We start from the raw sequence: 142,654 nt of genomic DNA, 5'->3' as shown, positions 1-142,654 counted from the left end.
TCACATGCATCTGAGTGGAGAACCACTGAGCTGGGACTCCCCGTCCTGTGTCTTGCTTTAGTTCCCTCTTTGCTCCTATGACACTCTGCTGTTGCTCTCTATTGCTGGTGTGTTGTCTAGGGTCACACACACAGGCTCTAGCACCCACACATGCTTATCAGGGATCGCACTCTTGGGGTGATGGGACAATGTACCACTTATTCTAGTTGTGGGGTTCATTCACCTGCTTGCCTGAGGTGAAACTCCTCCACTGTGTCCCTGTACAGTGGTAATAGTTGGTCGTCATGCCTACCAGCGGCTACTATAATGCTCACACACCAGCCCCCTGGGGCTCACTCTCCAGCCACAGTGCTCACACTATGGTTTAGTTGTGCTTACCAGGAGTGCCAACTGTTGGGTGCAATGCTGGCACACATCTGGCCAGATGTTACTGGGGAGTCTTAGAGAATAGAGGTACCTGGCACGAGTAGAGGTGCCAGCATCATGCTGGGAACATGCAGGCAACACTAGGGATTAAACTCAGGATCTCCTACTTGCTTGGTGGGTACTGGAGCCACTGAGCCAACTCTCAATTCTTTGTGTTGCTCCCAGTGACCAGTGGAGCCTTCAGAAGGCCATTCTCAAAGCCCCACTATGACCTTGCTCAGGGACTGTATTGATAGTACAGTGGATTGGGCATTTGCCTTGCACTAGGCCAACCTGGATTTGATCCCTGGCATCCCATTTGGTTCCCCAAGCACCACCGATGAATGTGGCCCAAAAACAAACAAAAAAATCCGTGACCACCCACTCCATTTCACCATACACATCACGAGTGCTTATTTTTGCACACTCTGCCTCCTCACTAGAGAGGTCAGTTGAGCATGGTGTCCTTCTGGCCTTGTAGACTAAGCCAGCTGTGAGTTAGGAGAAACAACTGTTATCTCTAAATGGGGATTCAATAAACAGGAACAAATTAGATGGTGTCTGGGTCAACCCCCAGGGTCCACTGAGCTGCTCAAGCTCATTTCTCTTCTGAATCCTGGAGAGCCAGGGACAGAATTAGGACTTGAACACTGTTCTTTTCTCGAGAAGAGGCGCATGTGAAGAGGAAGGTCAAGGACATGGCAGTTAGTTCTTGCTCTTTGGCATTTGGGCTGCACGGGCTAGCTCTGGCCTGGATCTTTAGGCATCTTCCTATGGCTTTTCTCTGTTTCATTTGCTACCTCCATGCCAGGCTTGGGTGAACAGGAAGCAGACACGGTATTCCCTTGGATTTTTTTGGTGTTTACTCTCCATGCTCAGGTTGTTTATAAGATGTATTAGTAAGTGCTGGAGAGATGGGTCAGCCTTGTACACGGCTGAGCCCACTGACCCCTTCTCCAAATTCAGTGTGAATATACAGGCATTTATGTGTATCTCCCTTTGAGCGATGTGTGTCTGGTTTGTTGTTGTTGTTGGTTGGTTGGTTGGCTGGTTGGTTTTGCATGGCTCCAGCTGGAAACTCAAAAGAATAGCCAACCTATAACAAAAACTACCTTGAAGACTGGAGAAATAGCACAGCAGGTAGGGTATTTGTCTTGATTGTAGCTAACCTGGGTTCAAGCTCCAGCATCCTATATGGTTTCCCCAAGCTTGCCAGATTTCTGAGCTAAGATCCAGGAGTAACAACACCCAGAAAGCAACTAGATCCTCACAATGTTCTGTTTCTTTTTCTTTTTTAATATGGAACGCTTCACGAATTTGCGTGTCATCCTTGCTCAGGGGCCATGCTAACCTTCTCTGTATCGTTCCAATTTTAGTATATGTGCTGCCGAAGTGAGCACAATGTTCTGTTTCTTTATGGTCAAGAGATGAGTGTCATGTCCTAAAGATCAGTTATTACCCTTGGCATAAGCCTCTGGGTGCTCTTGGGTGTTTACTTGTGGGGCAAGTTCCTTTCCCTGAGCAGTAAGCCTCAGAAGGGCCCTGGCACTCTTGGAACCTCCTATATTTTCCTCCCTGAAGGTTGTAGTCAATTCACCCCTTGGCTCTTACGATTATTTTTTCCATGCCTGGGGCCCACTGGGATAGGGTTCCCTTTACCTGTTGGCGGGTGGAAACTCTGCATTCTTGCCTAAGAACACAGGGGATCTTTTCACAAGGGAGAAGAACCCCTTTCTTGGCTCCAAGAGATGAAGGGAAGCTGCTGTATTAGATGCAGATTTGAGCTGGACACTTTGCATGTGTCCCACACAAGGTGGAAGTGATGGTGATGTGTCAGTGCCTGCCAGAACCCCACCTTCTTAGAGGTCCTTTCGGAAGAACCATCACCACCCCCATCCCCACTTCCCTGAAAACAAGGATGATGACTCAGGCCTCCCAGTGAGGCCATAAGCATTATTGACCCTATTATGGACTGTCCAACGCAGTATAGTCTGAACACAGCTCCCCAGCTTATGTGTGTCCAAGAAAGATAAAAGCAAGACACGAATAAGCCTTAGAAAATGAAGATCTGGTTTCCATCTGCTGATGCTGTCAGTCAGGAGCCATCTGAGTTGGCGCCAGATTGGCAGGATTGATCTCTATGGAGGAACAAGCTCGTAAGGGGAGGACCGAGGAACTTCTGTTTGGGGCGGCAGCTAGTTCTTTGCACTTAGCAACTTTGACATTCATCGCCAGCTCACTAGGATCTCCTGGGGTCAGCAAAGGATCTAGGAATGGAGAATTTGTTTCCAGGGAAGTCAACTATTTGTCAGCCATTCTATTCTACTCCTAAAAAGTCAGATGTTCTTAGCCAGACAGAGAAGAGGCCCAAGAAAGGATGGAATTGGGTACCTGAGGATGAAAGCTTGGTCTACCCGGAGTTTCACTCAAATCTCTAGAGAGAACACCACTGGGGCTGCCACACACACACGTACAATGGAAATTAAATTTTAGATATTGTGTATATAGAAACTGTGAAACATTTTAATATTTAACTTTTTTTAGATTAGACTACTTGTATTTATTTTTTTTAATTTTATAAAATCTTTATTTTAGCACCATAATTACAAGCATGACTGTAGTTGGGTTTCAATCAAAACGGAACACCCCCTTTACCAGTGCAACCTTCCCACCACCCGATTCCCCCTTCCCTCCTCCCCAACCCCTGCCTGTATTGGAGACAAGCATTCTACTTCTCTCACTCATTAACATTGTCATGCTAGTTGTTAGTGTAGTTATTTCCCTAACAGCATTCACCATTCTTAGTGGTGAGCTTCATATTGTGAGCCTGTCCTTCTGGCCCTTAACTCTATTGTGTTATGGCCTTATTACAATAATATCATTAATTTTTTTAAAACCCATAGATGAGTGAGACTATCCTTTTTTTTTTTTTTTTTTTTTTTTTTTTTTTGGTTTTTTGGTTTTTTGGTTTTTTGGTTTTTGGGGTCACACCCAGCAGTGCTCAGGGGTTACTCCTGGCTCCACGCTCAGAAATCGCTCCTGGCAGGCTCGGGGATCATATGGGATGCCAGGATTCGAACCAGTAACCTTCTGCATGAAAGGCAAACGCCTTACCTCCATGCTATCTCTTCGGCTCCAAGTGAGACTACTCTGTTTCTCTTGTTCCCTCTGACTTATTTCACCCAGCATAATAGATTCCATGTACATCCATGTATAGGAAAATTTCATCTCTCCTGACGGCTGCATAATAATATTTAACTTTTTGTAAAAATTTAATATTTACTGGTTTTGTACATACACCCCGCCTGCCATTCAGTTATCTGGCATCCTGTGAAGTTGCAAACCCCGGTTCTAGGTCACAGAACACAAGGGAGTTTGCCGTCATCTACGAGCATGCTTGTTTCCTGCATGTGCTTGTCATACACACTGCAGTATGATATTAAAGATAGTAAAGATATTCCAGGGCTGGAAGTGGGGGGCTGGCTTAAAGGGCTGGAGCACATGTCCCGGAAGTGGCAAGCCTGGATTTGATACTTAGTGCCATGTGCTCCCCATGCACCTCAGATTATGATTTTTAGAAAAAAATATTTTAGCCCTTTCCAGTTTGATGGGTTATTTTAATTTGTTTTATTGATTTTGTTTGAACTGTCAGTTTTGTTCCTGTATCATGTGTATTCTTTCTTTAGTTGATTGTCTGAACTTTATTTATTTTCTTCATCTGTTTATCATTTTCTGATTGATTTGATGTTTCCTTTATATATAAAGAATATTAATGGGCAGGGCTTTTACCTTGCACTCTGTTGACCAGGACGGACCCAGGTTTGATCCCGACATACCATATGGTCCCCTGAGCCTGCCAGCAGCAATTTCTGAGCGCAGAGCCAGGAGTAACCCCTGAGTACCACCAGGTGTGGCCCAAATATAAACAAACAAACAAACAAAAACATTCATTGGCATAGGATGAATTTTTCATAATTATGCTGACATTTAATTTGTTTGCTTAGACTTAGAACTAATAAACTTGTTGAATGGTTGGTTTGGGGGCCATACCATGCAGTGCTCAGGGACTATTCCCGACTCTGTGCTCAGGATCATTCCTGGTGGAGTTTGGGGGACCATAGGTGATTCTGAGATGGAACTAGCCTCAGTCACATGCCAGGCAAAAGCCCTATTCCCTATACCATCTCTTACTCAGAACTATTATGGTGATGTTGGGGGGAAGTGGAGCCATAGTACTGTACAGATCTGCCTTGCATGTAGCTGACCTGATTTTGATCTCTGGTATCCCATATGGTCCCCTGAGCTGTAGAAATAATTCTTGAGTGTAGAGCCAGAAGTTAGACCTGAGCTGGGTGTGGTCCAGAAACCAAAATAATAATAATAAGATAAACAGTGATGTTGGTGAGCCTTTGGCCTTTGTGTAGTGCTTTCCAAATCACTGCTAGCCTGTTCTTGACTATGTGTCTTATCTTTTAGAAGGTCAAGATCACCACCTTAGCTTCTCTGAGGGCTGCTTTGGTCTGGTGAGTGTGAATCGCTGGTTCCATAAGAGGCAGCCCCCAGCAGAAACTCGCCATTTTTGACCTGGATAGTCTTTGGGCCTCAGGTTTCAGGATTCAGGATTCTGGCCTGATTCAGAGATAAGACAGTGATTGTTGTGGTGAATGTGGTCATAACCTGAGCAGGCTCCCCTGCCTGAGGAACTTTGGGGACCTAAGGAACACTTGTGATGAGCAAGCCCTGCCTGAGGAATTAAGTCTGAAAGGGAGAGAGGACAAAGACAGCAGCACCAGGGCTTCTGCTCAGGCTTTCTGTGCCAAGGCCTCATCAGTCTGTCGGGCTCCCGCCCTGCCTCCACCTCGACCAGTTTCTTCCAGGAGGCCATGTAGGAAAGAGGCCAGTATGGGGGTAGATGGTGGCTCTCAGGAGCTCTAGGACTGCCAGGATCAGGGTAACTTGAGCACCATTATTTTTAGCAAGTTCCCTTCCCAAGAGCTAGAAGGTAACAGTTTAAGAAATATATAGACACTGATGGGATTTTTTGTTTTTGTTTTTTATTTGTTTTTGTTTTGGGGCCACACCCAGTGACTCTCAGGAGTTACTCCTAGCTCTGCACTCAGAAATCAGTCCTTGCAGGCTCTGGGCACCATATGGGATGCCAGGATTCGAACCACAGTCCATCCTGGATCGGCTTCGTACAAGGCAGATGCCCTACTGCTGTGCCCCATTTAAAACATTTTTGGAGGGGCCGGGCGGTGGCGCTAAAGGTAAGGTGCCTGCCTTGCCTGCACTAGCCTTGGACGGACCACGGTTCGATCCCCCGGTGTCCCATATGGTCCCCCAAGCCAGGAGCAACTTCTGAGCACATAGCCAGGAGTAACCCCTGAGCGTTACCGGGTGTGGCCCAAAAACCAAAAAAAAAAAAAAATTTGGATTTAATTTTTTTGTTTTGATTTGTTTTTTTTTGTTGTTGTTGTTGTTGTTTTTGGGGGGGGCCACACCTTGTGACTCTTAGGGGTTAGTCCTGGCTATATGCTCAGAAATCACTACACTATCACTCTGGCCCCACTGATAGGATTATTTTTTTTGTTGTTGTTTGCTCAGGAGTTACTCCTGGCTGTCCTCTCAGAAATAGCTCCTGGCAGGCACGGGGGACCATATGAGACACCGGGATTCGAACCAACCACCTTTGGTCCTGGATCGGCTGCTTGCAAGGCAAACGCCGCTGTGCTATCTCTCCGGGCCCTGATAGGATTATTTTTAAAAAAATGTTTTGGTGATTTACCATAGGATTATAATATTACAGAATATCGGGGATGTGTGTGTGTGTGTGTGTGTGTGTGTGTGTGTGATTGTCACTATTCCCTTACCAGCATTCCAGTATTATCCCTCCAACTAAAGAGCCCTCTGCTTAGTCCTCCCACCTGTTTCAAAATGTTTGGGTGGATTGGGGGCCAGAAGTGGACAGTCTCATCCAGTGGTGCTAAGAGGCCACTCCTAGTAGTTCCTGGGGAACCATGTGCTTCCAGGAATCAATCTGAATCAATCTCTTGTAGGCAAACACAAGTCATGTCTTCTGCACTGAATGGACCTTTCACAGGGGCCTCCACAGAGGTGCCAAGAGCACCAGGCCTCACCTGGCTAGGAGGGAAGAGTGTGTGTAGAACAGAGATCCATCTCAAAGACACCTCAGAGACCTTCCTCAGGGCTTCATTCTTGCCAGAGCTGTGCTCCATCCATCTAAGCTCTCTTCCTATTGTGATGCTTTTATTTTTTTTTTAAATGGGATTTGGAACGGAGGGGCGGTAGACACCCAGCAGAGCTCAGGGCTTACTGTTGACTCTTCACACAGGAATCACTCCTCATGGGTTCAAGGAGCCATATTTGGTGCCAGGGATCAAACCTAGGTTGACCCGTACAAATGTCAACACCTAGACCTGATAGGGTATTTTCAAAACTACCAAACTAAACAATTCTTTTATTTGTTTGGGGGGTTTTTTTTTGGTGTTTTTATTTTTTTATTTTTTATTTATTTTTTGGTTTTGGGGCCACACCCTGTGATGCTCAGGGCTTACTCCTGGCTATGTGCTCAGAAATCACTCCTGACTTGGGGGACCATATGGGACACCAGGGATCGAACCGTGATCTGTCCTGGGTCCTGGGTCAACCGCATGCAAGGCCAACTTCCTACTGCTCCTCTCTTGCTCTGGCCCCAAAATGATTCTTTTAGACTGACTGCAGAGCTCCATGCCCCAGCCTTTAGAGGGCCCTTTGAAGGTTCTGTGTGAGGTAATTACTCACTCCTGAAGCTTAGGATCGAGAATTCGGACCTTCAAAACATGATTGAAATGGTAAGATAACAAAGCAACCACCTTCTTCTACCGCTCTAACACTCCATCCATCTCTAGGCATTTGTTCTTGCCAGACTTCTGCCTTCCCAGCCCTGCCCTGTGGGCCTAAGCCCTTTTCTTCTCTAGGTCTGCTCCAGTGTCACCTTTCACAAACCCAGCCAGTCATGCCACACTCCACGTATTATTTACTTGTATTGGTTTGGGGGTTCTACCTGCCAATGCTCAGGAGCTACTCCCTACAATACTTGGGTGAGCTTGTGCTGCTGGGATCCATTGATGCCAGTCAAGCCTCCCACCTGATATTCTCCTGCCCCTCATATTGGTTTTATTATGGTGTGGGAGGGGAGTAAGTCAGATTTAATAATGTCAGGGGCTGTTCCTGGCTTTGTACTCAGTGGTTACTCCTGACAGGGCTTGGAGACCATCTTGTGGTGCCAGAAATTACTTCAATGTATGCTGCATGCAAGGCAAATCCGTAAATCCCTCTACTCTTTATCTCTGGCCCAACCCTTGTTTTATTTTATCTTTGTCTATTTCCACATAAATTATAACATAGGCAACAGTGACAGCTAATATTAAATCATATTCACAAGCAGTGTTAGGTAGATGAACACATTTGATCTTGAGAATATTGGGATCCCACTGTGCAGATAAAGGTATCTGTCCTGAGAAAGGAGAGAGTATTTTGGGGGGGGGGGGGATCATACCTGGCAGCGCTCAGGGGTTATTCCAGGCTCTATGCTCAGAGATTGCTCCTGGCAGGTTCAGGGAACCAGATGGGATGCCGGGATTTGAACCACCATCCTTCTGCATGCAAGGCAAATGCCCTAACTCCATGCTATCTCTCCAGCCCTTGGAGTCTATTTCTTTTCTTTTCTTTTTCTTTTTTTCTTTTTTGGTTTTGTTTTGTTTTTGTTTTTGGGCTACACCCGGTGACGCTCAGGGGTTACTCCTGGCTATGCGCTCAGAAGTCGCTCCTGCTGGGCCCGGAGAGATAGCACAGCGGCGTTTGCCTTGCAAGCAGCCGATCCAGGACCAAAGGTGGTTGGTTCGAATCCCGGTATCCCATATGGTCCCCCGTGCCTGCCAGGAGCTATTTCTGAGCAGACAGCCAGGAGTAACCCCTGAGCAATGCTGGTGTGGCCCAAAAAACAAACAAAAAACCAAAACAAAACAAGAAGTCGCTCCTGGCTTGAGGGACCATGTGGGACACCGGGGGATCAAACCACAGTCCGTCCTAGGCTAGTGCTGGCAAGGCAGACACCTTACCTCTAGCGCCACCGTGCCGGCCCCTGGAGCCTTTATTTCTATAAATATTTCTTGAGTTACTCTTATGAGCCAGAACCAGTTTCTGTACGAGGATCTGGATGTGCAAAAATGAGGAGGGTAGGCAGTAAGTCAATGGTAGAGTATGTACAACGTTGCCATGAGTTTAACTCTTGGCAGTAAGCACAACATACCTGTAAGTTGCCTTTGATTCAGGTCCCCAGCACAACTATGTTCTAGTCACGGCTGAGTCAGTGACCATCTCTGAGACCTTGGTGCTGAATGCTTAACTGTCCCATCTGTAAAATGGGCACAGAAACCTCTCCAGGCTGATTTTCCAGCTCCTTAGAGAATTAGTTTTGAGATTACTTTGGGTCCTGCACAGTCCCGAGGAAGGGGCTCTCTAGGTATCCTCACTCTGACACTGGAAACAACAAATGGAGTTCTTTTTCCTTGGTGAAGAGCAGAGATGATCAGGACTTGTACGTTCTAAGTTATTTTACTATTATTATTTTTTTGTGATGCTCAGGGGTTATTCCTAGCTATGCTTGACTTGGGGGACCATATGGGACGACTGGGGATCGAACTACAGTCAGTCCTAGGTTAGCACGTGCAAGGCAAATGCCCTACTGCTTGTGCCACTGCTCTGGCCCTCTAAGTTCATTTTTATTTTTCTCAATAATTTTGTTGTTGTTGTTGTTGTTGTTGTTGTTGTTATTGGATATATCCAGGTTTTACTCCTGCCTCTGCAGTCAGCACTTACTCCTGGAGGGTCTGGGGACCAAATGAGATGCCAGTGACTGATATCAGGCTAGTCTTATTCTGTTCTATTGCTCTGACCCCAGGTTCTACATTCTTAGCTGCTCTCAGTCCCTCCCCTAATGTGTAGTATTAAGGGGTTTTCAAATGCCTCAAAGATTCTAGTTAGGATCCCATGCTGCTTGGCTGGATCCCCTGCATCAGAGATATTGTCCGTAAATAACGGGTCCCCTGAGGTTAGGGTATTTAAGGCAGGCATCCCATCTGGTTGGTAATGGGTATTTTTTTTATTATCCAGGGACCCCAAAGATCCTTGCTTTATGATGATATCTCTTGAAGGAAGTTGGTTTTATTCATCCTGATTTGCCAGCTTGGCTGTGTAATCCCAACAGCTGGTATTATTCTGGAACCAAATGCAAGAGCGAGCACTGTTTTGCTTTCTCTGGTTTCTGCCAAGACGCTTGGTGAAAAACAAGCCCATGGTAGCAACGAGAGGTTGGTGGGTGGTGTGGAGTTAGTCCTGTGAATGGGATTTTTGCTTGTTGCCATCCTCTTCAGATGAACTGGGAATAAAAATGGAAAGGGGGCAGTTTAAAGGGGAGCATGTGCGTGGCTGGCTCTGTCCTCCTAAATAATGTGCAAGGGGGCCTGGGAGTCTCCGCTTCTTGCCCCGAGTCCCTGACTTTCTGTCGTTCATGGTTTGTTTCCTGTGTCTCATTTGCTGCACGATGTGTTAATAACCAAACATGCCCTCACAAGCTGGGGAATATTTGCAGAGTGATAAAGCACTTATGTTATAATCTGCCACTTTCTGAAAGAGACAGGCAACAAGGCCTGTGTACTCTGGGAAGATTCCAGGAAGTCTGATCCTACTAATTATGATGCTTCCTTCATTTGCGCTATTAACACCTTGATGCAGGCTCCTGGCATCCCATTATCATTGTTCATATGACAGCTATCCACTGTCCATCTAGCACGTATCCCTCCTCCTACCCATCTGTTCATTCATCCATCTATGTGTCCGGCATAGCACTTACCTTTGATCCCCAGTCATGGCCAGGACCAGAGACAGGATCTGGTGCTGTAAATGCACCATGCCTGTCATCAAGGGTTGGATGATCATTTTCTAAACAGGAAATATGAAGTGTTCCACGCTTCTAGCTCGTACAGTTGGAATCTAATAGTTCCACTACCAAAAATAGGTGTAGTCAAGAAAGATTTAATAGAGGCAATGATCTTTAGCTGAGCCTGAAAAAGAAGACAGTGGGGCTGGGGAGATAGTACAGGGGGTAAGATGCTTTGCTTGGCTGAAGCTGGTTCCTCCAGCACAGGTGAGCTCTGGGGCCAGGGTCACTCTTGAGTACAGAGGCAGAAATAGCCCACGTAGCACTAGGTGTGGCCCAAACCCACCCGTAGGGCATGCATACAGGCACAAATCCAGGTGCTTCCCTGGACCCATCTTTGTTCTTTGCCTCCCATCATGCCATAGGCATGACATTTTCCTTAGCAAATCTTCCTACCTTCTCCCCACATCTCTCACTTTGACCATGTTTCCGTGTCCTTGCCCCTCTTCTTAAGGGAATCTCTCCAAGTCACTGTGACCAGGCAGCCAACTTACTCCCCCCAAACTTGTCTCTCTACACTCACAACTCAGGGTTGTTGAGGCTCCCAGAGCAGGAAACGGTTGTGCCCCCTGTTTGGAGCTTGGAGACCCATGTGGTGGTTCATTTCATCAACTATTCCTTATTCCATTGTGTCCGTCTCCAGGTGACAAGTGAGGGGGTTAGGACTCCGACTTCTTGGTTTCTCCTCTGAAGGCAGAGCCTGAGGGAAGGAAAACAATCCAGCCCCTCTGTCTGGAGATCACACTTCCCTTCTTTCCTGTCTGTTCTGTCTGGTTCCTAACTGAGTTAGTTAAGCACTGGGGGGCAATGTGACACTCATGTGGTCCCTTCGCTCCCCCTGGGAGGTTATGGGGAGCTTGAGAAGTTCTGACCAGCCCTGATCTCGGCTCTGTGTGTTGGGGGTTCATGGGGTGGGGATGCGGGTACTGCCTCCCTGCACCCTCTCCTCTATCTTCTCGGTTCATTGAGTTTCACAGCAGCAACAGGAGAGCAACCCCACAGGGTGAGAGTGTCTGCACGCCCTGTCCCCGTCCCCCATCTCTATCATCACTAATTTCTGGCCCTGATGCTCCTTGCAGGGACCTCAGTAACACCCTGGCCTTCAGGCTGAGGGGTCCTACGGGACTCTTGCTGGTGCTAATATCAGATGTGGCCCGTCTCATTGGTCCCCCAGTCCCTCTGTAACTGGTTCCTCCCTCAGTCACTTTCATGAAACTCCTCCAAGCTCCCTCTGCAATGTCTTCCTGAGACAAATCAGTGTAGGCTCCATGACTCCAACGGCCTTTCTAAAGAATGGATTGTTTCATTTCCTTGTAAAAAGTTTTGTTTATTTGGGTTTGGCTCTTATTTCCCTTTTCTTGAGGTGAAGGGGAAAACTTCCTTCTCTCTTGAACCCAAACCCACTCCTTGGGGGTAATCCCTTAATTCCTTTTCTTTGAATTGTTATTTGCCTTCCTATTTAAAATACATGTGCTTTAATTTTCTATTTTAGAAATTATCTATTACTTCCTGTTATGCTACACGACGATGTATGCACTTAAACCCCCTACTGCCTCCCCTCCCCACATCCTGACAACATAGAAATAGAGTTATTTATAACTCCTCTGCTCTGTTGGCTTTCTAAAGGCAACCTCTTACTGACTTCTTGCTGATGAAGGGCAGTGTCTCAATTCCCTGCCCCATCCAATGAGGACAGTGAAGGCCTTACTGCAATGGCCTTCCCCTTGCAGGTCTCCATAGACTCTATTTTTACCTTCACATCGCTGTTCAGGGCGGAAGCATGCACACGTGGATGGTGGGATCCGCTGTGCCATATCAGCGAACTGATTCCAAGGACTGGAAACTCAGCAGATGGGGTTTATGTTAGCATGAATGTACAAACATGTTACACATTGACAATCCGCCCTCAGACACACTGGCTTTATTTGTCTAATGATTTTAAAGGGAGGAGGGGGAGTCTGCCAACATTTCAGAATAGGGATAATTTTCATTAAAAATATTTCAAGTAAGAGATAGTGTGTAAAAATTGGAAGACGTGGGGCCTATGAGATGGCGCTAGAGGTAAGGTGTCTGCCTTGCAAGCGTTAGCCAAGGAAGGATCTCGGTTTGATCCCCTAGCGTCCCATATAGTCCCCCCAAGCCAGGGGCAATTTCTGAGCACTTAGCCAGGAGTAATCCCTGAGCATCAAATGGGTGTGGCCCAAAAAACAAACAAAAAAAAATTGGAAGACGTGGGGCCAGAAAGATAGCATGGAGGTAAGGCGTTTGCCTTGCATGCAGAAGGTTGGTGGTTCGAATCCTGGCATCCCATAGGGTCCCCTGAGCCTGCCAGGAGCGATTTCTGAGCGTAGAGCCAGGAGGAACCCCTGAGCACTGCTGGGTGTGACCCAAAAAACACACAAACAAAAACAAAAACAAAAAAAAACAAAAAAAAGGGAAGACGTAGCACCCCGAGGTTCCACCCTGCAGTGGGCAGCCTCATTGGAATGGGCATCCTCACCTCACTTCTCCCGTCCCTTCCAGTGTGGGTCTGAGCTCCATTATTTGGTTTCGGTGGTAAACATTGGTACCTGGGAACCAGCTTCAGAGCCCTTGGCTTTTTCTTTTCTTTTTCTATATTGTTGTTGTTGTTGTTGTTGTTGTTTGGTTTATTTGTTTGGGTACCACACCCAGTGGCGCTCAGGGTGTACTTTCAGCTTTGCACTTAGAAATCTCTCCTGGTGGGCCGGGCGGTGGCGCTAAAGGTAAGGTGCCTGCCTTGCCTGCGCTATCCTTGGACGGACCGCGGTTCGATCCCCCGGTGTCCCATATGGTCCCCCAAGCCAGGAGCAACTTCTGAGCGCATAGCCAGGAGTAACCCCTGAGCGTTACTGGGTGTGGCCCAAAAACCAAAAAAAAAAAAAAAAAAAGAAAGAAATCTCTCCTGGTAAGCTGGGGGGACCATATGGGATGCCAGGGATCGAGCTCCAGTGGGCCACGTGTAAGGCAAAATGCATTACCAGCTGTGCTATCACTCCGCTTCCCCCCCCCTCCCTTTTTTGGTTTTTGGGCCACACCCAGTGACGCTCAGGGGTCTCTCAGCTATGCGCTCAGAAATTGCTCCTGGCTTGGGGGAGTACATGGGATGCCAGGGTATTGAACCTTCGTCCACCTAGGTTAGCGCATGCAAGGCAAACACCCTCCCGCTGCGCCATCACTCCGGCTCCTTCTTCCTTTTTTTAAGTAGAATATTTATTTGCCTGACCTTGAAGGACGTGCCCTTGATGCCTACTAGATATATCCCCATTGGTGCCAACATTATAAATTCTTTATGTATATCATATTTATGCCTTATATATGCATACTGTAATTATGCACGTAACTTTTTTTCCCGCAAGTACGTCATTCCTTGCCTTTTTAAAAATTTTCTAAGATTATGTCCTCATTTGCCCCTCTCCCAAACTCCCCAGCCAGCTGGGTGTGTTGTAGATTCTCTCCTAAGAAAGCTTTCTCGGGGCCGGGCGGTGGCGCTCGAGGTAAGGTGCCTGCCTTACCTGCGCTAGCCTAGGAGACGGACCGCGGTTCGATCCCCCGGCGTCCCATATGGTCCCCCAAGCCAGGAGCGACTTCTGAGCGCATAGCCAGGAGTAACCCCTGAGCGTCACCGGGTGTGGCCCAAAAAAAAAAAAAAAAAAAAAAAGAAAGCTTTCTCTCCTCCTCCTTTGACACGGTTGCTCTCTAGATCTGTGACAATTGGGGATCCTTTCACTCTGCCACACCAAAGCGGTCCCACTGCATCAGAGATAACTGGTCCATTTTGTGCGCTGTTTAGTGTTTGCAGAGAAGGCACCTTGCTCCTCCTGGTCTGGCTGCTTCCCAAACTCTCTGTATGGACACATCCTTTCAGGCTTCAGTTCCATCACACACACACACACACACACACACACACACACACGCATGCACGCGCGCGCGCGCGCCTCTCAGCATCCCCTGATTTCTACTCACTATTGGCAGATGAAAATTTGACATCCTCTAGAACCTGGAAAATCAGGAGAGAGTGCGAGACAGCTAGAACAACTGGAAGTTCAGGTAGTGCTCACTCAATAATTACAGAGCCAAGAAGCAAGAATCTGTAGGCAAATGGCCTCATCATCTCCCAGCGTCCTCTGGCTCAGCCCCCTGAGTCTGTTTCAGCAGTTTTGAATATTTCATAGTCTTCCACTTCACCACAAAGTTGTCCCAACTACTCTCTCGGTTGCCTGCACCTATTTCCTTTGTTGTTTGAAATTATGTCTCTGGGGAAAAAATTCTGAGTCAGGGTGATAGTAAAGAATGTACAATGTTTACCTGGCATGAAATGGCAATGATTTGATTCTCTGATACTGCATGGTCCCCCAGGCATGCCAGGCATAGCTCCTGAGCACTGTTGGCTTGGCCCCAAACCACTCTACCCCCTCTGCCATGATTTAATTCATTTTGATGAGGATGTGTCCAGATGAATCCAAGACAAATGCACTTTCTTGATTTGTTGTCCATTTTTAAAAGGCCATTCTCATGAGTTGAGATTGATCCTTTCATTCTGTTGAAAATGTTAGCCTGCCTTAATTCCAAAACTAAGAGGCTAATGTCTCACCATATACACTGAGTCTAGTCCCACGCCCATTTCTTTCCTCATTTCTAATGTCCTGAACATTGCTATCAAATGTTAGTTGCTCTAGGTCTCTCAAACTGTCTTCTTATTCTTTAAAAAGAACGTGTCATGTTTTCTTGTGAAATTTGATTCATTTTCTGTGTGGAGCATGTCCTGCTCTTACAGAACACCTCATACTTTTAAGGTCATGCCTGCCAGCTCATTCTTGCTAGGTCCTGCCACCTTTCCCAAATCTCCATATCTCCCTACCTGCCAGTTGCTTCTGATCCTTGTCTTTGGATTTTGTTTCTACTTTGTAGTTGATAGTTATCTGCAAGAGTGCTGGGGCCGGTGAGGTGGCGCTAGAGGTAAGGTGTCTGCCATGCAAGCGCTAGCCAAGGAAGGATCACAGTTAGATCCCCCGGCGTCCCATATGGTCCCCCCAAGCCAGAGGCAATTTCTGAGCACTTAGCCAGGAGTAACCCCTGAGCATCAAACAGGTGTGGCCAAAAAAACAAAAACAAAAAAAAAGAGTGTTACTGTAGAGGCCGGAGAGATAGCATGGAGGTAAGGCATTTGCCTTGCATGCAGAAGGTCAGTGGTTCGAATCCCGGCATCCCATATGGTCCCCCGAGCCTGCCAGGAGCGATTTCTGAGCATAGAGCCAGGAGTAACCCCTGAGCGCTGCCTGGTGTAACCAAAAAAAAAAAGAGTGCTACTGCAATTTGAACTCATAAGGACTGAGGCTACAGAGGTTAAGATATATGTGCTGGGCCCGGAGAGATAGCACAGCAGCGTTTGCCTTGCAAGCCACCGATCCAGGACCAAAGGTGGTTGGTTCGAATCCCGGTGTCCCATATGGTCCCCCGTGCCTGCCAGGAGCTATTTCTGAGCAGACAGCCAGGAGTAACCCCTGAGCACTGCCGGGTGTGGCCCAAAAACCAAAAAAAAAAACTATATATATGCTACTTGCAGCCAGCCCTGGTTTGACAAACAAAAACATAAACAAAATATCAGATTCTCATCTTCCTCCTGTATACTCCACTTGCCCATTTGCTCAGAATTCTCCAACCACACTGGCCTGCCATAAATATTTCAAGCTAATTGTTTCCTTTATAATTTGTTTTTTGATTTGGGGCCACACCCAGAAGAGCTCAAGGGTTTCTCTTGGCTCTGTGCTCAGAAATCTTTCCTGGGAGGCCTCAGGGACCATATGGGATGCTGGTTGGCCCTAGTCAGGCAAATGTGCTACCCACTGTGCTATTGTTTCAGGTCGCTCCTTTTTTTTGTTTGTTTCTGTTTTTGAGCCATACCCAGAATTGCTCAGGGTTTACTCTAGTCTCTATGCAGGAATCACTCCTGATGAGGCTTGGAGGACTATAAGAGGATGCGAAAGATTGAACCTGGGTCAACTGTGTTCAAGGCAAGCACCCTATCTGATCTACTATCACTCCATCCCTGTTTCAGATTTTGTTTGGTGTTTATTGTCACTGACATAATTTGGTCATTAAAATATCAGTTTTTATATACCAAATCTAATTAATAAATATCCAGAGAGATAGTGTAGCATGTAGGTGCTTTCCTTGCATGCAGCTAACCTAGATTCAATCTCTGACATCCTATATGGTCCCCTGAGCACTGTCAGGTGTGGCCCCAATTTAAAAACGAATTAATAAAACAAGACTCAGATATTCAAACTATTCTGAATTATTTCCTTTGGAAAGTGGGAGCTCTGTTTATAGGTCTTTCAATTCTCACTTTTCTTAAACAGCCAAATTTACAGTTGTATTAAGAGTGGTTCTTCATGGGGCCGGGCGGTGGCGCTGGAGGTAAGGTGCCTGCCTTGCCTGCGCTAGCCTAGGACGGACCGCGGTTCGATCCCCCGACGTCCCATATGGTCCCCCAAGAAGCCAGGAGCAACTTCTGAGCGCATAGCCAGGAGTAACCCCTGAGCGTCACAGTGTGTGGCCCAAAAATCAAAAAAAAAAAAAAAAAAAAAAAGAGTGGTTCTTCCATAGTCATTGCCCAAATTTCAGGGGATTAACATGCTAGAACTTCTTGCTTGCCAACAGTCCAAAATGATTGACATTCCTCACTGAGATAACTCGGGAATCCAGTCACCTGCCATCTTGGATTCTGTCACACCCTAGCATATGCGGACATTCTCAGCCAACCAATATCATACTTAAGAAGCAAAAAATTAGTTCTCTGTGCAATAAAAGAGGGGGGGGGTCTTAGATTTTTACATGTAAACCATCTCTCTGCATTTAGTACGAAAGACAGATAAACCAATTATCTGTGCTAGTAACAATCTTGCTGTGCTTTTTTAGCATATTTTGGAGGATGATGGGAAGATGTGTCCAACAAAAGCATTTTATAGGGTTAGGCTAGGAACTATTCCTACAAAACCTCCACCACTTCGGCATTTGGTCTCCCAATGCCACACGTCCCTTGGCATACAGTCCATGGGTGAGAACAAATTTTGGGGGTCCCACTTTGCTGCAGAAATTGCTGGGGGGTGTAGTTCCAGTCTGGACAGCTTGGTGACAGAAGGAGGAGCGTAGGGTTCAGAGCATAATTGGCCTCCAACACAGGGGTCAGCAAACTGTCTAAAAGGGTCAAATAGTGTTCATATCCTAGACTTTCAATTTTTTTTGTTTCTGTTTTTGTTTTTGGACAACAACCAGCGGCACTCAGGGGTTACTCCTGGCTCTGTGCTCAGAAATCGCTCCTGGCTGGCTTAGGGGACCATATGGGATGCCAGGGATCCAACTTAGACCTGTCCTGGGTCAGCCACATGCTAGGCATCTGTGCTATCACTCGGGCCCCCAGACTTTCAATCTTGACAAGTCTCTGTCCCAGTGAACTCGGGGTTGAAAATAATCCTCGACAGTATTTAAGTGAACGGTATTGGCTGTATTCCCATAAAAGTTTATTTATATAACCAGATGGCTTCGGACCAATCCTTGCACATCTCTACACCTGGTGACCTTTCCAGAGCCTCTCCATGGTCTATCCTTTGTCTGCTCCCTCTCATTTCCCTTGGTCCCCTTGCCCAGATAGCACCTGGAACTTCCACTCATCTGAATGAGCGGTTTGGTTTTCCTGTGAGTAAAGTGTGGTGGATTATGAACACAGACTCAGGAAAGTAAAAGAGCTGTGACCTCAAGACTAGAGAAAAAGGGTGTATTGTGCACATAACCATATGCTAGTAAGTCTTTCCTACATCTGGCTCCATAGTCTCCTCACCCTATTCAGATGCAGCATATGATAAAGTATATACATGTCTGTCCTGTGCTTGGCCAGGTTTGATCCTCAGTACCAGTTGAGTTCTCTCCTTAAGCACTAGCCCTGGCACCATTGATTGAGCTAGGAGGTATAAGAAAATCGAGGCACTTATGGCCCCTGGTCATTCATAAGAGTGTTATTGTCCCTGTACGGGTAAAGACATCAGACCAAAAGCCTGCCCCTTGTAACTATTGCAGGATGACAGTTGGCCAAGGGGTATATAAAGCTTCTGGCTAAAGAGTTCTGGGGAGACAGGGGTGGGGGATGGAAGTTGGGGGAGGAGACTCTGCTTCTGATGCCCCTGACTGCTCCTGCTGGATGGTCCTCCCTGCTCCTGCCATCTTTTGCCCCATTTTCTATTGCTCCAGGCACAGAAGGGACTCAGGGACCACTGGCATAGCTGAATGTGAGTCCTCTTAAAAAAAAAAGTTCTTTACTTGATTAAATAAAACATTGCAGGATATAGGCCTTTGCTCCCCCACCCATAACATTAAAAAATCGGACTGGAGCTACATAGCATAGCAGGTAGGGTGGGTGTGTTTGCCTTGTGGCTGACTCAGGTTCGATTCCCAGAACCCCAAGCCTGCAAGGAATAAGTGCAGTGGGCAGAGCCAGGAGTAACCTCTGAGCATTGCCCGGTGTGGCCCGAAACCAAAAACAAATAAAAAGGAATGCACCATCATTCTTTGGTGAACACAATATTGGAGATCATGGTGAAAACTAATATAAAATCAGATTTATTAATAATGAATGATACAAAACTTCCAATGATGAATGATACAATACTGCCAAGCAAAATACAAGACTATATCTAGAATATGATCTCAACCCTAGAATTTAAAAAATTTAGTCATGAATAGATTTTCTTTTTCAGTGTTCTTTTGTTTGTTTTGGGTGACATACTTGTAATGCTCAGGGCTTACTCCTGGCTCCGTGTACAATGATGTGTACCTATTGATGCTCTGGGAACCAAATAGGGATGCCAAGAATGGAACCAGGGTCAGCCATGCGCAAGGCAAGCAACTTACCTGCTGACCTTTTGTGACTAGGTTTGATGGAGAGTGTGTGAGTAAGGATGTCTGTCTTCCTGTGACCTACCCCAAGAAGTGGACCTGAAATTTTGTCAGAAATTGGAATAAAGTCATTAGGAGGTGGGCTTGGGCAATCTGAGGTGAGTAGGGCACTTGTCTTGCACATAGTTGACCTGGTCCCCTGAGTCCTGCCAGAAGTAGTCCCTGTGTATAGAACCAGAAGTAAGTCCTAAGAATGGTCAGATGTGGCCCAAACATGCTCACCTCCCACCAAAAAGAGTCACTATGAGGTGACCCCTTGGTCTTATCCTCCTCAAAATGCCACATTCCTCTGAATGGTGGCTCTTGTGTGCTTTTGCCTGAGAGACTTTGATGAGCTTCTCAACTGGGACCTGCCTGTCTGGATGAACTAAGACTCTCCTGGGTGGAGACGAGGGGCGGTGTGTCCAGAACATTGACCATTTCTGTGGGCCTGTGGGGCAACAGCATTTTGAGGGGAGAAATGAAAGCTCTGCGACCTGCAGCATTGCCCATGTTGGCCATGCACTCTGATTTTTGGTGATGCTCCCACTACCAAACTTATGCCCAGAGTCTCTGAAGCCTTTGAGTATGCCTTATGCCTCAATTCTTGCTTTGTTTTGTTTTGGTTTGGTTTGGTTTGGGGCCATAACTGGCAGTGCTCAGGGGTTACTCTGGCTCTGCACTCAGGAATTACTTCTGGTGCTGCTTAGGGGACCATATGGGATGATAGGGGTGGAACCCGGATAAGCCACGTGCAAGGCAAATGCTTTCCCTTTCTATACCGTCACTCCAACTCCACAGTCCTCATTTCTGGGCCCACATTCAGGAAGACCCCAGACAGAGCCCCTATCCTGGCAGAGGCTTCCTAAGAGACCAAGAATTGGTAGCTGGAGATGAGATGGTGTTAGAGGATGGAAAGTGGCAGAGAAGACCCTCTCTCCAGCTTACATAATCACCCCCAGGAGTACATCTGAGGGGTTCACCCAGCAGCTCCCTGCTGCCTGTCAGGTGAATGCTGACTTGAGCGACACTTTCCTCCTCTGCTTCCTGCCCTGCTTTTTGTTCTCTCCATGAATAATAGCAATCCAGGGGCCTCATCCTGCAGTTATTTTTACAAGATCTCCTCTGGGCTACAGGTGACTCAGAGCCAGGCCTTCTTCAAGTCACTCCTCGGGATGTGCCAGGGAGATGCTGCACTGTAGGTGACCTGGGGGTCAGGAGTGGGAGTCCAGACCCTGCCCCCATCGTGGTCTTTCATAATTTGGGTTTTTGAGGCCATATCCGGCAGTGCTGGAGTTGCACAGTGATTGGGGATCCTGTGATGAGAATCCAGTCTCGCCATATACAAGGCCTGCGCTCAGTCCTTTGGACTGTCTCTCCAGTCTGGGCCTGTTCTATTTCTCTTGGAGCTTTGTCCTCTAGAAGGAGGAAGCCAGGACTGAAGACAGATGTTTTCACTGTTTCTTTCTCTGCCAACTTCGCTCTGCCTTTTTATCCCCCTTTTCACTCTGCTTCCAGATTGGAGGGACCACAACACATTGCCCCCAGGGTTGATGTTGCAAACTGTTGGTAGTTGGGGTCACTATCCCTGTCATCCCATATGGTCGTGTGCCAAAAGTGATTTCTGAGCCCAGAGCCAGAATAACCCCTGAGTGTCACAGGGTGTGGCCAAAAAAATCCTCCCTGACCTCTGTGCCAGGGGGAGCTGAGAGCTCAAAAGATGACCAGGGGCAAAGAGATAGTACAGGCATAAAGCTTTTGCCTGGCATACAGTTGACCCAATTTGACCCCTAGCACCATATATAATCTCCCCAGTACTTCTAGGAGGAGTGATCCCTGAGCTCAAAGCCTGAGCACTGCTGGGTGTGGCCAAGAGGAAAAGGAATGACAGGACTGGGGAGATGGCTCAAAGCTAAGCTTGGCATATGGGGCCCTGAGTTTCTTCCCCTGTACCAAATGTTTACCAGGAGTTGTGATCTCTGCAATGAAAAAAATTTAAAATAATGATAAATTTGTGGGTCAGAGAGATAGCATGGAGGTAAGGCATTTGCCTTGCATGCAGGCTCTAATTCTGGCATCCCATAGGGTCCCTCGAGCCTGCCAGGAGCGATTTCTGAGCGTAGAGCCAGGAGTAACCCCTGAGCGCTGTTGGGTGTGAACTCCCCAAAAAACAAACAACAACAACAACAAAACACAATGATAAAATTTCTGAAAAAGAAACTCCTTTTTTGTTAATATATTTGTTTTGGGGTCATAACTGGTGGTATTTAGGGCTCCTGGCTCTGCAGCCAGGAATCACTCCTGGAGGTCCTCAGGGGGATTGAACCTGGAATAGCAGCGTGCAAGGACATAACTTATTTCCGCACACACCTGTATTCCTGTATTTGGGGGCTGTGTGGGGCGCTGTATCAACCCAGTGTGAGTACAGGGTGACCTCACAGCATGGCACTGTCAGATTGGACTGGCATAAAATGTGATGCAGGGATGTTGTCGCCACTTTTATAGGGGCTCCGTCAGCTGTGCTAAGGAGTGTCACCAGGAGTCACCAGGGTCTCCCTCTTCTGATCTCAGGGACCATGCAGTTCAGTGCTGGAGCTGGAACGAGGCAGTGTCTAGTTCCACACACACAGGCAGTGTCTTTGGTCCTGACTCGATTGCTCTTTCATAGATGTCCTGCCTTGGCGGAGTGGAGCTGTGCATGGTTCTGTGCAGTGAGTGAGGAGCTCTGCTGGGTCATGCTGCCCCCTTATCTGCCCCCTTCCCTGACTGTTTCCTAACTGTTGCTCTGAAACCTTACAACCCCCCATTGAATAGAGAACCCAATCTTTGGAAAAGACTGTGGGGGGAGAGATGGCCTGGGCAAAGGCGCTTGCATTGCGCATGGCTGACCCTGTCTGGTTCCAGCACACATGTTCCTCTACGTCACCATTTCTCAATTCTCCACACGCGGCCTTCTTCCAACCTCGATTCCTTCCTGTTTCCCCTCTCCCCAACTACTGGTTGGCCCCCTAATTTCCTCTAGGCCTCCCTCATTGACAGTGTTTTCATCTCTGACACCCTTGGCTATGCCTCCTCCCCAATACCACAGCAGGATCCTGTCAGCTACACAGCCTCAGAGTCCAAGAACTTCTGTGAGAGGCCTCCATGGCTCCTGAGCACTGCTCAGTAAGTCCCCTCAGCTCTGCGCACACACAAAAGCAAGGTTCCAGGTCCTCCTTCATTCACAGTCACAGTGTTAGGGCCCAAGAGAAACAGGCTTTTCTCTCCCTCGGCTGCAGTTGAGGACTTGGCTCCCTCTTCTCTCCACTGCCTGAGAACCCAGGAAGAGTTAAGGGGGTGTGGGTTACTCCTTCCATGATGGCTTTGGAGAAAGGTTCTATTTGAGAGATTTGGGGGTAGTGCTGACTCCTGGCTCCTCTCACAGGGATCACTCCTGCCAGGGCTCAGGAGATGATACAGGGCTTGGGGGGATGGATCCCAAGTCGGCCATATTTAAAGCAAGTGCACTGCCTGCTCCAGCAGCCTGATCAGGGATCTTTCCTTTCCTCTTCTGAATCTGCTCTGGCTGCCAGGCTCCATCTTTACTAGATCTCCCTCCAGATAGAAGCTTGCACTGTTTTTTCTCCGGGAAGCACTTGATCCTTGCGTACCTAGGAGAGCACCTAACACATAGCAGGTACTTGGGAAATGGATCATTGATTTTGAGTTGCTGGAGATGGAACCCAGGGCCTCACACATGCAGGGCAGGTGCTCTACCTCTCCAAATTCATCGTTTTTTATTTCATAGTTTGGGTTAGGGGGCCACCCCCTCCTAGGGCACAGGGCTTGCTCCTCCTGGCATTACACTCAGGAATCATTCCTGGCGGTCTCAGGAGACTGTATGAGATGCTAAGGATGACCAGACCCAGCTCAGCCCCAAGTAAGGCAAGCGCCCTGCCCACTGTACTATCTCTCCAGCTCCCGGTAAGCTCCATTTTTAAATAGGAGCCACTCCCAGTGGTACGTGGTGCCCCTCCCAGTCATCTCACTCGGGCCTGGTGCTGTTTCGGAAGCCATGTGCTGCCTGAGTCTGTGCTCAGGGCCTCCTGGATGTTGGTCATCTGCTCTGCCTCTGGCCCCAAAACATTTATTAGTGAATAGATACATGAGCAGATGAATGAAATAATGCCTAGGCAGGCCTGGTTTCTTGTGAGTCTATCACACATTCCAAATATCAGTGCCAAAGTTGAGTGCCTTCCTTTCCCATCCCTTGGGAATTAGAAATGTAGGTGCATTATTTTAGTCATCGGTTCATAGATTATTCTGGAAAGCAGTATTTCTTACTATGCATTTTTCCTCTTCTTTAAAAAAAGAATTGTTCTGGGGCCACAGCCAGTGGTGATGGGTTAGAGGAGCTGAGTGGTGCCAAGGCATTCCCCTGGGCTCCGACATGCAAGACTTGTGCTCTGGGGTCAGAGACACAGAACAGCAGGGAGGGTGTTTGCCCTATCTGGCACCCAATATGATTCCTCAAGTCCACCAGGAGTGATCCCTAAGCACAGAGCCAAGAGTAAGCCCTGTATGGTTCAAAATTAAAAAAAGAAAAAAGAAAAGAAAAAAGAAATAAAAGGAAACAATGGCATTGAGTTACATCCCCAAACTGATGAGGATCAAACTGGGGTCAACCACATACAAAACAAGTCCCATAACCCTTATGCTGTCTTTCTGCCCCTCCCCTCCAGTCAATAGCACTTTGCACCTATAAAACCCCCAAATGACATTTCTGCCACCTGGTTAAAGGTCACAGGAAGCACTTTGGGCTGATGGGAAGATATAGAGTTTGCTTAGAATACACTACTAATCAGTGTGTTCCCTCGACCACTTGCTTAATCTCTTTGAGCCTCCGTCTCCTCTATAAAACGAACCAGATCACCATAAAATGTGATTCTGAGATACTATCTTTGAAAGTACCATGTCTGGCGTCTGGCCCTTCTCTGGCACCCTAGAAATTCATCTCAGGTGAAGGCATTCACACAATCCATCCTGGACCTACTGAGTCAAAGTCGGTCAAGGTGGGACCCAGAAGCCTCTTGCTATTTTCTTTCTTAATCAAAGTTGAATGTGTAAAATAAAATTAATGAGCTCAGGGATATGGTTCAGTGGTACCACAAAGAGAAAAGAAAATAATTGAAAATAGAAATCAAATACAGGAGTGGGAACGATAATACAGTGAGTAAGGCACATGCCTTGCACAGCTGACCCTAGTTAGATCTCCAGCATTGAATACGGTCCCTCAAGAACTGCCAGTATTGATCCCTAAACACAGAGCCAAGAGTAGGCTTGAGCCAAATTGGGTATGGCCCACACACACACACACACACACACACACAATTCAAAACACAAATAGAACCAGTAGACACAATATGTTTTTTAAAAATAAAATAAATTAACATTTTATTATTTGTTTTTATTTGAGTGACACCCAATGTCACTCAGGGGTTACCCCTGCTATGGCTTAGAAATCGCTCCTGGCTTTGGGGACCATATTGGATGCCAGGGGATCGAACCTCAGTCTGTCCAAGGCTAGCGCAGGCAAGGCAGGCACCTTACCTGGGCGCCACCGCCCAGCCCCTACCATTTTAAAGTTTAGAAGTCATTTGCATTTAGTCTGTTCACTGTGTTCTATCTTGTTCCAGACCTTTTCATCACCTCAAAAGAACACTTTAGCCTTTAGGTAGCTATGTCTCACGCCCCATTCTCCCATTCCCCCATCGCTTCCCTAGTCCTCAATTGCCACTGATCTGCTTTCTTTCTCTACTGTTGTCCCCACTCTGGTTATTTCAGACTAAAGGACTCATACAGGGGGCAATAAATAATTCAATGTGCCAAGCACATGCACAACAGGTTCAGCTCGCATCCCTAGCACTACCTGGTCCCCTGAGCACTGCTGGCCTTGAGCCCTGGGCACCTGAGGCTCAGGGCTGGCCAGACAGCATGTCCCAGCAGGACTTGACTTTGAACTTTTCCCATGAGATTTTGCATTCTCTTATTTGGTGTACTTGGACCTCTATGAAGAAGGAAGGGAGGGAGGGAGAAGACGTAGAAGGGAGGGAAGAGGGAAGAAGGAAGGGAGAGCAGGAGGGAAGGGAATAATGGAGGAAAGGAAGGAGAAAGGGAGGATTCACTCCAAATATATATATATGTATGTATGTATGTATGTATATATGTATGTATGTATATTTTGCTTTTTGGGCCATACCCGGCGGCACTCAGGGGTTGCAGGCTAAGGGGGACCATATAGGATGCCAGGATTCAAACCACCGTCCATCCTGGATCTGCTGTGTGCAAGGCAAACGCCCTATCGCAGTGCTATCTCTCTGGTCTCCATAACTCCAAATATTTAAACAGAGTTCAGTTCAGCTCTGGAGACAAGGCTGATAACTAGTGGGAGGGGTACCAAGGAGAGATGGTTGCATGGGGAGATTTTTATGAAAGAAAGCATGTTCCTCCCTAACATGGAGGGTGTTTTTCCTTTTTCCACTGTTTTCAAATTTAATCTCCAGGCTGGAGAACAACATTTCAATACTACAGTGTATGCAAGAGAAACAGAGTGAGGACCCATGACACTCCCTGACTGCTTAAAGATTGCTCCAGGGTGTCACTCAGCCTCCTCGGCCAGTGCCAGTGTCTCCCAGCCATCGCCACAGGAGCCATGAAGGAGCAGCTATGCCACATATACCCGGCCTTTCTCATGACCCACTTTCTGATGTACTTTCAAAAGCAAGTAATTTGGGCTGGAGCATTAGTACAGAGGGTAAGGCACTTGACTTGCATGCATTCGGTGCCTTGCACCAGTGTGCTCTTCTGAGCCCTGCTAGGAGTGCTCCCTGAATGCAGCAGGGGATGACAATTAATTCTAGTGTAGATAACATGGTTACAATAGTGTTAACGTTGATGGTGTTGAGATACAAAGGTACAACACCCCACCACCAGCAAGCCCAAGACCCTCTGGTGTATTCCTTTTGCTGTTTTTATTTAGTTTCTTTATCAGCAGTGATCAGGGTTTACTCCTGGTTCTGCACTCAAGGATCACCTCTAGTATGGTTTGGGGAACCTGTGTGATACCAGGAATGGAGCCTGGGTCACTCTCATGCAAAAAAAGCACATTACACTCTGTACTTTCTCTTGAGTCCTCTGGAGTGTTCTCTCACTTCCAGTTCTCATGCTCACAGTGTCTTTGGAGGTGGCGGTTAGGTGGATCATTTGTTTTTTGTTTTTGTTTTTATTTTTTTGGGCCACACCCGTTTGATGCTCAGGGGTTATTCCTGGCTAAGTGCTCAGAAATTGCCCCTGGCTTGGGCGGACCATATGGGATGCCTCCTTTCCTTGGCTAGCGCTTGCAAGGCAGACACCTTACCTCTAGCGCCACCTTACTGGCCCCTAGGTGGATCATTTGTAACTGGATGGAATGCTGTAGAATGTAGGCTCTTTCTCTGTGCCTGCTGACCATGAAATGACTTCACGGAGGAACTCCATATCACCCTTCCCTAGGGCACAGACTCATTCTGACAAAACCAATGTTGGGACACCCATTTTCCATGTCCATCTCTATTAGGGTGTATCTTCTGGAAACCTTGGCTAACAAGTGGCTTGATTCTTCCACCAGCCCTGCCCTCCCCAATTTCCTTTGTCACCACCTTAGAAAGGAATGAGCCTTCATCTGGGGATTTCAGAGGCTGGTAGAGAAATCAGCCCATAGATCCCTAGCACTGAGCACAGTGCTGTGCAGAGAGCAGTTCACCCCACTTTTCCGTAGGGAAACTCCCTGACTTCTTCATTGCCTTTGTTATTGTCTTGCAGTATTTTCATCTCTACTTAATTTAAGACAAGTAAAGATTCAAAAATCTCCTTTGCATTCTCACATCAGAGTAAAAAATGGTTGCATCAAATAGATTTATTACTTTGGTTTTTTGTTCCTTTGTTTTAGTTTTTGTTTTTGGGCCACATCCAGTGAAGCTCGGGGGTTACTCCTGGCTCTACGCTCAGAAATCGCTCCTGGCAGGCTCGGGGGACTAGATGGGATGTGGGGGAATCGAACCACTGTCTGTTCTAGGCTAGCGCTTGCAAGGCAGACACCTCTAGCACCATCGCTCCGGCTCCTAGATTTATTACTTTAGCTTATCCTTTTTTTTTTTTTTTTTGGTTTTTGGGTCACACCCGGCGGTGCTCAGGGGTTACTCCTGGCTGTCTGCTCAGAAATAGCTCCTGGCAGGCACAGGGGACCATATGGGACACCGGGATTCGAACCAACCATCTTTGGTTCTGGATCGGCTGCTTGCAAGGCAAACACCACTGTGCTATCTCTCCCGGGCCCTTTTTTTTTTTTTTTTTTTTTTTTAAGTTTCTTCCTGTACCATTCCACCCCTGCTCCCACTACTCTCAAACTGGCCAGCTTTAAGGAGTCTTGTTTAAACATCGGTGAGGGGAAACCAATAATACAGCAGGCAGAGCACTTGCTTTGCATGATTCTGACCTGGGTTTGATCCCTGGCATCTCGAGACCACCAGGAGGAATTCCTGAGTGTAGAACCAGTAGTAAGCCCTGAGCCACTACCAAGTGTGTGTGTGGGGGGGGGAAGGGTACAGGGATGGTGGGTACCCATGTTTTTAAAGTTCTTTAAGGGATCTTGAGAGCAGGCAGAAGGAAAAAGGGCAGTATCACTCGTGGACCATAAAGGGACTAAGAGTCTGTATTTATCTTGTTCAGCCTGGAGAAACGAACTTGTTAGTCACACAGTTAATTCACTGCCATGTGCAGTTGCTGTGCACTTAAATTCCTGGAGTGTCGGGGCCGGAGAGATAGCATGGAGGTAGGGCATTTGCCTTGCATGCAGAAGGATGGTGGTTTGAACCCCGGCATCCCATATGGTCCCCAGAGACTGCCAGAAGCGATTTCTGAGCATAGAGCCAGGAGTAACCCCCGAGCACTGTTGGGTGTGACCCAAATCCCCCCAAAATTTCTTGGAGGGTCTCTGATATCTCTCTGAATCTATAACTGATGGCTCGATTTTAATGAGGGGAGGACGTAGGGGAAGAAGGCTCTTATCAGAGGGACTGGCTCATGCAAAGCTCTGTCCTCTCAGCTTCCAGCTCAGGACAGCTCCCACTACAGAGACAAGCCGTCCTTCATATTCCCCTATCGCAAAGATGGACGAGGTGGTTTTACTGGGGGGAATCCACATCATCTCAATGAAGGTGCACAATCATTTGATTTCAAGGATGCAGAGAGGGGACACACTGCATAAACTGGATGGGTGGACACAGATTCACTGGCAAACTGCAGTGGAGAGGTGGGGTAGGGGTGAGGGATCCTTTGCAAGCAGCCGATCCAGGACCAAAGGTGGTTGGTTCGAATCCCGGTGTCCCATAGGGTCCCCTGTGCCTGCCAGGAGCTATTTCTGAGCAAATAGCCAGGAGTAACCCCTGAGCACTGGTGGGTATGGCCCCAAAAAAAAAACAAAACAAAAAACAAAACAAAAAAAAAAAGGAAGTGTCTTCTAGTGAAGTCCCTGCTGGTCTTCTTCACAGGAGACGCCTTCAGGATTATAGGTGGATTCCTGAGGCATCAAAAATCTAGCTCAAAAATTATTTGTTTTTGTTTGTTTGTTTGTTTTTGTTTTTTGCTTTGGGTCCACACCCAGTGGTGCTCAGGGCTTATTCCTGGCTCTCTGTTCAGGGATCACTTTTCTTTGTTTTGTTTTGTTTTGGGGTCACACCCAGCAGCACTCAGGGGTCACTCCTTGGCTCTATGCTCAGAAATGGCTCCTGGCAGGCTTGTGGGACCAGATGGGATGCTGGAATTCAAACCACTGTCCTTCTGCATGCAATGCAAACACCCTACCTTCATACTATCTCTCCAGCCCCAGGGGTCACTTCTGGCAGTACTCAGGGAGTCAAGTAGTTACAGAAAGTGAACCTGGGTCAGGCTCATGCAAAGTAAGGGCCTTAGTCTGTACTAGCTCTCTGGCCCCAGTCAGACAATATAATTCATAACTACATAAAGGTGTATTAGCAACACCTGTTCTTTGCATTTAGGTCTATAGCCCAGCCAGGTCTTCCCCGATCCCATCTTTCCTGTGTCTCTTGACTTTGTTGCCCCCATTTGCTCCATCTCGGTGCCTTCTCCAACTTTTTTGCCAGCAGGGGTCCTTGCATTGTCAGTGCCTGTAACCACTCCATCTGTCAGGGTCTTTACAATGTCATTGTGCATACACCCTAGAGAAGAGAGATGGCTCCATACAGTTAGCAGATATCTGTGAGCTGGGCTGAAGCCTGTGGAAGTTTGTGCCAGCTGACCTTACCAGCCAACCATGTACTTGTCTGTGCTCTCTATGTCAGGGCTGCTCTGAAAGAAATGTAAAAAGTGTCTCATCTCCCCACTCTTGTGCTCTGGAATTATCCCAGCACAAAGACAAAGGGTTCAGCCTTCCCTTTAAGATTCTGGCTGGCGGGCCCGGAGAGATAGCACAGCGGCGTTTGCCTTGCAAGCAGCCGATCCAGGACCAAAGGTGGTTGGTTCGAATCCCAGTGTCCCATATGGTCCCCCGTGCCTGCCAGGAGCTATTTCTGAGCAGACAGCCAGGAGTAACCCCTGAGCAAAAGCCGGGTGTGACCCAAAAAAAAAAAAAAAAAAAGATTCTGGCTGGCAGGGCCAGAGCTATAGCAGAGTGAGTAGAGCTTTTGCCTTGCATGCAGCCATTCTGAGTTCAATCACCCAGCTTCCTATATGGTCTCCAGAGCCTGCCAAGAGTGATTCCTGAGAGTAGAGCCAGAAGTAACTTCTAGAGCCACTGGGTGTGGCCCCAAAACCAAAATTTAAAAAAGAATCTGGTTGCAGAATTCCTCTACAGGTCATGATAATGACTTTTTTGGTTTGGGGGCCACATCCAGCAGTGCTCAGAGCTAACTGCTGCCCTTAGCTCAAAGATTACTCCTGGCTTTGCCAGGGATCGAACCCATGTTGGCCTTATATAAAGCAAATCTTGATTCTCTGTCTTCTCTCTCCAGACATGTCAATCATTCTTTCTTTACTCTCAATCAGGATGGAAGTGGGCACCCAAAGAAATGGGGAGGAGAGTTTTTCCTACCTTGTAGTTTCTGACGCTTCTTGGCTGTTGGGTGATGTGTTGCATTGGAACATTGGGCTGTTTCTAATGCCAGTGGGTTTGTCTGACCCGCAGATGGGGGACCTGTTGGCCCCCAGTGACCAGGGATCATCACATGCATTACTCTGCACTGGTTCTTGGATTCATCCATAAATTCCATTCCTCTTTCTTCTTTTTCTAAATATTTGCCTATTTTGAATTGATGGAATTCTCCACATTTCATGTGCTCCTACTTCATACTTTAGGGGTTCATATCCTGTGCCCCCCTACTTTCTCCTGACCTGCCAGATGTTCTTCTCATTGAACCACCGTGGCTAAAAAGAGTCCTTGCTTTGTGCTTTGGGCCCCTAGAAGTTCATTTAGAACCTTTATGTCTATAGATTAATTCTGCCCCTCTCTATGCCTCTAACTGCAAGACTAATAACATCAGCTTCTGTTCCCCCCATGGGATAGAGAAAAACTGAGGTGCGACATCCCTGAGCCATGTGGCAAGGGAGGAGAAAGGAAAGGCCTCCGAACTTCTGGTTCTGATACCACCATCAGTTCTGTGGCTCCTAAAACTTAGGAGACCTGTTTTCTGCTCATTAACATGGTGGTAGCAATCTTGACTGTGGGACTGTTATAGTATTAGATGGCCCTATCTGAGGTCCCAGCACCAGTACTGGTTTATATTGCACTGGACACATGAAGTAACTGTTCCCTGGCCTCCGCCTACAGGACTTGGCTGTTTCTCTGAGAGAACCAGAGTCCAGATCTCTTTGAGTTTGGAGTCCCCTGGGAGGTGAGACGGGGCAGGTGAGATGTGACTCACCCACCTGGTTGAGGGGTAGGTCTTGCTGCTGGAACTCTGCACAGAGCCAAGAGCTCTGAGTCCCCAAGGGCCATGGCTGGGCCTTGGTAGAGCTACCCTTAAGTTCTACACTCATTGGGAAATTGCCCAATGGCTTTATCTTTTGGGGGTCTTTGGGGTCGCACCGGCAGCACTCAGTGGTTACTCCTGGCTCTATACTCAGAAATCGCTCCTGGCAGGCTGCGGGGGATGATATGAGATACGGAGATTTGGATCTTCTCTCAGAAATTGCTCCTGGCAGGTTCCAAGGACCATATGGGATGCTGGGAATTGAACCTGGGTTCCATCCCAGGTCAGCTTCATGCAAGGCAAATGCTCTACCATTCTGCTATTACTCTGGCCTCTCCCGTGGTCTTTCCCACCAAGAAAAGAATGTGGCTTCCTCTCACATTCTGTGTTCTACCACTTTTGTGGGACGTGGGGGAGTGGGGGGGCAGGCAGTGTTCTCAGCGGGGACCTACCTTGTTGCAGATTCCTGCATGGAAGGTGGTACTCGCCTCCTGAAACCCCTGCAGAGAAGCCACTACCAATGCCCTGGTACAGAAGCAAAATGCTAGGGGCCCAAGCATTAGTACAGTGGGTAGGGAATTTGCCTTGCATACAAATAACCTGGGTTCGATCCTGGGCATTTCTTATGATCCTGCGCACTACCAGGACTGTTCCCTGAGCATAGCCAGAAGTAAACCCTCAGCATCTCTGGGTGTGCCCTCCCCCTAAAAAAGAGCAGGGCTAGGTTTGAACCCAGTCTTCTTGGCTCCAAAGCTTACGTTCAGTGCATGAAGTTGTAAGATTTTCTTTTTGTGTGTGTGTGTGCGTGTGTGGTTTTTGGGTCACACCCGGCAGTAATCAGGGGTTATTCCTGGCTCCATGCTCAGAAATTGCTCCTGGCAGGCACGGGGGACCATATGGGACACTGGGATTCGAACCGATGACCTTCTGCATGAAAGGCAAACGCCTTACCTCCATGCTATCTCTCCGGCCCCGTAAGACTTTCTTTAGAGTCGCATCTACCATTAGCTTCTAGCAATTTTAATTTTGTGTGTGTGTGTGTGTGTGTGTGTGTGTGTGTGTGTGTGTGTGTGTGTGTGTGTGTTGCCAGAGTTTCCCACAGGCAAATCATGTGCTCCACCATGGAACCTCATCCCCAGACAGACCACTTGTAGTCATGTTTGGAATAGATACATATCCACCTCCTAAAACCCAGATTCACCCGCCAGTCTCTTGCCTGTCGGTTGGGGCCAGCTGGCTTTACCACCAGCCAAATTGGATTTGTAACTCATCATTGCTGAAAGAAATAGGATCCCCAAAAGAATTAGAAAATGAGAGGGGAAGCACGGTGGCCCCAGTTCTGGCTGCCTTGTGCCCGATCAGGAAGAACGGGAGTTTAGCAGATTTTGGATAAACTTGAGAGCCTTGAACTCTTCCTCACGATCAGTGAAGCTTGTGTGAGTCAGGAACTGGCTCCACCTGGAAGAGAGCCTCTTCCCAGCTAGATCAACCAATTCCTCTTGATAGGTCCTTGGCACTGGCTCCCATGATCCTGCAATTTCCTCTTCTCCATGTCTTTCCCTCCTGCTTTCATTGAGTCTAAATGTTTAGATTTGACATTAATCATGGTTGGCCTCCTTCTCCACTGGGCTCTGCCTTTGTAGATGCTACCACGGAAAAACCCATGTGTGAAAAAAAGTGGCTACCACCGGACTAAATCAGCCATAGTTGCATCTGTGCTTTGCCTTATTGCTTGTCATGATTCCTAAACAGAACAGTATAACAACCACTCACATAGCACTTGGGTTGTATTAAGAGCCAACTTGGGTTGGCATAAGTAATTTAGAGATGATATAAAGATAAAGAGGGAAATGTGGAGGTTACATGCATTTCCTTCCCGTCCGTCCTCCCTCCCTCCCTCCCTTCCTTCCTCTTTCCTTCCTTCCTCCTTCCTCTCTCCTCCCTCCTTTTCTCCCTTCTCTTTCTTTTTTCCCTTCCTTCCTTCCTTCCTTCCTTCCTTCCTTCCTTCCTTCCTTCCTTCCTTCCTTCCTTCCTTCCTTCCTTCCTTCCTTCCTTCCTTCCTTCCTTCCTTCCTTCCTTCCTTCCTTAATGGTTTTATTTAGCAATAGGAGAGTGAAGGGGAAAAAGAGAGAAGTAAAAGAAAGGCATTACACAACCCAAGTGAGGATGTTACAATTCCTGTTACAAACATTTTCTGTAAGAAATTTGAACATCTGGGGCCGGGTAGGTGGCGCTGGAGGTAAGGTGTCTGCCTTGCAAGCGCTAGCCAAGGAAGGACCGCGGTTCAATCCCCCGGCGTCCCATATGGTCCCCCCAAGCCAGGGGTGATTTCTGAGCACATAGCCAGGAGTAACCCCTGAGCGCCAAACGGGTGTGGCCCAAAAACCAAAAAAAAAAAAAAAAAAGAAATTTGAACATCTATAGATTTACAGAATGATTGTAGGTAATTTAGACTTGGGGTGGTGTTTGTTTGTTTTTTTTCTTTTGGGGAGCCATATCTAGCAGTACTCAGACCTGGCTTTGTGCTAAGGGGATCTTTCCTGGCAGTGCTTAGGGGGTCCATATAGAACCCAGGTTGGTCATGTGCATAGCAAGCACCTAACCTATTATACTCTCTCCTGCCCTGTAGTGCTTTAGAAAGCACCACTTGGTTCTCCAACACTACTATATGCATATAGCGGTAGCCATAGAAAGAACATCTCAAAAAAAAAAAAAGAAGAAGGAAAAGAAAGAACATCTCTATTTCAGTTATATCTAATCTGTAAGTGCTGGTTTCCTCCACTATTGTTCCCCCTGCCTCCCTTATTTTGGTGGGGGCTGGTCCTGGACATCAAACCTAACACCTCATATATATGAAGTGTATGTTGACCTCTGCACCATATCCCCTGGCCTCTCTTCCTGGTCTGTGATACTCTGTGAAAGCAGGGACATTGGTCTCTACTGTTGTTAGCCCAGTTCTGAGCCTGCAGTGAGGACATGCTAAGCCTCAGTGTCAGTCAACATTGCAAGGGATGTTGGAGAGACAGAGTAAGCCTGTTAACCTCATTTCCTTTTCCTGAACTTTAGCCAATATTTTCTTATCAAGGAAAGAAAATTGGAATAACTTATGTCTCTGGAGCTGTTGAAGAAAAACCCATCTTGAGAAGCCTGGAGTCTCCCTGGCACCGGTGCTGTCAATGGACAGTCAAAACTGACCATGTGAATGTCTGACATAACAATTGCCACAAATCTGTGGGCAGTAGCGAGGGCACTTTTTTCGCCCCTGGAAACGGAATACAATGCATTTCTGCTTCCTTCCCAACCATGGATTTGATTCTCCGATTGCCAGTTACTATATTGATTTATTTGTACATAAACAGTTATTCCCATAACCTTGTCTTCGCCAACATTCAGAGATAATGATATACAATCTTTGCAGCATTACAGACATGGCCTCAAAAGCATTCTGTGGCTCTAGGAATGTTTATGATGTGCTTATCTCCAGAATTTCATGAGCAGCAAACTCCCAAATTGCAAATGATTTAGCATTTGAAGAAGGGAGAGAGTGAGTGTATGTGTATTTGCATTTAGGGCAAGGGGGGCGGGGGAAAGACTGAAAACAGAAGTTTTTCTTCTTCAAAGAGATCGTCTAAAGTTTAAAATAAGAACTACTTAGAAGCTGCGAGTTTAGAGAAATGATCACTTTCTCTTAAACATTCAAATGGGTGAAAATGACTGTAATCTCTCCCTCAAGTATTAAAGCAATAGGTATTTAAAGGCTTTTTTTGGAGCATCTATTACAAAGTATTTCTCAATTTTTTTTTAAATAAGGGAAGAAAAAATTTACTTTTGTGGCACTGAACAGTAAGAACCAGCAGCTTTCTTGACATTTTGGACTTGATTTACTTTTTCAGCTCCTACCCCAGTTCATTTTAATAGACAATGCTGGGGAAGATCATCTCTTGCTGGGATGGCCACAGCAGGGTCGGGCCCCACTTCTGCCCAGTACCATGTTCATCACACTCGGTTCCCAGAACCCAATACGTGGGTGCCACTTTCAATGGCCAGTCCCGCTGGAGCCACCCTGCGGCAAGTCCCTCCTGGATGGAGAATCTCTGAGCTTGGGGACCACCGGTGGTTTGGGCAAAGCTGCATGTTCCAACAGGCTGGCAGGTGCATGACATTAGCCCAATTAGTAATGAAGCATAAGTATGTGTCTCCCGCTAGGCTTTAATTTGCTGGAGGGGTTTGGGCCACATCCAGCAAGAACTGCTCAGGGACTGTTCCTGGGGTCGCTTGGGGGTGGTTAGGGGTGGCTCATATGCGGAGCCTTCAGTGGCATGCAAGGCAGACATTAAGTCCAGCACCCTCTTCAGCTCCTAGGCTATTTTAAAAATATTTATTTATTTTGGTTTTTGGGTCACACCCAGCGTGGTGCTCAGGGGTTCCTCCTGGCTCTGAGCTCAGAAATCACTCCTGGCAGGCTTGAGGACCATATGGGATGCCAGGGATTAAACCTGGGTTCATCCTGGGTTATCTGCGTGCAAAGCAAACGCCCTACAGCTGTGTTATTGTTCTGGCCCTTAAAAACATTCTTAGGGCCAGTGAGATAGCATGGAAGTGGGGCATTTGCCTTGCATGCAGAAGGGTAGTGGTTCGAATTCCAGCATCCATAGGGTCCCCTGAGCCTGCCAGGAGCGATTTCTGAGCGTAGAGCTAGGAGGAACCCCTGAGCACTGCCGGATATGGCCACAACATAATAATAAATAATAATAATAATAATATATTCTTTAAATCTATTTTGGTTGGGAAGGTGAGGATAGTACAGGATTTTAGACATTTTTCTTGCATGAAGCCAATACCAGTTTGATCCCCAGCACGGGCGTGGTCTCCTAATCACTGCCAGTAGTGAGCACAGAGCCTGGAGAAGCCCTGAGCTCTGCTGGGTGTAGCCTCCAAACAACTCCAACCAAAATAAATAAATAGAAGCTACTGTTAATTTCCTCTCTTAGTTGTGATGACTCAGTCTGCCCTTGGGGGCTCGCACATACTTGGATTTGGTGCTGGCTGTCAACATGGGTCTTGGGCGTGGTGCCGGGGATCCAACTTGTGGCCTCAGTCCTTTACCTCTGACTACTTCCCCTGGTCCTAGACTATTCCTTAATTGCAAGAACTAGACTTGATCTTTGCGGCCTCATTCCTGAGAGTCCCACTTGCTCCGCATACTGTGGGATGGTGGGAACTCTCGCATGCCCTGACTGCTTCTGAAGCCCTGGAGAGCTAGACAGGAAGGAGCTATCCTCGCTCTGCAGGCTGGGGGTGAAGAGCTGGGAGTCCTGAATGAAGAAGTGACCTCTCCTCTTCCTCCTCCTCCTCTTCTTCCAGAACCAGGCTGCCTCCTCCCACCTGCTGAGCAGCATGAGAGCAGCATGACTGGCCGGCCACAGGAGAAGCCCCCAGAGCCAAGCCTCCAACTCACCCCTCTGCTGCTGACATCAAGGTGAGCTTGTCTGCCTTTTTCTGGAAGGTTCCGGAATTTTCTTTCTCACTCTAAGTGCTTTGGTAAAATCTGGCCGTCTGCTGGGACACTGGGGGACCCAGCACTTGAGAAGACTCTGTTCAGTCTGATGGGGGCCAGATTGTGCTCATGTGACTGCTGGGGAGACGATGTCAGAGCAGGAGGTGCCCAAGGCTAAGAAGGATGGAGGATGTCCTGGCTTCCCTGTGCCTCCAGACTTTTGTCTGATCTTTTCTGCAGGAGGTATCCAGAGAATCCAGGGAATGGGTGAAGGAATCTCTGGCCTAGGGGCAGCTGGAAACAGCATATGGTCTGGGACTCCCAGGACAACCTAGAGAGATGCTGCCTCACAAAGGGTCAGAAAGGGCCAGAGGATAGCACAGCAGTAGGGCATTTGCCTTGCATGCAGCTGATCCAGGACAGACAGTGGTTTGAATCCCAGCATCCTATATGGTTCCCCGTGCCTGCCAGGAGCAATTTCTGAGCTCAGAGCCAGGAGGAACCCCTGAGCATCTCCAGGTGTGACCCAAAACACACACACACACACACACACACACACACACACACACACACACACACACATATACACATAAGCAATTTCTGAGCTCAGAGCCAGGAGGAACCCCTGAGCATCTCCAGGTGTGACCCAAACACACACACACACACACACACACACACACACACACACACACACGAGCAATTTCTGAGTTCAGAGCCGGGAGGAACCCCTAAGCATCTCCAGGTGTGACCCAAAATACACACACACACACACACAAAAGAAGAAAGGACCTTAAAGTATCAGCCAGACTGATTTCCAGCACGAAACTCTACAGATCTGAAGGTTCCACTTCTCTCTTTCCTATCAATTTTCCCCAGAGATGGGGCCATATACCTATCTGGCCCCATCTTTTCCTGCACGTGTGGCCCCTGCCAGTGACTCATGTCCATTCCCGTTTATTCTTCTGTACATACCAAGGTCTCCTTTGGAACTGATACTATGCTAGACTCTGAAGGGACATCAGGGAGTACGAAAGATAGATAAGGTATCTGTCTTCGGAGGTTTTTGTTTGTTTTCTTCATTTTTTTGTTTTTGGGCCACACCTGGCAGTGCTCAGGGGTTACTTCTGGCGGTGCTTGGGACCACAGAGGAAGCCAGGGATTGAACTCCGGTTGTCCACTTGCAAAGCAAATGTCTTACCTGCTGTGCTATCACTCTGGCCCCAACTCTATTTGTTTCTTTGGGGGCTGTGTCCAGCATGCTCAGGAACTAGTCCTAGCCCAGTGCTTGTATTCAGTGATGGGAATTAAAGTGGGCCTGCTGCTGCAGGTTGTGTGCTCCAGTTTGTGCTATCTCACAGGCCCCCAGCTCTTTCCTTTGGAAGACTGACTTGACCCTTAGGAAAGGGTATGAGCTAAGCATTGAACCACTTTTTATTTTATTTTATTGAACCGTTTCTATGTGCTTCTTTTGGGGTCTCATCTTTCTAGTTTTTCATCCTTTTTATTTAAAATGTGAGTTCTTTAAAAATTATATTCTCTGTAGTTTTTATGATTTTTTTTAAATATATGAACCCCAAGCTAAATTAGCTCATTGTATTTGTACAAATCATTAAAGTGTGATTTATAACTGATCAATCAGTTGTTCAGAGAAATGTATTCAATAGCTAGAGGCCCAGTTAGGGGTGAGCCCAAGAGATACTACGGGGAGGGGTGTGTGTGTGTGTGTGTGTGTGTGTGTGTGTGTGTGTGTGTGTGTGTGTGTGTGTGTGTGGCACTTGCCTTGTATGCAGCTGGCCCAGATTCCATCCCCAGCACTCTTGACCCCTGATGTCTGAGTACAAAGCCAGGAGTAAACCCTAAGCACTGTGGGTGTGGTCCAAAACAAAAAACATAGATTTGTCAATTTCTCATGATAATGATGAATTATTTTTCTCTCTTTTTTGTTTTGTGTTGGGGTCACACCCGGCCATGATCAGGGGTTACTCCTCGCTCTATGCTCAGAAATCTCCCCCAGCAGGCTCAGGGGACCATATGGGATGCCGGGATTCGAACCACTGTCCTTCTGCATGAAAGGCAAATGCCTTTCCTCCATGCTATCTTGTCCAGCCCCTCTCTTCTATTTTTTAATTTGGTACATCAATGTTTGAATTAAGTAGATCTTTCAGATGAGTTGTCTGTTCTTTGGTTATAGTTATTGGGGGGTTGGTTCTGGAGGAAGTTTTTGTTTTGTTTTGTTCTATTTTGTTTTTTGGTGTTTTTGTGCCACACCTGGCAATATTCAGGGGTTACTTCTGACTCTATTCAGGAATCACTCCTGGCAGTGCTCAAGGAACCATAAGGGATGCCAGGATGAAACCAGGTGGGTCTCCAGCAAGGCAAGCACCTTACCCCCTGTACTATCTCTCCAACCCTTGTTCTATGGTTTTTTATTTGGTCTTTCCCCTCCCCTCATTCTATCTCCTTATTTGGAAGTTAGATGTGCTGTAAGTGTTCTTACAGTGGTTACCCAGCTATTTTAACATGCAGACTTAAAGTCTAAAATTAATCAGTCTTTGCCTTACCCCAAATAGTACAAGAGCCATGACTGTTTTGTGTGAGTCCTGTTCTCACACTGCCATGAAATGTCCAGGCTGTGTTTTCTCTCTTCCCTATTTTTTCCCTGCAAGTCAGGGATCGTTGTTTCATGTAGAGAATGTTTATTTAGACTTGCTGTCATATTATCAATATTTCTGGCCTTTTTTTTTTTTTTTTGGTTTTTGGGCCACACCCGTTTGACGCTCAGGGGTTATTCCTGGCTATGCACTCAGAAATCGCCCCTGGCTTGGGGGGACCATATGGGACGCCGGGGGATCGAACCGCGGTCCGTCCTACGCTAGCGCTTGCAAGGCAGACACCTTACCTCTAGCGCCACCTTCCCGGCCCCGATGGATTGAGGAATTTCTTTTTTTTGTTTTGTTTTGTTTTGTTTTTTGTTTTGGTCCACACCCGGCAGTGCTCAGGGGTTACTCCTGGCTGTCTGCTCAGAAATAGCTCCTGGCAGGCACGGGGGACCATATGGGACACCGGGATTCGAACCAACCACCTTTGGTCCTGGATCAGCTGCTTGCAAGGCAAACGCCACTGTGCTATCTCTCCGGGCTCTGGCCATTTTTTTAAATGAATCTAAAATTGTTCTCCTTTCCTCTGGATAGAACCTCCAGCATTATTATTTAATGAGAGTTTGTGAATGGCAAACTCACGAGTTTTGTTTTATTTTATTTTAATTTTTTTTGTTTTGTGTTCTCGGCCTCAAAATGTCTTTATTTTACTCACCATTGTGTGTATGTGTGTTGTCAGTGTGATCAGGGATTACACAGGCTTGGTTGTGGTGCTCACACACTCAGCCACGGTGTGTGCTAGCATTTGCACACTTTAGTTGTTATCATTACGCGGTGTCCACGAGACTCATACTCTGAACCTTGTGGTGGTCAGGCACACTGGTTGTGGGGGTCACTGCAGTGCTCATGCTATCCTAGCCAGGGGTGGCACCCTTGACTCGTGATGACACACCTTTAGATGAGACGTTTCCTGTGAGGTTGCAGACTTTGGTTGGGGTTGTTCCTTGTACACACCTGGCAACAGTGCCACAATGATTGTGGACCCTGTTGTACCTTCAGGGCATCTCAGATCACAGAGCTGCTGGCACTTTGATCAGCACATGTATGTAATTGTAGGGATCAGCCTCCAGGCCTCACAGCATGCTTTGGTCACCAAGCCATCCTCCAGGACTTCTACTCTCAGTTTTGGAAGGTAACGTTCTGGCTGCTTTCTCTTAGATTATCACCCCCCCTTTTTTTTTTTCTCCAATTCTGTTAGCTTTGAAACTTAGGAAGTCTTGGGGCCGGAGAGATAGCATGAAGGTAAGGCGTTTGCCTTGTATGCAGAAGGTTGGTGGTTTGAATCCAGGCATCCCATATGGTCCCCTCCAGGAGCGATTTCTGAGCCTAGAGCCAGGAGTAACTCCTGAGAGCTGCTGGGTGTGACCCAAAAACAAAAACAAAAACAACAAAAAAAAGAAAGTTAGGAAGTTCATGAGTTGCTTTTCCTTTTGAGGACTGCCGGTTTTTCCCTCTAGTAATATATATATGTGTATATATGTATATATTGGTTTTTGGGCCACACCTGGCATCATCATTCCTCTTCACCTCTATTTCTTATTTTTCACTCTTGTCTTTCTGTCTTGAACCCTTGGCTCATTTCTTCAAATTTAATTTTTTTTTTTTGGTTTTTTTGTTTTTTGTTTTTTGTTTTTTTTTTTTTTTTGGTTTTTGGGCCACACCCGGCAGTGCTCAGGGGTTACTCCTGGCTGTCTGCTCAGAAATAGCTCCTGGCAGGCACGGGGGACCATAAGGGACATCGGGATTCGAACCAACCACCTTTGGTCCTGGATCAGCTGCTTGCAAGGCAAACGCCGCTGAGCTATCTCTCCGGGTCCTCAAATTTAATTTGAAGTGTAAATTTAATCTCCACTTAATGAACTTATTCCTTATCCAAAATGTTGCTTGATTTATTTACTAAATTATTTCCTTTCTCTGTTATTTCTAAAAGTTCTGACTCATTCCTAAGTCTAATCTGCTTTGTGAAATTTTTTTGGTCCCTTTTTTTTGGGTGGGGGAGGAGTGAAGTTTGGTTTTTGGGACACATATGGAGGTGTTCAAGGCTTACTCCTAGCGGGCTTGGGGTGACAGGGATCAAACCCAGATTGGCCACATGCAAGGCAAATGTCCTACCTGCTGTACCAGCAATTCAGCCCAGTCTCTAACTTCTTGTTCCTATCTGCAAGCTTCTTTTTTTATTTTCTTTATATATCAAAGCTATTTACAGACCTGAAATTACAAAATTTCAGGTCAGGCAGATGTCTCTGAGGATGAATGTGTGTGATTTGTATGGACACCCTGGGTTTTACTGCTGGCACCACGTAGACGAGCCCACACACACCGGCAGCACCTAAGCACTCTATCTAGCTCTCCTGTGAAACAGAATCTCTTGGATTCTAAGAAATTCTAGTAGGACTCAGGGCAGAAGTCAGCTTTGCTGCTAGCTTCCCCCGGGGGACTGCTTTGGGTCCTATTGGTTTGTTTGTGCTGGAAACCAGCCCCCGGAGCTACTTTCCTGGGCCTCCTTTTTGGTTTTGAAGAATCTATGCCAGCTCAGCCATATGTATACAGTTTTTATATTTGAAACGTTTGGATTTGGAAGTCAGGTTTCGGTATCTGGTCCGCCTTATCTCTAGAAATTGTCTTCTTTCTTCTCCATCGAATCCTTTTGCAGAGGAGAGTCAACCAAGAGAGGAAATAGCATGTGGCTGTAGGCACAGGGCCTGCAGGTGATGAGCTAAAAGGAGGCAGCCCTTCCCTTTTCCCTTCCCTAACCCCAGCACAGTGGGGACACCCCCAGCCCCCACATGCACAACCAGGATAAGCTTTACACTCACAACGGATATGAGTTCTTACCAGAATGCTTTAAATAGCTGGACAGCTTTGTAAAATTTGTTTATGAATCTATTGTTTATCTTCCTTGAGGGAGGAAATGGCTTCTGCTTATTTTGTGGCTTGTTTCTTCGGCTTCATTCCCACTCCACAAAGGCCGGGACCCACCGACCCTTGAGCACCCCCTCCAGACACCAGCTTCCTCTTGCCCAGAGCTGCTCACCTTCCTCTCACTTTCTTTCTCCTGCGCCTCCTCTCCCCACCTGCTTCCTGCTCTTGCTGCACCCCTCCCTCCTGGGCCTGGACCTTTCCCCAGAAGCGGGGGGCGGGGGGGGGGGGTTAGGATTAGGGCCTTTGGGAGAAAGGGAGAAAGTAGGCTTTTGGCCTTTCTGCCACTACCTTGCTAGCTTCGTTACCAAGCTCTTGCTCCATCCATAACTTACGGCCAGTAGAGGAAGCTGTTCTGGGAGTTAGGGAGACAGTGTATGGAGAGCTCAGAACAACACCATCTTGGAGTATCTCCCAGGCACCAGGTCCATAGAGCCAATGTTTGATAGCTGGAAACAGATCTCTTCAAGACCTAGGCTCTTATTTGGTCGTGCTTGAAGCTGGCCAAGTTGGATGAAAATCAAAGGCATGGGGCAGGGGAAATGCCTTAAAGGACTGGAATGCAAACTTAGTTTCTGGGATCCCAGGGTGATCCTGGGCACCCATGTCTCCCAAGAACCAACTTTGAGCAATCAGTGTCTGTGGCCAGGAGATAGTCCAGGGGTAGTTTGATTCCTGATACCACATGGTCCCTTGAGCATCACCTGGTGCAACTCTGAAGGCCCCTTGAACACTACTGGGTCTGGTTCAGGAGACCCTTAGTGCCTGCATAGCCTAAGCAGAACTCAGTGTGTCCTCAGCATGCATCTTCAGGCTCTTGCACTGAACGGTCAGCCTCCTCCCACCCTACCCCCCTAAAGGAAGAAAAATACCAGAGTCAGTATGGAATGATTTCCAGTGTCAATATTAAGTTATCAGGCAAAGGTGTTTTTAGTCATAACTGGGGTAGGGACTGTGTGGGGGGTAACTCAGAACCAGAAATACTTTCTTTGCAAATCAGAGGCTATTGAGGTCTTGAGTTCTGTTCCTGGACCCCCACTCCACCCAGGATGATCGAGACCTACACATATACACCGATACCTATACATATATATGTACATATGGGATACCCGGAATCGCAACCATGAAGGGAATTTCCAGTGCACTGCACCAGGCATTCAAGGACTATAAGCAAGTGCGTAAGACCAACAAAGGAAGGAAAGAGGGATGGTGACAGAAGGAACAGCGGAAGTACCTGCAGGAACACAACCCACTGGTCTGAGCTGCGTTTTGTCAGTAGGGCTGCGGGCGCCCCCAGGTTCACTGTGCTCTCTGGATGGGATTCTTGAAGGCGCTCAGTCTTCTCACTCCTGGTGAGATTTTCCCAAGTGGAACTCCCAAGTTGCGAACAAGCCTGGCCCCTGCTAGTCACATACCTAGTCAGAGTCAGGAGGGGAGCACGGGCTTCCCATCCAGTTCCTGCCTCTCACAGTGGATAGTACCCCATTTCACACACTCTTTTCTAGAAAGTGCCTTCTCATTACTCTCAGATCTATATTGCTTCCTGCTTTGATATCTGTCAGGCAGCAGCTGGTTTTCAGCACCTGCTATTTGTCATGTACAGTGGCAACTGATATTAAAAATGCCACGACAGACCGTGACCCTAAATGATCAAGAACCTCAAAGGGGGCGAAAGGCCTGCGCAAGATGAAGTGTCAGATACACAGAGCAGCTTTCCAGGCTGCACTGTGCCTACCTGATCTCAGGGAGGGAGGGGAAGTGGGAAGGGGAGAGAGGGGAAGAAAGAGAGTGTGAGTGTGTGCACTGAAGTACAAAGGCCTGTTAACCCTATAGGAAGCCCCACCGAGTCTTGCACATCAAGTTGGATGGATGGATGGATGTCACCCACTTGGCCAAGTAACGTGGACCACTCATTTGCCTCCACCTTCTCTCTAGAGAAGGTCTGCTCCACTCCAAGCCAACTCACTTTTGCAAAGCTGGGTTTGAACATGTGGCTTTAAAACCCAGTCTTGGCCAGAGAGATAGCTCAGCTACTTGCCTTGCCATAACTGACCCTGCAACACTCTAGGCTCCATCTCTTTGTCAGTGGAGCCCTGGATATTGGTTGCAGGGATGGGGTGGAGGGAGACATTAGGGAATTCCCTTCTGAGGTGTTTAGGTTTCCTGCGAGTTGCCCCTGAGGGCTGAGATCATCTGTGTGTTCATGGTCAGGGAGACTGGGGGAGGAAGGAATCAATGGGCCAGTAAGTGCCCTACTGATGAGGATGAGATGGTGTCTGGAGCGTAAATGAATCAGCATTTGTTTCTGGGGAGCTCGACCCCCAACCCCCCCCCCACTGGCGTTCCACGCTCCTCTGCCTACAGTGACTCTCAGCTGTATGTGGGATCCTTAGGGAAATTTTCTTTCCTCTCCCTGGGGCTAACCCCAACCCAAAACCTGGGTGCACTCTTTTAAACTGCATTTTTGTTTTGCTTTGGTTTGGGGCCATATGTAGCAGTACTCAGAGGTACTCCCTGCCTCTGTGCTCAGGGATCACTGCTGGCACTGAGGTGCTAGGGATCAAACCTGGGTTCTCTGGATGCAAAACAAGTGCTCTAGCCACTGTACTATCTCTTTGACCCTGAGCTACTTTCTTTCCTGCTAACCACAGATACTGGAAGATTTTACATTAGGATTTCCCAAAATGGGGGCTATTAATATTAACCCCCTACTCTAGGGGGCACAAGAATAATCCAAGGTGCAATTGGCAGGGGTACTTTCTTAGTTAGTTTAAAGAAAGATTTCTGGAGGAAAACAGAGCAGTTTTCTGAAAAAGAAGGCAGTAGCCAAATAAGTGTGAGAACTTCTACTTTTCTAAATATCCATGAGTGGTCGTTTCTATTTTACCTCAAGACCTTGAACTGCTCTGACATCAGACCCCCAAGAGTCCAACACCTGCATTGCCCCTGACCTCCATGAGACCCAGGACCGCTTCTGCCTCCTGACATAGCCCCTGACTTGCTGGCAAGTTTGGAGAGCCAGAGCTGTTCTTGCAGGGCCCCACACCAGAGAGGGTTATGTGTCTCTGCTTGGGGACATCCCAAGGAACACTTCAGAGACTTTGCCTCATTGCTGTCTCTCCTGAGGCAGCAGGGAGTTGGGGAGGGGCATCAGGGAAAGTGAGGTGACAGTGTGTGTGAACTGCTGAGGCTAGTTGAGGACGCACATTTGTCCTCTCTGCCTTTTTGTGTCCATTTCAGGCAGGGAGGTAGCTTAGTGATTCATGAAACCCTGAGTTTCATCCCCAGCACCACACACTCAAGAAGAAGCTGCAAAGGGATGGCTGAAGGTTGCCTTAGAAACATCCTAGCTGGGGCCAGCAAGGTGGTGCTAGAGGTAAGGTGTCTGCCTTGTAAGCGCTAGCCAAGGAAGGACTGAGGTTTGATCCCCCGGTGTCCCATATGGTCCCCTCAAGCCAGGGGCAATTTCTGAGCGCTTAGCCAGGAATAAACCCTGAGCATCAAACGGGTGTGGCTGGAAAAAGAAAAAAAAAAAAAAAAAAGAAACATCCCAGCCATTGGGCCCAACATAAACTGTGCCCAAGTCAAATACAAAACAACACAGCCCACCCGGTCGTAGCAGGGATACGAATCCTACAGATATCCGAATCGAGGCAGCAGTGGGAGATGAACAGTTGAGCTGCAGGGCTGGGACGTGACTCAGTGGTAGAGCCCAGCCAAACACACATGCAAGTCAGGGTTCAGTCCCTAGCATTGCAAAGTAATCATAGTAATACCAATGATAACTGTGATCTCTGATTTTCTGACTTCAGAACTGATGCTTTTGCTACCGTATTTTCCGGCGTATAAGACAACCCCCTAATTTTACAGTTAAAACATAGGTTTAGGCCTATATTTGCTGTATCAGACAGAATGTTCCTGTGCTACAACTGTGTGTACCACAGTGAGCCAATCACAACAAGCAAAGGTTCAAAGGTTCTACTGTAATAGACTTCCTCTCTGATGGCGATCTGAGCAGGCTTTTGACAGTGTAGATTCCGGTACAGAACCTTGTCTAATTTGCATGCATAAAAAGCCTCCTTGGATCAGCTGAGTTAGAGAGGCGGTCTGAGCAGCCTGGCGGTGATTGGTGCAGGATTGAGTTGGAAAATTCATTTTATGGCAATATCCAGATGATTTTCGTTTAGCGGCATATCGAAATGTTTTTCGGGATATATTTGACATATAAGACGACCCCCGATTTTCGGTTGACTTTTGTTTTGTTTCAAAAGTCGTCTTATATGCCGGGATATATGGTACTTGTGAGAAGTTTCTAACTCCTAAAATTTATTTGCAGATACTGCAAAGGGATACAACTTAGCAAAGCAAGCACCATAGCCACTATACTGTCTCTCTGGACCAGCTCTGGAAAACTCGTCTGTATGGTTTCTTTAACAGTGGTACTTCATTAAATTAGTCTTCCTGGGCTGGAGAGATAGCACAAGGGTAGGGCATTTGCCTTGCACACGGCCGGTTCAGGACGAATGGTGGTTCAAATCGCATATGGTCAGCCGATCCAGGACCAAAGGTGTTGGTTCGAATCCCGGTGTCCCATATGGTCCCCTGTGCCTGCCAGGAGCTATTTCTGAGCAGACAGCCAGGAGTAACCCTTGAGCATTGCTGGGTGCGGCCCCAAAACAAAACAAACAAACAAACAAACAAATCGCATATGGTCCCCATGCCTGCCAGGAGCAAATTCTGAGTGCCGAGCCAGGAGTAACCCTTTTCTGGGGGTCCTGCTTCTGCCTTCATTTCAGCCTGAGTACCCGATGGAACCCAGAGCAGGCTGAGGAAATTGTTTTGGTGTGAAATGGGGACAGTGAGATAATGAAGGCCAACAACCAACAGGATCTCTGTCTTGAGCAAGTCTGCAAAGCTTGGGGGACTTCCAGATTGGGGGTGGGGGTGGCAGTGTATCGCTAAGAGGAAATCCAGAGAAGGGCCAGATAGCCTCTGACAGGAGCCAAACTTGGAGGAGGGCGACATCTTCCCAGCATCCACTACAGACACACGGCTGGAATCTCAGAGGCACAGCTTGCAGAGAAGGTTTGCTTCCAAGCTGATTCTCTACTGCTTGAGCTTCAAGGAGCAGCAGTGTTGGGGCCATGGCAATAGTGCGTGGGCAAGGAGTTTGCTTTGCACGTGGCTTTGCACGATCAGATTGCATCCTCAGAACCTCATATGGTCCCCGGCATCACCAGTGAGGAATGATCCCTGAGCAGATCTGAGAGCTAACCCTATGTATTGCTGAATGTGCACTAAAAAACGTATTTTATTAGAAGCAGTTGTTTATAATGTACAGGGATTTCCTCTTCATCAGGCCATTCCCGACATCAGTTTTCAGCAGCCCCCACAGGTTTGCCTCGCCCTCCTCTGCCCTTTCACAGGGACTCAGACCATGAGGTGATCATTGGCCTCACACTTGCCCTAGAGACTAAATCTCTAAGCATCTATCTCCTGGCTCTTTCTTCTGGAGCTCCTAGTGGCAAATCTACCTCAACACTTGGCTTACAGTACCAGGGTTTTGAACTCACAGCCTCTGAGTCCAGTGAGCCCTTCTTTCACCTGGGATCACTAGCAGCTGACTACTCACCTTAGTATACATGGGTCTGTGAGGTTTGAACTCAAGCCCTTGCTCTTTCTAAGCAAGCTCTTGACTCTGTTGACTCCCTTTTCTTTTAATCTAAATTTTAATTTTCTTTTTTTGGGTCACAGCCAGTGGCATCAGGGATTACTCCTGGCTCTGCACTCAGAAATCGCTCATGGATGCCCTGCTGTTGAAGTCTGAGCACCATAGGCTTGCTTTCCCTCTCGCAATCTTTCCAGCCTGCTCCCTTGGTCCCTTCCTTCCCGGTTTTCCGCTCCTCCACTACTTTGCGTGGGTACCGTGGGAACCTGTGCACGCTCTGCTAACCCTTCCTGGCATACCTACCACTCATAAGGACGCAGATCTTAACATTAGAACCCAAACTGGGTCTATCCTGGGAAGACTGAGGGTGGGAGTGAATCTGGGGATCAGCTCTGGCCACCATCCTGTCCCAAGATGGGCACCACCCCCACTCCAAGATGAGGCTGTGACTGCCCCCACCCCCCAGCTTCAAGCTGCTGTAAAGGTGGGGCATAAGTCAGGGAAGTCCTGAGCCTCCCCAGAGGTCTGGCAGAGGGGCAGCACAGGAAACAGTGCCGGGATGGCCTCCAGCCTGGCGGCAGAGATTCCTCTGCTCTGCTTCATGACTCGCCAGCGGTCCCGCAGAGCCTCAGAACTCGGAGCCAGCAGGGGCGTCAGGATTGCTGTGCAATCCCCCTTATCTCTCACGCGGGGAACCCCAGCCAAGTGCCTGCGGCCATGGAATTGCCCAGAACATGGCCCTTGTCACTGCCACTGTTTGCAGAACGCCGGTAGCACTGACATCATCGCAGGGAACCTTCATAGTGAGCCAAGGGCCAGAGGCTGAGATTGCACACAGCCTCTCTGCCCCCCACAACATCCCTCAGTTTGCTCACATCAGAGCCAAGGGGAGCTGTTTTCTAGAAAGAGGGGTGGTTACTCTCAGCTACTCAATACTTCACTGGACCTCAGCTCTCTAATCTTCTTTTTCTTTTTTATTTGTTAAATTTTATTAAAGCCCCATGACTTACAAATTTATTCATAATTGGGTTTTACACATACTATGTTCCAGCATTAGTCCCACAAGCAGTGCCTTCTTCCCTTTCCGGGGTTCCCAGGTTCCTTCTCACCAAACCCCAATTTTTAAAAAAAATTTTAAGTCGAAGAAAGATTTTTTTGTTTTTGTTTTTGGGCCACACCCAGTAACGCTCAGGGGTTACTCCTGGCTATGCGTTCAGAAGTCGCTCCTAGCTTGGGGGACCATATGGGAAACCAGGGGATTGAACTGCGGTCCGTCCTAGGCTAGCACTGGCAAGGCAAACACCTTACCTCTAGCGTCACCACGCCGGCCCTGAAGAAAGATTTTTTTTTTTTTTTTGTTTTTTTGGGCCACACCCGGCAGTGCTCAGGGGTTACTCCTGGCTGTCTGCTCAGAAATAGCTCCTGGCAGGCACGGGGGACCATATGGGACACCGGGATTCGAACCAACCACCTTTGGTCCTGGATCGGCTGCTTGCAAGGCAAACGCCGCTGTGCTATCTCTCCGGGCCTGAAGAAAGATTTTTTTAATTTATTTTTTTAAGAGAAAGACGGATTTTTCTTTCAATGTTTGGGGTTTTTTGTTTGTTTATTTTGTTTTTTGAGGGGTTTTATGGTTGGTTTTTTTTTGGTGGGGTCCACATCCAGCGGCACTCAAGGGATTACTCCTGGCTCTGTGCTCAGAAAACACTCCTGGCACGCATGGGGGACTATATGGGATGCTGGGATTCGAACCACTGACTTACTGCGTGCAAGGCAAATGCCCTACAGCTGTGCTATCTCTCCAGCCCTGGATGTTGGCTTTTGCTTTTCGTCTTTTTTTGGGGGGGGGGGGGAGGCGGTTACACCCAGCAGCACTCAGGAATTACTTCATTCAGAGGTTATTTCATTCAGAAATTGCTCCTGTCAGGCTCAGGGATATGGGATACCAGAGATTGATTTAAGGTTCATTGCAGGTAAGCCACATGCACAGCAAATGCCCTACCACTCTACTATCGTTCCTGGCCCTCTTTTCATATCTGAACTTTATTTTCTTTTTCAAAGGTTTGGGGGCCACAACAGGCCGTGCTCAGGGCTGACTCCTGGTTCTGCACTCAGGGCTCACTCCTGGTGGGTTTGGGGGGGGGGGACCATGGTGGGTTTTTTGGGGGGGGTACCATAGTTAGTGCCAAGGGTTAAACCAGGGTTTGCTTTGTGCAAGGCAAGTAACTTAAGTCCTGTACTATCTCTCCAACCCATTTTATTTCATCTTTTTATTTGGGGGGGGGGGGTTCCTCCTGGCTCTACGCTCAAAAATCACTCCTGGCAGGCTCTGGGGACCATATGGGATGCCGGGATTCGAACCACCGTCCTTCAGCATGCAAGGCAAACGCTCTACCTCCATGCTGTATCTCCAGTCCCTTTTTTTTTTTTTTTATTTCATCTTTAACTCCCCACCCCCCCCCACCCCTTGGATATCATTGTCATTAGGGCGGCTGCATTGTTGCACATTGGACTGTGGTGCTCACAGTTGCCTTCCTTTAGCTGAGATGTTCGGACATGTGCTCACTGGGGGTCACTGCGATGCTTACATAGTGCTGTCCAGATCCTGTTCTTCCTTGCTCTGATGCTCACCCATCTTTTCAGTTTCAGTGCTTGTGCAGGGGCAGGGGGAGGCTGTCTCATTCTTTTTTGTGTTGCTCATACACACCTGGCTGTGGTGTGGTCAAGAGTCACTTGTGGCCCCTGGGATCTTGGACAGCAGAGCTGCCAGGTCCAAATAGCAGGACCAAATGTTGTATGTGGGACCCCCTGAGGCTTGCACTAGTGAGTGCGGACTTGCATAACAGGCATTCTGGGCCATAGACCAGTTCCTTGGTCTCCCTACCAGAGCTAGCTTTCCATTGCTGTCTTTGATTTTTTTGTTTGTTTTTTGTTTTTGTGTCACACTTGATGGCGCTCAGGAGTTACTCCTAGCTCTGTGCTCAGAAATTGCTCCTGGCAAGCTCGGGGGACCATAGGGGTTCCTGGGAATCGAACCCGGGTCCGTCCCAGGTTGGCCGCATGCAAGACAAATGCACTACCACTATACTATTTCTCCAGCCCCATTGCTGTCTTTGAAAGCCACTGACTAGAGCTGAACCAATCACCTCTTTGGGAGCTGGCTTCCTCACCACATCACCCCACAGCCTGCCTCTGGTCCTGGGGTGACAGACTGCAGGATGGTGCAGGTCCCCTACTGGGCAGCTGGGCAGGCAACCAGGGTGCTGGGAGGCAAGAACAGGCCCCTCACGTGTCTGACTTGTGCTTGCTTTAACTTCGATGCCTTCAAAGGCTGCTGGGGCGAGGGACACTTCCCAGCTTCCCCCCACCTTCACCTCCACACTTCCAAGGGCTTGGTCAGGACCACTGGAGTCAGGTCAGGGAGCTGTATAAGATCCCTGAATTCCTAGGGCCTGACCCGGTGTATGATGGGACAGACACGCGTGCTTCTTTCTCAGCAGCCTGGACAGCACAGCCCAAGAAGGATATTAGAAATATCCAAATGCCCTTGGCAGGATAAACACGCCCCACTCCCATTCTCTCAGCCCCAGCCATGCCCAGCCCTGCCCTGCCCTGCCCTGCCCAGGACATCTGTGGGGACAGCGATCCTCCTTTTGGTTGCAGTTCAAATGCTGATTCACAAAGCCTGCACCCCAAGTCCTCAGGGGCAGGAGTGGAGGATCCTCCCTCCCCGTGGCCCAGGCCAAACTCCTTCTTTCCAGCCAGACACCTGGCAGAGACAACCTGAGACCACACTGACACTGGAGATAGGCCCCTGAGCCTCTTTGGTTCCGCCTGGCGGGATCTCACTAGCCGCCTCCTCCTGGAGACATTCACCGACATCTTTTGGACGCCCCATCCCTTCCTCCCAGGGCCCAGCCAGTTGCTCCGTCTGGGAACTGAATTCTCCGCCACAAAATCAGTCCACTTTGGGATTAGTGCCCTAAATAGAGCCCGTGGACATCATTTAATCCACTCACAAAACAGGCCTGCTGCTGACTCCAGGATCTTCTAGAGCTTGTGCATCTGAGGTTGTTGGCTGCTGGATCACTTGGAGGGCAGGGGGTTGGGGATGCGACTTGGGAGTCTCCCCGTCCCACTTATTCTCTGCAGTCTCAGCTGAGTCTCTGACTCCTCCAACACTGTCCCAGAGCCTAGAGTTGAGGCTCGAGGAGGCTCGTATTCCTAATCTCCTCAGAAGATTGGCAGCTAGAGTAGGGGAGGGAGCAGTGGCTGTCCCCCAAAGAAGAGTCTGTCCATCCTGGGTAGGGGAGAGAACAGAGGGTAGTAGGAGCTGCCTGCCCTTAGAAAGTGGGCCACAGCAGGCCACCAACCTGGTGTCACCCTCAGTGAGGAAATGCCACATACAGTAAAACACTCAGAGAGCGAGGACACACAGGGATGTTGGTATATTATTTTGCTATCCTTGGCCTAGTGTGTTAAAACTGTTCACGTTTCTTTTTCTTAAACTTTTCGGGTCACATCTCATCTGGTTCTGTGCTAGGGAGTTGCTGTTGGTGGTACTTGGGAGACCCTCCGTGGTGACGGGGATCAAATCCAAGCCTCCCACATTCAAAGCATGTTCTTAGCCACTGGGCTTGGCCTAGGAATGAAATGTTATCGGATTTGTGTGCCAGAAACAACCACAGATACAGGGCTGGGTACTGTCCATGGTTTCAGGCAGTCATTGGGGGTCTTGGAGCATATCCCAGAGGAGGGAAGGACTGCTCTCTCCTAGCTTGGAGGGGAGCGACAGCAGGGCATAGTGGTACAAGTTCTGATTTGTGGAAGCAGCTGGAAGGAGCTCAGGCTCCTCCTGGCTCCTAAGGTGGAGACTAAGGATGGAGAAATAAGTGTCCCTGGGACCTGAGGAAGCTCTGATTCCTCCCAACAAAGGACTAAAGCCCAAAGGAACAGGAGGCAGCTGGCCCCCGTGCACCTTGCACGACTTGTCCCCTCTTTGGGTCACTGGCTTTTCAAATCCTCAGCAGCCTTAGTGCCATGAAGACCACAGATCTTAGAGAAGGGAAACCCTGGCTTCCTTGGGCATGTTGGGAAGAATCCAAGATCGCTGAGGATCGCTGAGTGGCCAGCACTTGGGCTTTGCTTGCATGAGGCCCTGAGCTTGATCCCCCAGCGCCATCTCTGGGGTGTTGATTCGGGATCCTTTGCGCCACCTAGTGTTTGCTCTTCTGCACACCACGCCCAGTGTGTGTGAGCAGCGCAGGGAAATGTGGGAGCACAGCCACCAAGGTGTCTAGTATGGAAAGAGCAGCAAGGTGGGGTGGGAGTGAAATGAAAACTTTTTTTTTTTTTTTTTTTTTACATTTTTTTTTATTTATTTTTGATCATAGTGGCTTACATATTGTTGACAATGATATTTTAGGTACATATTTACATAAAATCAGGGGGAATTCCCATCACCAAATTGTCCTCCCTACACCTCCGTTTTTGTCCTACCACCCATATCCTCTTCCCTCACCCCCAGGGTAGCTAAGATGTGTGGTCTCCTCTGTATCTAGCCTACTGCATAGTAGTCTTGCACCTCTTTGGTCCTGGTGTCTCCCTTGTTTCCCCCTCTAATTGGGGGGGCAGGACTAGCTAGTTCTAGTTACGTGGTTTTGTTTAAAGGAGAGAAAAGTAATAAACTGGGGTAAAAGTCTAATACGCCGAAAATAAGTGGAATTCTTCCAGAGGTTTTCAACATCGGTTTGAGAAATGAAGGAGAGAAAAAAGGTGAAACATTCCACCAGTACAAAAAGAAGTGTCAAATATCCCGTGAGGGCTCCAACAATAAGCACAAGCACCAAAAACAAAACAAAACAAAACAAAACAAACAAAAAAAAAAACAAAAAATAAAAACCCACAAAAATAAACACAAAACAAGCAAACAAACAAACAAAAAAATGTCATGGTCTTGATATAGGAAACATGGCATAGCATACAAAGGAAGAACAGAAAGGAAGAGAAAGAATAAGTATAACTGGGGACAACTTCAATTATCACACCCAAACAGAGAAATTGACCAAAAATAGATGGGTAAATAAAAATAATAATAATAAATGAAAATAAAATAATATATATATATATATATAAAAAAATAATGATTTGTGCTTTTTTTTTTTTCCCTCCTGCCCAGGCACAGTAAATATTGGGGTCATTCGAAAAGGAATTCACTTGGCCTAAGAGATATGGGGTTTCTCCGCCCTTGGAGTGTATTGTCATGGGATCAACTATAGACTCTGTTCAGGATCCCTTACTCTCCTGGTGGTGCTTTTGTGGTGTTTGTAAGACCTCTGCTCTGTCCTGGGTGATACTATCAGGCCTCTGTGACTAGGGATCTCAGTATCTGCACAGATCCTGCGGTGGTGAAATGAAAACTTTTAATTAAATAAAGTCAAAGGGAGGGGACCAAAGAGATATCACAGGGGTTAAGGCACATATTTGCATACAACTCACTTGGATTCAATCCCCACATGGGCCCCTGAACCCAGCCAGGAGCACAGAGCACAGAGCTTTCTGAGCATAGAACTAGAAGTAAGCCCTGCTGGGTATCAGCAATAACAATAACAACATAGACAGTCAGGGAGAGGCTCCCAAGTTAAGCACCTTGGATTATGTGAGAGGCAGGTGGGTCTAAAACTCCCAAGCAGTTGTTCGGGGAATTGTGTCTATGATTTCTGATGAGCCTTTTCTTGGAGAAAGAAACATTTTTTTTTTAGTTTTTTTAGTTTTTAGGCCATACCCAGCAGCACTCAGGGAGTTACTCCGGCTGGGAGACCATATGGGATGCTGGGGATGGAACCGCGTCTGTGCCAGGATAGCCACATGCAAGGCAAACGCCCTACCGTTTTGCTGTTGCTCCGGCCCCATGAGAAAGGAAATTCTTTTTGGTTTTTCTTTCTCAAACAAGCAGCGGTGGTCTGGCAGGAGCAGCACATCACCCCTTCTGAATATAAGCAAACAAGCCCTGTAGAGACCTTGGCCAAAGTCAACTTCCTCTCTCCCACCCACTTCTCTCATCCAGAGAATTATCTCCTTGGATACAAACCCACCAAGCAGACTGTGCCATCTCCTGATACCCTGGGAGTGCAGCGGGGGAGGAGAGGGACTTTGACGTAGGAGAGAATATGATGCTGCTAGATCTCTGCAGTTGAGAGGGGATTGCACAGACCACCATAGCAGTGTACATGGAACTCCAAGGCTGCACTTATAGTGCTTGAGTGACCATGTGGTGCTGGGGATAGAACAGTACTCAGCTGCATATGCCTTAACAAGCCTTTGCTACTTCTCCAGCCCAAAGCTAGCTTTTTGCATAAGAAAGATGGTGCAGCAATTTGAATACTTGCCTTGTATGTAACTGGCCAGCGTACAATCCCTAGAACTACAGATGGTTTCCAGGAGTGATCCCTGAACACAGAGCCAGGAGTAACCCCTGAACACCACTTGGTGTGACTCCCAAACAAACAAAATGGAAAAGACAGAATGAACTTATAAACCTCATGTGGGTCCCATAACTGAATGTGATAGTCATAGAAGTTTTGGCAAAATGGTAGAAGGTTTTTGCGTTATGACCCAAAGTCAATGCAAACATGTAATGAATCTGCAGTATTTCTAACTATATAATTCACATAGCTATATAACTCAGCTATAGGGGGTATGAGTAGGGAAGTTCAAAAAGCCCCATAGAACAGGAACCAGCTATCTCAAGCTATGGTTGTAGGCAGCCCGAGTTTCTTCTTGTGTAAAGTAGGAGCTAAGACGGGTCTTTTTGTAGTGGTCTTTCATAAATGGCCTTTGATTTCCTACATCTTAGTAAACTAGGAAATTTTGCAAGGAGGAATAAAACTGTAAAAACGTACTCTCCTGGCAAAGAACCCACTTGTTAGGGCACATGCATTCAGACTGGATTTGATCCCCAGCTAATATGGAGCCCCTGAGTATAGCTGAGTAAAGCCCTGGTGGCCTCAGTGACCACTAGGGGTGGCCTGGGTATCCCTGCCACTGAGGTGACCAAGCAGCAGCATTTCTGGGCTTTTGTATCGAGCCTTTGTACTCAGTCTGATCGGCCAAGAATCGCCAATTAGTGCCACCAGAACATCTGACCACTGTTTGGGACCTCCCCTTCCAAAGAAAATACTCTCCTGTTTCCTAACTTGTGAAATTTCTGGAAAATCCCATGTCTCTGGACATCACTGACTACGCCACTCCTTTCTGTATTGTCTGTAGCTGCTTTCACATGTCAGAGCCGTGGCAGATGGGGAAGCCTGCAGCACTGCACATACGTAGCAGCTAACCCTCTGCAGAGACTCAGAGCCTCTCCTTAGCTGTGACCCTGAGAGCTTAATCAACTCCTGGCTGTCTTTTGAGTTTTCCAATCACATGGTTGTGGCCAGACCACAGCCATGTTCGTGAATTCAGTGGTCTCTCTGGAAGGAGTCCCAGGCTTCAGTGATTTTATGTCTCAGAGGTCATCCCAGTGTGCACCCAATTTTGAGAACCCTGGGCAGAATCCTGTTACTTTTGTCTACAGATGTGGTTTCCAACCACTGGGCCGTTGCCAGTGCCCTGCTACAGATGTTTCTCCAGTCCCACCATATGGCTAACATGGTGTTACTGCTTAACACTGGTTCGTAGCCATGACCACAGTGTGAAAAGGCTGAAAGCTGCTGGTTCACAGCACCCCAGGGATCAGCTGTTTTAGGGCACTGTGTCCTCTTGGTCATGTTTTGTGTGAAGCCAGCACCCTATACTCTGGGTCTTCTCTGCCTAGGATTCTACTTCCAAAACTCCCACAATATCCCAGACAGTCTCTAGACCTTCCATCAGGATGTGTTGTGGGAGAAATTGTATTTGTTTTCTTGGTTTTGGGGTTTTTTGTTTGTTTGTTTGCAGTTTTGGGGGTGGGTCACACCCCGCACTGTTCAGGTCTCGCTCCACATGGTGCTCAGGTTACTATGCGGGGTGCTAGGTTTGAAACCCAGGTTGGCTGAGTGCATGTCAAGTATTTGTGCTATCACTCTGGCCTGAGTTGTTATAGTCATTGAATGAATAAAATATTCCACATGTCGATTGAAAGGCACAATCAAGATGCCGGTGATGATCTGGTATCTCTTTGGAATGTTCTGGGCAGGACTATTTGCCCAGTGCAGACTGGGCACATGCAGGTTCTCACAGAAAAGAGTTAGAGCTTGCTAGAGTCCAGATAGACAAAGAGGGTGGAGGGTGCAAAGGGAAGTGCAGGCAAGAAGATTCCCTGGGTGTCCCAGGCAGCAGGCAGGGAGGACAGGGATCCTGCCATTAGGAGGGCCCATGAGCAGCTCCTGAGACTGCAATCCTCGCAAGGTGGACAATTTAGGGGCTGACTGGGGTCAGATTGGCACCCACTCCAGGATCCCAGTGAGTTGCTCTGAGGGAGGGGCTGACAGGAGAAATGGGAATGTCTTCATTCTGCTCATCCATTGATTCACCATTGCTGTTTGGTTTGGTTTTGGGGCACACCCGACTGTGCTCAGGGCTTACTCTTTTTTTTTTTTTTTCTTTTTTTTGTGGTTTTTGGGTCACACCCGGCAGTGCTCAGGGGTTACTCCTGGCTCCACGCTCAGAAATGGCTCCTGGCAGGCACGGGGGACCATATGGGACGCTGGGATTCGAACCGATGACCTCTTGCATGAAAGGCAAACGCCTTACCTCCATGCTATCTCTCCAGCCCCAGGGCTTACTCTTGTCTCTGCATTCAGGAGTCACTCCTTGCAGGGCTTGAGGGACCATGTGGGATACCAGAGATCGAACCCGAGTCAGCCTCATGTAAGTCAAGCACCCTACCTGCTCTACTATCTCTCCAGCCTCCATTCATTCACCATTGCAAGGTGCTATCGGTACCCAATAGGGAATGTACATCAGGAGCCAAGCAGTTGTGTTTGAGAAAGATCATGCTAGAAGCCTTGAGTGATTTGCCAATGGGGAGGAAGGGGTGACCCACACCGAGGACTGCAGTTCCCGGGTTCTTGGTCACCCTTGTATCCAGCTGCCTCTGTATGTTTGGGTTGGGGGACACTGCACTTAAGTGTGCTTACCTGAACCTCACGTATTTTCATCGAAACTGAGGTGTTGGGGGTGAGACTGAGGGACCTTTTTACATATAACCTTGGAAGGTATGGCTCTGACTTTTCTCCTGGTCTTTTCATTACTGGTGGGGAGGCGAGAGGGAAGAAGGAGGAAGAAAGTACATTTCTTTCTGGAAAAAGGTAGGTTCATTCCACTGTTGCTGCTGCTGGAGAGTAGATATGACAGGAAGTAGGAGGGCAGGCAGAAAGCTGTCAAAATAGTCCAGAGGACAGATCCCAACTCTCCTACAAATGTTCGAGAACAAAATAGTAAGATGTTGGGGCCAGAGTAATAGTATAGCAGGTAGAGCATTTGTCTTGCATACAGCTGACCCAGGTTTGATCTGTGGCACCCCATGTGGTCCCCTAAGGTTCTCTGTGTGCCAGAGGTGATCTCTGGGCACAGAGCCAGGAGTTGGCTCTGAGTACCACCAGATGTGGTGCAATAACAGAGAGAGAAAATTACATGTCAGTGGGGACGTTGGTTGAAGGCTGAAGGGCTGAATGAAGATAGATGTGTCAAACAGTTGGAAGAAGAGTGTCAGGAGTTGCACAAGTCCTGTGTGATGGGTGAGGATGTCAAGGGAAACAGCATGTGGGAGGAAAGTGTAGGATCTCCAGGGGGGCCTGCAAGAAAGAGCACTTTATAGGGAGGTAGTTCAACAGACTTGAATGTACACTTGGAAGACCACCAGATGCCTTGGTTCCATTCCAGGACTGCATGGTCCCTTAAGCACTGCCAGAAGCAACTCACAGAGCTGAGAGGAGCCCTTGTGTACTGCTAAGTGGGCTCAGAGAAAAAGAGGCTTTAAAAAATGCATGGGGGTGACTGGAGAGATAGCATGGAGGTAAGGCATTTGCCTTGCATGCAGAAGGTCAGTGGTTCGAATCCCGGCATTCCATATGGTCTCCCGAGCCTGCCAGGAGCGATTTCTGAGCATAGAGCCAGGAGTAACCCCTGAGCACTGCTGGGTGTGACCCAAAAAACAAAAATAAAATAAAATAAAATGCATGGGGCGGGGGGGCAGAGTGATAGCACACTGTCTAAGGCAGTTTGTTTGTTTGTTTGTTTGTTTGTTTTTGGGCCACACCCGTTTGACGCTCAGGGGTCCTTCCTTGGCTAGCGCTTGCAAGGCAGACACCTTACCTCCAGCGCCACCTACCCGGCCCCTAAGGCAGTTTGTTTTGCACTGGCTGACCCAGGTTCAATCCCCAGCATCCTATATGGTCCCCCAAGCCTGCCAAGAGTAATTCCTAAGCGCTGCAAATGTGGCCCAAAAACCAAAAAGTAAAAAATGTATTGGACACACTGGGCTGTCCTGGGGACCTGGACCATTCCCAGTAGTGCTGGCCTCTGTTCTACTGCTTGGGTCTTCCTGGCCCCAGGAAGAGGGCTTTTACTGTCCCGTTCAGTGAGGGTTGGGGGACTCTTCTGCTCACCATTTCTCAAGCCCAGCTTTTAACTTTGTCTCACTGAGTTCTGGTCCATTATATTTCCAAAATTAATGAGCTTGCAGATCTCGGGGAGGGGGGGGATTGGGATGTGTGCAAAGTTCAGATTCTGCTGGAATCAATGTGCATGGAGGCCGAACACCTGAATTCCTTAGGACGCCTCCATTTGGGTACTTGAAAACACATTTTGAGCAGCAGGAGAAACTGGCTTCCCTGCTTCTCAGGCTCAGTCTTTCCCCAGAACCTGGTCTTTGTGTCCTTCTCGGCTCCCAACTGGACTTAACATCCAGGATCTGCTCTGGCCCACTATCCTTGGCAACTTTACCTCTGCTCCCCTGCTCCCCTTTATCTGCTCTTCGCTTCACCCGCCAAGCTCCGCAAATGTCCATCTTCCTTTCCTGTCATGAGAAAACGAGCTGAGACCCTCCGAGGGAGCTCCCAGTTGTAAACACAGCTCGCCGTGATTTCCAAACTTTCCTGCTCAAGTCCCTCATAAAAGGGTTTTGTAAATCATTCTAGCCCCTCACATATTTTAAAGTTTACATGTGCATGCTTTAGCATATGCTTGCAGAATGCAATTTCCAGTGTGGGTGTAAACATTGATATTTTTTTAAGTAAAACTATTACCTCACTGTTTTTACTGTATGCGGTAGAATCTAAATATAGAGCAATTTGATATCCACCATCGTCCCTTTTAAAAATGCATGGATGTGTTTGCTCTCTGTTAATAGGGGTTCCTTATTTCTCCTCGAAATTTTGTCTTGTTTCTTCTTATGGATTTATATATGTAGCACAATTTATGCTTAAAACCTAATCTGTTTGGTTCCCTATAGTATAATCTCCCTTGCAATTTTATAAGAAGTTAAAATATTTTTAATTTCCTAAAGCCATAAAATTTTAAAAAAAACATGGCTTCTGATTTGAGTTATTACAATTATTAGTAGTATGTAATTAATCAAACACTCAGTGTACTCTGAGGTTGTATAAATAAGAAATATAAAAATTAGGGGTGGGGGGCTGGAGATATAGTGTGGAAAGGGTGTTTGCCTCACAATCAGGTCAGTGGTTCGAATCCCAGCATCCCATATGGTCACCTGAGGCTGCCAGGAGCAATTTCTGAGCATAGAGCCAGGAGTAACCCCTGAGTGCTGCCGGGTGTGGACCCCCCCAAAAAAAAATTAGGGGCCTGAGGTAGAGCACAGCGGGAGGGCGTTTGCCTTGCATGTGGCTGACTTAGAAAGGACCAGGGTTCAATTCCCGGCATCCCATATGGTCCCCTGAGCCTGCTAGGAGCAATTTCTGAGTGCAGAGCCAGGAGTAACCCCCTGAGCACTGCCGGGTGTGGCCCAAAATCCAAAAAAACACCCCAGAAATATAAAAATTAAATTATTGGTGCCAAAGCGATAGCACAGCTGGGGATGGCATTTGTCTTTCTCGAAGTCAAACCGTGTTTGACCCCTGGCCTCCCACGTGGTCCCCTGAACCTGCCAAGAGTGATTCCTGACTACAGAGCCAGGAGTAACAACCCCTGAGTGCTGCCGGGCGTGGCCCAAAAACCAAAACCAAAACCAATCAAAAATAATACCCTAAATGACTGCAAGAAATAGCATGTCAGTGAGATGTTGAGAAGGATGAACTTTCCCCCTCCCTTCATTGTTGACATTGTCATTTTCATTGTTAGCATTAATTCTTTCATTGTGATGACCAAGAATTGCACACTCTGACTCGCGATATGGACATATCCCTGGCTGTAAGGAGTTGGAGTGGGCTCCAGACAGCAGAGTCTCTGGGGCCATGCCCTGGTGCATGTAGGTGGCACTAGGGATCAAATTCATGGTCTTAGACTTGTAGTGCTGGCGCTTTTATCCCTGAGCCATTTCCTAGGCCCCCTGGATAAATTTGGAGGGGTAGAGCTGGGGGTGGGGGGGACAGGTTGCACTGTAGTATGCTTGTCTTGCATACATGAAGTCCTGAGTTTGATTCCTAGCACTACAAAAATGAATGATATAGAAAATAGTTTTCTATGGATGTACAGTGCACCCCACCTGTGACTGGGAGTATGACTTGAGTATTCAGAGCTCCCACACCTGCACACCGCTACAGCTCAGGCCCAGGAACAGAACGGTACTTTAGTATTCATCTGGATCAAGAGACAAGAAGCAGCTCTGATGGTCACTTCTATCCATGCGAGCACTGAAAACTCCCATTCACATCAACTAGTAGATGGAATACAAAGCTTCATTGAAGCAGGGGCTGGAGCACTAGTGCATCAGGTAGGGCATTTGCCTTCACACAGCCGACCTCATTTCAGTCCTGGTACCCCAAATAGTCCTCAGAGCCCACCAGGAGTTATCTCTTAGAGCGGAGTCAGGAGAAACCCCTAAGCACCGGCAGATGTGGCCCCTAAAACAAACTAATAAAAAGGGGCACTCAGATCTCATTCTGCTGTCTGTTATATGCCCAAAACCCTACAGTGGTATATCACTAACAATTACTTTTAATCACTTCTCTGAGTAGTAAAAAGAGAATTGGAAACCACTCAGCTTGTGGAGATGATTTACTACTCACTTATTTCTTGGTTTCTCCATTGTCTTAAGTATCCTCCTGGATTTTTATTTGGTTGGGGTTTGGTGGGGCATACCTAGTAGTGCTCAGGGGTTGCTCCTGGGTCTGAGCTCAGGGATACCTCCTGGAGAGGCTCAGGGGACCATATGGATGCTGGGGGATTGAACTCAGGTCAACTGCATACAAGGTGAGCATCCTACTCCCTGCCTCAAGTGTTGTAAGGTGGCCGGGGAGATGGGGGTTGACTTATTCCTGGGGCATTTAACCTAATTGAGAAGTTGGGTGGGGGCCTCTCAGGATTAGCAGAGATTCTTGGAGCAACCTATCTGATGCTCAACCCCCAGTGTTCCACATGCACGAAGCAGGATTTTGACAGCTATGCCGCGTGATATCTCGTGTACTAAGTGATTTCCAGTCATGCCACAACCACTAAAAGTAGTGTGACCCCCAGTGAGATGTGTGAGCACTGTGACTAGGAAGTGCTACTGTGGTGAGTACTGCAACAATCTCCAGGAGCACAGAGGCCACATGCTGATGCTCTGATTATTGGGGGGGGGGGGGCCCCACACCGGGTGATGCTTAGTGGTTACTCCTGGCTTTGCGCTCAGAAATCGCCCATGGCTTGGGGGACCATAGGGAATACCTGGGGATCGAACCTAGGTCCATTCTAGGTAAGCACATGTAAGGCAAACGCCCTACTGCCTGCGCCACCACTCTGGACCCTGCTGATGCATGACCCCGGTGAGCCCCACAATTCAGATTTTTGCTCCACACCTGGTCACCATCACAGTCACACAGAGATGTGACTTTAAAAATAGAAGGTATTGGAGGGTGGTCAAAGCGATAGCTCAGCGGTAAGGCATTTTCCTTGCACATGACCAACATAGGACGGACTCTGGTTTGCACCTCATACGGTCCCCTCAGCCTGCTAGGAGCTAATTCTGAGATTCTGACTGGAGAGCCAGGAGTAACTCCTGAGTGCCATCACCGGATGTGATCCCTCTGCCCACCCCCCAGAAAAAGAAAGTATTGGAGGCTGGTGACATAGTACAATGGGTAGGACACTTACTTGCTTTGCAAACAGTTGACACTCATTTGATCCCTGGCAATACATAATGGCATCTCTCCCCTGCCAGCCATGATTCTGCATGCAAAGTCAGGTGTAAGCCCATTATACTGTTAGGCTTACCCCCTCCCCCCAAAAAAAAGTATCAGGAATGGAATTGGTAAGTCCTTTGCTTTTCTGTTATAAAGAAGATGGTTGCAAAAATTAAGTGCCAGTATTCAGCTTGCATCCTCTTCATCTATCAGCCTAGAGATGGGCTTATAAGGAAACTGAAATCTGGCCGCAAGGACCAGAGAGCACAAAAGGCAGAGTACATCATACATTACACAGAAGGTTCGGGTTCAACCCCTAGCACCATTTAAACATTGCCTAGGATTAGCACCCAAGTAACCTTGTACACTGGCCCCGAAAAGGAGTTTTGTGTGTATGTAAGTATGGGAATACAGTTATCTACTAGACCTATATCTCCAAACTTTCTAGTGTATGTTACTTTTCTTTTTTATTCCTTTGGTTTTTGGGCCACACTGAGTGGTGCTCAGGGGTTACTCCTGGCTCGGCTCTCACTCCTGGCAGTCTAAGGGGACCATATGGGGTGCAAGGAATCAAACCCGGGTCCATACGGGCAAGGACTGCATGCAAGGCAAATGCCTTACCACTGTGCTATCTCTCCAGCCTCTCTAGTGTATGTTTCTAAGAGAAGCTCTGAATGGCCCCGACTACTTTTTGTGCCAAGCCACATTATGGGCTTCTAGCCAGTGGTCAACCCTGTGCTCCATTATTTTCCTGGGAAGGGACCACAAGAATTCAGGGCTGTGTTGGTCGGCTTAGCAGGCAAACTAACACATGTGCTTTATGATACTTGCTCCACTTCCGATCTGCTGCTGGGAATGCACATTCTGGTGCCTGGTGTCCATTAATCTTACCTTTTATTTTTCTTGCATTCATGAATCTCTTTCCTTGGACTTCTTCCTATGAAGCCCTCACCCTTTCTTCACTCCATTCCTCAAGATCTTAGCCCCAGGTCTCAGTCATTTCCCAGCACCTTATGCCTTAAGGTGTCTTGAAGTACCTGCAGAGCAAATGAATTGACTCATGAATTGTCTCCTACTTCTTCTCAGCCTCCTCAGGTCTTAGCATAGTGCTGGGCTCCCAGTAGCAGGTCCCTGGTGAATATGTGAATTGATCATCATGCCTCACACTGAATGTGCGAACGAGTGACCTAATGAGTCATTGAGCAAAGGCTCAATGTGTTATGCAGGCGTAAGAGTGTTTGTCTTTTAGTGATGATGCAGCAAGGAGGGCACCTCTCTTGGACTTGGCTTATCTGGGTTTGATCATCTGCACCCTATATGGTCCCCCTGAGCTCCGCCAGGAGTGATCCTTGAGCACAGCAGGGCTTGGCTCACAAACAACAAAAAGAAAGTAAGAGTATTTTCAGGATTTCAAGTATATGAAACTAGCTCTGCTGACTCGAGGCTCTTGGTTTGGGTTTTGCTCTGCCACCTGTTTCAGTAGTATCATGGCTTGCCATCAACCATCCCCAGAAACCTGCCTAAACTCTGCCTCTTGTCCCGCAGGTGTGAGCAGCGTCTCTTCCCCGCAGCAGTATTTGGTGTGCACCTGCAGCTGGGTGAGGATGTAAACCCCCCACTCTGTACGTGAGTGGTCCGGGCCAACAGGAACCCCTGGCTCCACCACCACCCCCCACACCGCCATGTCCGCCGTGGAGTAGTGTGGACACTTCCTCTCCACCTCTCAGGGTTTCGGTCCTTTTGGGGTGGGTTTCCTTGGCCTCCGTTTATGGTTTTGTGGCTGGACATTCACCACCAAGGCCGGCGTCATGGGGGATCAGCAGCTGTACAAGACCAACCACATGGGCCACGGGGCTGAGAACCTGTTCTACCAGCAGCCACCACTTGCTGTTCACAGCGGGCTGAATCACAGCTACGGGAATGCCATTCCGGGAGCGGCCATGGAGGCGCCCCAGGCTTCCCCCCTCTCCCCTCACTTTCCTCAAGACACCAGGGATGGTCTTGGCTTGCCTGTGGGCTCCAAAAACCTCGGCCAAGTAGATCCCGCCAGACAGGGAGGGTGGGGAGGCCACGCAGGTCCTGGAAACCACATCCAGCTCCGAGGCAACCTGGCCAACTCGAATATGATGTGGGGGGCTCCGGCCCAGGCCGAGCCCACCGACGGCTACCAGTACACCTATTCCCAGGCCAGCGAGATCCGGACGCAGAAGCTCACCAGTGGCGTCCTGCACAAGCTGGATTCCTTCACCCAGGTGTTCGCCAACCAAAACTTGCGCATTCAAGTCAACAACATGGCCCAGGTGCTGCACACACAGTCAGCGGTGATGGATGGGGCCCCGGACAGTGCCCTCCGCCAGCTGCTGTCCCAAAAGCCCCTGGAGGCCCCCACAGCATCTCTGGCCTCCCGCTACCAGCCTGGACCCCAGCAGCCTCACCCGGGGTTCACAGGGGGGCTGTCCAAGCCTGCCCTCCAGGTGGGCCAGCACCCAGGCCAAGGCCACTTGTATTACGACTACCAGCAGCCCCTGACTCAGATGCCGGTGCAGGGAACGCAGCCCCTGCAGGCTTCACCCATGCTGTCCCAGCACCTACCACAGATGCAGCAGCATCAGTATTACCCGCAGCCGGCCGGGCAGCCACGCATGACGGTGCAGGACATGCAGCCACCTCAGCAGCTCCGCCCAGCTCAGCCGCAGCCACAGCCACAACCGCAGCAGCAACAACAGCAACAGCAGCAGCTGCAGCAGCGACAGGGCTCCATGCAGATACCTCAGTATTACCAGTCCCAGCCCATGATGCAGCACTTGCCGGAGCAGCAGTCGCAGCCGATGCACCTCCAGCCCTCCTCCTACCATCGGGACACCCACCAGTATCCCCCAGAGCAGGCACACGCTGTGCAGTTGATCCCGCTGAGCTCCATGCCACAGTACTACTACCAGGAGCCCCAGCAGCCCTACAGCCACCCCCTGTACCCGCAGAGCCATCTGTCCCAGCACCCGCAGCGTGACGACAGCCAGCCCAAGACCTACCCTGGTGACAGGCAGACCCCCGTGGTGCTGAGCTCCCATGGGGACCTGGGGCCTCCGGAACCTGGAATGACGGACTCTGCCAGCTCGGAGCTGAACCGGGTGGGCAGCTCAATCCCCCACCGACCACTCCTGTCCCCAGGTGGGCTCCATCTCAACAACATGACCCCGCAGCACCAGCAGCTATCCCCTAGTGCCACATGGCCCCAGGTAATTTTGCTGCAGAACTTCTCCCATGCACAGAGGCCAGGCCAGTTTTGACTGTGGGGGTCCCCGATCCCCTCTCCAGCACCTTGTCCTCTTTGTTCTTTATTCACGTACATGTTACCCCTCCCACATACGAGACACTGGCTTTGTCTGGCCCTTAGAATCCAGAATCAGTTCCACACCATCCTTGGCCCCAGAGTCTGTCATCAGCTTCACTAAGGAGGCGCCAGCACATCCTACAGGCCCTGAGAACCCATAGAATTGTCCAGGCCTAAGGGAAGTGCCAGAGACCAGCACAGTGGGGGAGTCCATCTACATTCTCAGGGTCTCGCCTGTGAATCTGAATTCCCCCACACACACACTTGGGGAGGGAAGCACCTCTGCCACAGCCCCAGAGTACAGAGTGTATAGTCTCAGGAAAGAACTCAGACCAGGAATTAGCTTCACTGGGTGAGGAATAACTATGGTTAGGGTAAGCTGGACAGGGTGCTCTGGATAAACAAAGTCAGGGGAGACATTCAGAGCAAAACAGGATGCAGAGCTGTAAGGCCTCTCAGTGCCTTTTTCTGCTGGTGCACACCAAGAATCTCCCAAAGGGGAGACTGTGTAGTTGCAGGGATGCAGACTTTGGCAGGTCAGAGGAACCTATCTGTTGTCCTGAGAGTCTTGCTTACAAATCTCTGTTTCCCAGATGTATTTGACCACCCAACAAGCTGCTAGCTATGGTGCTCTGCGCATGCTTGGCCATGTTCCAAGAGTACATATGTGACCAGAGGATCAGGGAAGGAGAAAACCTTGCAGAGAACCAGGTTAGGCAGAGAGTGGGCTCTGTGAAGTGGTAAAAGAAAGCCCCTTGGCCCTATTGTGTATGGAGCTCTCATCCAGGAGTGAATGAGAGCCTTGTGAATATAATAAACAAACAGAGGACATTGCCCAGCTTAGTGCTCATGTTCTCCCCTTGCACAGCAGAAAGGATGGAAGCACAGTGGCTGTGCTTCCCCCAAATACAGGAGCAATGAAGGAAGGATGTCTCTGGGGCAGATGAACAAGCACTGTGGTGTAGACAGCAGAAAGGACCCCAGACCACCAGTCTCTAGGGTCCCCTAGAGGACTTCTCCCCACCCAAACATATTTTCTCTCTCTTCTCTCTTCTGGTGTCATGCTTGACTCCAAACCAGATGCACATCCCTGATGGCAGAGCCCAGCCAGGATCCCCGGAGTCAAGGTAGGATTGGGGAGTAGGTGTCTCAGAATCTGGTGTTGGGCAGGGAGATGTGCCTGGCTTGTCTCTCAATTCCTTTCCAAATGCAAAGCTCGTTTCTCTGTGATGTTGATAGCACAACAGCAGCTCTGTTGTGTATGAGCACCTGGCTTGCTCCATGCTCTGATGTGTCTCAGTGAGTGAGGAGATCTGACTACCATGTGCTGAGTGCCCAGTTGCACAGCCAACAGCAGTTCTGTCACAGATCCGTTCGTTTAATCAGTGGGTTTATACCTAATGTGGGCCTGACTTAAAGCCAAGTTTTAAGAGGCTTTATTGAGGAACGGGGAAAATAATAGAGTTTAAGGCATTTGCCATGCACAAAACCATCTCTGGTTTCATTCCATATATGATGAGTTGAGCACTGCCAGAGCGATTCCTGAAAACAGCCTGGACTAAACTCCGAGTGCTGAAACTGGGTGTGGTTTCCATCACCACCACCACCACCAAAAAAAACACACTTAAAAAAATGTTTCCCGGGCCCGGAGAGATAGCACAGCGGTGTTTGCCTTGCAAGCAGCCGATCCAGGACCAAAGGTGGTTGGTTCGAATCCCAGTGTCCCATATGGTCCCCCGTGCCTGCCAGGAGCTATTTCTGAGCAGACAGCCAGGAGTAACCCCTGAGCAATGCCGGGTGTGGCCCAAAAACAAACAAACAAACAAAAAATGTTTCCCAATAAGAAGTGAGGAGAAATTGTACAGAAGGTAAGATCTGTGCATGGGACTGATGAGATCCTAGTTCAAATCCCTAGCATCACATGGTCCCCTCCTGAGCACAGATCCAAAAACAGCAAACAAATAAAACAGAAACTCCCAAACAAACAAAAATAAAGTTGCAACATCAAATAGTTCTCACTGACAGAGCCTTCATGTACACTGTCAGGAGCTGACCTTAGAGCAGTGCTTCTCAATTATTTTCTGTCATGCCCCCCTAGGAGGAAGAAAACATTTTTTGTGGCCCCTGTGCGATGTAAATAGTATCTTTATTTAAAAAAAACTTTAACCTGCAAAACAAAAATATGTAAAATAATTTGAGCTATTTTTAAGCAGAGGTGATGTCTGGATGAATGGCTACCATGAGCATGTATTGCAATGCATAGCTTTTCAATTTGAAGCGGGTTTTGAAGCAGGACACAGCAACTCTCAGCTCCAGAGACATACAGAGACATAAACACGGGGCTTAGCTTGTTAGGACAGTGTTTGCCGAGGTCAAAAGCGCCCCCCTTTATGGAGCCTCGTGCCCCCTTGGGGGGGATGCGCCCCACTATTTGAGAAGCACTGCCTTAGAGGCTCAGGGCTATAATCGCTTGGCAGGAAGAAAAGGCTTTTGAAGGGACAGCCAGAGCTCGTGAGATGTAGATGCGGTACCCCTTTTCCTGTAGGCTCCTTGAACCAAGGTCCTGTTTAACTCTTGCGTAGCGCTGAGTTGTGCTCCCTGCAGCTGTGTTTCGGTGTTCATTGGACTTGTTCTCTGAAGAGCTTGGGGTCATGATTCCAAGGAAACCAGGGCCTGAGGGTGCTGGACAAGTGAATTGGGTCTGTGGTGTGTGAGGTCTTGTGATGAGTCACTGTGCCCCTTCTTCCCGTGTGTGTGTCCTCCCCATTTGTGTCCCCCTCCAAGCAGTGGCCAACCAAAAGGAATTTTGGGGGAGCAGTTTGACACCAAGAATAAGCTGACATGCTCCATCTGCCTGAAGGAGTTCAAGAGCTTGCCTGCCCTGAATGGCCACATGCGGTCCCACGGGGGAATGAGGGCCTCCCCCAGCCTCAAACAGGTAAGCAGGAGCCAGCACCCAGCCCTCCTCAGGCCATGTGCTACTTGCTTTGCTTTGCCGCTGTCTCGCAGTGATTGTCAGCCCCTGGGGGAATTCAGGAAGTCCGCCCTGTTCAGGGATCTAGGAGCCAACAAGTTCACAAGTTGGTTCCCAGTAACCCCCAGCTTTACCAACCAGAGAAGCTCGACATTCCTTTAGGCGAGCCTAGCTTCCTTCCATGCTCCCTGAAAAATACAGCTAGAAGACACCTTTAGCTTCTGCTTAAAGCCCCTCGCCTTCCCCATCAGAGCTATGTGGGCCTCCTGATCAGGAATCAGTGACCCAGGAAAGCTAATACAGGCATCAGTGCCCCCCCCCCATACATCCAGCACTGCCTGCTCTAAAGGACACTGAGGTTGGACTCTGACAACCAAAGGTCTCCACCATTTTCCAGTTGCTTCCTGGACAGGCTTCCTGCAGTGACCATCCAGGTGGTTCTAAGCCAAAAGCCTCTGTTAAAGAACTTTCTGACTCTTCGAGCACAGAGATTCCTAATTAAAATATATGAGAATTAATTCTGGTCACAAAAAATTGGTTTCACCATCTCTCCTCCTGACGATTTAGTGTAAAAGAGCCTCATCTTGAGCTAGAGAGACAGCTTAGCAGTGGTCCTCAAACTATGGCCCACGGGCCACATACTGTATTTGTATCTGTTTTGTTTCTTCATTGCAAAATAAGATATATGCAGTGTGCATAAGAATTTGTTCATCAGTTTTGTTTTTACTAGAGTCAGGCCCTCCAATGGTCTGAGGGACAGTGAACCGGCCCCCTGTTTAAAAAGTTTGAGGACCCCTGGTTTAGGGATTAAGGCACTTGGCTTCAGGCAGCTGACCCCAGTTTGATCTCGGTCATCACGTATGGTTCCCTGAGCCCTGCCAGGAGTGATCCCTGAGCACAGTGTTAGGAGTAAGCCTTAAGCACTGCCAAGTGTGGCCAAAACACACACCCCAACAAAAAAGAAACTCATCTTCATTTGTTTGGGGACTGAGGAGGAAGAATAAGAGGGTTCTGAATTGGAGCTCCAGCAGCACCAGGCCTGAACATATAACTGTCAGTCATTGGCTGAGTGTACGTGGGAGTTTCCCTCCCTCTTCTCCCACCCTTCTGAGCAAAGCTGGAATGACACACCCCAAACAGAACAGTCAATAATCAAATAGCTTTGGGACTTCCAATGCACTTTCCTAACCTGAATAGAACTGAAAGTAGAACATCTGTCTCCCTTTGCCAAAGGAGAGATGAAGGCCCAGAGAAGTTTGTTTATGCGGCCATTTATCCTTTTCTCTAGAATGAACGACAATTACACCCTGAATCACTTGGGTATTTGTTTAAATATACACGCAAACCATGGCCAAATGGAGTCAGAATGATAGTACAATGGGTAGGGCATTTGCCTGGCCTGTAGACAGCCCAGGTTTGATCTCACAATTCTATATGTCCCCTGAGCCCACCAGAAGTGATTCCTGAATCTGAGCCAGGAAGGAGTTCGCCCTGAGCACTGTGGATTGTGGCCCAAAAACCCAAATCACTTCTCTCCTCAAGCCCCAAAAAGACATGACCAAGCATTTGGGCTATAGGGAGACCCTGCAGGGCCTTGTCCATTGCCCCTCCACCCCAGCCCAGCTTCCTCATATCCAAAGGACTCTAGGTGGCAGGAAGGCCATCTCCTCGCTGGGATGCCTTGTCCCCCTCACCGCAGTGTTGCTCCAGCACCTTTTGGGAATGGCCAAGTGTGTGCCCCCACCGTGAGTGCTGCCCTCGGACCAGGATCAAAGCCTTTATTGTCTGTGTAGGAGGAAGGAGACAAGGCCCCGCCACCTCCGCCCCAGCCGCCACTGCCGCCTCCGCCGCCACCGCAGCTCCCTCCCGAGGCCGAGAGCCTCACGCCCATGGTCATGCCCGTGTCTGTCCCTGTCAAGCTTCTCCCGCCCAAGCCCAGCTCGCAGGGCTTCGCCTCCAGCGCCACGACCGCCCCCTCCGCCAGAGACAAGCCAGCCAGCTCGATGTCGGACGACGAGATGCCCGTGCTCGTGAGGATGACCCTCTCTCCCCCACACTCCCCCCAAGGGACTGCCCCCCGCACGCCTGCTGTGAGTTGCTGCTCTGCCCTGCCTGCCTGCCTGCCTGCCTGCCAGGGGCCCAGACAGCCCTTTGCTTTCCTGGAGATAAGGAGTGTTTTGCTCAGGTTACCGGCCTGATTGGCTCAAGGCTGCACCCCTGCCTAGGGGTGTTCTAGGCATATCCACACCACCCACACTCCATCCAACACCTGTTAACCTTCCCAAAAGGATGGTGGGTGAGACTCTAAAAGACCCAGGCACAAACAGACCTCAGCATCACATGGTCCTGTGTACTGCCAGGAGTGACTCCCATTACTGCTTTGTATGACCCCCCCCCCACCAAAACAAATAAAATAGGGCTGGGGTGACAATACAGCATGTAGGACACTTGCCTTGTACCCAGCGCCTAAAATGGTCCACTAAACTCCACCAGAAATGATCCTTGAGCGCAAAGCCAGGAGTAAGCCCTGAGCGCACAGCCAGATGTTGCCCCAAAACAAAAATAACAAACATAGATGATGACTCTGCAGGTCACTCCTGATGCAGCTGTCCCAGTTATTAAGCTGGAAGTACTATCCCAGACAGATGGCTATTGCTTCTGGTCCCTGGCCCCTCCGCCAGGTTCTCCAGACCTTCCTGAATCCAGCCACCTATCACATAACCCCTGGCACAGACAGGTCTCCAGCCCTGGAATGGATGCTAATGGTCAGACTCACTGGGCATTCTGGATTTCCTCTGTCACATCTGCTTCAGTGCCCTTGGGGAACCAGATGTATTAATGTCCTCCCCACCCCACCCTCATCTCAGGAAAGCAAAGAGATCTGTGTCTCTCACTGTTAAGTTCTCCTTCCCAAACTTCACATGCTTCGTCCAAGCAACTTAGCTTGGCTGTGCGATGGATTTTCTCTCTCCTCCTCCCTTTGTTTCCTTTCCGCTCTTCTCTTCCTCCCTATCTGCCTCTCTCTCTCTCCCTCCCTCTCCTGCCCTCAGAATCTTTAACCCATGAGGTTGTTTACAGGTCATATTTGTCCATGGCTGCTGGGATTCCAGGAGACAGGCAGGTGGGGTTGGGCCGGAAGAGGGCTAAAGAGGAATGATCTCAAGAACTCAGGAGGTCCAAAGAGTGCTGTTTGGGGCACATGTAAAGAAGAAAGGCTAGAATTCTCTTAATCCAGCAGGACTTGGGGAGCCGCAACCCGGAGAGAAAGGAAGTGCCAGCCAAGCTCCCTCTTTGCCCGGAAGTGCCAGCTTTGGTGGGAGATGTAAGTTCTACCTTGGCGAACTTTCAACCCCAAAATCGAGACCCAGTCAAGATTCCTAGTTGCACAAAGGTCAGAGCCCATACATCTCCACCCCCATATAAGAGAGAACAGTGGGGTAGAGAAGAAACTTATTGGGGGTTGGTGGCTAAGTCATAGGGAATTTAAGTTGAGTTGCTGAAAAGAGACATCAGAAAGGGAGCTCTGGGCCAGGGAGACAATATAGGGGTTTAAAGTATTTGCCCAACATGCAGCAGATCCCCAGTCAGATCCTTAGTCTGACTATGGTCCCATGAGCCCAGCCAGCTGTGAGTTCTGAGCAGAGGTGCAAAGCAGAGATGAAGCAGACTGTATGGGAATGGAGTGCCGAAGGGGGAGAAACTGAGGCAGACACTCCTAGGTTAAGTGTAAGTGTGAGCTCTGACACTGGGTGAGAAATGAAGTTTCCAGGGAGGTGCTCTGAGTACCAACCCAAGCTCTGGTTTTAGATATTGGGAATCCTGCCTTAGTTTCTCCCCTTCAGGGTTTTAATCATACCTGGCCTCCACATCTCTGGGGTGCTTTAAAACCATCTCCGCATTGGGTCTCCAGGGTCTAAAAAGTGTGGTGGGAGTGGAAGGTGGAAAGGTTTCCTCTTCTTGACCATCTACTCTGACTTTTTGGGTAGTCACCCCTGCCGGGGGGTTCAGCTTGGCCTGGAGGGCTGGGAAAGTGTTAAGCTGCAGTAAGCACTTGGAAGGCGCTCCTTGAGAGGGACTTGAGCTCTGTGACCAAACCTACATTCCAGTGCCAGGTTAAAGTCTCCGGTGGTCTAAGTCTCAGGCACCCAGAAATAGAACCTAGTTTTAGGAGTGATCCCCAAGATGTAGGAGCCCTTACAGCTTCTACCCTGCCTCCTCTGCCTGTTTACTCCACCTCCGGAAAGGGGCAATCTGCTGGGGAAAGAAGGCAGGTTGGCTTGTTCTAACAAGAGCCTCTGAGGGGTGAGGCAGAACTCTAGGGCCACCGTGCTGAAGCTGGTCCAGTGCTCCTGGGCCCTTGTCCTTTCCCCGCTCACAGCTTCCTAACACTCCAACCAGAGAGGCTGAGAGGGCATGCCAAGAGACAAGTGTAGCTGGGGGAGACCACCTTGAGGGATGGGGGGGGGGGTGGCAGCCAGAGGGCTTCCTAGAGAGCAGAGTGCTGGGCTCACGTCACATGGGCTGCAGGTAACATGACCAGGGCCAGCCTTTCCCATCAGCCCCGCTGCCTTGCCAGGGACTGCAGCTGGTTCAGCCACAGGCTACCTGGGATTTGAATACCCCTTTCCTTCTCCACTTGGCAGCTGCAGCCAGACCCCTGAATCTGGGGGCATCTCGAAGCTGATCCCCCACCACACACACACACACACACACACACACACACACACACACCACCCAAGCCTGTTTCTGTCTGGCTTTGGCCTGCCTGGCTTCTCTCCTGCGTGTGCAAAAACGTTTCCTTTTTAGCCTCCATGTGTATCCGTGTGGCTGCCCGGTGCCCCCATGCCTGCTGCTGACAGGACACCACGGGCCTGGCCCACTGCACTCGAGTGGGCTGAGGGGAGAAGAGATGTGGGTGGCAGCAGTAGGGGACCCCTCATAGGAGTGTGGAGGGGCACTGGGCCCTCTTCCCGTCCATTCCTAAAGAGAGTCTTGCGGCCCCTTCAGAGCCAGGGCTCTGAGGAGGGCCTTAGTGGGCCCCTCAGGCGGGCGGGGACGTGGCCACCGTGGAGCCCCGAGCCATCCAGCCCCAGCCCTAGCTCAGCGGTCTGGCACCACCCGGGTGAGGGGTATGGGCTCCACACACAGAAGTATGGGGGTGAGAGCAGCCTCGAGCCCCCCTAAAGCTGTGGCAGGGCAGTCGGGCACGCCTGAGGAGCTGAGACGAGCCATCCCTCTCATGGTTGGTTGTCTGTCTTGTCTCCCAAAGGACATCCCCAGGAAGCACCACCCGGGTATGGCCAAGGTCGAGGAAGCCCTCAAGACCCCCGGGGAGAAGAAGAAATTCCGGCACCGGCCCGAGCCCCTCTTCATCCCGCCGCCACCCTCCTGCCCCCCATCTGCTGCCATCACTGCGGCCACCTCATGCTCGGGCGCCACCCTGTACCAGAGCCAGCTGCGCTCCCCGCGTGTCCTGGGCGACCATCTGCTCCTGGACCCCACCTACGAGCTGCCCCCCTACACGCCCCCGCCCATGCTGAGCCCTGTCCGCCAGGGCTCGGGGCTCTTCAGCAACGTCCTGGTATCGGGGGGCCATGGCCCTGGTGCCCACCCGCAGCTGCCATTAACGCCCCTCACGCCCACACCCCGAGTGCTGCTGTGTCGCTCTAGTAAGTACCCCTTTTTCTAACTTTTCTGGGCATCCGTTCTGCCTCTCCCCTGGGGAGGACACCTCCCCCGCCCCCGTTGTTTTTGTATTCCCCAGACTTTTGGGGATACAGAAGTTGGGGTGGGGTGTCTCCACTCCAAGCACCTGTGCCAGACTAGGAATACTGAGCCAATGTGAACTAGCTGGGGGGGCCGTGCATATTTGTCTCTCAGGACTAAGGAACAAGTTGCAGGACACCAGGACTCGAACAACCCTGGGGGTCATTATGGAATAGTGAAAGTACAACGATGTACAAACAGGGTGAAGGATTCTTTCGGTGGCTCCTACCCTTCTCACTCCCATTCACCCCATTCCTTTAAAAAAATGATAGTCCCCGGGCCGGGCGGTGGCGCTAAAGGTAAGGTGTCTGCCTTGCCAGCGTTAGCCTAGGACGGACCGCGGTTCGATCCCCCGGCGTCCCATATGGTCCCCCAAGCCAGGAGCGACTTCTGAGCGCATAGCCAGGAGTAACCCCTGAGCGTTACCGGGTGTGGCCCAAAAACCAAAAAAAAAAAAAAAAAATGATAGTCCCCAAGAGATCTAAAGCCAAAATTTCTCTTTGGAGCAAAAATTTCATAAAAACATTAGCACTAAGCTGAACAGAGGGGTTCCTCATGACCCTGAGAAATGGGGCACCCTCCCCAGGCAGTGCTATAGTTAATACAGCTCTGAAAACTGGAAGGGGTTGGGGAAGACAAGGATCCCACTTAGGCAATCAGCATTTGCTGTAGCTTCTTCCGAACCCCGTCCCTGTTGACCAATGGCCTCTGGATTTTGTGCCTCAGACAGCATCGATGGCAGTAGCGTGACCGTCACCCCTGGGCCTGGAGAGCAGACCGTGGACGTGGAGCCGTAAGCAAACGCCACTTTTTTGGCTGGCATCCTTGGCTGAGGAGAGGGGTCAGAAGCTTTAAGAACTGTTGTTAGTACCGGGGTTAGCATGGCTACCGAGGGAGAAGTTATAAGAATTATAGGATTGGGCCCGGAGAGATAGCACAGAGGCGTTTGCCTTGCAAGCAGCCAATCCAGGACCTAAGGTAGTTGGTTCGAATCCCGGTGTCCCATATGGTCCCCCGTGCCTGCCAGGAGCTATTCTGAGCAGACAGCCAGGAGTAACCCCTGAGTACCGCCAGGTATGGCCCAAAAACCAAAAAAAAAAAAAAGAATTATAGGATTATTGGGACTGGAGAATACAAGGGTACTCTCCAGTACAAGGGTAAGGCAATTGCTAACCCTGGTTTGACCCCTAGCACTGAATGTGGTTTCCACTCCCTGTCTTTCCGAGCACTGTCAAGAATCAGGAGTAAACCCTGAGTTCTACTGTGTGTGGCCAAGAAGGGGAAGGGGGAATCATTCATCTATGTTGATATCACAGGTCTTTGAATTTAGGGAAATTCCTGGGATGGGATCATTTCTCCATTATACCATTAGCCTTGCTTTGAGCATCTTGGAAGCAAGCAGCCTCTGTCCCAGTTGTAGCTCCAAGCAAGCCCCAGGCCAATTCTTCTCTGGCTCCCTAAGCTTAAAGCTCTTTCTTTTCCCCTGAGAAGGCCAGGCCTAGAGTCTTAGGAGCACACAGCAAGGAAATGCACCTCCATTCTTCTTTTTTTCAAGTTTCCGCCAGTTGCTGTGGGCCTCCCACTGAAGACCCCACTGTTGTTTTTCTTCTTGTCATTAAAGACGCATCAACATCGGCTTCAGATTCCAGGCAGAGATTCCGGAACTCCAGGATGTCTCTGCCCTGGCCCAGGACACACACAAGGCCACTCTGGTTTGGAAGCCCTGGCCTGAGCTGGACAACCACGACCTCCAGCAAAGAGGTAGAGGCCTGTGGGAGGGCTGCAGGCTGCTTCTGTTGTCGGGGCCTCCGGGTCCCTCAGGTTGAGCTCTCAGACACAGCTGCTGCTCCTTGTTTCCCACAGTGGAGAATCTCCTGCATTTGTGCTGTTCCAGTGCGTTGCCAGGCGGTGGGACTAATTCAGAATTCGCTCTGCACTCTCTCTTTGAGGCCAAAGGTGATGTGATGGTAAGGAGCCTTGGAAAGTACCCTAGGGTGCTGCTATGGCAGAATTGTCAGTGTCTCTCTGTTCCACATACAGAACAGCCAATTCCAACCTATGTGCCTTTAGGGATGGTCAGAATAGAAAAATCTCCCCTTTGATCTTAATTTGTTTGGGGCATTTTGGAGAGAAAGGAGAGCTCACACCCAACAGTGCACAGGGATTAATCCTGGCTCTACATTTCTAGCAGGCTTTGGGGACCAGAGGGTATGCTGGAGATTAAACTTGGCCACATGCATGGCAAATACCCTATTCTCTATACTTTAGTTTATTCATTTGTTCCCCGGGGCATAACCTTGGGGGCTTATGTCTTGGGAAATTAGCATTTGTGGTCAATTTGTAATTACATGTTTGTATTTATTTGTATTCAGTCTTGTGTTTATTTACTTGTGGTGCTTATTTATTTGTGGCTTGAAGTATATTTATTTCAGAAAGCTTAGTGGCAAGATGGAAAGTAGGGTCTTTCTGTGGGTTTTCTGTTTGACTTGTTTTTTTGGGGGGTGCTTCTCCTGATTAGTGCTCAAGAAATCCAGGGGTACCAATGATTTTATGCCATCTGGGCCTGTGGCCCAATATGAGTAAAAGAGAATCACCCATACCATCCTGGCAGTGCCTGGGGATCTCCATGGTTGCACCAAGAAATGCTTCGAGGACCTTGTGGTGCCTAGGGTAGGACTGGAGTGGCATATGTACTAACCCCTGCACCACCTCTTCAGTCCCAGGTCATTCTGAACCAAGACTTGGCCTAGAAAAGCTATCCTGTTCTTCCTCTCCACAGAAATCAGCCAGTGTTAATTTGTTCAGGGCACTCTTCTCTTCCCTAATCAAAGTGAAGTGTTGGCTCTGTACCCGGTCCTATTATGCTTCACCTTTTGTGCCCCTACCACAATGGTGGGCCATCTTTCCAGAATCTGGACTGTTTGATTGTCTTGTCCACTGCACTCAGTCAGCAGCCTCCGTTTCCTTTTAGTAGATGCCTATTTCTTGCACCACATCTAACTTCCTGCACATTTTGATTCCATTAAAAGATGGTGAAGTAAACTAGTGTCCCAACACTAACTTTTTGTGTTATTTTTAAAGACCTTCAAGATTTTTCTAGCTAGCAATCTGGGGGTAGAGGAGGGAGATATGGGATGCATACTGGGAACAGGGGCGGAGGGAGGACACAGCACTGGTGGTGGAATGCCCCTCATTCATTGTCACTAACGTACCATAAATGATGCAGTAAAAGATTTGTAATGCACTTTGGTCACAATAAAAATTAAAAAAAAAAAAAAAAGAATTTTCTAGCGAGCTGGAGCAATAGCACAGTGGGTAGGGCATTTTCCTTTCACACAGCCTACCTGGGTTTGATCTCTGGCCTCCCTTATGGTTCTCCAAGCTTGCCAGAAGTAATTTCTGAAGAAGGAAAAAAAAAAAGAAAGATGGGCCAGAGAGATAGCATTTGCCTTGCACGCAGGATGGACGGTGGTTCAAATCCCAGCATCTCATATGTTCCCCCGTGCCTGCCAGGAGCAATTTCTGAGCCCAGAGCCAGGAGTAACCCCTGAGTGCTGTGACCCAAAAATGAAAGAAGGAAGGGAGGGAGGGAGGGAGGGAGGGAGGGAGGGAGGGAGGGAGGGAAAAAAATTTTTCTAGAGTGTTAGATAACTCTCCTTAACATTTAATAATGTGAGAGCTGAATGGTAGAGCAGAGCTTCTTCTGCTTTTCCTCGTAGCCTTCCCCTTCCATGGGTTTTCCCATTGCTGCTCCGAGGATCTAGGGGCTACTGTGGTGGTGTTTGGCCAAGTGTGCAGACTGACTTGAACCTAGTACAGTGTTTGGAACCAATGATGTGCTTCTCAGGCCTGCCCAGCAAGAGTAGGAGACCACCAAGTCTAACGGCAGTGTCGAAGGGAGGGTGGCTATGCTGTGGATCTAAGCCTGGGCATATGCTCTACCCCTTATACCCTCTCCTCTCCTTCTCCGTCTCCCTCTGCACAAGTCCCAAGGAATGTGATGGAAGTAAAGGATGATGGTTCGAATCCGGCATCCCATATGGTCCCCCAAGCCTGCCAGGAGTGATTTCTGAGCATAGAGCTCAAGTTACTCAGGTCTATCCAGATCCCAATGATAACCAAGCTGCCAATCTGAGATTTACAATTGAAGGAGCAGGATTTCTTGCTCTATGTCCAACCATCCACTCAACTCCACCTGCAGCACAATTATCAGTCAGTGAGGTGCAAGGGGGCAGTTTGGAAGGGCTTCTTTAGCTGGGTTCTCTGGAAGGGCAGTGTCCAGTACAGATCTTATACTACTGTAGCTGTTTCTGTTCTCTCTATTGAAACATGGTTTGATCTGCTAGAACAGTTACAGTCATTTCCTTAGGGCCCTTCCCCAGACTTAGGCCTTCCACCATTTCTGGAGCAATAGAGAACCATCCCCTTCACCCAGGAAGCAGAGGCTAGAGTGGGGATGAAGACTTCTGCCCATTTTTTCTCCCTAAGGAGACCGACTGCTGCCTGAGCTGAAAAGAGTTAGACTAGAAAAGAACTCCTAATTTGGGGAGTGGCCCATTGGTTTTCTTTCTAGCACCCTACGGCCCTGGGTTCTGATAGTGCTGCCACTTTTTCCCCTTTAGGAAGATGGTCTCCCCAGGACACAGCCCCCCGACTGACTCTCACCTTTTCTCTCCCATGGCACTGCAGGCTGCTCTGGAAATGCTGCTGCTGCGGAAACCAGTGAGGTTAAAATGTCATCCTTTAGCCAATTACCACTATGCCGGTAGGTGCTGGGAGCCCTGCGTTCCTCACTCTCAGGCATGGGCCAGTTGCTTGCTGGGTTCTGTCACTTTTTTCATCAGTATCTCCAGTTCTATCCTAGTGGACGCTAGGGATTGCAGGACCCTCTGGGGCACAGCTGTTGCAGGGATGGAAGAGAACATTGTTGGGCATTTATCTATGTGGGATATCCATGTGGGTGTGCCAAGGCTGGGGGACAGAAGACAGTGCCTGCACATGTGGCAGTGGCATCAGTGCAAAGGGGGTGGGGGACCACAGAGGCAGCAGCACCCCTCAAACCTCTGCTTTTAGACATGGCGTCCTCTATGGTCTGTACTTCAGGCCATTCACTATCCTTTTTTTTATTTGGTCACCTATCAAAGAGATCCCTGTTCCTCTAGCCCTCACTGCATTCGGTAAGGATCCGAGAGAACAAGTGCAGTTTGGTGCCTGGCTATTTTATAACTATTATTACTCGTTTAGCAAACTGTTATTTAGTAAACACTGGATGCAGAGACCAAGTACCAAGCTGAGCAGTGGCTTTCACAGACAGTCAGACACTGTCTCGCCACATGCATTTGGGAATCTGAGGAGAAAGCAGTTAGAACAAGTCTTACCACTGACTCTAACATATGAATAGACAAACACACCTAGGGAGGCACATACTTGACCCAAATGTCTTCCAAAGGTGTGATTTCATGGCAGTGTCTCCAGAAAGAGGGAAGGAGAAGATACTGTAAAAAAGGATCAGGAATCATAAACAGATAGCCGGAAATGGGGCTCAATAGTAAAGCACAAACCCAGTGTTGGGACACCCACCCCTACTCAAAAAAAAGAGAGAACAAAAACAAACAAACAACTAGAAGACATAAAATGTGACAAGTGAAATCAATTTTGCTTTCACTAAGGGGTAAACCCATCCATTTGGGGGGTCTCTACTTCCAACCTGGCTTCTGTTTCAGCAAGCTGACTTCTTCCACCCTTAATAGTTAATCATTTGAGGGTTCTTTGATGGTTTGGGGCAGGTCCTACAAAGGTAGGTGCTAAAGACTTCAGAGGTTTTGGAGACCTAGAATACTTTTTTTATAGTCCTGATGACCAGACGTGGCAAAACTGTGGTGCTCCGTCACGAGCACGGCAAGCCCCCGAAGTCTGCCTGGGGTCACCCCCAATGCCAAGGAGTATGCTAGTACTTGCTGTGCACAAAATGGCAAAGTTTGATGAGAAATCCATCCTTTAACCAGTATTTCTTTTTTGTTTGTTTGTTTTGTTTTTTGGGCCACACCTGGCGGTACTCAGGAGTTACTCTTGGCTTTGCTCAGAAATAGCTCCTGGCTATCTCTCCCGGCCCTAACCAGTATTTCTGGAAGTTGTTTGTTTTGTTTTTATTTGGGGGCCATACCCAACAGTGCTTAGGGCTTACTCCTACTCTACACTTAGGGTTCACTTCTGACCAGACTTGGGGGACTACATGGGATCCAAGGGATCAAACCTAGGTCAGCCATGCACACAACAAACACCTTGTATATTGTATATATTGTATAATTCTCTGGCACCCTAGAAACCCATTTCTTTTTTGTTTTGTTTTGTTTTTTTGTTTTGGGGCCATACCCGGTGACACTCAGGGGTTACTCCTGGCTATGTGCTCAGAAATCGCTCCTGGCTTGGAGGGCCATATGGGACACCGGGGGATGGAACCGCGGTCCATTCTAGGTCAGCAAATGCAAGGCAAATGCCCTACTGCGTGTGTCATTGCTCTGGCCCCCTAGAAACCCATTTCTTAATATTATTCACAATTTCCTCTGTGGTGCCTAGCACTAACTGTTATTAGCATGATAGGGGAATCCTCCCTCATCTTCATGAAACCAGTTCTTCAGCCTCTCAACCCCAGATCTCTCTACTGTCCTCTAACCCCTGATAAACTGTCCTGCCTGAGCCTTTCATGAACTTCTGTGTAGCATGGATCCGAGGCAGTGGCTTGAAAGGGCTGGTCTGCCATCTGAGGTGCAGATGCAGGTTTCCTCAGGAACCAGGATGATCAGACCTCTGGACTAGTTGGCCACATTACTCTGAGCTACCATCATGCTTGGACCTGAATTCCCTCTTGTTCTTTCTAGTGTGCCAAGCGAGTATTATTATTTGATATGTTAGGGCATAAAGGTTGGAAGGGCCAGACAGGTAGCTCAGTGTGATTGAATGAGTGTTTTTTTCTTGCATTTTCAAGGCCCTACGTTCAGTTCCTGCTACCATGGTGCCCAGGCACAGCTAAGTGTAGCTCTGCCTACACTAGTACCACCAGGCTAACCAAGACTATAGCTTTAGATCCAAACACCATCAGGCTTAATCTGATGAGTCAAGAATTGCCAAGAGTGGTCTCTGCACACACATACACACACACACACACACACACACACACACACACACACACACACACACACACACACCCAGCACTCCTGGGAAGGTTCCTTTAAAAGAAAAAGAGAGAGGGCTGGAGTGATAGCACAGAGGTAGGGCATTTGCCTTGCACACAGCCAAACCAGGACAGAAGGTGCTTCAAATCCCGGCATCCCATAAGGTCTCCGTGCCTGCCAGAAGTGATTTCTGAGTGAAGAGCCAAGAGTAGCCCCTGAGCGCTTGCCAGGTGTGACCAAAAAACAGAAAGGAAGGAAGGAAGGAAGGAAGGAAGGAAGGAAGGAAGGAAGGAAGGAAGGAAGGAAGGAAGGAAGGAAGGAAGGAAGGAAGGAAGGAAGGAAGAGCTAGAACACTCAAGAGTAGAAGCTACACACTCCTCAATCCCAAACTAAAATATACCAAGAACTTGAATATACAGACCCCCTAAACTCAGATAAAATTTAATTGATTGTATTGGGACTGGAGGGTTCTAGTGAATTCTTGGCCCAACCCTCCCCACCCTCCTCAGACAAGCCAGCAAGGGCCCTGTTGCTTCCTGGAATCTTTTTGACCTTAGAGGCAAGCAACTTAGAGCAGAGGTGTGAAGGAGTGAGTTCCTGCTAACTGTGGGTTCCCAGGAACAATGTGCTCCCCCATGGCTGCTAGTGATTTCCCTTTTCCAGGAAGCAATCACAAAGAGCATCTTGAGAACTTTCTAGAATCAACAGCAAAAAGGGCAGATGCCACTGGTCTCTAAAGTCAGACCTGACTGCATCAGTTCCCTTCTAGGCTGCAGAGTCAACATCACCCCATTATCACATCACCCCATTACAAGCCTCAAAAACATCCTTGAATCCCATTCCCCTGTCCTGCTTGACTTAGTGCCAAGTCCTCATGGATTGGACAATAGTAGACTGTCAACCACTCACAACCTTACCAGGCTGCAGCCTTGAAGTTCTTTGACTTTGGGCTCTGGCCTTGGCAGTGTCATCTCACCTGAATCCTGGCCCTCGGATTGTGCATCAGGCACACCGTTGTGTTGGACAAGAAGTCTCTTTGTGCCTTAGTGACCCGCCCCTGCAGGCCTAGGAAAATCACGCCTTTCTTTTTTTTTTTTTTTTTTTTTTATTTTGTTTTGTTTTGGTTTGTTTTGGTTTTGGGTTTTGGGTCACACCCGGTAGCCTCAAGGGTCACTCCTGGCTCTATGCTCAGAAATCGCTCCTGGCAGGCTGGGCGGACCATATGAGATGCCGCAGGCTGGGCGGACCATATGGGATGCCGGGATTTGAACCACCGTCCTGCATGCAAGGCATGCATACCTACTTCCATGCCATTTCTCCAGCCCCAAATCATGCCTTTCTAACCCCTGACATTTGACCTTCCCTTTCCTGCTTTCTGGCCCTCAAAGTGTCCCAGGAACAGGAAGAAAAAAGTGAGTGAGGCTGGGGCCTAGGGAATTCCTCGTTGGTGGGGAGGTCTGGTAGCTACTTAACAAAACATAGGGTGGTACAGGGTTCTCAGCGCCCTTTAATTTACACTCAGCACACAGTCCAATTGCTGGAGTAACTCCCTTCGACCAGTGGCAGCTGGTGGAGAAGGCTGGAGACTGGGGTGCTGAAGAGGGTACTCCCCTCAAACTGGCTCTTTGAGCACATGGGCAGGGTTCAGAGCTCATGCTACACTTCTTGACAAAAGTTCAGTAGAAGTTTCTAGAGGTCCCTACTGTGGCCCACATTTTCATTGGGTCTTGAACCCCAAACTGGAGGTGAAATGCAGATTTGGCTGGGAGCTGCTTTCTCTCTCTCTCTCTCCCCCCTCCCTCTTTTCCTCTTTTCGTCTTTCCCTCTCTCCCTTCGTCCCTCTCTCCCTTTCTCTTCCTCTCTCCCTCTTTCTCCCTCCTCTTTACCTCAGCCACCACTTCACCCCCCCCCAGTCTGATGAAGAAGCAGAATTAGATACTTGAGAAAACTTTGCTCTGAGAAATAGTAGGGCTTAAAGCACTTGTCTTGAACACAGCTGACTTTAGTTTCATCATCAGTACCACATGTGCCCCCTCCCGAAGCACCGCTAGAGATCACTCCTGAACACTGAACCTTGGTATGGCCCAAAATCCAAATAAATTGAAGACTTGGCAGGAAATGCCGCAGATAAGGTAATTCTGCAGCAGTCTTAGCTCAAAGCACTAGTGGGATCAGGGTCCCCAAGTCCCTGATGCAGGAACTGAGTTTAGACTTCCTGTCACACTCTTCCTGACTCTTGCTTGGAAAGACAAGTGAGAGAAGTTTGATGGACAAGCCCATATCAGGGTGAGAATGGAAGCCTCCTGCCTTTGGCAGGGACTGACAACAATATGATACACCCTGCATCCCACCAAAATTTATCCACCCACGAGGGAGCCATTTACAGAAGTGCAGAGCTGGCATGAAAACCATCTTCCTTTTTCTCCAATAAGCATCTTTCTTGTATAACTGCAGTCACAGCAACATCCTTAAAAGTTTATGAACTTTTGGGGGGCCATACCATTGGTACTCAGGGGTTACACCTGGTAGGTCCAGGGAGCATACAGGATGTTGCGAGTTGAACTTGAGTTGGCTTCATTCCAGGCATATGCTCTACCTACCCTCTCTCAATATCACTCTAGCACTAAAAGTTTTTAAACTCTTGAGGTGGGAACAGAAAGGCCCCTTTTAGAAGTTCTGGTGCCTGAACTTGAACTTGCACTCAACCCTTTGTATCTCCCTTGTCACTTTGGTTCCTGTATGATGCCCCAAATTGAGCCATCGTGGAGAACCGGTTTCCCAGCAACCAATGTAGAATGTTTTTCCCCCTTTGGATATTGTTCAGTCATGGTTTCATCCAGTTAATTGGACTCCGTGTAATTAGCCTTAATCGTCTTGTTAGGGGCCCCTGCTGGTAATAGCCCAATAGCCAGGAATCCCCCAGGTAGAACAAATGAGCGCTGGGGGGATGACCGCCCCAAACCCTGCACTCTGCATGCTGAGTGGACCGCGGGGATGCAGGGAGGGAAGCAGCATGGAAGTATGAGAGGGCTGGAGGCAGCCTTTCCTCCTGGAACCTGTCCAAGATGCAGTCTGAACAAAGAAGCTTGGAACCTTGGCTGAGAAGGAGAAAAGGTCTCAGAGAGTCTGAGAATCAAGAGTGAGAGATGGGGCCTGAGTGGTGGCGCAAGCGGTAGAGCGTTTGCCTTGCACTGGTTGACCTAGGACAGACCATGGTTCGATCCCCTGGCATCCCATGTGGTCCCCCAAACCAGGAGCACTTTCTGAGCGCATAGCCAGGAGTATCCCCTGAGCATCACCAGGTGTGGCCCAAAAACAAAACGTGAGAGAGGCTTCCTGGTCATTAGATTAGGGAAAGTCTAGGACCGGGGAGGAAGACCAGAAGTTCTGACCAGTGGAAGCTACTGTGTGCATAATCCAGATCTAAGAGGATCACCTGAGGATGGGCCATATTTATGAGTGTTACTGACGGTCAGGCATAGGGCCTGTTACCTTCAGCTGCTTTGGATTCTGCCCTCTGAGGAGCACTTACATAAAACCAAATGCCATGTATGGTTGATTCTGGATTTCTGTGTCACAGAAGAGGAAGCAAACTCAGATTATTTAAGAAACTCTGAGCTGAGAGAGAGAGAGAGAGAGAGAGAGAGAGAGAGAGAGAGAGAGAACACTCAGGGATCAGGGCTGAAGGATCCCAATTTGATCCCCAGTACCACATAGTTTCCAGAGTCAGGACTCTTAATATCCCAGAAGTAACTTCAGTGAACCCCAAACATCATTGGTGTAATCCTGGTGGTCCCTGGAACTGTATGGCCAGAGCATTAACTGTCGGGCCCAGTAGATCAAGTCTAGGCTCCAGACTGCTTGGAATGCCCTCCCAAAACTGAACATTAAGTAAACTTCCCTGTGGCCACAAAGGAAGTAAAGTGCCAAAACAGTGGTTTCCTGATAAAAGTCATCTATCCTACCCCTTTTTACTTAGTTTTTGGCTTTGGGGCCACACCTGGTGATGGAGCTGGGAACTACTCACAGTTTGGTGCTTGGAAGTTACAACCAGTGTTTCTGGGGACTATGAGGGTGCCAGGATAGAATTCAGAGCTTCCAGAAAGCAAAGCATTGTTCAGTCTTTTTAAGACATCTCCCATCCCCATCCCCTTTTTTTTATTTTTTATTTTTGGACCACTCCAGGAGAGTGCTGGAGTCCATCAGTGCTAGAGATCAAACCCAAGCTTCCCCCTTGCAAAGCCAGCACTCCAGCTTTCTCCTTGGCCCCAGAATCACCCCTTTCTACCTCAGCAAAATGTCTTTATTTGAGGAAAACCCTTCAGGCGTTGCTCCTGTCTGGGAGCCTTTGGCTTGGGGATTCAGCTCAGGAACTCTGGTCCATCCCAAGGGCAAGGACCTTGTGAGCAGGGTTCAATGAAGAGGGAGCCTGCTCTCTGGGAGAGTGTAGGGACCGATTGCTGCATAGATTCTGCCCCTCGCTTCACTGATGCTCTTGGCAGACAGATATGCACATGCAGTGCTTTCCTTACATTTGAAAAAAAAAAAAAAGGCTACATGGAGGAGCTATTTCTGACCTAAGCACAGGCTTTCTTTCCCTACAGTGCTCCAAGAGAGAGAGGGGCACCCCTCTCCCATTCCAGTTCTATGGTACAGAGCAAACAGTTGAGGCTGGGAGGAACAAACACACCACAGAGCAACAGCCTGACTCCATCATAGAGGGGGATCTCTCTTTACACATGGTCCAGAATAACTTCACCTCCATTTGGGGTTTGGAGGGGACACACTTTTCCCAGGTAGACAGACCACCCTTGCACTACAATACGATGACCTATTTGCCTGATGTGTATAGATGGGAGCATGTGCACTAGGCAGGGTCCTGTCATTGTCTCCCCAAGCAGTGCTTGGGTCCCATGGTGCCACTCGAGCTACGGGGACACAAAGGTCACACCCCCTGAGCACTATTCAGGACTGCACCAGAGGTGTGGGTGGGAGGGTATGTCCCAGGATAGAACGGGGACTTCAGACATGCAGGACATGAGCTACATTCTAACTCAGAGATGTATAATCTGATTGAGAGCAAGAAGGATCTTATGGGGCTAATTAGGAATTTTATCAGCAGAATGTCCCAATTCTCCATCTAAGAAGAAGTTGATGTCCGAGAATCTTGCCACAGGGCAGCTTCTCTGCCCCCTTTCCAGCTTGTTCAGGAACTCCACTGGTGTCATCTCTCCCCTTTAGGATCCTCTTCCATCTTTTTTTCTTCTTTTTATCTGTTATTAATTTTTTACTTGAATCACCATGAGAGATGCCGTTACAAAACTTCATACCTCTTCCATCTTTATCACCTTGATCTCACTGAGCCCTTTTTCTGTTGTGATGGCTACTTAAAGGGAGTGCGCTTTAGGCACTCTGTGATATCATTCACTAATCTTGTCTTCTGTCCTTACCCCCTTTATAATGGGAGCGGGACCCCTAGGCCTTGAATATCAGAATCAAGATAGGAGCCCTGCAAAGCCCAAAGCCCACCAGCTGCCTCAGTATATCCTCACCACCAAAGCTCCAAACTTCCAAGATTCTCTTCCCTCCCTTTGGCCAGAGTTTGCACACTCAGAGATTTCCTGGTCATCTCTGGAAGATACTTTCTAGGATTCTTCCAGAAACTGTTTTTCTTCTAGAAAGAGTGATTAACTTTAAGACCAAAGGAATCATGTGACACAGTCCAGCAGGGATGGTGAGCACATACAATCGATTTAGTCCAATCTGAAGCCAGAGCTCTTGGCTTCACATTTTCTTTTTTTTTTTTTTTTTTTTTTTGTGGTTTTTGGGTCACACCCGGCAGTGCTCAGGGGTTATTCCTGGCTCCAGGCTCAGAAATTGCTCCTGGCAGGCATGGGGGACCATATGGGGTGCTGGGATTCGAACCGATGACCTCCTGCATGGAGGGCAAACACCTTACCTCCATGCTATCTCTCCAGCCCCTTGGCTTCACATTTTCAAGTTCACAATGAATGAACAGATCAGCGGTGACAGAGCCCCCACCCAGGCTGAGATCCATCTCCTTCTTGCCTGACTTGGATCTGGACCCTTCAGATTTTCAGCTCAAACATATTCTCTACTTAGAGGTCCTCAGGACTGTCTGGCCCCCACTTGAGTGTGGTATCCTCCTTGGCACTGCATTGGCCTCTGACCCTCCCCACATCACTGCACTTGAAGGGTGAGGCCTGCTCAACTTTTACACTGATGGTGAGCATCAAAGGAGAACAGAGACTGGATCCAACACCTCCTGCAGAGCTCCTGCTACCTGCGTGCATGTGCTTAGGACTGTATTCAGTTAAATTAAAAAAAAAAAGTTGTGACCGGAGAGATAGCACAGCGGCGTTTGCCTCGCAAGCAGCCGATCCAGAACCTAAGGTGGTTGGTTCGAATCCCGGCGTCCCATAGGGTCCCCCGTGCCTGCCAGGAGCTATTTCTGAGCAGATAGCCAGGAGTAACCCCAGAGCACCACCAGGTGTGGCCCAAAAATAAAAACAAACAAACAAACAAAAAAGTCTGGAATGTGTGGCACATTCACTCTTCTAGTTTTTAAGTCAGATCCATCTTATATGGCACCTACTTTGACCTTCCCCAGAATTCTAAAGGTGGTCACAGCTAGACTTGTTCCCATTCATAGGCAGTGATGCAGTCTCAGTTCAGGAAACTTGCCAAGATTCAGGGACTCACACCATTGACTGCCATGGATTTTAGTTTGAAGCAGGTTGACTCTATCATCTACTGAATAGTTATAGTTTGTAATTGAAGTGAGCCAATAGCTAATAGTGGTGAAAGAAATCTTCATATGACATGTGTGTGCTTTGTTTTAGGTTCCGACAAATGGACATCCCTAGAAAGAAAACTGTTTAATAAAGCACTGGCCATTTACAGCAAAGACTTTATTTTTGTACAGAAAATGGTAAGCATTGCCCACTTGATTTGGTTTGGGGACATCATTTTCACAAAGAGAACATGGACATACCAGGTCACTGGCCCATTCCCCTCATAGAAGGGATTCCTTTCACCCCTGATTGGTGAAGCACATCATTTGTTTGGTTTGGTATGCCCCTCCATGTTGAGCATATATGGGTAAGGGAGATCATATATTCCTTGGTAGTGCATTGGCGTGCATGGTGGGGGGCTTGTATCTATCTTAATTAAAAGGCACAATTTTTCACATTAGATTAGTATAAATAGACTCTGAACCTCTGGTTTATAATTTACACAACTAATCTCACATATTTTGGACAGAGCCATGTGTCTGGTCATTGTTTTCCTGAAAAATTAGAAAAGTGAGGATTCCTTGTCCCTCCCATCACCCATAGCTTCCAAATGTGTGTATGACCTGCCACCTCCTTTTCAGAAAAACAAATTACTGGAGTTAGAGAGATAGGACCAGCAGGTAGGTCATTTGCTTTGCAGTCAATTCAGGTTTATTCCCAAACATCCCATGTAGTGCCCTGATCTGCACCAGGAGTGATCCCCGAGCACAGAGCCAAGAGCAAGTCCTAAGCACCACTGGATGTCGCTGAAAAACAAAACAAAAAAAAAAGAACAACTTACTCAATACCTTCCCACCCACCTACCTGTCCACACAGAAAAATCCACCTTTATGGGAACCAGCAGGAGCCAAGCCCATTTTCTCCCAAGGCTCCTGCTGCCCTCTATAATCACACACTGTGGGAAACAGTGCTTTAGCCAGGAGCAGTTTCTGGTTGTCCATCTTCGTCGTGATTGTGCAGGAGAAAGATGCTTCTCACATTAAAGCACTTGGCAGCAAAGGACTTTTCCCCGTACATGAAATAGCACTTGATATGGCAGATAGGCTGTAATTGACACCTAATAGGCTTTAATTGACCAAGAGGCAGTTTAGGCGCCAAGTTAAAAACGATTCCGAGCATTGTGTCAGCACCAATGAATGCTGAAATCCTTCAGTTATTAATGTCATTAAGGTGTTCTGGGCCACTGAGCTGCTGTCACAGGGGACAGCCCTCAGGATCGTGGCTGGATCATAGTACTGGGCACCTCACTCCTTAATGTTCAGGCCTGATGCTGGGCATCAAAATCACTGCTCTTGTTAATGTCTACAGAGTTAGATTCACACTGCTGGCCCTGTCTGGAGGCTACCCCACTCTTGGCTGCCATGGTCATGCCCTGTTTTTCCCTGAGTCACCTCCCCCTTGGGACCTAAGTGTCCCAGGCCGTCTTCCTTGAAGGCTCCACACCTAAGTGACTGATGATGAATTCATGTGTTGCTCTTGCCAAGGCTTGGGTGTTTTGAAACTGGGTTATTCTCCTTGCTCCCTGGGCAATTTCTGATGTCAAGATCAGAAGGTGTCTGTGAAAGGACAAACCCTAGAGATAGACTTTTCTGTGCATAGGCGGCTCATTCCTACCCTCCAAAAAAGATAGCTGACCTTTAATCTGTCTCCAGAAAGCCCACGTTAGGAGCCCTGCTTTGAACCCAGAAACTTAAGAATTCAAGTTTCTTTCTTTAAAATCGGCCTTGGACCAAGGATTTGACGCAAGAAGTAGAGTATGCCTTGCTTGTTCAGGACCCTGAGTTCAGCTGGGTATGACTTCTATAAAATAATTTTTTTTGCATGAACTCTTTTCATTTTCAGTAGATGAGCAAGGCCAGACTTGTTCCTACAAAAGCTAAGCGCCTATTATATCTTTTCTTATGTACCTGTTCGAGGAACATTTTTTATGAGTAGATTTTGAAGGTCAACCTGTCAGAGAACCAAGCACATTCAATAAAAAACACGTTGCTTTATGGATTAAAAAAAATGTTTAAGGCTAGAGAGACAGTCCAGAGGTGAAGGAACTTGAATTGTATTCTTGCATGTGACTGACCCACGTTTAACTCCTGTCACCTCAAAATGTCCCTCAGCACCACCAAGTAGTGATTCCTGAGTACAGTCAAGAGCAAGCTCTGAGTACCACCAAGCATAGCCTACACACCAGATAATAATAATAACAATAATAATATCTCTATGTATTAATCTAAAAAAAGTCTCCAGGAGGGATCATGGGAAGTGGGGAGGTTGTTTACTATAATAGTTTACTATCAGTTGCAAACCAATCCAGAGAATTGCGAGGGAGAAAAGTAGCTAGAAACCTGTTTCCTTGCTCTGTGATAGTAAGGAGGCTTCTCATCCTATATTCTTTTTTCTTCCTCCTGTATTATTTATATCACCTCTTCCTCCTACTCCTTATCACAAACATTGTCATCTCTAGTCCTAAAATAAGCCAGGCCTGTGTGTTGACCCCTGCTGGCACTGACTCTGAGCTGGCTCTTACCGGCAGGTGAAGTCTAAGACAGTGGCCCAGTGTGTGGAGTACTACTACACATGGAAGAAGATCATGCGCTTGGGGCGGAAACACCGGACACGCCTGGCAGAGATCATTGATGACTGTGTGGTGAGTGAAGCCCAGTCGATGCCTATGCTGGCCCCACCCCCGCACCTTGCCCAGGTTAGTGAGTGGCTTGGGGAGGCTCTGGGCTTGTGGTCAAGTCTGCACCTTGTGGGATTCAGGCCTGGGCATCCTGTTTCTGGGTGAGGGAAGGGAAACAAGAGGACGGGGAGATGGAGGCAGAGAGCTGGCTAGCATTTCGAGGCAGGTTGTAGACAGTGAAGCCCCAATCAGCCCCAGATGTCTGGCTCGATTGTTTTGTAAGCAGGTGCCCTAATGTCCACACAATAGTCCTTCCTGCTCCTTCCATGTCACACATACTACTGGCCAGAGACCATAACACACTTCCAGAAGATAAAGGAATCCCCAGATCTTAACCGAGTATCCCTAATGCATGAACAAAGAGGAGCTGACTTCAATCTAGAACTGGAAATAACCCATTCTTGAAAACCTGTTTCACAGTACATAAAGATGCTCATCTGTATCCCTGATACTGATTTCTTTTTTTTTTTTTGGTTTTTGGGCCACACCCTGTGACGCTCAGGGGTTACTCCTGGCTATGCGCTCAGAAGTTGCTCCTGGCTTCTTGGGGGACCATATGGGATGCCGGGGGATCGAACCGAGGTCCGTCCTAGGCTAGCGCAGGCAAGGCAGGCACCTTACCTCCAGCGCCACCGCCCGGCCCCCCTGATACTGATTTCTTTCATGGGCAGACATCCAGCACTATTTGCACTTTAAATACAAATGTAAATATGGCACAAGATTGAAGTCTCTGAGTTCTATGCATGGGAGGCACTATTCATTATTTCCTCTTACATGTTCTGGTTGAATCTCTGACCATAGCCAAGGAAGCTCCTTTCTTCACTATTTGGCAGAGTGTTCATTCACATGTGTGTCTGTAAAACATCTTTGGTGCCAGTTCCTCAAGAGCATCCTCTACAGAGAGCAGGACAGGGACTTTAGAGCGGGCATGAAGATAAGTAAATATTTGCATTTTGGGTTGTGTCCCAGCATTGTGACCACTTGTACAGATTCTTTTATTTTCTCTTTTTTTTTTTGTTTGTTTGTTTTTGGGTTTTGGGTCACACCCAGCAGCGCTCAGGGGTTACTCCTGGCTCTGTGCTCAGAAATCGTTCCTGGCAGGCACGGAGGACCATATGAGATGCAGAATTCAAACCACCATTTGACCTGAGTCGGCAGCATGCAAGGCAAACACCCTGCTATTTCTCCAGCCCTAAGTTCTTTTTCTTATAGGCACTCACCTGGCACTTGTTTGTTCCTGGGCACACATATTGACTCATTTGGTCCGTTGATCAGTTCTGAGTGAGAAGCAGTGGCCCAGAGGCCAGCTAACTTGGCCATGTCCAATAACTGGACTGTGTTTAGAAGCCCAATTCCCTGGTGTATTCCGTAAGTCAGATGCAAATTCCCGAGAAGAGATGGCAAGGGGTGGCTTGTTAAAGCCTGGGGCCGGAGAGATAGTTTGGAGGTAAAGCATTTGCCTTGCATGCAGATGGACAGTGGTTCGAATCCCCCATCCCATATCATCCCCTGAGCCTGCCAGGGGCGATTTCTGAGCGTAGAGCCAGGAGGAACCCCTGAGTGCTGCTGGGTGTGACCCACAAACAACAACAAAAACAACAACAACAAAAATAACCTTAAAGCCCAAGTTCCTCACTAAAACTTGAACCCAACTATGAAAAGTTTATGCAGGCCCGGAGAAATAGCACAGCGGTGTTTGCCTTGCAAACAGCCAATCCAGGACCAAAGGTGATTGGTTCGAATCCCTGTGTCCCATATGGTCCCCCGTGCCTGCCAGGAGCTATTTCTGAGCAGATAGCCAGGAGTAACCCCTGAGCACCACCGGGTGTGGCCCAAAAACCAAAAAAAAAGAAAAAAGAAAAGAAAAGTTTATGCATATGCAGATTTATGACAGCCTAAGTAAACCAGCACCTACATAATATAACAGTGTTGCCTTTCTGGGTTTTATTTGGCCTGTATAAATAGTAAAGTCTCATCAGACTAGTTTTTTGCTCATCTGTGGCCTCTCATTACAAAAATCATTGAGTGGCTGCAAGGGCAGGCACAGATGATGCAGAGGACTGGAGTATGTGAGCGGCCCACAGAGGCCTGCATGCATGATCTAAGCACTACTGGAACAGTCCCTGAAGCATTGAGCTAGGAGTAACCTCTAAGCATTGCCCAGTGTGGTTCAAAATAAAGAAAAATCAAGAGGGTCGGAACAATAGCACAGTGGGTAGGACGTTTGCCTTTGCACACAGCCGACTCAGGTTCCAACCCCGCATCCCAAATGGTCTCCTGAGCCTGTCAGTACTGATTCTGAGCTCAGAGCCAGGAGTAACCCCTGAGCACCACTGGATGTGGCCCAGAAACAAACAAACAAACAAAAAATGGAGAAAAGGCCGTGACTTCTTCTCAAAAACAACACATAGCTATTGCTATGGTTGTCCCGGTCCTGGAATCCTAACTAGCCTTTGCCCTAATCCCTCCACACACATCCCAGAGTCTGTCATAGCTGAGTGCATGTGTTACATATCATGAAAAGTTGACTGGGACACCAAAGAGTATTTAAAAGCAGTGTAAGGGAGCCAGAAGGTCTTAGATAAGACTTCAGGATTCCCATCCACTCCCCCAACCACTCCCTCATTCCTCAGACAGACTTTGAGGCCCCTGAGCGAGCCAGGGGCTTGCCCAGGGTGGTACAGAGCACAACTTTCTGCATGAGTAGTATAAGTAGTAAACTTGGTGAGCACAAAGAACCCCAGCCTGGAGAGTTCTGTTTAGTGAGAGTTTGATTTGGGAAGAAGGTGGAATCAAAGGACACAGGTGTCTTGTGAGCTTGGGTGCTACAGAGGGACAGACCCATGTCTGGCCTGATATTAGTGCTTTGTTAGTATTCACTAAATAAATGGAGGCATATTTGAAGGTATGGGTTATTCAGGTAATCACCCCACACACTATCTGGGAACTCAGTGGGAAAGCAAGGTGAAGGGGCTGTTAAGGAAGATTTTCCTACACAAGGCAGATCCCATACCTCAGGCCCACAGAGCTTTGGAGAGGTATCCAGGAAGGCCTTGAGCTACATGAATACCCCAACCCTTCCCATGGAGGAGAGGTTCCTGCTCAGGGCCATTTGTCAGGGGCCAGAGATAGGCCATAACAGCAACCACATCCTGCCACTTATCAGCTGGGGATAGACAAAATGATAGAGGCCAAGGTGACTCTGGCTACTGAAGACACAGCAGCACCTTCTGAGGAAAATGGGCCATGTAGGAATGAAAACCTAGTAACTCAGGAGAGCGCAAATGTTCGGCTGAGGAACAGAATTCTACTCTGTCCTGTGAGCCTGTCCAGGACCTCTGGAGTGAGTGGCTCTCCTAATCCTGAACTTCGAGAGTCTCCTGAAGGGACAGATGAGCATTGCTCACAGGTGGGATTCTATGGGAGATGGTGAGGTAGAAGAGAAGACTGAGAAATGTTTGTTCTCTAAGGAGCCAGGATGCACTCAGTGTCAGCAGGCATAGCCTACGGCCCCAGAGGGCCTCCCAACCTTTTAGATGGAAGAAGGGAACTGAGGTAGGAGGGCAGCACACCAAGCACAACTTCCTGCCCTACACATAGCACTATCGTGGAGGGTAGTGGATCTGTGAGTATGTCTTAGGAGCAGCACAATGTTGAGCTAAATGCTTGCCTTGAATGTGACTGATTCATTCAAATCCCTGACACTGCATATGGTCCTCCAAACACCACCATGTGTGATTCCTGAACAGAAAGCCAGAAGTCATCTCTGAGCACTGTCAGATATGGCCCAAAGACCCTCCCTAAAATTTCTCACACACAGCACAATTCAAGAATTTGGCTGAGGAGAGAAGACTGTCAGGCCCACAGTGGTGAAGATAAAGAATTCATGAGGGGCCTAGAATGGGAGAGAGAGCGAGCTATATGGGGGTTAAAACATTTGCCTCGGAGCCGGGCGGTGGCGCTAAAGGTAAGGTGCCTGCCTTGCCTGCGCTAGCCTTGGATGGACCGCGGTTCGATCCCCCGGAGTCCCATATGGTCCCCAAGCCAGGAGCAACTTCTGAGTGCATAGCCAGGAGTAACCCCTGAGCGTCACCGGGTGTGGCCCAAAAACCAAACCAAAACAAAACAAAACAAAAAAAACATTTGCCTTATGCATAGCTGACCCAGATTAAATCCCTTTACCACATACCACATATGATCTCCCCATTCCCCCAGAACTGACCCTGGGGCACAGCCAGGACTAAGCCATGGTTTGCCCCCCTCAAAACCAAACAAACAAAAAAGACATTTTGTCACTTCATTTGTCTCTACCACAGACCATTTATGAACCTGGAGAGACTTCCTGTCTCCAATATTCAGAGGTGCTGCTGCTTTTAGTATTTCTAAGTCTAGAAATATCATTAGAGCCCTGTGTTAATGATAGTGTAATAGAACATTGTACTCGCCTCCGTTTCTGCCCTTTAATGGGAGAGATCTCCGGCCAGCAGCTTTCTCTCAACCAGGACAGAAGGTAGAAGGCGAATACAAATAATTCACAAGTGTTAAGCTCTTTTGTGAACACCTAGAAAATTAAGCCGTAGAAGTTAATAAAACGCTCAAGCAGAGTTCCTGTCAAGAGGTTTATTGAGGGAGCAAGCAGAGTTTTTATGCCCTGCTTCAGTGGGAGGAGCAAAAACATAGGATTGAAACTTAAACCAATCAGATTTGTACAGGTACAACGATTTTAACCAATGGGAGCAGACACATTTTGATGGCGGGAAGGATAAGGAGAAACCTGGCAGGATGGGGGGAGGGGAAGCAAATCCTTAATAGATCTTACAGTTTAAACCTTACAAAAACCTATCTATAATTGCGTTGTATGAGAGCAGTTACAAAAACAGGTTCCATGGAAAGATTTAAGGAATCTAGTTAAGCCAGATTCTCTGTGGTGAGCTAAATTTATTTGCAGGGTTCTTTTGGCTCAGGGCTATGCAAACTTATGGCTTGAATCAGGCAGCGGTGAAAAATCCATTGAATATGTGGGTGTACGGTCGCCCACAGAACATGTATATCAAAATGGGTTTCTGGGCTTTTGCATCAAGAAAACTTGTAATGCAGTGGTTGGGGGAGGCAGGATGGGGGGGGCACACCCTGCAGTGCTCAGAGTTGCTCCAGGTGTGACTTTGTGAAGCCAGGATCAAACCCAGGGTTGCCATGTGCAAAACCTGGTACATCTGGCAGCGCTCAAGGGTTCCTCTTGACTCTGTGCTCAGAAATCACTCTTGGCAAGCTCGGAGGACCATATGGGATGCCAGGAATCGGACCCAGGTTCATCTTGGGTCTGCCGCGTGCAAGGCAAACACTCTATCGTTGTGCTCTCTCCAGCCCCCTGTAATGCACTTTTTTTTTTTTTTTTGGCCACATCCAGTGATGCTCAGGGGTTACTCCTGGCTATGTGCTCAGAAGTCACTCCTGGCTTGGGGGACCATATGGGACGCCGGGGGTTCGAACCACGGTCCATCCTAGGCTAGCGCTGGCAAGGCAGACACCTTACCTCTAGTGCCACTGTGCCAGCCCCTGTAATGCACTTTTTAAATATCAGTTCAACCTCTTCATCAGACCTATGACCTTGGGGAAATTTTGGCCACATTGTTAAAAAAGAAAAATGTATCCATGGCAGTTGTAAAAACTAGAAACTCTGTGTGTGTGTGTGTGTGTGTGTGTGTGTGTGTGTGTGTGTGTGTGTGTGTGTGTGTCTGATTCAAGGCAGGCAGCTGGCAGGTTTCTATGATCATCATCATCCTGAGCAACTGTTATACTCAACTTGTGTCATATGTTTGTGTCTGTATGTGTGTGTTCAGTTCCTGGAGATCAAGTCCAGGGCATCTTAATCCACATTATACATTTCTCAAAATGCAAACTCAAAATGCTTGAGAAATAAAATCTCCTCTAGCCCAAGTGGGTGGCTCAGCTATCCCCAGTACTTCAAGACCCACAGCATTGCATCTTGGATCCTTGTTGAACTAGAATTATTGGTGGAACATAAGACCTCCTAAGGACTGCTTGGAAAGCAGGGAAGAAATGTAGATAGAGAGACAGACAGGCAGATATATCTAGATATAGCTCTCCTCCTTAGGAAACTTGTTTTGTGGATGCAAAGTTATTGAATACCCAGTTGAATCTACAACCGCTTTCTCCAGGCTATATATGCTCACCTTCTACCAATTTTAGATATTGCTGAATGTTTCATTTCCCAACACATCTTAAAAAATGGCCCAACTTGTTGATACAAAGTTCTACGTTAGAATCTTTTTTTTTCTTCTATCTTTGTCACTTTTTGTGAGCCATATGGTTCCATAATAAATCATTTTGTGAACTTGTATATATTGCCAGTTAAAATAAAACCTCTAAATTCCTCAGACATGGTAAACACAGTACAGTATAATTTAATCTATAATTTTGTGGCTGTGTGGGATATTTCTTCTAAGTTTTTAAACCAAATGGCATTGTGAGGAAATTGTACTTATAACAAGTACCATGAAAAAAAACTGCCATTTAATTTATTCTAAATGTCAAAGCTAGAAGAGCAAGAGATAGTTCAATAAATCGGAGCACATGTTTTGCATATTGAGACCCAGGTTTAATGCCCTGTACCACATGGTCCCCTGAACACCATCAGGAGTCCCCCTATCCCCCAGCACTGAATCAAGAGTAACTCCTGGGGCCGGAGAGATAGCATGGAGGTAAGGCGTTTACCTTTCATGCAGAAGGTCATCGTTTAGAATCCTGGCGTCCCATATGGTCCCCCGTGCCTGCCAGGAGCAATTTCTGAGCACGGAGCCAGGAAAAAACCCTGAGCACTGCCAGGTGTGACCCAAAAACCACACACAAAAAACGAAGAGTAACTTCTTAGTACAGCTGGGTGTAGTCCCAAAGCCAAAATAAATAAATGCTAAGCTATAAGCCATGGTCTGTCTTATAAACTATTTCAGACCATGAAGAATGTGACACATGGTTTTACCTAAAACTCTGAGATTGACAGATTTGGATTCATAGGAAACAAAGCATGTTGACGAGAAATCATCCTGTGTGTTCTAGGTTAGTAAAAACCCTGCAGCTTTATCCGGAATCCCTAAAAAGTGTCATAAAACTACATCTGTAGGGTCTCACCAAAGCCTTTTCAGCACAAATACTCATCTCTAATCAGTCCTGACTAGCCCTGGAGCTGGCACCATTTTTTAAAAGGACTCTGTTGATCTATCTTACAATAAATGCAGGCAATGGTCCAGTCAGGGGAGTGCCTGCTGATCTTGTCTTTCTCTCCTCAGCCCAAACTGGAGAGAAGTTCAGGGTACCTATGCTGTTCACCTTGAGGAAGGCACGAGCTGGTTGTCCTGAAGAAGCAAAGGGGGACAGAGTTGCTGAAAGAGTTACTCGTTATACAAACACCCTACTTTTTTTGGTGTTGCTCAGGGGCTACACCTGGCTCACTGCTGGGGAATGGCTCCTGGTAGTGAGAAAAAGCACATGACAGAGAAAGGCCACTCCTAGCTTTCTCCCTCTCCACAGCATTCTGTGTGGCCCAGAATAGTGCAGGTATGCCTCACAGCACTGCATTAAGGCTGTCAACAGGTCTGGGGCAGCCAGCCAGCTGCACTTCTCCCTTGGAAGTATGTTATATGCATGATGCATAAAAGCAATGGTAGGGGCCAGAAAGGTAGATCAGCAGTTTAGCACTTGCTTTGCATGTATCTGACCTGGGTTCGATCCCTGACAACCAAGCCCACCAGGAAATATTCCTGAGTGCAGAGTCGAGGAGTAAGCCCTGAGCACTGCAAGGTATGAACCCAAAAACTGAAAGGGGGAGTGGGAATCACAATAGGTTTTAAATCTTTGTAAGGGTGAAGCATCAGAGAAGGTCATACCATCTTGTGGCCTGGGTAGTCTGAGCTACCAACAACTAGGACAGCCTGCTGAGTCGGGGTCAATGGGCCCCCAGCAAAAGGGAGATGCTCTCTTCCTTGTGCAGGCATCGCCCACTCCCTGCCTATGCATATTTGTAGACAAGTGACAGCAGGGCCCAGGTCAGTTATTTAATGAACCTCAAATCCTTCAAGAGCAGCCTTTTAGAGCCCCAGTTCTTCCCCCAGGGGGTTGTTGTTTATTCCTTCAGTCTGAAGAAAGCACTCAGCAGCAGCATGCAGCCTCTCTCCGGGCCTGTGGGCTCTGTTCATCACTACAAATGCCATTTGGGGGATCTCTTCCTTTTGCTCCAACTCCAGACAAGTGAAGAAGAAGAGGAGCTGGAAGAAGAGGAGGAGGACCCAGACGAAGATAGGAAATGCGCCCGAGAAGAGGAGAGTGAAGTGCCCAAGTCTCCAGAGCCCCCACCAGGCCCAAATCTGGCAGCCACTGAGGGGCCGCCCATGCAGGCTTTGAGCCAACCCTCCAGTTCCTTCATCTGTGAAATGCCCAACTGTGGAGCTGTAAGTGTTGCTGTCTCCTCGGGGCATCTTGTGAGGGCCAAAGGGCTGTGCCTGGCTTTAGGAAACAAAGGAGTAAGTTAGGAAGCCACGTAAGGCACTGGCCTCACTTGTGTGAGACTCTGGGTGCAATCCTCAGCAACGCATGCCCCCCCAATATGCATGCACACCCCCCGCCCTTCTGTTCTTGAATACTAAAATTAAAAGAGCAAAACTGACCTAAACTATGGACATTAAATTAAAACACATAGGGCTGGAGTGATCATATCGTGGGTAGGGCACCTGCCTTTCACAAGGCCAACTTGAATTCCATTCCAACACCCCGTATGTCCTCCAAGTACGGTTAGGAGTGATCCCTAAGTAAACACCTCCATATAGCCCAAAAACAAAAATAGGAATAAAATTGGAAGCACAAAACCACCCCACGCCAACCCAGCCCCGGCTGAGATGGTTGGATGCAGATTAACTGAAAGAAAACTTGGGTACGGCCACTCAGAATCTACCTGGACCTGAGCCTGCATAACCCGTGAATGGGTTTCAAATTGTTCACCTTGACACCCCGCCCCATGCACCCCACCCTGGTCCTCGATTGTCTTGAGTGGTTGTGTTTTACCTTAGTCACACAGAGATGTTCTTAAGGTTCTTACTCAAAAATGCCAACAGTGCCCCCTTCACAGGCAGCCTGAGGCCCCACAAGTGAGCGCTTCTTTGTTGTATGGGATAATACTGCCTTCAGAGCATAGGCAATGCGGCTTGTGGAGTCTGTCATTCCAACAAAGGAAGCTACCATCTTTAAAATGTCTAGATTCTAAAGCAGAACCCGCTGTGATTCACATGTCAGAGAAATTAAATAGTACAAAAAATAATAAGGGAGCTAGGGGCTCTAGACAAGTTGTATTAGCTTTGCAAAGAACATATGAATTTGCTCGCTTGTGCCTGTCTTTGGTTTTAATGACCTGAACATCCCACTTTGTCACTGCCATTTGCTACAGAATGTCCACTCAAAGTGATGAGGATGGTTCTCTAAATGACAATATTTCTGGGGCCAAGGAGATAATATAGTGGGTAGGGCACTTGCCTTGCATGGGTTCAATCTTCACTCCATGTGGTCCTTGATCCCTAAGCACAAAGTCAGGAGTAAGCCCTGAGCACCACCAGGTGTGGCCTCAAAGCCACAGCTACAGCTTTCCAGCCCCAGAGTTCAGTAGAGTGCTGAGATGGGATGTTCCACTTTCAGGCGAGCTTTAAATGACTGGCCAGACCCGTCCCTTTTGTGCTCATCCTGTATAAAAAAGAAGAAAATGGGACATCAGAGACAGTTTTCAAAATGGACCTGGGCAAAACAGTCACAGTCTTCGCCACTGGCCTCCCAGCTGTGTTCTCAAGGGCTTCTGGGAAGACTCAGAGCTGAACGAACAAATTAACTTCCAGGGTGCTACCTCTATTTTACCCCAAGCACCTTTAAACTTTGGAATAATATTTGATCTGTGTGTAAACCCTGGCTTCAATTCCTGACACCACTAAAACAAAAGCTAAGAAAGGAAAATAGAAAAGGGGAAAGCCCACGCCTAAGTGGTTTTTGAAAACAAATCAAATCCCCTCACCTGATAGATGAGGAAAAAATCGTCCTGATGTACCTATCCTAGGAGGAACGACTCTTTTAGAAGCATCCAGACTTCTAGATGTGGTTTGGTTCTTTCTGACATATCACTGCCCCTCCTGTTGTCTGCTGTAGCAACGTGGGGGGTTTGCTGGCATTTGTGCATTTGCTGGTGCAGTTCGGGGTTGCTAAGCCGCTGTGCCCTGTCATTAGACTGTTTCTGCTGCATGTTTTTGCCACTGAGTAATCAATGACCCTGATTTCCTTTTCAGGACTGTAGATGTTATGTCACTCCCTTTCTTCCCCAGGTGTTCAGCTCCCGACAGGCACTGAATGGCCACGCCCGCATTCATGGAGGCACCAACCAGGTGACCAAAGCCCGGGGTGCTGCCCCGTCTGGCAAGCAGAAGGCTGGCAGTGCCCAGAGCGGGTACTGCTCGGTGAAGAGCTCGCCCTCTCACAGCACGACCAGCGGCGAGACAGACCCCACCACTATCTTCCCTTGCAAGGAGTGTGGCAAGTAGGTAGAAGTAACCGGAACTGAGTTTGGGATGAATAATGGTTCTGGATAGTGTTGGTTCAAGATGGTCCTAGGTTTCTTTCTTTTTTTTTTTTTTTTTGGTTTTGGTTTTGGTTTTTGTTTTCGTTTTTGCTCCACACCCGGTAGTGCTCAGGGGTTACTCCTGGCTCTCCCCTCAGAAATTGCTCCTGGTAGGCATAGGGAACCATATGGGATGCCTGGATTCTAACCACCATCTGTTCAAATCAGCTGCATGCAAGGCAAATGCCCTACTGCTGTGCTATATCTCTCTGGCCCGGTCTGAGGTTTCTTCAGCTAGAAAAAGAACCCAGATGCTCTGAATTCCTCCCCTCTCCTTCGTAGGACCTACAGGGTGGCTGGGCCCTGTCTGATTCAGAAGAACATTGTTCTGATGTTCTAAAGCCTGTCTTAAGGAGGAATATTTTCAGGGCTGTAGAAATAGTACAGCAGGTAAGACATTGCCTTGTGTGCAGCTGACCTGCGTTTGATCTCCACATAATGTCCTCTTGAGTACTGCCAGGAGTGAACCCTAAGTGCAAAGTCATGAGTAAACCCTGAGCACCTCCAGTTATGGCCCAAAGCTCCCCGCCACCAAAACAAAGAAACATTTTCCAACGGCTAATTTATTTGTCATCTTTGTCCTTGTTCATGTAGAATGTCAATCATAAGCATTACAGTAATAACAGCTAATGGCTACCAAGCACTTATCTAAACTTCTTATACATAAGTTTATTTAATGCTCATACAGAGACTCACATATGGGGCCAATACTGCTTTCATCCTTGTTTTACAAATGAGGATTGGGGCCGGAGAGATAGCATGGAGGTAAGGCATTTGCCTTTCATGCAGAAGGTCATCGGTTCGAATCCCAGCGTCCCATATGGTCCCCCTGTGCCTGCCAGGAGCAATTTCTGAGCATGGAGCCAGGAATAACCCCTGAGCACTGCCGGGTGTGACCCAAAAATCACAAAAAAAAAAAAAAAAATGAGGATGGAAGTCAGAAGACATGACTTGACTCCAGAACATCCACAAGTAGGAGTGGAGTGAGGAGTGGAGAACATTCACAAGAGGAGTGAGACCTGAGCTATGCTATATCTTCACTGGCAGAGTCCAGCCCTGCCCATTGCGCCATCCTGCTGCTGGGCAGTGTTCAGTTAGATAGGTGGGGGAAGTTCAGCCTATTCAGGCTCCCCCCATTCACTGGTGGTCTCCCAGGTGTGGCCATGATGCCGTCTAACTGTCACCACAGGGAAAGAACCATTTGATCTTTTTGGTGCAATTCAGAATGTCTGTCTCTTCTATTAAATTGTGGAGATTGGAGAGATAGCACAGCGGCGTTTGCCTTGCAAGCAGCCGATCCAGCACCAAAGGTGGTTGGTTCGAATCCCAGTGTCCCATATGGTCCCCCGTGCCTGCCAGGAGCCGTTTCTGAGCAGACAGCCAGGAGTAACCCCTGAGCACCACTGGGTGTGGCCCAAAAAAACCAAAAAAAAAAAAAAAAAATTGTGGAGATTGGATACACTATGTCCACTTGACTTGCCCTGGAACTGAAAGGTGGGCCATGTAGGTCTGGTGCCAGCACCTTCCAGCCCCTCCTCCCCAGATGACTACAGATCTTTATTTTGCTGGGTAGAGACCAAATACATTTTCATTGGTAGTATATCAAGCTCATTGGCCATCTTTCAGGGCCCAATCATTAATTGTCTCTCTTGTCTGGTTTGAATGTTTTCTATCAGTGTTTGGGCACAGGGGTTGCCAGGAAGATAGCACAAATGATCGGACAGGTGTGCAAACTGCACAAGGCCCTGGGTCCATCCCCAGACCTTATATGGTTCCTTGAGCAGAGAACCTTGGTTCTGAGCACAACTGGGTGTGGACCAAAAAAGCAAGGAAGGGAGGGAGGGAGGAACTATAGGGAAAGGGGGACTGGACTGCATGTGCACATGGCGATCAAATGAAGACAGAGACCAGGGGTAGATGTGTTACTTCAGGCTTTGTGTCCATCTTTCTTTAATGTTGAATAGTTTTACTTAAAAGCTAGAAGAGAAGAGAGCGCATGTTCCATAAAGCGAAATTGTGTACCCCAAGGTTGTATGTTCATGACACCCAGAGGGAGTGATAGGTTCTTTTTTTGTTTGTTTGTTTTTTTGTTTTTGTTTTTGGTCCACACCCAATGACCCTCAGGGGTTACTCCTGGTTTGTGGGTCCAAATGGGACGCCAGGGATTGAACCCAGGGATGGGTTCTTTTGCAAAGGGAAGTAGAAGAGGTCCGTAAGGTGATTTGGTGATTCTCAGGATGGTTCAAAGAGCCTAGTGAGAGAGAGGAAGGGGACCTCTTCATTCAGAATTTCCTCTTTGCTGCCCCAAAGAGGAAGGTTGTTTCCCACCCCAGGTTCCAGGGCCCCTCCTCTTTCCCAATGGCAGTCCACACATCCACCATTCCCTGCCGGAAGTCTGTGTCTCTGGGAGCTTCCTTCTCCAGATCTCACCTTTTTTCTTCACAGGGTCTTCTTTAAGATCAAGAGTCGCAATGCACACATGAAGACACACCGGCAGCAGGAGGAGCAGCAGAGGCAGAAGGCACAGAAGGCGGCCTTCGCAGCGGAAATGGCGGCCACCATCGAGAGGACTACAGGGCCAACTGGGGCGCCAGGGCTGCTGCCCTTGGACCAGCTGAACCTCATCAAACCTATTAAAGACGTGAGCATCCTCGATGATGATGTGGTACAGCAATTGGGTGGCGTCATGGAAGAGGCTGAGGTCATGGACACGAATCTCCTCCTAGAGGATCAAGAATCCGTCCTGCTGCAGGGGGACGCGGAACTCTAAACCCTGGGGTCTCACTGGTAGACCACATACCCCTAAGGCCTCCATCATCATCGTTCCCAAGTCAGGAATCCTGGTCTGCCTGCCTGTTTCATAACCATTTTAAACTACCTGTTTAAAAAGTGGTCATTTTATTCAGGTTTGCGGGGGAAAACAATGCCAGTTTTCTTTTATTTAAAATAATGTTTTTTGTTCTGTGGGAGGTTGGAAGGAATACATAATTGGCACAACTCTTTTTTCTTTTTTAAAGAGGCATTTCATCTGGCCTGCATTACCATGAACTCCTTCCTTGAGGAAGGAAACTGAGGCTCGTGTGCTTTTGCTTTCAGAAAACAGCCATCTTGGTTGCATTTTATCCCAAAGCTTGCTGTGAATGAGTGACTGTGATTGTGTGTGTGAGTGTGTGTGTGTGAGTGTGTTAGAGAGAGAGAGAGAGACAGAGAAAGAGAGAGAGAGAGAGAGAGAGAGAGAGAGAGAGAGAGAGAGAGAGAGAGAGAGAATGTGTCTTTCCATGCAAACAGATGCTTGTGTATGAGGCAGGCTCCCCTCTTTTGAGCTGGGACCTGGGCCATCCTTTCCACCAAGAGTTATTTTTGTTCCGTTCTGACCTCACTCTGTAGTTACCCTGACCTTGGCATCTTCACGACTCTTTGCTAGGGGTGCGGCTTTCCAGGGAGCAAAACAAGCCCACAACTTTTCCTTAGCACACACATCATCTGAAGAGTTGGTTGACCAAATGTGAAAATAAGTTTCCTCTCTGTAGAGCCCGTCATCCAGTGTCCTGATTCTAGGAACTGAGTCCTGTGTCATTCAGGCTTCTGTGCCTCGGCCCTGAACTGGTCCAGAGAGCAAGCTGACATCTTCCATGTTCCCCCATTCTGGCTGACAGTCATGTATCGAGACTTCTCTCCAGATTGGGGGCCTATCTGGAAGGAAATGAACCCAACTATTAATTTGCCATGGCTGTTTTTAGGAGCATTGGTTGAAGGGCATCCATCAAATGCCAAGAAGTGTTTTTTGACCTCAAAACTAGATTGGAACATACTTTTTTTTTCTTTGCAACACTGTTAATGGTCAGTGGAGTTCTGAAATTACTCTGTGCCACTTGGAAATACTGTGAAAACCTCATTCACTGGGATTTTGCTTTAATTCGTTGATGCTGGACTGAAGTTGACCTTGATGTTAACTCTAAGGAAAAAGAATTGTCTACTTTGTTAGCAGATACCAGGCAAATAGCGAGGAAGGCCGACAAAAATGGTTTCAGATACCATTTTAGCTACTATGTTTGCATTCAGACAATGAACGTATTCATTAAAGTCATTTACCAAAGCTATTCTAGAATTTTCCAAGCCACATCACTTTGTTCTGCCTCTTCCCGTCCCTGTTGGCAGGGTTCCTGTTGGTACTTGAAGGTAATAAAACTATAATCCTTCAAAATGTGGCAGTGAGCTCAGGCCTTTGAACTGAGTCAGTCTGACCCATTCCACTCTTGAGGCACCTGAGTGCACCTTTCAGACAGCCCCAGCAGACAGGACTGCTTTGGGGGATCCCCTTCTACTTAACCAGGTGTAACTTCCCAAGTGGGGCCTCAGTGGCCCAGGCCAACCCAGCTAGGCGTGCTCCTCAGCTCCAGGCAAAGGTGGCAGAACTGCTGGGCCAGTGCTGGTTCTTAGTTGCCTGGCATTAGAAAGTGCATGGAAGCATGAGGCTAGGACCCGAACATCCTAGGTAGGCTCTATAAAAGCGTTTGGCTCCTGCTCCTGGCCCACAGCGGCCCTTCCCAGGCCGTAATTATGAAATCTCAGGAAAGCCATGACAGAAGAGAAATACGAACACTCTTGGCATTTCTGTTTGCGGGAAAGCAGTCTTGAAGAGTTCTTCATCTTTTCTTTACTATGTAAGACAAAACTTTTTGCGTGCTGCCATTTCAGATAGGTTATTCTCTCCTAAGTATTAATTTAAGAACTGCCTGGGTGCTGCATCCACTCTGACAGAACTATTCTGGAATATTCTGACTGTGCTTACGGCTGCCGGCATCTGTCCAAGTGACAACTTCCTCTGCTTGCAGGTGTCAGAGAGAAATTGGGGAATACTTCTGCTGTGGGGTCTCTGGAAACGTATCTGTCAAAGGAGCCAACACCCAGGAAAATGTTTATAAAGCAAATACATTCACTCTGTTTGGAGACGTGCCCAGCCGTTCTAGTTTTACACATGACAAATAGAGTTGCCAAGACAGAAACTTTAGTGCACCATTTACTGTTGATTTTCCATGCGTTTTTTGACTTGAAACAACCAAAGAACTCCTTCATGAGACAGTTCAAATTCCCGAATTCGTTTTTCTCCACCATAACCAACTTTAAGAATTGACTTCATAGCAACCTAATTGCACTCCATGATTCTGCCTGCATGAGTGTGTGGTATTCGAGCTCCCTTAGCGCCCCCTTCCTCCCCACCCTGAGAACTTCTCGCCCTTGTGGTTCACGTCTTCACCACGGTCACTGTTTACTATCAGATGGCTTTTCATTAGTGACTTTAGACCTCTTTGAGAAAGCTTGTATATAAAAAGTTAACAGATATATTTTATGGAAAACCCATCTTATTTTCAAATATATTTAACTGCTGTTATATTTTATTAGAGGAAGGTTGTAAATATTTTCTAGGAGTTCTATTGTAAAGAAAAGTATTTTTGAAAAAAAAAAAACCTAATGTAATAAAAAAGGAAAACATTTTTAAATAGTGGTGGTGATTGCTTCCTGTTCTGGCTTCGCAGTGTTCTGTTCTCAGCCAATAACTTGCATGTCTTCCCGTTTCAGGATGTGATTGATTCAGGCTTGCACTATTATAAGTTGACATCATAATATCTAGTGTGCTGAACTGTATTTTCCCCGGAATGCCAGTCCCTGGGTCCATAGCCAACGCACTATGTATAGCATACTCCTAATTTTTCTTTTGTAATGTGTGTATTTTTCATAAGGATTTTATGTAACATTTTGGCAAAAAGAGGACAGTATTTTCTAGTGAATTTTATAATACATTTTGCTAAAAATGTTTCTTCCTAGGTCAGTTTTTGTTAAGGTGAACCAAAAGTCTTATTTTACCAGGGGTTTAAAAATTAAAAAGTTTGAAGCTTGAAAGCAAAGTTATATTTAAACATCTATGTGACAAATAAATAAAGATGTTTTATAGATTTGTCCTTAAAAGGTGCATTCCTTAAAAAAAAAAAAATACTGGGCAGCCTAGGTGGTTTTCTCCCCAAGTTAGAAGGTATTTTTGTTTTGTTTTGTTTTTAATTATCATGATCTCTTTTCCAGAAAGAGCCAGGAGCATTTTACTTGAAAGTTTCCAATCATTCGCCTTCTCAGAAATCTTCACAACTCCGATAGACAGGCATTCTTCAACGAGACATGTAACCAAATAGATACTGTTCTATTTATTTGTAAAAACCTGGTTCAGTATTGCATCAGCTGCTCTGAAAATAAAAGTTTTTTTTTTTGAGTTTCATGTGGCTGAAACCTTCCTTCTTTCTAACTGCTGAAATGGATAATGGAGAAATCTAATGCTAGATGAAGGCTACTGCGTCTGCTAGTTGGTTTCTGAAGTTGATTTAGTGGTCAGCTTAAGTCTTCCTGAAAGTGACACACACACACACACACACACACACACACACACAAACACACACATCCATCACACATACACACCTTCCACCACCCACCCACACTGGCTACCATGCTGGAGGACCAACATGTATGACGTTATTCAGAGCCCCTTGAAAGCCTGTTGGTCTTTGAAGCAGAACACTCAGGAGAGCTTTGCTTTATACATTACTAAACACGAGCTTGCTTATTTTCTTGTTGCTGGTGAGCAGCAAACTAAGAAACCTGGTGTTTGGAATTAATGGTCTAAAGTAGGTTTATTCCAGATTTTATTCTTGATTTTCCAGATTCTTTGGTTGCTTTGTTTTGGTTTTTACTTTCTGTTTTTCCTTGTTGGCTTTCGGTCCACAGATCTTACTCCAGACTCTGTTCAGAGATCACACCAAACAGGGCTCATAGGGCCATATGTGGTATCAGGAATCAAGCCCAGGTTGGCTGAATGCAAAGCAAATGCCCTGACCACTGGACTATCTCTTCAGCTTGTGGCTTTTACTTTCATATTAACATTCCACTTCAGAGAGCTCTAGCTATTCTTGTAGAAACTGCATTTAACCAGGTTAGTAAATAAGTTTGCCTCCAGGGGCTTGGGTGTGCAATAGAAGACTTTCCTGGGGCCAGAGCCATCGCATAGCTGTAGGGTGTTTGTCTTGCAAGTGGTCAAAAAATAAATAAAAAAGAAGGCTTTCCTACCTTCCTTCCTTCAGGACCCATATACCTCATTGTCCACAGTACCTGAAGTGAAATACCTGAAGGAAGAGAGGCTGTACAGATGACTATGGTTCAAATCCTTCCTGCCAAAGAATCAAGTACAAGCCCAACAAGGGGTAGGACCTCATCCCACACCATGACCCACATACTCAGCAAATATTTAACGCTCTATTCTCCCAGATACACATACTTATCAGTGTATGTGAATAACAACTTTTTTTTTTTGGTGTTTTGGGTCACACCCAACAGCGTTCAGGGGCTACTTCTGCTTTACGCTCAGAAATCGCCCCCGGCAGGCTCGGGGCACCATATGGGATGCCAGGATTTAAACCGCTGACCTGCATGCAAGGCAAACTCCATACCACTGTGCTATCTCTCCGGCCCCAACAACTTATTTTTTGGTTCACCTAAAGTCAATTCTGAATTCCTATGGCTTCCCAGCCTCCTACCCATGATGTGTGTACTCTAGGAATGAGGATCAGTCTTTGTGTTCACATAAAACAAGTACAAAGGCATTTGTTCTAAGTGGACTATCTGTAGTGATCAGTAGACCATAGAGAACCCCATATAAAGGAGGGCCAGAGAGTTAGTACAGTGAATAGGCTGCTAGCCTTGCACACAGCTGACCCAGGCCTAATCCTGGGTGCCCTATATGGTCCCCATAACCCTACCAGGAGTGATCCCTAAGTACTTCAGGATGTGGTCCAGAAACAAAAACGAAAAAAGAAGAGCACCAAGTCCAGTTTCCAGGCTGGAAAGAGAAGGAACTTTGTGATCCAAGAACAAGCCACAGCCACATGCAAGGCAGAGCTGGGAAGGAAGCGGTAAGGTAAGCAGAGATGGTGTGTTTGGTCTCTGAGGAGTGAGAGGGCTGCACACTCAGACTGCGTTGAGCACACTTAACCACTTCCACCAGCAGACCTCATCTCTTTAGAAATAAAAATAGATGACCTGATGGTTGGAAAGATAGTATGGGGTGAGGCTCTTGCTCTGTACAAGGCTGGCCTGGATTTAATCCCTGGCACTACCCTGAGCTCCACCAGGCGTGATCCCCTGAGCATAGAGCCAGGAATAAGCCCTAAAAACAGCTAGGTGTGGCCCCAAAACCAAATAAAACCATCACCCTTATAACATATGATAATGATATACCAGGAAGATGATTAAGTGGTTGAAGTGGCTGTTTTGCAAGTGCAAGGCCTTGAGTTTGACACACACACCCCAATGTCATCTCTTGTGCCTGAGCCTGTCTCTTCTGGTACAGAAGCATGTAATGCAGTGCACAGCCAAGCACATATGTGAGCACAATGATCCCAGATAAACACAACCAGAATCTTCTTCAGCCCTAATGGGCAGCTACATTCATCACAACAGCATCATCCGTAAATGGAAGGAAAAGGACTTTTGTCAGTGTATCTTGGGTTTTTGTTTTTGTTTGGGATCATACTCTTGCTCTAGGTATTGGTTCTATCCAAGTGTTGCTCAACAGACCATGCAGTGCCAGCGATTAAACCTGGGCTTCCTGGGGCTGGAGAGGTGGCATGGAGGTAAGGCGTTTGCCTCTCATGCAGAAGGTCAGTGGTTCGAATCCCAGCATCCCATATGGTCCCCTGAGCCTGCCAGGAGCGATTTCTGAGTGTAGAGCCAGGAGTAACCCCTGAGCACTGCCGGGTGTGACCCCAAAACCAAAAAAAAAATCTGGGCTTCCTGCATGCAGAGAGGCCCTTAGCAGCTGGAGAGATAGTATGGCAGTAAGACACTTGCCTTGAACATGGGTCAATGCAGTTTCAATCCATGGAACCCCAAATGGACTCCAAGCCCACAAGGAGTGATTCCTGTATCAGACTGGTAGTCTTACTCCCTGCATAAGACCTGAGCCCTGGGGCCGGAGAGATAGCATGGAGGTAAGGCGTTTGCCTTTCATGCAGAAGGTCATCGGTTCAAATCCCGGCGTCCCATATGGTCCCCCGTGCCTGCCAGGAGCAATTTCTGAGCATGGAGCCAGGAGTAACCCCTGAGCACTGCCGGGTGTGACCCAAAAACCACAAAAAAAAAAAAAAAAAAAAAGACCTGAGCCCTGCCATGTGTAGCCACAAACAAAAACAAAAATGCACTCAGATCATTAAGCCAGGGGATTTTTTTCAGTGCATCTCTTTCCTGCATTGTGTGGGGAATTGGGATGCTATTAATCTCTACATACAGGAGAAAATTCAGTAGAACTGGGCCCATCGGACACCAGTGCCAGCCCGCTGCAAGGTAAAAATGGCAGAAGATGATTTTTGGTTCAGCTGCTACCAACTCCCCAAATGATCCTTATTAATTCATTTGCAGAGCCAGGGATCAAACCCACAGTCCCATGCAGGGCCGGACACTTCACCTATGAGCCACATTCCCAGCCCACTCAACATGTCTTTAAATGAGTCATTTCCTCTCTGATCTTCAGTTTCCACATCTATAAAGCCAGAACACCACTGATGTCTTCTTGGAGAGGCAGAGGAGGTAGCAGAGGTGAGAGTTGAAGCTTCCGGCCACCACCCCACTGTCACCCACTGAGACTTCTCAAAGCAGGCAGAGGTGGCTGCAGAGAAGTCACAGGTGCACATCAAGGCCCCTGAAGCTCACTTCAAAGCAGCAGCAGAGCTGAGAGACACCAGCCAACTTCAAGGTCACAACGCCCAAAGAAAGCCCAGATGTGGCAAAGGGACAGTGGGAAGCCTGCACAAATGGGTTTTGAGGAACACAACAGAGGGACACACTGGCAAAGGGGTTCGTTTCCAGACCCATTCTGAATGTTTCTGTCACACCTCCATGTGGACTAGCATACAGAGACATCTCTGAAAGGCAAATAATTCTGTGACTTGGGGCAAAAAATTCTACACTCCCCTTGGTTCTCTAGCCAGAAAAATAATGTAATTTTTGTGGGGTAAAGAAAAAAATCAAATTTGGGGCCAGAGAGATAGCACAGCAGTAAGATGTTTGCCTTGCACATGGCCAAAACAGGACAGATACTGGTTGGATTCTGGCCTCCCATATGGTCACCAAAGTCTGCCAAGGGTGATTGCTGAGTGCAGAGCCAGGAGTAACCCCTGAGCACCACCAGGTGTGACACACACACCCCAAAATCTAATTTTGCACTTGCACAGCAGTTTAATTAGGTGTTATAAAATACTTACATAAATTTGACTTCCATGGTTTTAGGGCCACTTTGTAGTGCTCAGGAGCTACTCATACCACTCCTGGTTCAGTGGTAAGGAAATATATGCTTCAGCCCTTTGACATATCTCCCTAGTTTCATATCTATCTATTTACTTTTTTGATGGAGAAGCAACCCAGCAGTGCTCAGGGGTTACTCCTGGCTTTATGCTCAGGAATCACTCCTATTGGACCATATAAGGTGCAGGGGTTGAAACCAGGTTGGTCACATGTAAGGCCAGTGGTACTATCTCTCCGCACCCCTTACTTTTTATTTTTGAGGGGGTTGGCCAATTCCTGACAAGTGTTCTGGAGCCACTCTGTTTCTCAGGGGACCACCGTGATACCCAGATATCAACCATTGTGACTGCTGCAGTTTGCATGCAAGGCAACTGCCTTAACCACTAAACCATCTCTCCAGACCAAAAAAAAATCTATTCACTTTTAATCTTCTCATAACCTGAGACAAGGGAGGACAAATAACCATATGTTACAAATATAGTGCAACTTATTTACAATGACTTTACTATTTTGGTATTATATCTGCCATATATTTGATGAAGCATTATCAGTATCTCAATCCTCATGGCTTCTATTTGAAGTAGGAACTCTTCATTTTTTAATTGACATGAAGAAATTAAGGTTCAGAGTGGAGAAGTGAATTGCCCAAACTCATGCAGCTAAGCTGGAATCCCAGGTTCAGAAACTAGATATTTCAGTTATAAATCCAGTATTCCATTATGCTAAATGACTCATAGGAGGGGATTTAGAGAAAATAAAGCTTAGAAAATAAACGGAAAACACTTTCATTATAGAAAATCTCACTAGAAAGCCTTTTTAGTTGGAATTAAACTATGGTAGACATTAATCATTTCCTGGTTCTAATACTTTTTGGCTAGTGTCCTAGTTTAAGGCGGTCATTGCAAAATCTTAAATACTGTAATAACATAAAGACATAGAGATTTGGGAGGATCAGTAGAACTGGTATGTACAGGATCAATGGAGCACAAAAACGCCAACTGAGTTTGCCAGTCAATGTGGAAAAGGAAGGCAGGATCAAGGAACACAACAAGATACAATGAGGAAAGGGAACAGGACCTGGACACACTGGTAATGGTAGGCTTTTCTTTATTTTTTTTTAAATAAAACACAATATTAGGCTGGAGAACTAGCATGAAGGTTGGGCATTTGCCTTGCATGCAGAAGGGCCGTGGTTCGAACCCCAGCATCCCATATGGTCCCCCATGCCTGCCAGGAGCGATTTCTGAGCATAGAGCCAGGAGTAATCCCTGAGCACTGCCGGGTGTGACCCCAAAATCAAAATAAATAAATAAATAAATAAAACACAATATTATTATCAGACAAAATATATTTTGTCTAACTTTTGGAAACAAAATCAGTTAAACAAATCAGTTAAAAACAAATCATTAAATTTTTAATCATTAAATTAAAAACAAATCCTTAAATTTTTTCACTATATATTTTTTTTCACTATATATTTTTAATAACTTTGCCTTTGTTCTTCCTGAAACAAATGTATTGTGTCAACTATATGATATGTGTCCTTTAAATAAATTTAAAAAATTTATTATAAAAAAATTCACTCTCAATATTTTAGCTTTTTTATTTTCTATTTATTAAAAATAAAATATTTTTATTTTTCCCCAAGCTTAGGCTTTGCCATGTCTCCCACAGGAAATACATGAGAGAGCCATTACATACAGGGTTAAACACTAGTAGAATTTAACTCTGTAGATCTGAACTGAACCATTCTTATTTAAAGAAAACGAGGCTAAGAAAGCACTCAGTCCTCCCGCTCCAACAGCGGGGACTCACGTCTCTATGGTTCCTCCAATGCTAGAGCGCAGGACTCTCTCTCCTCCTAGGGAACTCTATGGTCGGACGTCGCGGCCGTGACCCCGGAAAAAAACGAGGCTAAGAAAGCACTCAGTCCTCCCGCTCAAACAGCGGGGACTCACGTCTCTATGGTTATTCCAATGCTAGAGCGCAGGACTCTCTCTCTCCTCCTAGGGAACTCTATGGTCGGAAGTCGCGGCCGTGACCCCGGAAGTGGTTCTAGGAGCCTGGGAGAGAAAAATGGCGGCGCGCATGGCGCTGGGTGCGGCGTGCAGGCGCCTCTGGCAGGTATTGGGGGGCGCTCTCTGGCAACGGGGTGAATGCACACGGACTTTGCAAGCTGCAAGCCATCTTTCTGCGCCCAGGAACCTGCCTTCATGGTTGTCATGATACTCAGGTCATGGTCGCAGGAAGGGAGCGAGGGGAGGTTGTTGTTGTTGGGTTTGGGGGCCAGGGGTCCCTCCTGGCTCTGCGCTCAGAAATCGCTCCTGGCAGGCTCAGTGCTGGAAAGGATGCTAGAACGTCATGTTTTCTACTATTAGAAAATTGTTATTTAGTGCCATTCCTGGTTCTGCACTCAGTAATCACCTCTGGCAGGCTCAGGGATGGACGACTGGGAGTTGAACCTGGGTTGGATGCATGTAAGGGAAAGAAATGCCTTACCCAGGTTAGTATTTTAAATGAAGAAACACTGGGACTGTACCCTAGTCCCTTAGGAAGGACAGCTTAAATTTTTTTTAAAAATTCATTTATGGATGTACTAACACTTTAGACTCAGCTACATATTGGGCCTCCTGCTGGCAGTGGCTAGTCAGGCTTATACAGCTGAGATTGGAAGGCTGTGAGTGCTGAGTATCAGTTCTAGCACCCTGTGCATATGAGGCAAGCACACTACGGTAGCTCTCTGAGCCATCTCTTTAGTCCTAGTCTCCCAGCTGTGTACAAGCAGCACGTTCCTTAGCCCTTTGGCCCTTATGCACAACTGGATTTGAGACCTCTGGCATACATGAGAGCAGGAGGTTTCCATGTGGTTGTGTGAAGAGCAGCACATGCATCTTCTTACTTGATCTAAAGGAGAATCTAATAGTTTTGGTTTGCCAGTATCTTGAGTAAAGAGAGGAAAAGTGAGAATAAGCTGAGGAAAGACCTTTTGGGACACAGTTGGGAGTAAATACCTACTCAGTACTCAGGATCATGCAGTGTTGAATCTGGGCCTCATTCAACACCCAAGTGCTACAGCTTGTTGAATTATCTCCAGTCCCAGGAAAGATTTTTTTAAAACATATTTAGGTGATAATAAAGAAAAGAGTGCAAAAATTTTACCTAAAAAAACAAAAAACAAAAAACAAACATATTTAGGTGAGATTTAAGTTTTGTTTGTTCTTCTTCCTCCTCCTTCCTCCTCCTCTTCTTCCTCCTCCTCCTCCTTCTCCTTTCTTCTTTCTTCTTTGTTCTTCCTCCTGGCGATGCTGAGGAGTTGTTCCTGGCTCTACACTCAGAAATTAACTTCTGGTGATACTCAGGGAACTATATGGAGTGTTGGGAATCCAACCTAGGTCTGCTGCATTGTAAGGGAAATGCCTGCCTGCTGTGCCATCACTCTTTCCCTGAGTTTAGTTATTTCAATTACACTTCACTTGTTCTGAACTACTATCTTATTTTCGAAGTATTTTTAAAGATCATATTGGGCAGCTACTTTCTTATGCTGCACGAATAAATCTTAGGAGATTTATTTATTATGGCAAGTTACTTAGTATACAAATAGTAAGTCCTGGGGCCGGAGAGATAGCACAGCGATAAGGCGTTTGCCTTGCAAGCAGCCCATCCAGGATGGATGGTGATTTGAATCCCGGCATCCCATATGGTTCCCTCTGCCTGCCAGCAGCGATTTCTAGCACAGAGCCAGGAGTAACCCGAGTCCCGCCGGGTGTGACCCAAAAAAAAACCCGGAAAAAAATAACAAAAAAAAAATTTAAGTTCTTACTTAATACTATATGCAGGTTCCTGGGAATAGTGACTTCGTAAAATTACCTTCTAACAAAACCAGGTTCTTGCTTATTGTTAATCAGGAATTTTTCTTTCTTTGACTTTAAAGCAAAAGGGGCTGGGGAAATGACCTAAAGACTTTAGGACATGCTGCAGGAGCCCCACTTTTACTACCCAGCACTGTATGGTCCCTAGCCTAGCTGGTGTGAACAAAATAAAATAATTAAGGGCCAAGAAAGGAAGTCAGCAGACTGGAATACATGCTTTGCTTGCAGAAAGCCCATGTTTGATTCCTGTACCACATGGTTTTCTGAGCTTATTCTATTTTTTTTTTTTTTTTTGGTTTTTGGGCCACACCCGTTTGATTGCTCAGGGGTTACTCCTGGCTATGCGCTCAGAAATCGCCCCTGGCTTGGGGGGACCATATGGGACGCCGGGGGATCGAACCGTGGTCTGTCCTATGCTAGCGCTTGCAAGGTAGACACCTTACCTCTAGCGCCACCTTCCCGGCCCCTTTTCTTCTATTTTTTTTTTTTTTGGTTGGTTTTCTGAGCTTATGTGGCAGCAACCACTAAGGATGGCCCACAGAACAAAAAAATAAATACAATGTAACTAAAAAATAATAAAATAAAAATAAATATAAAGTAATTTTGTGGATTGTGTGTTTGGGCGAGTCCACATCCAGTGATGCACAGGGCTTCCTCCTGGCTCTGTGTTCAAGGATCTCTCCTGGTTTTAGGAGACCATATGCAGTGCCCAGGATTGAACCAGGATTGATCTCATTCAAGGCAAGTGCCTTACCCCCTGTCCTATCTCTCCAGCCCCTGAAATATTTTTTGAGTGTAGTATACAGAGTTCCTAACACTAGAAATTGTATTCCACTAGGGGGAGCTGACAACAAGGGATTTGGAATGTCCCAGTATGAGGGTCAGGCATAAAGGATAAGTGAGTTCATATGTATATTCACTTATTTTAGAAACTAAATTTCCCCGCAAGCCAAAAGAATACATACACTGACAAAGATAAATAAACACAGCTGCGGATTGGCTCAGTGGTAAGGCCTTGTGTGATTTGGATCCAGGTACTGAGAAAAAAATAATTCTTCAAAAGATGGGTTTTTCTAGGATTTTTATTTGAGCTATTACTAAATTAAATTATAATAAAGACATTTTTGGAAAAGGGAACAGATATTACATTGAAATGCATTTAATCTGTAAAAATTAATGAGATCCTGTATTCAAGTATTTTCCTTTAATGGCAACATTTAATTTAGAGGTTTGTTTTAGTTGAATAAGTTGAATTACTTTTTAAAAATAGCCATTGGCCTGAGCAAAAGCACAGCGGTAGGACATTTGCCTTGCATGAGGCAGACCCAGGATGATCCCGGGTTCGATTCCCGCATCCCATGTGGTCCCCTGAAACTGCCAGAGTGATTTCTGAGTAGAAAGCCAGGAGTAACCCCTTAGTGCTGCCAGGTGTGACCCACTATAGCCCTTGAGCTATAGCGATAATACAAGAGTGAAGGTGCTCGCCTTGCATACAGATGACCAGGGTTTGATCCCGGCCCCCCTAGGGTACCCTCCAACACCATCAGGAGTGATTTTTGGGTACCTCCAGTTGTGTTCCAACTCTTCTCCCCAAACTGTGACCCCAAATGAGCACCACCACGTAACAGTGCAAGTAGTGCAGTCCAGTATGTGAACCCTGCCTCTCTACCTCCTGGTCCACAGAAATAACATATGGGAGTGAGAAAGTCTACCTCCTCTTCTTCTTTTTTTTTTTTTTTTTTTGGTTTTTTGGGCCCACCCATTTGATGCTCAGGGGTTACTCCTGACTAGGTGCTCAGAAATCGCCCCTGGGGGGACCATATGGGACACTGGGGGATTGAACCGTGGTCCTTCCTTGGCTAGCGCTTGCAAGGCAGACAACTTACCTCTAGCGCCACCTCACTGGCCCCTCCCTCTTCTTTTTAAAGCTAGTGAGAGTTTCATGTCTGGAGAGATGTCTTTGTGGTCTGGACACATGCTTTGCTTGCAAGAAGGTCGGTTTCTGTCCTAGCACTACATGGTCCCTTGAGCATGTAGCAAGCACCACCCCCCTAAGGTTGAGTCCCCCCCAGTTTTAAATAAAATAGATATAGATTCTCTGCTTTATTATTATTAGTTACCACTATTCTCTTTTTGGTTTTTGTGCCACACCAGTTATACTCAGGGCTTACTTCTGCCTCTGCTCAAGGGTCATTCTTTGGGGGAATCAGGGATCAGTGCTTTGCCTTACTTCCATGCTATCTCTCCGGCTTGTAAACCTAAACCCCTAAACCTGTTCTTTTTTTTTTCCTTTGAGTAAAATCTGACCTGGCAAGTTAGTTAATCCAAAATCTTCATTTGGAAAATAAGATACTTTTATTTGTTTTTTTATTTGATACTTAATTTTTTTCATGATATTCTTTTATTTAAAATAATGTGCACACACACACTTACATATGTTCTTTTCTTTAGCAGTGCCAAGAATTACACCTAGAGTAAGACAAGTGCTTTTCCACAAGCCATATCCTCTGTCCCCTTTGATTTGTTTATTTATTTACTTACTATATTTTGGTCAGGAGTTCTCCCACACAGTGCTCAGGATATCCAGGGGCCTCATTGGCAGTTCTCAAGTTTCCATGCAAAGGTCCAAGGGTACAGTGCAGTTTGGGCCCCCACCCTGACCCCTGGTGGAGCTGATAGGCCTCGAATCCATTTTGTTTTTAATGAAAACTCTGACTGGTTGGTGCAGGCCTTGACTGATTCTAATACATGCCTTTGTTGTCTTTAAGGGTTCAAGAGATTTTTCCGTAAATAGCTCCAAGAGCAGGATTGCCAGAAACGATGGCTTTGTTCTGTAAGTATGTTACTTGAGTGTGTTGAATTGGCCCAGAACACGAGCTCTTGTGCTGTCTTACTTAGGCTTCTCATTGTTTCCCCTCGTAGCACCTCCAGCATGAAGTGGGTGCAGTTTTCAAACCTGCACATCGATGTGCCCAAGGAATTGACAAAGCCCACGGTATGTGCTACCTGACTCCTCTTGTGAGGAGCTATTTTAGCGGTAAACCTTTCACTGTTTCCTTTGGGTGTTTCCTAAACACTTTCTGAATTAAAATGCTTCATTCTGGCACAGATGAGGCGCGTTTGAAGTGTCCCATGGGTGCTCTTCTGCGTATTCAGGTATCAAGGTTAAGTTCTAAAGGAATCAGTTACCCACCTCAGAGAAACATAAGACTGAATGTTCTTCTGCTCTGAATTAGCATCCTGTGAAGACCTGTCATCAGTGATACAGACTGTTTGATACTATAATCTGAAGACGTGATTTTTCTTAGCTCCTTAGTGAGCCGGGGCCAGAACAGTGCTTGTGGCTGTATGTGCAGTGAGAGCGTTAGCAAAGGGAAAATGACCTACAAATCAGGCTCAGTGGCATGAGTCTTGCTTTATAGTGGTGTTACAGTACCTGGAGCCATGGTGAGTATTGCGTCCCCCCCAAACCAAAAACTGGAAGAGGAGAAAAAAAATACCAAAGCCCCTACCCCCAACTGAACCATAACCATGTCTCCCTGAAGTAAACACCATAGGTTCATCATCAAACCGGTTTCTATAGTTGTTGTTTTTTTTTTGTTGTTCTTTTTTGTTGTTGTTGTTGTTGTTGTTTTTTGGTCGCACCTGGCAGCGCTCAGGGGTTACTTCTGGCTCTATGCTCAGAAATCGCTCCTGGCAGGCTCAGGGGACCTTATGGGATGCCAGGATTCGAACCAATGACCTTCTGCATGAAAGGCAAACACTTTACCTCCATGTTATCTCTCCGGCTCCCGTTTTTTTCTTCTACTTAACAGATAGTGTCTGTTTCCATGATGGCTCAGAGACCTCCGTGTGCCTGGGCTAAAAGAAAAAGTGGCCCCATCAGAACAGGGACAAGCTATGCTCTTTGTAAATCACCTTGGCCACTTGTTTCACACAGGGAATCAGACCTGGTGAAGCCAGATTGTCGACATTTCCCAAGCTAAACTGAAATGCAAGTTATGTGAACGCTGATTTTTAATACATGCCACAAATTGACAGTGTCTGTAAAGCCCTTATAAGGACCTTTCTGGGGTCACATCTCAGGGCAATATTCCTCCTTCATGGTCGTCTGATTTACAGCTTAAGGTATCAAAGTGTTCAATCTTTCTAGCAACTTGAATTGGAGTCATTGAGAATGAAGATCTAGCTTCCTGGTTGCTAAGTTGATCTCTGGGCCAGAGTAATTTAACCCTGACTCATTGGATTAGTAATGTAAATGACGGGTTTAATGGATGAATTCACCTCTTGGAAGAAAGTCAGAAATGCCAGACCCATTATTTCTAAGATCTTTTAAGTAAGAGGGTGAAAGAGAGAAGTAACTTACCTGTCTAGTGTCAAAACATTTTAATTAGAAATGAGTAATTTTTCTTATAGGACAGACAGAGCCTATATGAATAAGACCTAATAAAAAAGAATTTATAGCAGTGCCTTACAGTTTATTAAGCGCTTTAATGTGTGTTTTTTATTCCATGCAGAAAGGCTCTGAGCTGTCACCAAGGTTTTGCCCTGTTTTGTATGAGAAAACTGAAGTGCATAGAGATGACTTGCACAGTCATTCAGCCAGGAGTAGAGTTTACTTCTCAACACAAGCTTCCAACCAGGCTGCTCTCAAAATTCTTTTCCATTGTGTATTTGGGAGTCCTCACTAGTGAATTTTTAAGTTTCCTTAAAAATCGTTTTGATGCAAACTCAGTTAATAATTCTAAACTCGGTGTTTGCCTTGCAAGCAGCCGATCCAGGACCAAAGGTGGTTGATTCGAATCCCGGTATTCCATAGGGTCCTCCGTGCCTGCCAGGAGCTATTTCTGAGCAGACAGCCAGGAGTAACCCCTGAGCATCGCCGGGTGTGGCCCAAAAACCAAACAAACAAACAAACAAAAAAATTCTAAACTCGTTGTGGACCATCTTGATACAAACTGGCAGTTAAGCTGTTTACATTGTTCTCTCTAGATTGGTAAGCTGTGGAAGGAGGTCCTCGACTACATTTTTCCAGAGATAAATATTAGGGGAGCCATAACAGAACTTTTTTTTCTTTTTAAATTGTAGATCACTGTAACAGATGAGCCAGACACGTTATACAAGCGCCTGTCAGTCTTAGTGAAAGGCCACGATAGGGCTGTATTAGACAGCTACGAGTATTTCGCTGTGCTTGCTGCTAAAGAGCTTGGGATCTCTGTTAAAGTGTAAGTATTGCATGGTGCTTCCTGCAGGAGAGGGAAGTATCGTGTTGAGGACAGCTGGGGAGTCGCCAGATTACCCCGAATTCTGCGTTGGCTTGTGCTAATTAGTGGACCTACATTACACTGTGTATGCCTTTAAATGAAAAATGCTTAGCTGCCTTTTTTTTTTTTTTTTTTTTTTTTTGGATTTTTGGGCCAACCCGTTGCCCCTCACTCAGAAATCACTCCTGGCTTGGGGGACCATATGGGACATCAGGGGGATCAAACCGTGGTCCGTCCTAGCACACGCAAGGCAGACGCCTTATTGCTTGCACTATCTCTCTGGCCCCTTGGCTGGTTTCTTTTTTTTTAATTAAATTTTTAAATTGAATCACCGTGAGATACACAGTTATAAAGTTATTCATGAATTTCATGAGTTTCATTATTGAGTTTCAATAATACAGTGTAACAGCACCTGTCACTTTACCACCGCCCACCCACTCTCTTCCTCTCTCTTTCTTTTTAGGCACTGTGTTTGTAACATTACTGAAGTGGTAGCATGCATATCACTTTATCATCTTTGAGCACCCAATTCTTGTCCAGAGTTTTCCACTGTTGTCCTACCAATCCCTTCTCTGACTTAACTGCACTTTTCCCTATCATGGATTAGTTTCCCTGGCCCTTGTGACTATTAATATAATCATTGGGTACTATTTCTATGCTATCTTTTTTTGGGGGGAGCAGTTTTCGGCCATATCCGGCAGCGCTCAGGGGTTACTCTTAGCTTTGTGCTCAGAAATCACTCCTGGAAGGCACAGGGGACCATATGGGATACTGGGAATTGAACCAGGATCCGTTGGGGTTGGATGTGTGCAAGGCAAATGTCCTACTGCTATGCTATTGTTCTGGCATACTATCTTTTTTTAATACAACCCACAAATGAATGTGACCTTTCTGTAAACATAGTCTGTCCTTCTCCCTCTAATTCATTTTATTTATAATACTACCCATATCCGTCCATATATAATAAGCATATTCCATTATTTCATTTTTTTCCCTCACAGCTGTGTGGTTTTCCATTGTGTAGACATACCACAGTTTATCTACTCATCTGTTTTTGGGCACTTGGGTTGTTTCCAGATTCTGTCTATTGTGAATAGTTAGCTTCCTTTCTTGATTAGGTGATTATCATGACCAAACTTGGAAAATCAGAACTCTACCAGCATTCATGATTATATATTCAGTGTTAACATTCTATAAAACAAAGCAAAAAGATCAGCTCAAAATAAATTACCTCATTAAAGAAACAAGAAAACTATGTAAGTATGATCTTTTCTAATCTGGTCTGTTAGCCACGGTCATACCATCTGCCAGGAAAATATTGCTGATTCCAGCTAGGTCTGAGTCCTTTGAATGAGTGGGAAGAAAAGAGGCTTGTCATGTTATCCTAATTTGGCCCTTCCCATCTGCTGAAATATTAAAATACGAAAATGATGGTGAGAGCAAGAAGGTGTCAGTTTTGATCCTGGCTCCTGCAGGCCCCTTTGCAAGTATTACTATGGCCCCAGTAACCCTCAACACTTACAGGTCCTAGCAGTGCCACACTGCCAGGCTAGTATCACCAAGACTGGCCCCAAGGCTTCTGAGTACAACTGGGGAGACTTTCTGTGTTTACCCCGCAAAAGTAACTAGAATAAATGAACAAGGAAAACAATGAAAATCCTGCTTAGGGGGCCGGAGAGATAGCATGGAGGTAAGGCGTTTGCCTTTCATGTAGAAGGTCATTGGTTAGAATCCCGGCGTCCCATATGGTCCCCCGAGCCTGCCAGGGGCGATTTCTTAGCGAAGAACCAGGAGTGGTCCCTGAGCGCCGCTGGGTGTGACCCAAAAACCAAAAAAAAAAAAGAAAGAAAGAAAATCCTGCTTAGAAATTGCATAGACATAAGGAGACCTAAGAAGCCTCATTTCTGGGCTCTGTGATGACAAGAGGTAGATGAAGCAAACGAGCAATCCTTAGAAACCCTTTGGGTTGATGTCCACACTGTTTCAAAACTGCCTTCAGGAATGTCACTCACGGGACTTAGTGTATAAGCAAGCTTCTCCAAAGCTTCTCCAAGAAGCTTCTCAATCTTGGAGATCACTGCAAGTCCTCCTGATCTTCATTCAGCAAGGCCCAGTAACAGCTCTCCTAACAAAACAGGAGTCTACCCATTTTTTCTACAGACTATAGTCCCCTGTTTATCACTATAGATTTTCTTTCTTGGTGGTGTGGGGTGTTTGAGCCATACCCAGCAATGCTCAAGAGGTTGCTCCTGCCTTCATCAGCGCCCAGGGGTCACTTCTGGCTGTGCTGGAGGGACCATGTGCTAGAGAACACACTGGGTTCCACTTCATGCAGAGCCCATACCTTCACCCTGTATCATCTCCAGCTCTTCAGAGTAGATTTTCTTAGAAGAACTAGACAGCAGACACAGGGTGCAGATCTCAACAGGTCTCACAATATGCTCAGTGTGGCTTTAGAGAGGTAAAGGCAAGAGGTACTCATCTGTGTTAACACAGGCCAGTGCTCATTTCTGGGTCTAGAGGACAGTGTTCTGTTTGTTTTGTTTATGTGTTGTTTATAATGACGTGAGCTTTATGACAGCAATTGTAGATGACAGTCTAGGCAAATGGAAGTCTAAATGGTAGTTAATGCCTATAATTGAGTGGGAGCCTAACTGACCAAATGGTGGGATCATGCTTTGGTATCAGTGACTCAGCTTTTAACATCACTCAGCCTAAGTGTGTTATTTTGTCCATTAATTTTCAGGCATGAACCACCAAGGAAGATAGAGAGACTTACTCTTCTAAAGTCAGTGCATATTTTCAAGAAACATAGAGTTCAGTATGAAATGAGAACACTATATAGATGTTTAGAGGTGAGTTTACTTTAGGCTGTTGGGCGTTTTTGAAATGCCTGGATGTCGTGTCCCAATAACTGCCTTTTATCAGTGTCTGGTTGACCTGTCAGATATTTTTTGCTGGGCCAGGGATTTGACCCAGGACCTCACACATATGTTCCGCCACTGAGCCATTCCTCAGCATAGTGTTACATGGGAAACCCCATATTAGGCATTGAGGGTTCAGATATGGTTAGAAAAACTCCTGCCCCTCTTGAGAAAGAAAAATGTAAAATGTATCCTCCTCCATGCAGCATACAGAAAATCCTACTGGCCTACAGTCTTCCCAATCTTTGTCTCCTCTGATTGGGCATAGTTTTGTGAAGATATTTTTTTGGGTGAGGGGTCACCTCAGCAGTGCTAAGGGGCTACTCTGAGCTCTGTGCTCAGGGATCACTCCTGGCTGGCTCAGGGGACCATATGTGATTCGGGGGTTGAACCAGAGTCGGCTGCATGCAAAGTAAATGTGCTACCTGCTGTGCTATTGCTCCAGGCCTCATGTGAAGCTCTTGTAGATGTTCTTCTCTGAGCCCATGCTTGCCACTGGGCTCCATGGGGCTCTGATACTAAGGTGTTTGAGAGAAGTAGAGCTTCAGCGTCTTGCTTCTCCCTTTCAGCTCAACCAAGGTTCTACACTATTTTTCAGCACTTTATCTCTGTGCTTTACAAAATTGTTCATAATACAGTTGCTTCAGGCATTCAATGTTCCAACACCTTTCCCACCACCAGTTTTTTTTGTTTGTTTATTTGTTTTTTGGTTTTTTGGGCCACACCTGGCGTTGCTCAGGGGTTACTCCTGGCTGTCTGCTCAGAAATAGCTCCTGGCAGGCACGGGGACCATATGAGACACCCGGATTTGAACCAACCACCTTTGGTCCTAGATCGGCTGCTTGCAAGGCAAACGCCGCTGTGCTATCTCTCTGGGCCCTTCCCACCACCAGTTGTCCCTTCCACCATTGTCCCCAGTTTCCTACCCACCCTACATGTCTACCCTCTTAGCAGGCACAAAATCATTTATTGTATATTGCTATATCCAAAGGGCTGATGGAATTATTAAAAACACTCCAGGGCTAGAGTGATAGCACAGTGGGTAGGGTGTTTGCTTTATACACAGTTGACCTGAGTTCAGTCCCCAGCATTCCATATGGTCTCCTGAGCCCACAGCAGTGATTCTGAATCCAGAGCCAGAAGTAACCCCTGAACACTGCTGAGTGTGGCCCAAACAAACAAAAATACTTCAGTAAAAGAAAATTTTTGATAATAGTTTTATCACACCATGGGGTCATTCAAGTCATAGAGGGTTTACTAAGCTGTTTGTTACTAGTTGGGACTTCTATGTTGTTTTAGTTGCTGAACTTAGTAGGCCTCTGTGCCACTTGCCCATCTAATTTGCTACTGGGCTGTCATTACTAAAGGAATTTGGCGGTATCACATGGCCATATATGCAGTCGAGCACTCCAGGAACTTTAGGGATTGGGATAAGTTTCAGCGGCTTAGCTTGCATCTCTTCTGGGCCGTTCTTACATATGGTTTACATATTCTTACTATAGCTGCAGCTGTGGGGTATAAATGTGGCTGTTGGGGTTTCTGTTAGGACAGGGATTGGTGTTGGGGAAGCTGCCTGAACCCCACTCTGAGAAGATTCCAGAATGTTCAGCCCAGAGACCAGGAATTTTTCATTGGCTTGGCCTCTGTAGAGATTAGTCCTGAAGCAGTGAAGTTGGGCCGTTGCCATGCTCGGGGCAGGGACTCTGCCCACCCTCCTCCAGAGGGTGCCCGTGAGTCTTAGTAGCTTGGCCTTCATCCCTTCTGAGTTTTGTCATGAAGCTGTGAGGCTGGGCTGTTGCTTCTGTGTGGCTGTAGCTATAGGATACATTATTTTTCTCTAAAAGTGTGACTTCTCTGGAAGAAATCACAGAAAAAAGAGGGCTTTAACTTATACAGAGGAAAAATAATAATAATTGCAACTTTAAATTTTCTTTTTTTTTTTTTTTTTTGGTTTTTGGGCCACACCCTGTGACGCTCAGGGGTTACTCCTGGCTATGCGCTCAGAAGTTGCTCCTGGCTTCTTGGGGGACCATATGGGACGCCGGGGATCGAACCTCGGTCCGTCCTAGGCTAGCACAGGCAAGGCAGGCACCTTACCTCCAGCGCCACCGCCCGGCCCCATCAACTTTAAATTTTCTGCTATCACATGAGCCAAATTTTTTTTTGAATTGTAGTTAGAACACCTAACTGGAAGCACAGCCGATGTCTACTTGGAATATATTCAGCGCAATCTTCCTGAAGGCATTGCTATGGAAGTTACAAAGGTATGATTTAAGTTTCTGCCTACATTGGGGAGATCCTGATAGGTTGCAGTCTAGTCTCAGCCACTGATGGTGGGGTAGCCTGCTGGGGTCTTAAGAGGCAAAGCTGTCTCTCCTCACCTGCAGCAGAACCCCCATCTTCCCACACTGCCTCTCAAGTCTCCTTGTTTGGGTTTGGGCCACATTACACACAGCTTTTGCAGCTCAGGGAGGACCATGGGAGGACCAGTGCCTCGAGTGTCCTCTGTGAATTGCAGCTTCGGACAGTGGGGAGAGATGGGGAACATGGAGTGGTAGACTTTGAATATGAATTCAGGCCCCAGAGCCAAACAGTTCCCATCACTTCCAGTTGTATTTCTAGGCCTACTCCCAGCCTTCGTGGCCACTGCCTGACTGAGCATACTCGGAGTGGCCGAGAGAGACAGACAGAGAAGAAAACAAACACACACCAAACACACTCGCACACACACTCCCAATACTTGCACAATGACGTGCACTATTTTTAATAGATTAAGGCCTGAGACAGTACAACAGTCTGGGCTCAGGCTTTGCCTGAGGAGGCCAAAGTTCAGTCTCAGGCACTACATGCTCCCTTGAACACTACCGGGTATGGCCCCCAAACAAACAGAAGAAGAAATCTAACTTGTGGGCCTGAGCAGACAGGACACTTGTCTCATACGTGGCCTCCCCAGGTTTGATCTCCAGCACTACATATGATCCCTTAAGCATGCTAGGGGCGATTCCTGGGCATAGAGCCAGGAGTAAGTCCTGAGCATTCCTGGGTATGACCCTAAAAAGCCGAAAAAAAGAAAAAAAGGAAGAAATCTGTAACTGTGGCTTGTTCTTCAAGCTCAGGGATGACACAAATCTTGTTTGCTTGTTTGTTTCTTTGCTTGTTTATTTCTGCTCTGGAAAAGCCTGTATTCTCTCTTGAGCACATATTTCCCTCTTTTTATCTCATATCTTTCTAAGCAAGATTCAGTCAATAAAACTATCTTGCTTCATTCTCCCCCCAAAAAATGTCTAATTTGTGGTCAGAGTTTAATAAAGTCCACATTTATGATAGTTTTCTATTTTTTCTTGTTTTAGACAAAACTAGAAAAGTTACCAGAACACATTAAGAAACCAATCTGGGAAACAACACCCAAAGGAAAAGAAGAGAACAAATCATAAGTGTCACGAGATCCCCGTGCTGGTTCTGAATGAGAACGGGCCAGGCACCTCCAGAGCGAGCTTGGAACTAATGAGCTCCCAGCTGCCCCTGCATATTTCTTGAGCTGCCCTGATGAATCCTTAGGCCCCCCCCATCAGGAGGCAGAAGGAAGTCTAACTCGAATGATCTCCCAGGCTGCTGAGAAAAAACCACTGGACCCATTCTTTCATAGAGTCATCGTCTTGATTTTATTGCTTTTGAACAATGTGAGCAAACGATTTGACTGTATCGTAAGGTTCAAATTTATGTCTGTCGTTCTACTATTGTTTAGTTACTGGTTGGTTTGTACTGATACTAGTTTCTATCCATGTGATCATCTGAAAATATTTGAAATAGTTTTCACCTTATTTCTTTTAATTCCAAATATCTAAAAGGAACCTTTAGTGATTTGGTTGCTTTAACACTGCGTAATTTGGGGTTTGTTTTGTCTTGTTTTACCTTTGCGTCCATCTAGCAAGTGCCTGTTTGGGGTTGGTAACCTTGAAGTCTTATCAGATTTAAGTATCACATTCCTGAAAATGAGCAGCCTGTGCTGCAGATCAGGCCCTTTGTGGCAGGAGCGCCACTCTTCTTGCAGCCCAGGTCCTTCCAGGGCCACCTAAGAACCCACAGCTAGGGAATTGGAGCTCTCAAGACGTTCCTGCCTCCCATTCTATTCATCCCCCAATTCATTCCTACAACATGCTTTATTTTGCTAACTTTATGCTTACAGTAGTAAATAGCAGAAATTGAATAGGACATTTTTCAAATTGTGCAGAGCCCAGATAGTTTTTCCTCCTAAGTTCCTCGTTAATAAGAGGCCTCTTTCTTTGGCAGCAGGTTGGCGGTTTTTGTCCGCGGTATCTCCCTTTCGGTGAAATTAAATCGCAGTTAATGACCAAAGGCCTGAAAGCGCGGACCCTCTGGGCTGAAAGGAGGGATTTGCTGCCTTTGACAGTTCAATTGGGTTCTCATCTTATGTGGAGCCCTTCATATCTCTCAGAGCGCTTAGGGCTTCTCATATTTTCCCACCTTAAGGTAGAGTCCTGCTTCTCTTTTCCCAGGTTCCTATCAGGTGTCAGCTTTTATTTTTGGCTTGTAGGGGACTTTTTGGAGGGAGGTGAGTTTTTCTGGGTTTTATTTTGGTTTTCTGTTTATTTCTTTTAGTACTACCTATGCTCAGGGATCACGCCTGATGGGCTTAGGGCCTGTGTGTATGATACTGGGGCTCTAATAAGGTTTGGCCATGTGCAAGGCAAACACCCTTCCAGCTATGCTATGTCTCTGCTGAGGTGTCAAATTGACAGACCTATGGCTGCCATGAGAAGGATCATAGCCATGTTCAGTGTTCGTAGGCTATCATCCCAGGGAGGCCCACAGGACCAGGAAACTAGCCAATACAAGAACAATACAAGGTTCGTCCGCAGAGTAGTCATTAATGTATTACCCATTCAGGGCTTTTAAAAAAAAGTAGTTCTTTCAAAGTAGAGACGGGCACCTCAGCTTTCTACTTTTACAGTCTGTGATGTTGGTATGACTCTTCTTCCAAGTCAATTCTTTCAAAGATCTGTGTCTTTGCGAGCTAGAGAGAAAGAGAGAGAACATGGGTAGTGCATTTACCTTGCATGCTGCTGAACTGGGTTTGATCCCCGGGATGCCATATGGCTCCCCCCACTCCAGCACCATGAGGGGTGATCCCTGGATGCAGAGCCAGGAGTAAGCCCTGAGCACAACCATGCGTGGCCCCTAAACAAAGCAACAAAAGATCTGTGTCCTCTGCTAGCTGTTTTCAGACTCGATTAGCCTGTAAATCGAATTCTTGGCACTTGAAATTGTAGGCTGTATGGATCGTCTGTATGTGTATCAAGACAATGATGCTGGATTACAGAAAGCTATTGCTTTAACAAAACTTTGGTAAAATTGGACTTTATTTTCTTATTATTTTGTTTGTTTTGGGGACCACACGAAGCGGTGCTCAGGACTTATTCCTGTTTCTGCACTCAGGGATCATTCCTACAGGGCTCTGGGATCCACATGGGATGCTAAGGGATTGAACCAGATCAGCTGCCAGCAAGGCAAGCGCTCTAGTTGCTGTATTATTTCTCAACCCCTATTTATTTTTGTTTGTTTGTTTTTGGATCATACCCAGCAGCAGCACTCAGGAGTTACTCCTGACTCTGTGCTCAGAAGTTGCTCCTGGCAGGCTCGGGAGACCATATGGGATGCCAGGAATTGAACCAGGATTCGTCCTGTGTTGGCCGCATGCAAAGTAAATGCCTTACCCCTGTGCTATTGCTCCAGCCCTCCTATTTATTTTTTTTTTAAAGAAGTGTTTATTGGCTTTGAAATTATGGTCAAGTGGGGCACGGAGAGATAGCACAGTGGTGTTTGCCTTGCAAGCCGATCCAGGACCAAAGGTGGTTGGTTCGAATCTCTGTGTCCCATATGGTCCCCCGTGCATGCCAGGAGTTATTTCTGAGCAGGCAGCCAGGAATAACCCCTGAGCAACGCTGGGTGTGCCCCCCCCCCCAAAAAAAAAGAAATTATGGTCAAGTATCAGTGATTGAGTCACTTTTCAGATTCTTTATAATGGGGGAAATCCTAATAAACAAATTTACATGAAATTTAAAAATACTAAGGTGTCCAGGTCTAGAGTGATAGCATAGTGTCTTACATATGGCCAATCTGGGTTCAATTCCCTCCACCTCCACCCCAGCCTGCCAGAGTGGTTTCTGAATGCAGAGTCAGAAGTAACCGGAGTGCTGCTGGTTGTGCCCCCCCCCCAAAAAAAAAAAAAGTTAACTAAGGATGCCAGGAAGGGAAAAATGTAATTTTCCATTCTCATAATTAGATGCCGTCTTCCAAGCTGCCTAGATCATAGTTCAGAAAGTAGGAGAAAATGGGGCCGGAGAGATAGCACAGCAGTAGGCCATGGCCTTGCAAGCAGCCAACCCAGGACCAGCCGTGACTGGAATCCCAGCATCCCATATGGTCCCCTATGCCTGCCAAGAGCGATTTCTGAGCACAGAGCCAGGAATAACCCCGTTGCTGGGTGTGGCTAACCTAAAAACAAACAAAAAAAAAAAGTAGGAGAAATGTAAAGTCTGTAATGGTAAAACAGACAGTTATAATAGCAAATCAGGATCTAGAGAAATATAGGACAGGGACTTGCCTTTGATTCAGCCAACTTGGGTTCTGTCCCCAGAACCCCCAATTGATTTCCCAAGCCCTCCAGGTTGACTCCTCACCACCACCAGTTGGGCCACAAAAACACAAATGATAATAAAATAGCAACAACATTAACAAACTCGTTAGAAGTTCCATTTCTTCTTAGTGTTTCATTTTGTCCCACAAAGATACCTGGGTTTGTTATTATTTTGTTTTGTTAGAAAAATCTAGTTTAGGGGCCGGCGAGGTGGCGCTAGAGGTAAGGTGTCTGCCTTGCAAGCGCTAGCCAAGGAAGGACCGCAGTTCGATCCCCCGGCGTCCCATATGGTCCCCCCAAGCCAGGGGCGATTTCTGAGCACATAGCCAGGAGTAACCCCTGAGCGTCAAACGGGTGTGGCCCAAAAACCAAAAAAAAAAAAAAAAAAAAAATATTAAAAAAGAAAAATCTAGTTTAAAAAAAAAATAGAAAGAAAAAATCTAGTTTTTTCTTTGTTTTATTTTTTGGTGGGGAGGTCCTGCACAGTGGTGCTCAGAGCTTTCTCCTGGCTCTGCTTAGGGATCACTCCTCTGGTGGGACTTGAGGACCATATGTGGAGGCAGGGATCATTTCTGGTGGGCCACATGCAAGGCAAGAACTCTATTTGCAGTTGTCACTCGTTCCTCTCCAGCATTTTTTTTTTTTTGCAAGGGCCACACCCAATGGCACTCCGTTTATTCCTGGCTCTGTGCTCAGAAATCACTCCTGGCTAGCTCTGGGGACCGTATGGGATGCCAGGGATCGAACTCTGATCGGTCACATGCTTGGCAAATGCCTTGCCCACTGCGCATTCGTGCCGGTCCCACCTGCAACTTTTAATAGCACTAAGACTGATAGGTAATACAAGTAAATACAAGTAAGATGCTACTTTGCCCTGATAGTCTGAAAAGAATGGCAGGCAATGTTTTTGTTTAGTTACAATTCTTTTTTTCTTTTTTTGGTTTTTGGGTCACACCGGCGGTGCTCAGGAGTTACTCCTGACTGTCTGCTCAGAAATAGCTCCTGGCAGGCACGGGGGACCCTATGGGACACCGGGATTCGAACCAACCAACCACCTTAGGTCCTGGATCGGCTGCTTGCAAGACAAATGCCACTGTGCTATCTCTCCGGGCCCTTGGTTACAATTCTAAGTAGAATTTTTATTCTGAAATTTAGAATTAAATCCCAAATCTGACTTTCTTCCTTGCCTGTCCTATGATGAGAGAAATGTAGGTTTGATGGTGGGGTCAACCTCAAGGTAGGTAGGAAGTGAAAGGGAGAAATTTTTTCCCCCATGCAGTGCTGGGTCCCCAACTCAGGGCCAGCCAAGTGCCCTAACACTGAGCTGCAACCTCAGTCTTGAGATTTTTTTTTTCTTTTCAGGTGTAGCTGGTGTTTATTGTTGCCTTCTGTAAAGTATCCTTTCTAGAGTATATTTTCATATCAAATTAAGTAATTTTATTTATTTTTGTTTTATGTTTTTGTTTTTGGATCACACCCAGTGATGTTCAGGACTTACTCTTGGCCCTGCGCCCAGAAATCGCTCCTGGCTTGGGGTACTATATGGAACGCCTGGGAAGTCAAACCGGGGTCTGTCCTAGGTCAAACGTGTGCAAGGCAAACGCCCTACTGCTGCACCATCGCTCCACCCCCTGATTACATTAATTTTATAACCAGGGGTTTTTTGTTTTTGCTGTTTGGGCCACACCTTGTGACACTCAGGTTACTCTTGGCTATGTGCTCAGAAATCACCCCTGGTTTGGAGGACCATATGGGACGTTGGGGGATCGAACTGCGGTCTGTCCTAGGTCAGCCGCGTGCAAGGCAAACACCCTACCACTGCGCCTAAATACATTAATTTTATGACCAGTTTTAAATAGTATAATTTTTTTTTTTTTTTTTTTTTTTTTTTTTGTTTTTGGGCCACACCCGGCGTTGCTCAGGGGTTACTCCTGGCTGTCTGCTCAGAAATAGCTCCTGGCAGGCACGGGGGACCCTATGGGACACCGGGATTCGAACCAACCACCTTTGGTCCTGGATCGGCTGCTTGCAAGGCAAACGCCGCTGTGCTAACTCTCCGGGCCCTGGTATAATATTTCTTTTTTTTTTTTTTTTTTTTTTTTTTTTTTTGGTTTTTGGGCCACACCCTGTGATGCTCAGGGGTTACTCCTGGCTATGCGCTCAGAAGTTGCTCCTGGCTTCTTAGGGGACCATATGGGACGCCGGGGGATCGAACCGCGGTCCATCCTAGGCTAGCGCAGGCAAGGCAGGCACCTTACCTCCAGCGCCACCGCCCGGCCCCGGTATAATATTTCTAATAGGAGAATTCCACACTAAGTCTGGAGAGATGGATTAGGAGGAGTTAAGGCACTTGACTTGTATCCCACAACCCCAGCTTTGAATTCCCAACACCAGATAGGGACCCCCCCAGCACTGCCAGGGATCATTCCTGAGCATAGAGCCAGAAGTAATCCCTGAGCACTGCGAAGTACAACCTCACATCCAATTTTATATATATATATATATATATATATATATATATATATATATATATATATATATATATATATATATATATATGTTACTCCGGGCTCTATGCTCAGAAATCACTCCTGGCAGGCTCGGGGGACCATATGGGATGCCAAGATTCAAACCACCATCCTTCTGCATGCAAGGCAAACGCACTACCTCCATGCTATCTCTCCAGCCCCTGAATACTGTATATTATATATGTTATGTATAGAATGCTAGTTCAGTTCAGTGGCTTGTTTTGATTCCTTCAAAGAGAATTGTGTTTCTTTGGCCACTTAAATATACCACAGTCTATATATCAAATCATTACTTAAAGTCATCTAGTTTCTTAACTTTTTGGGGGGTCCTACACCTGGTGGTGCTGAGGATTTAGTTCTGGCTCAAAGCTTGGGAATCACTCCTAGCAGGGCTCGGGGAACCATATATGGTGCTAGGGATTGCACTACTGGGTGTGACCCCAAAAGACAACAGAGCAATAAATAAATAAGTAAAATACCTCACACAGGACCAGGCAGATGATAGACACTTCATAAATAATAGTTCTTCCTGGATGGCAATACATGTGAGATGATGCTCCAGATGTTTGCAGGCTGAACAATTTCAAAACCAACTAGAAAGGATGTCTCACTGTCTCCCCTAAGAGGGTAATATTTTGGCTGTGAAGTTGAATTTAGATGAGAGAACATGACATGCTTATTACAGCTATTCCACACATTAGTGCTGTCTTTATTATTGTTGTTTTATTATTTTGGCTTTTGGGCCACACCCGGCAGCACTCAGGAGTTACTCCTGGCTCTGTGCTCAGGAATTACTGCTGGCAGGCTGGGGAACTATGTGGGATACTGGGGTCAAACCCAGGTTGGCCATGTTCAAGGCAAACACCCTACCCACTGTGCTATCACTCCAGCCCCATCTCTTACACAAATGGTCATTTGAAGATCCTATCTTATTTATTCTTTACAACAACTCAATAAAGTAGTCACTATAGTTATCACTGTTTTCCAATGTCCATTCAGGAAAAGCACATTATTTAGTCCTCAAGCCCCAGATTGATTTTCCAACATAGTAGTAAAATGGACTCATTTCCCCACATCTGAGACGCCGAGATTGACCAGAGCATGAGCAGGGGTTGGGAGGTAAGGGGTCTCCAAGGAATGAAAATTATAATGGTGTCTGAAAAAAACTGAGATGCATAAACGAGTCAGAACTGACCCCTGAATTGTTTGACCTCAGTGTCGGGCCAAAGGCAGGTGGAGGCTTAAAGGGCTACTGTGTGACAAGCACTCTGGTCCAGAAGAATTTTCTGGGGAAGGGGACAGGGCTTCGGGCAAGGTCCTTGAGGGCTCAGCAGGCATCTGGTTTGTTGATCTCAAAACTCTCCTTGGTCCTTGAGTCGGGCATGTGGCAAAACAGTTAAGTGTTCTTGGTGTAAAACCCAGCTCAAAGCATTATCCTGCCCTCCATAAATCCTGACTATTGTTCCTTAGAGCTATCATTTCTTGCTATAGAAACCTAATCCTCTTTTAAAACGATATATTTATACCTCAACAGCTCAGCAGTATTTATGGAGCAGGTCATGGGCAACTGACCTGTGTGAGAAGCCAATTGAACCTGAGATTCTCCCAACAGAGATGACACGGGTTTCTAATTCATTCTTACCCAGTTTCTTCATTCACGCACTGGCAGCCTTGAGTCATTCCATATGGTTTTCGTCTTGATGAATAGGAAGAGGGGGACAGGGATGACAGTAACTTCACACTGAGCCAGTGGAGGCCTCTGTCATGCTGGGCATGTATTGACTTCCGCTCTGCTGAGCTGAGCAACGGCTGTAAATTCAGCAGCCATGTGCTCTTCACAAGGTCTTTCCCAATTCGGCAAGCCCTTTTACTTTTCGCAGCAGCAGGCGTCTGCTAACCCAGATACTCTCAAAAAAAATTTGTGAAATTCAGAAGCGAGCTCTCACTACAGGGACAGGAAGCCTCTGTTACTCAGTCACAACCACTGTTCCTGATATGGCCCAAGCACTGTTCTAGATACAGGGAACTTTACACCCTATGTAGTGAAGTCCCTCTTCTCAGCATCACATACAGTCTCATAGAAAGACTGAAAGTGGGGGGGAAAAAAAGAAGACAATGTTTTAATGGGTCAGTAAGGGATGAAGGGAGGCTAGGAAAATCAATTAGAACCTGTGTGTGTAAAGCAAGATAGTTTGTATTGAATCAAACTTAAAGATGTGGGGAGAGAAAGAGGAAGTTCGTGGTGAAGAGAGAACAAGGACTTCTCCAGAGTGGAGAAAGCAAGGAGAGATAGAGACAAGTAAGTGAGTTATGTATTCCCAGGAACCAGTAGGCTTGAAGAGCAAGTGTAGAACCTGAAATTGCAATTTCTATGAGGGCTGGAGAAATAGTACAGGGGTTTAAGACATTTGTGTTGCTTCCAAAGACCTGGTTTATATCCTCTGTGCCATAGACGATCTCTAAGCATCTCCATGGCTCAGTCCTGAATACAGAGCCGGGAGTAGACTTTAAGCACCAAGGATGTAGCCACATGTGTGTGCATGTGTGAGAAGTCAGATATGGGGGTGTGACCTACATTAAAGTTGTATTAAAAGAGGCCGAAGCGGTGGCGCAGGCGGTAGGGTGTTTGCCTTGCACGCGGCTGACCCAGGAAGGGCCTGGGTTCAATGCTTCACAATCCATATGGTCCCCCAAGCCAGGAATGACTTCAAAGCCAGATGTGAGCATCACCGGGTATGGCCCAAAAACAAAAAACAAAACAAGTTGCATTAAAGATGATGAGCAGTGGTCAGATTCAGAATATAAACTGGACTGGAGCTAACAGGAGGATTTAAGAATTGAAAGAAAAGCATTCAAGGGGACACAGACACATGAGCAAATGGGCACACAGTGATGTCCTTCTGAAGAGAAGCCAGGGCAAAGAGGGATCTGGGAAGCAAACCAGAAGTTTGACCAGGGCCTGGCTAAGCGTGTGGTCGGAGTCCAGATCTCAGTCTGAGATGGGTTCACGAGTCTGGAGTTGCGTGGACAGGTTCAGGCTGAAGAGATGTTTGGCAGCAGGTCAGTAGTGGCATGATAATGGGTTGGGAATGTGCACATTGAGGGAGAGCATGTGAGTAGGCAAGAGAGGGACCCTGAAGACAACGTGGGACAACCCTAGCCTGTTGAGCTGGTCAAGAGGTACAGGCAAAGAGGTGAGCAATCTAAAGTCGGAGCAAAGTCCTAGAGCAGATCTTTGAAACAGCGCTTAAACCAAGAGTTCGGTTGGTGAGCTATGCTGAATCCACTTGCAGCTGAGGGAAAAGAGGAGGTAATTGGTGACTCCTGAACGCCTCCGTGAGTGACAGGGATGAGTGTCTAACTGGAGTCCACTGAGAGGTAGGAAATCAAGGCATAGACACAAAGCAAGTTGGAAAATGTTACTTTATACTACATTGCCTGGTCCACACACACCTTCCAGCAACACAGATTCCCCGCCTCTGTCTGAGTAGTGGTCTCAGGTACCCTGAGTACAGCTAGTGGGGGATCCTATAAGACACAATTAAAAGCCCCCATGTTTAGCATTGTTTTGGTTTGGTTGGTTGGTTGGTTTTGGGTTACTTCTATCTGTGCTTAGCATTTACTCTTGGCTCTTCAATCAGGAATTACTCCTGGCAGTGCCCAGGGACCAAACCCAACTCAGTTGTGTACAAGGCAGGCCCACTGTCTCTAACCTTTCTGTACTAGTAACTAACCCACTGGACTATCACTGTGGTCCCTCGGCACTATTCTGAAATGATGCAATGCACTTGACAGCACAGATATGCCCTTTGTTCTAGGCTCTTTGGGGGCCATTGCAGCTGCCCTGCAGTGTCCACTGAAATGATAAGACAAGGGGCCAGAGTCATCTGCAGGTTCCTGTACTCACCACAGAGCCGCCACACATATACAGTGAGCATTTCTCCGGGGCCACTGGGAGCCATGGGCAAGTCCTGAGAAAAACTGCTGCTCAGGGAACTAGATGTGATGCCAAGATCAAACCAGGGTCACAGCCATGTCTGCTGCAACATGCGGGGTGAGTGTTTAACATGCAAGCTATCAGTCCAATATGTTTTTGTTTATTTTGTTTGTTTTGGGGGCATACCAAGTAGCTCTCAGGGGTTACTCTTGCCATACTTGGAGGCCATACAGAATGCCAGAGATCAAACCCAGGTCAACAGCATGCAAGGCAACTATCCTATATGCCGTGCTATAACTCTAGCCCACATTCCAACACTATTTCTTAAATGTTGGGGCCAGACTGATAGTACAATGGGTGGGGTGGGGTGTTTTCCTTGTACACCGCTGACCTGAATTTAATTCCTGGCATTCCATATGGTTGGTTCCCTGTGCATGCCAGGACTGATCCCTGAGCACAGAACCAAAAGCACATCCTGAGCACTGATGAAGGTAGCAAAACTTAAAATTTAGTTTTGGGATCACACCTGACAATGTTGGAGACTACTCCTTACTCTGTGCTCAGGGATACCCCCTGTTGGACTTTGGAGGGCCAGATGTGGTGCCAGGGGTTGAACCCAGCTCAGTTGTGTGTCAGGCAAGTACCCACCTACTGTCCCTAATCTTTCCAGTCCGAGGACTGTCTTTTATATATCACTTACAATGGTTGTAAGTATTTCCAACCCCAGTTGAGCTCTTCTGAAGCAGGGTCATGTGCAAATTAATAAACCAAGCCAGACAGGAGAGAAACATGGAGTCGAATATCTTCTCACCTCGTGGTCTCTCTGGACCTGCCAAAACCAAAACCTCTCTTTATCCTACCATTTCAAATTCAGCAGGGAGGAGGGGTTGAGTAAGAGACAAAACCTACCCTACCTACCCAGGTGGACTTTTACAAGTCAGAGGAAGTTGGGGAATGCCTTTGTTTTGGGTAAAACCAACTTGTAAACAAACTACAACTTGTAAATAAACTAGGGATAATCTTTGTTTTGGGTAAGACAAGGTATAAACTAGAGAAAGGCCTCATTTTCATACACACCACACACACACACACACACACACACACACACACACACACACACACATGCTCTGGTGAGTGATTGGCAGCACTCAAGGATGGGGGAGCTGGAGGAGCTCTATTCAGTGGAGGTCAGCCCTTCCAGAAGAATCTTCTTAGGACGGCTTATTGGCCTGGTCGCATCATCACCTCCCCACCTGTCCCCTCACCCCCATCGTGTGCTGCTCTTGATCAAGAGAAGCTAAATTTCAGGCCTTGCTGAGAAGAGGGCTAGAGAGGGGCCTAGTCTGAGGAATTGTCAGCAGGAGCCTGGAACTCCAGATGGGGCAGCAGTTCAGCTGGGAGGAGGCCGAGGCGGCTGGTGAACTGGATGTGGCTGAGCTGCAGGACTGGTACAAGAAGTTCGTGGTGGAGTGTCCCAGTGGCACACTCTTCATGCACGAGTTTAAGAGCTTCTTCAAGGTCGAAGGCAATGGGGAGGCCATGAAGTATGTAGAAGGCATTTCAAGCCTTTGACAGGAATGAGTTAAGGTGGGGTGGGTCCGGCATAGCCTGCCCCTCTGCCTCCTCCCCTGCCCTGTATTCTCCCCACAGCTCACTTTGCATCATCCTGACCTTCCTTCCCTCCTCTCTGACTTTCTTCCATCACTCTGCTTTCTTCTGAGTCTCCAATGTTCTATTTCGGGGTCTTACCTAAAACATTTTCATCTGTGTTGAGGCAACATCAATTGATGCCATGATGTTGGTCTCAGACACCCAACTATGTATCTCCTATATCACAGACACCCCAGTAGTCTAGCTTCTATTCATACCCATCTGGGACCCAGCACACCCATCTTCCCACTGTGCCCTTCCAGAACCCTCCCTCTCTCATCCTCGGACTTCTGAATTTGTCTTGTTCTGTTTGTTCATTTGCTTTGTTTCTAACTGTTGAAAGGCATGTGGTTTAGGCCTCTCTATATTGGAACAGGTGTGTGTGTGCAGAGGACTATGCACAAAGAACAGGACTGTGTTTTCTGGGGTTTCACTTTTGTTTTATGGGCCATGTCTGGCAGTGCTCAGGGATCATATATGTTGCTGGGTGTTGAACCTGGGTCAGCCATGTGCAAGACTCTACTTGCTGAACTATCTGGTTCCTTTTCTGGTTTTGTTTTGGGAGATAGAGGGGGAATCACTCCTGATTGTACTCTCAGCTCCTGGCTCCATGCTTAGGGGCAACCATGGATGTTGCAGTGACTGTGGGATGATCACTAGTGCGAGAGGCATGCCAGATGCCAGGGAGGCACACAGCCTGAGCCATCTCCCTGGCCCAGGATTGGTATCACTCCCTCCAGAGTATTCTGAGAAGCTAGAGATCTATGAGAAAGGAACGAGCTGGCTGCTGGCTTCATCTGGGTTCATGTAGGCCAGGTGTTCCCCACCTTGAATGCTGGAGGTACTTGCAGAGACAGGATAGAGAGAAGTCAATAAAGGGTGGGTTCAGTGCTAGTTCCGCCAACTCCTCAGGTCTTAGAAGAGCTCATGAGACCACTTTCCCATAGGGATCCTTCAGTCCTCTTCACTCAAAGAGCTTAGATTCCAAAAAGCTCCTTGTAATTCAGTTGGAAAACAGAACATTCTCCTCTCTTGATCAAAAATTATCCATCCCGGGCACTAGAGTGATAGAATACAGTGGGTTAGGCTCCTGCCTTGCCAGAGGCCAACATGGGTCCAATCCTTGGCATCCCATGTGACCTCACCACCCACCTGCCCAGAGCACGTCAGACTAATTCCTGAGAGCAGAGCCAGGAATAATCCCAAAACACAGCTAGGTGTAGGTGTGCCCCCCACAAACAACAACAAAATTGTAGTATAGTCATTCATCCCAGTGCCTCTGGAATCCTTGAAAGTCTTATTTTTGCCTCAGATGTCCATTCCTGACAGGGTGGGGTGGGGTAAAATCATCATTAATAAATAGCCTTAATCTTGGCTGAGTGGCTGGGGAAAGCCCCTTCTGCCTGAGCATCCCTGCTGCCATCAGGCCAGCTGCCAGAACATTAGGGGCAGGCAGGCAGGCAGGCAATGTCTTCAAAGGCCACTCAAGCGCCTAGGGTACGAACCCCAATAAACTTCTTCTTGGAGTGCTCAATGAACTTCTGGCTTCCTGAAGCTCTTATTCTCTGCAGACACTCACCAAAGTTATCTTTCTGCCCCTCCTTCCCTCTGGCTCAGAGAAATTCTAAAGGTCTGTTTCAGCTGGTGATGGAATATTTAAAACATTTGCCTCAAATACAGCATCCTGGACCACCACACCAAGCAGCCTCTAAGGACCTCTAGGTGTGGTCTCTAACATTCTATCCCCCCCAAAAATAAAGGATGGCTTCAATATGTCCTTTCATCTGCTTCCCAAAGTATCATAGCCCAGAATCAGAAGATGACTCAAAAGACTGAGCACATGCTTTGCAAGCAGGAACTCCAAGTTCAAATCCCAGCACTGCATACTTCCCCTGAACCAAGGTACATGCCAGGAGATGCCCCTGAGCACCACCAGGTGTGCCCCCCAAACCAAACTGCCTATCCCCAAAGTCAAATGAAGTCAAGTAAGTATTCATGACCCTTCATGGAGAGAAAGTACAGCAGGCACTTGCCTTACATGTAGCTGACTAGGCTCCATCCTCAGCATTTTATATCCCAGCACCCCAGATCACAAGGTCCATCAGGAGCGATCACTGAACATCACCAAATGTGGGTCAATCCTCCCCACCCCAGTGAAGAAGAAGGAAGGCTTCCTGAAGGAGGAGGGGCTCTTGAACTGAGCCTTGAAGGGAAGCAATAGTCCTGGGTGATCATGGAGGGACTATTACGGGGAGAGAGAGGCTCCAGAGTTGGAAGCCCTGAGTCAGGGGGGCGGGGGGGTAGTCCTGAAGAGGACCGCCAGCTGCACTCTAAGAGGGGTGCAGAAGGGGTCTCAGTCCTCTCTCCCCCAGAACAACACTATCGACTTCCTGGATATGTAGCAGCCCTGAAGCTCGTGCCGAGGGGCACCCTGGAACACAAGCCGAAGTGGACCTTTAAGATCTATGACAAAGGGGCCGGGCGGTGGCGCTAAAGGTAAGGTGCCTGCCTTGCCTGCGCTAGCCTTGGACGGACCGCGGTTCGATCCCCCAGTGTCCCATATGGTCCCCCAAGCCAGGAGCAACTTCTGAGCGCATAGCCAGGAGTAACCCCTGAGCGTTACCGGGTGTGGCCCAAAAAACCAAAAAAAAAAAAAAAAAAAAAAGATCTATGACAAGGACCACAATGGCTGCATTGACCATCAGGAGCTTCTGGACATTGTGGAGGTCAG

The 142,654-nt window shown here is 47.4% G+C and overlaps 3 protein-coding genes and 1 non-coding gene across 6 annotated transcripts in view; 3 read left to right on the top strand and 1 right to left on the bottom strand.

Annotated features, from left to right (window-relative positions):
• Window positions 1-1,698: 1,698 nt before the first annotated feature.
• Window positions 1,699-1,805, bottom strand: LOC125996704 (U6 spliceosomal RNA). The gene has a single exon (XR_007491386.1). It is a non-coding gene; the product is annotated as a U6 spliceosomal RNA (small nuclear RNA).
• A 63,100-nt stretch (window positions 1,806-64,905) lies between these two features.
• Window positions 64,906-105,930, top strand: TRERF1 (transcriptional regulating factor 1). 3 transcript variants are annotated; one of them, XM_049764905.1, is made up of 15 exons: window positions 64,906-66,593; window positions 67,769-67,815; window positions 69,476-69,626; window positions 71,456-71,752; window positions 72,901-72,984; window positions 74,932-75,331; window positions 76,155-76,221; window positions 77,050-77,189; window positions 77,292-77,395; window positions 80,118-80,193; window positions 89,464-89,552; window positions 91,943-92,056; window positions 100,354-100,557; window positions 102,463-102,674; window positions 105,201-105,930. In XM_049764905.1, exons 1-15 carry the CDS (start codon window positions 65,166-65,168, stop codon window positions 105,523-105,525), a joined length of 3,738 nt encoding a protein of 1,245 aa, XP_049620862.1. In that variant the 5' UTR covers window positions 64,906-65,165; the 3' UTR covers window positions 105,526-105,930. The 3 variants fall into 3 exon arrangements, with proteins under 3 accessions (XP_049620862.1, XP_049620864.1, XP_049620863.1); XM_049764907.1 differs by lacking the exons at window positions 71,456-71,752; window positions 72,901-72,984; XM_049764906.1 differs by lacking the exons at window positions 71,456-71,752; window positions 72,901-72,984 and having other exon boundaries at window positions 102,427-102,674.
• A 9,238-nt stretch (window positions 105,931-115,168) lies between these two features.
• Window positions 115,169-128,687, top strand: MRPS10 (mitochondrial ribosomal protein S10). Its single transcript, XM_049764934.1, has 7 exons — window positions 115,169-115,217; window positions 119,731-119,795; window positions 119,885-119,957; window positions 122,051-122,187; window positions 124,973-125,081; window positions 127,325-127,414; window positions 128,501-128,687. Exons 1-7 carry the CDS (start codon window positions 115,170-115,172, stop codon window positions 128,582-128,584), a joined length of 606 nt encoding a protein of 201 aa, XP_049620891.1. The 5' UTR covers window position 115,169; the 3' UTR covers window positions 128,585-128,687.
• Window positions 128,688-139,650: 10,963 nt separating this feature from the next.
• The window catches only part of GUCA1B (guanylate cyclase activator 1B), a 6,514-nt gene continuing 3,510 nt past the window's right edge, over window positions 139,651-142,654 (top strand). Inside the window, 5 exon segments of the mRNA XM_049765206.1 lie at window positions 139,651-139,829; window positions 139,831-139,860; window positions 142,259-142,314; window positions 142,317-142,399; window positions 142,602-142,649. Of these exon segments, the coding sequence (XP_049621163.1) occupies window positions 139,651-139,829; window positions 139,831-139,860; window positions 142,259-142,314; window positions 142,317-142,399; window positions 142,602-142,649 (396 nt within the window).

This window comes from Suncus etruscus, chromosome 18, assembly GCF_024139225.1.
Source record: "Suncus etruscus isolate mSunEtr1 chromosome 18, mSunEtr1.pri.cur, whole genome shotgun sequence".
In the NCBI taxonomy this organism is placed as follows: Eukaryota; Metazoa; Chordata; class Mammalia; order Eulipotyphla; family Soricidae; genus Suncus; species Suncus etruscus.
Note: the sequence above shows the minus strand (reverse complement) of the source record. Positions and strands in the feature narration are given on the sequence as shown.

What these genes read in the sequence shown, in the direction of transcription:
- MRPS10 (XM_049764934.1), top strand. Translation starts at nt 115,170, where the DNA reads ATGGCGGCGCGCATGGCGCTGGGTGCGGCGTGCAGGCGCCTCTGGCAG. An exon ending in AGAAACGATGGCTTTGTTCT is followed by an intron (nt 119,796 to 119,884) that starts GTAAGTATGTTA and finishes TTCCCCTCGTAG; the next exon opens with CACCTCCAGCATGAAGTGGG. An exon ending in CACTATATAGATGTTTAGAG is followed by an intron (nt 125,082 to 127,324) that starts GTGAGTTTACTT and finishes TTTGAATTGTAG; the next exon opens with TTAGAACACCTAACTGGAAG.
- TRERF1 (XM_049764905.1), top strand. Translation starts at nt 65,166, where the DNA reads ATGGGGGATCAGCAGCTGTACAAGACCAACCACATGGGCCACGGGGCT. An exon ending in CTGCCCCCCGCACGCCTGCT is followed by an intron (nt 71,753 to 72,900) that starts GTGAGTTGCTGC and finishes TTAATCCAGCAG; the next exon opens with GACTTGGGGAGCCGCAACCC. An exon ending in CCTTGCAAGGAGTGTGGCAA is followed by an intron (nt 102,675 to 105,200) that starts GTAGGTAGAAGT and finishes TTTTCTTCACAG; the next exon opens with GGTCTTCTTTAAGATCAAGA.